Raw genomic sequence first — 144,179 nt, 5'->3', positions numbered from 1 at the left:
TTGAGGCTTTTTATGAAAATATTTCAACAACTAAGTCTTCAAAAGCTGGCGTTCCGTTTGGGAAATGGAAAAAGTTCACAGGCTGTCTCTGAAAGTTTTTTGACCCTAAAGTTCGAAAAAAACTCAACGGTATGCCTTCTTCATCAACGTTAGGGGGATCTCCTAGCGTCACGAAAGTAATGTCAGGTCTTTATTCCGATTTTTTTTCCCAAATTGAGGTTTTAAAGATGTAACTTAAGGTTTAGGTTTGGGAAAGATAGAGGGAAGAGGAGAGCCTCCTCTTGACTCTATCGGCCACCTTCCCTACCGAAATCTCTTTCAAGAAGTCATTTTTATGTTGTATGTGTAGAAAAAATGTTTGGGGATTCTCCCGAGGAATTTTCTTAAAGGGGGAAGGGAACATAAGGGAGGGTACGTAAGATTTCTTCAAGTCCCCCCCCCCCCATTCTTACGTAAGATTCCATTTCGTTTGGCAAAATAATAAAATAACGAATATTACATCACTGGAATCAAAATTAAATTCACTAATTATTAAATTAAACCTTTTTGTGTAAAGAAATATTTACTAAAAAGTTAAAATCTTGATTGAATGTTTTTTTCAGCATTTTGTTTGTAAATGATGCGATACTAATTAAAAATAAAACATGCCGTATATAGTGCAATTCTTTCAATATATTTTGCACTATTCATTCTTTGAAAATCAAGTTAAAAACAGCTCATCCTAACTACGTTTTTTACCTGCCAGATGCAAATAAAATATAATCCCTGCCAAACCACTTGACCGCGCGATTTCTAATGTAAAATAGCGACTTGGAAAACATTACGTAAGACTGGGTTTAACCCCCCCCCCCACGCCCAAAGTAAAAGTATGTAGAGATTTTTCCAACCCCCCTCCTCCTCGGGACTCTTACGTAATTAATAAATGGCCCCTAAGGGCTGTGTATTATCCGTTTTCCACGAGAAGGCACTTGACTCCGCCTTCGTCACGTGGTATCCGATGATTCTATTTCGCTCTTTTTGGCTGAAGGTATATTCGGATTATAGCATTTTGTTGTAAAAGAAGCAGTTTTTAACTGCAAGAATGACTAAAATGATAACAGACAAGTGGAGCAAGTGATGTAAAGGACACTAAGACTTTTTTGCACATTAAAATCCACGCCCAAGTTAAGGCTGTCTGGTTGTCTCCGTTAGAAACGCGTGGCTTGCATTCCGATCACCCCCGCTTAAAGTGGAGCTCTGCGTTGGAGAAGACGGGGCGAAGTGCCTTCTCGTGAAAAATGGACAATAATGAGTATGAGTTTTGATATTTTTACTACATTGAACAATTCATGCAATATTATAGATAAATAGAAAGATAACATACCACATAAATGGAATATTAATTTAATGTTAATACTACAGGCGGAGTTGTTTCTGAGAGTAAATTTTCTTTCACTGTGGTGTCATTGAAAAGATATCATTGTTCTTTGCACGGACGCTCAAACCCGAACCCGGGTGCCGTAGCAATGACGCATTGTTTATTCATATTTTCTGACACAGTTTTTATTATTATTTTTAACTAAAATTTCAAAAACTGTAGGTTGGTAACGGCTGCGTGGCCCCCTTGAAATTATTATATGCTTCTCTAGGGCGGGGCGCCCCAGAGATCGGAAACCAGTCTTAAAAGGATGGGGTGACAATTAATTACTAACTAAAAAAGTATCAAATCGAGTAATGAGTACTAGCAGGGCCCAAATCGGTACATCTTATTTACATACAGAAAATACTTAAATAAAACACTTAATAAAAAATTTAGAGATCTTATTTAAAAAAAATTTTGTATCTTGCAATACACTAAAGATCAGAATAGATAGACAAAAATTAAAATAAAAATAATCAATGCTAAAACTTATTCAATTACAATTTACTGTTTTTTATTTAATTGTTCGAAAATAAAACTTCTTTAATTATCTTGAAACAAAGATTTATATTGCGAGAACTTTCTTTGCACAGCAGACAGCTGATGAATCAACAGGAGAATTTGAGATGTCTTAAAGACTTAAGTTTTCAGATGCTTTAAGAGGGCGATGAAAATTTTTCAAAGATGAAATTTTTTTTATCTTCATCAAGATAAGCGTCAGTTCAACCAACAGGCAGCATATTTTTTCAAAAAAGCAAAAGAAAACCATATTTCATACAATTGCACCAATGGTGTTAACGACATGACTTTTAATGAAGATATCGCTTCATTGAAATAAGGGACCTGAAGCTTAATTAAGGTTACATTTTCTTTTCAATCTTGTGTGTGTGTGTGTTTTAGTGATATTTTTTAAGTAGAAAACTACTGAATTACGTTTTTAAATTTAGACAACATGAAAGAAAAAAGTTTCATATCAAAAATAAGCATATTAAGGTAGTGTTTATGCAGGATATGCCATATGGATAACAGGGCCAGATTAAAGCATGGGCATATGGGGCTTTTTCCCAGGGCACCAAAATTTGGGGGGCACCAAATCTGTATCTTGATTTTTTTTAAAAAAAAGGAGTATACTTTGAACATGCACTATTGCAAGGAGTAAAATATTTTTATATATTAAATGAAAAAAAAAGAAAGTATTTTTTAAATTTTAAATGAGGGAGGGGGGGAGGGCACGAAAAAGCTTGTGCCCAGTGTCTTTAGATATCATAGTCAGCCCTGCATATACTCAAGGTACATTATATTCAAAACAAGGATTTTCTGTTGTTAGCGTTGAATTCTTTTTTCGTTCATGTATTGTTTTTTAGTTTTGCTGCACTTAAATTTCATCTGGGGAACTATTTAAACTGAAAAGAAAAACTACATTAAGATGCAGAAATTGTGCAATGGGAATACAATTTCCTGTTTTAGTTACATGAAAACTTTTCTTCAGTGCAAAATCTTTGGTTTTTTTTTTTTTTTTGGATGCATGTACATCCCTTTCCACTTAAAGAGCACAATAATTAATAAGTTTTTTTCCCTTCAGTTTAAAAAAATGAACGGGTTAGTTTAATTTATAAAAAAAAAGGGGGGTAAATGAGTTTGCTGCAGAATCTTTCAGCAAAACACGAAACTCAATAAATAGTTTCCTGTAGGAAAAAGGTAGTTATTGATTGTCAATTTCTGAGCGGCCAAAAATCGATATCTCGCAGGAAATGCCCCAATTATGGAGTTCCAATGAAATCGTTTTCGGGAAGTAAAAACATTTTAATGCACTTAAAGTTCTGACCTCGCCCTTTCGTTACTTTTTAACGTGCCCATAAGAATAAAACGTACTTCGTTGCTCCTTTGATCAACTTAACTTTCTGTGCTACACCTTTCAGACAAATTAATTCTTATACAAAATATTACAGAAAATGTTCCATAAGACTTAAATTGAACTTGTTTTTATTGCAGCCTAAGAATAACTATACATTCTTATTCTGCATTTTCGTATATTTTGTAGGGCGTTTCGAAATAATCAATATATTAATTTTAGAATCGTTCATAATATTGCTCAATCTTTCTGAAATATTCTTATGGATTTTTGTATAAAAATTTTATGTATCTGTTATCTGTAGTACAAAAATCCATCTAAATTGTCACATGGAAAAAGTTTATGCATAGATTGAAGTTTAGTGCATTTATTTTGTACATCAAATTGGAAAACTATAAAGGAATTACATAATTAAGGGGACGGCACCAGTAACAGACAAGGGTCCAGTAACAAACAGTCATAAAATACACCACCAGCTCAGTCATTTCCAGCCGAGGACTGTAGCTTCGTGCTTATTAGCACTCATCAGCCCGGCATAGGACAGTGACTGAGCTGGAAATGGAAAACCTCTTAAGGAAGCCAAGAGTGCGAAACAAACTGGTAGCTAATATAGCAGACCAGACGAGTGACCGAAGCAATGGTTCGGTCAGTTTGTTTCGCACTCTTGGCTTCCTTAGAGGTTTTCCATCTCCAGCTCAATCACTTTCCTATGCCGGGCTGATGAGTGCTAATAAGCACGAAACTGCAGTCCTCGGCTGGAAATGACTGAGCTGGCGATGTATTTCACGTATTTCTGCTTTAGCCCTGGCTAATGGGCGTTAATTTACTGAATAGACAGTCATAAGTTTGGATATAAATAATAAGAATTTTAGGTGGGTAAAAATGATATTGCTGTGATCCATAAATACGGTGCAACCATCTAGTGTTATCAGAGTGAAGTTTATGAGTCAGTTGGTATTTACAAGGCAGTGCTGGAAGGTTATGAACGTACGCCACGAGGTCCGTCGGTGTTTCATGTTCATTTAAATTAAATAAAGTTAGTCCTAAAAGAAACGAACTTTTAAACATTTTCAAGAGAAAAAGGGAGTTTTGTCCATTACTCATCATTTTCTCATCCTATCTGTTCAGGGCCGTATCCAGACTTTTGTTTTCGGAGGGGGTTTTACCAAACACATTCTTTGAAACATTTATATGGTCTATCAAATTTGATTTCATGTGTATTCTATTGCTATTTGTTACTCTAGATTATCTAAATGGAAGGAGGGGGTGTTCTTACAAAACGCCATATTGTTACATAATAAATGAAATTCTCAATAACTACACTGCAAAAAATAATTGTTGTTTTTATAGTAAATATACTGTTTTTTCTTACAGTTTATTACTGCTCTGCTAAATAACAGAGAAAAACTGTAAAAATGTTTTAGGTTGCGCAAAACGGTGCGCAAAAACGATGCGCTTTCATAGGGGAAGATAAACTAATGACTTTAATGTATCGGCAGCCATTTTTGATGATATTTCAGCTGTGCTGAGGCAGGACTGCTCATTTGTAATCCAAGTTAAAGGTTAATGCTAGTTATATTATTCATTCCCTTTTCCTCAAAATGTAGTTTTCTTTATCATCGAGAATGTATGTAAAATAACAGTGTTTATTTTGAAATCGTAATTCGTATCCCAATACTCGTTGATGTTGACTTTGAATTTCTTTTAGTTGTTAAGTTGTAGCGATTGCTTTATAGCAAAAATCTGAGTAATTGTTGTGATTCTGAATATTTTACTGCACGTATGATAGCTTTTAAACATTTTCTGAAACTCAAATTTGATTTAAAAAGAAATCAATTCCTTCCTTGATCGTATTTAAAGTTATTAGAACATTAGACTTCGTTTACGATTATATTTTGTGTTACACAGGATGTGAGTACCTAAAATTTAAATTCTTATGTTTTCTAGTAAATTTTTATCGTATCGCGATTGACTTCTTTCCTCTGTTTTTTTTTTCTTTCTTATATTCTGTTTTAAATTCTTTAACAGTTTGCATTTAACCATTTTATTGATAAACTTTACGTTATAGCGTCAGTAACTTTTATAACCTGTACATAATTCGATGAATAAAGTGTAAATAAATAAAATAACAACGTGACCGAGAGACATGCAAACAGTATCAAGTTTACTGATATTTTTTGTTGAAGAATTTGTCACTCTGAAAATACAATACTCTGATGTCTGAACGACTCAAAATTCTCTGAAATCTAGAGCCAGCTTTCTTATTTATCGATCAAAACTAAAATAATAATAATAATTACAAAAACCATCAATAAAGCACTCCAAAAAAAAAAAAAACTAATAAAAATTAAGCATCTTTAATACAAACACGAAACCCTTGTGTTTTAAAAGTTTTATATTTGCGTCGGCAGGAAATTAAAATTTTACTTCAGGAAAAATGCACTAGTACCTTTGAAACTTGTGAACATAAAAATAATTTTAGAAACTATATCCAAAAACACTCGATGGGAGGTCATGGGAAGTCTTTATAACCTCCCCAAAATTGCCATATCGGAAAATTTTTATCTCTCGATTCGGCAAATTTGGGGACATAATTGTAATGTTGCAATTTTTGAATTCTCGAATGTCCAAATTTCATTATAGATATTGTACTTAATTGTACGTACTTAATGTGTGCATGCACCAGTATTTTATTAGTCGGCAAAATATGTAAGTTCCATTCGACAAATTGAGATCATACGCCTTCCCAACACATTTAATTAAGTTCAGGCCGTGCCTGACTATATTCTTAAAATTTTCAGCTTTTCATTTCTGATTTGGCAGTGTTGCGTTCTCGTCAAAATTACAGCGTTTAAATTTAAAGTAGAATATTTACATTATAATGCTTTGTTTGTCATGTTTTATTCGCCTTGAAGGACATGCTCATTTAGAAAAGTAGATGTTCAAGAACTACAGTAGAATTTGAAACTCTTGTAACCTTGAACTCGTCAGTTCCTTTATATTTTAACTTTAAGAACCCCTTGAATCTTAAAGTTTTCATCAACGTGTTATGATGAAGACAAAAACTATATTATGAATACTGAAAAGTGTGATTCTGTACTTCACTGTCTTTCACTCCATATAAAAAGTAAAAATATGTCCGATTGTTATCCGTGTAAAATGAAAAAATCGGAAAATTTCGTTTAAACCTGTAACGGAGATTCAAGCCAAAGCCGGGTGAGATCTTTTGCACTTAAATGCCATGGGTTCCTTAGCAGTTGAGTTCTTTAACGGGGGGGGGGGGGATTGGGCTCTCCTCTGATATGCCCCCCTCTTGGCGAGATTTTAATTTTTCGCTCGATACGAAAATCGCCAATAAGGCGATAACTTGGCAACCCTGGTTTTGCAACTTGAACGCTGGAAAGTAGTTTCTCGAAGTCTGTCTTTTTGCACGTGTCTGTGTGGTAGGAGGTAGGTGCTCATATGTTCCGCTCTTAGGGAGATTTTAAGTTGAATACTCTAAAATAAAGTTTCAATTCAAACTTTATTTTAGAGTATTCTTTTTCTTGTTGTTTTTTAATGTTAATTTAGTTGAATTTTCTATTTTAATTATGAGTTCGGTTTGTGATGTTGTCCAAATGCATCAATTGAAATTTTTGAATGAATCTTCTTTTTCTTTTTCGTCAGGTCGTCCAACGTTTGGACGTACCGGAGTCCTAAATAGATTTTTTATATTTAAACTAATTGAAAATAAAGAGGTTTTTTTTTAGAATTTTTAAGGGAAATTGGTTTACTTAAGAATGAAATGTTATGTTCTAGATGTAATTCTGTTATGAAAATTAAAAAAACTAAAATATGTTCAGATGGGTTAATTTTTTTTTGTAGAAAGGTTATTGGGGGTGTTGTTTGTGGAAAAGAAGCAACGATCAGGAGTGGGTCATGGTTTAGTTCTAGCAAGTTGAAAATAGAGGAGATTTTTTTGATAACATATGAGATTTTAATTGGGACCAAAACTGCTGATATTGAAAGTCAATATTTTTTTTCATCACAAACTTTAGCCGATTGGCGAAATTATATTAATGAAGAAATATTAAATTACATTGAATTAAAATCCGAACAAATAGGGGGGGGGGGTTGGGAAAGTTATTGAAGTTGATGAATCTAAATTTGGGAAAAGAAAATATAATCGGGGACATGCAGTTGAGGGACAATGGGTTTTTGGGGGGGTTGAACGGGGTTCGGGGAAAACTTTTTTGGTTGCTGTTGGGGATAGGGGTAGGGAAACTCTATTTTTGGCAATTAAGCAGTGGATACTACCAGGCACGACGGTGCACTCCGATTGTTGGAGGGCATATGATACATTGGGGGAGGAGGGGTATGAGCATTTAACAGTCAACCATAAACTTAATTTTGTAGATCCAGAAACTAAATGTCACACTAACACAATTGAATCCACATGGAGACACGTTAAAAGTACTCTACCAACATATAATAGATTAGGGGATTTTAAATTTTATTTAGCTTATTATTTATACAAAAAAAATTGTGAATACAAAAATGAGGATATGTTTGTAAAGTTTTTGGAAATAATTCGCGAAATTAATTGGGTGGAGTACAAAATACAAGTAAAATAAGGTTGTTTTTTTTTGGAATTTTTTTTGTCAAAACAAACATAATTTAAATATTTTTGTAAAGTAATGATAATAAAAAATGGGATAATTTCCCTAAGAGCGGAACATATGTGCACTGCCTCTCGTGAGGAAGTAAAAGAAAAGTAAAAAAGGTAAGTGAACATATTTTGAATTATTGTGTTTTTAGTGTGTTTCTGGTAGTTTGTATTTTGGTCTGGTTGGCATTTTTGTAGCACAAAAATGGTGTTAATTTCACATAAAATCTGTGACTTTATTGTATACTGAACGGAGGAGATCTGTGACTTATATCCGACTGTGATGTATATTAAAAGTCGGAGGGATAACGGACCGAGCGGCAGCGAGGTCCTGGCGAGCCCGAGGTCTCATAGTACTTTCGTAATGAGACCGAGGCAGGGCCGGCGAGCCGAGGTCTCATTACGAAAGTACTATGAGACCGAGGGCTCGTATCCCGGAGAAACAACGGAAAAAAAATTAATGCATTAATTTCATTAAATAATTAATGACATAATTTGAATTTTTCCCGTTGGCGCTAAAAAAGCATCGCTAAGAACGATGTATGACATATGACGTCATACATAGTTTTCTTGGCGACGCTTTTTTGGCGCCAACAGGAAAAAGTCGCCAAGAGGGGGGTATATCAGATTTGTTCCGGGGATTGTTTTCACAAAAATAGACGATTTTTTAAGAAAGTCTTCGGTTTATTTCTTAAAGAAGAAAAGTGAGGTTTTCGAATACTTTGTCAGGTTTTAAAAGAGAACAGAGATATTTGCGGGAAAGATCCGATAACGGAAAGGAATTTCTGAACCCCCGGGTTTGAAATTTACCTTAGCGACCAAAGCATTAGAATCGAAAAAACTAACAAATCCTCCAGTTAACAAAGTAGCGTCATAGAACACCATAACTCAACATTAATGAATGGAATTAGGACACTTTTAAATGAAACGGGTTTGTCTCAGCAGTTTTGAGTCGAAGCAGCTATGTGCTTCCACTACTTATGGACTAGAGCGGTTTTAAAAGGAAAAATCAAAACCTTTTTTGAGCTATTTCGGGGAAGAAAGCCATCTATTAAAAACTCCCTTGTTTTTTTGGCTGTGTTTCTAATATTGGACTTCCAAACCAGAAAATAAACGAATTGGATATGAGAGCTAAACAGGGAGTCATGGTAGGATATGCGTTTCATACGAAAGGTTAAAGAATTTGGGATTCCGAAAATCGCGAAGTGACAGAAACGCTGAATGTTAAATTCGATGAAAATAAATTCTAGGCGGGGGGGGGGGGGGGGATAGGAACGGGAAACAAAGGAATACAGTTTTATTTCACTACTGAGTAAATCTGAAGTAGTAGAAGAATATCCTGAAAATCATAAAATAGCATGTTGCGAATTAAATTGGTTAAAGAAATACCAAGGCAAAGTAGAGAATGCAGGGATATGTATTATTCTATTGACACGACGGTTCTAAAGTCCGAATCGCGAAGCCAAGGTTTATTGTTCTGAAAAAAACATTGAATGTGACCCAAAATAGTTCGATTTCACTTGTGATGATAATTCACGAAAAGTATCAGATTCTGATGAAGATAGAGGGGATGATAGTTAAAGTAAGCTAGAAGGTAACATTTCCGAAGATGTAATTCCTTCGAATTTGAAACCAAGTTTGAGAACACCAGAAAGTGAAGATGGGCAAAACACAGCAGAACAGATAAGCAGAACGAAAAAATGCGCTTCAAGGCCAGACTGGTTATTTTAGGTAACCACCAGGTATGGGGGGGGGATACTTTTCGCAAGTGTTCTCTCCAGCAATTTCCTCTTTTTTTTTTTTTTTTGATTGATGCTTTTTTTTTTTTTTTTTTTTTCCAATTTTTGTGTATTAGCTACATTGGGTCCAAACTAATGTTTGCAATGCGTATCTATATGCGGATTTGAAAGAGGAGATTTGTGAGACAAGCTGAAGGGTTTGTCGATCCCCGAAATCTAAATTTTGTATGTAAATTGAATAAATCATTGTTATTCTGATACAGATTACGCCTCGAATCACGACGACCGGATTCCAATGGCGGGGGGAGGGGGGGGGACTCTTGTAGTGTTTTTAGATAGGGTACGAATAATATGGTGTACATTCAAACAAAAATGCGTAGCACTGTCAACGATGGAAGCGGAGTATAGTGCAGATAGTGAACAATATAAGGAAGTTATGTGGATCAAAAGAATTTTAAATGAATTGGCCACGAAAAGAGTTCAGAATTTTAGATTGATTAATAACACTGTGTACTGTGACAGTCTAGTTGCGCAATTTTTCTAGTTCTGCAATAGAAAATTGCAGAACTAAGCAGATTGATGTGGGGTATCATTTCCTAAGAAATTTGATTCATAAAAATGAATTTGGAATAAAATTTGTTGAGAAACTAAAAATAATTTAGCTGATTGTTTCACAAAATCTTTCTGTAGGGAAAATTTACGTAAAGCTTGAATTGTAATGACATATTTTTCTAGAGCTTTCTTTTTTTTTTTTTTTTTTTGTTGTTGAAATGTTTTAATTATTCCATTATGTTTAACTTATGTTTAAGCACACAAACGGATGGCCTATAGTATATTTTTTATTCATGTCTTAAAGTATTTCATTTTTTCCGTGTGCTGGCGTGCCAAGAAGGGGGGAATTAGCTAGCGACTATTTTGTTCCTGTACCTCCAGCGCACGCAGGAAAAACAATTGTAGTTGATTTCATTTTGAATTTGTGCCCGGTGATATGGTTGCGGTTAGGTATTTCGGAAAAATTTAAACTATACATTTCATTCTAGCCACCTGAATTTTTTCATTTAAATTTATTCACTAATGCAATATCATGTCTTTGAGTTTAGTGGTATGCAAATGTAAAGAACTACGTAACTTGTGACCAGAACTGAATGGAATCATGGTTTGTCTCATTTTAGCAAGATGGCAGTTCGCGGTTGTGTTATGCTTGGAATTTCAAAGAAGACCCTAGTCTGAACGATGTTGCGATGATTCACTTAGTTACATGGATGCCGGCAACGGAAGTTTATAAGAATCTCTTTTCATTTATATTTTTGTGTTTATGGATGTAATTTGTAATCGCAAATGCTTTTGAGTTTTAGAGCGTTCTTAGCCACTGAAGCCTATCCTACGGTCTGCGTGCCATATTGGGCCCTGAAGCTGATTTTTGTGGCCCTTTGTCAGGTTTTATGTTACAATCAAGAACTATGGATTGGAACAAGATAAACTAAATTTTATTTTGTTTTGGTTGAAATGTGATAGGGCATACTATTCATTTAAATCTGAGTTTTTTAAATTTGTAGTTTAATATTAGTTCTTACGGGTAGTTGAATATTATCACTTCAAGAATTACCGGAATATAGAAATTTCTGTTGCTAGAGCGAAATTAGACGTACATTTCTTTATTATTTTTTCAAATTTTTAAGTAAAGTTTGGAAGACTGATTCTTTGTTTTTACATGTTATTAAAATCGAAGGAACCAAAACAGAATGTTAAGTACTTTATTATTTATTGTACGCATTTTTGTAAAAATTGCAGGAACAAAATTTAAAGCCAACTTCATAATGATAGCAACAATAAAGATTAAAGTTTAAAGTACGATATATTACAGCGTATGAAACTTTCTTCGCTTATTCAGACTTGTGTGACACTTATCAAACAAAATTGATTTTTTTTCTGTAATGTGAATAAAAAGCAGTTATTTTGCAAATGTGAGTATATTTAAATCTACAGTTAAAAAGTGGTGCGGTCTTCTGGCAAAGCATTTTCAAGAAGGGTAGCACTGTTTACAACAAGGACGGCGGGCCAAATGTGGACTTACAATTTCTTAACGATTGGAACTGGCACTACCAGATTTACTCTATTTTTTTTATATGTTTGACGATTTATTCTTTTGTTAAAAACGTTCAACTTTTCTGACCGATTTTCATTTTTTACTGAATTGAACCAAGCCATCTTGATTTTGGGAATATAGAATTGTTTCTTCCAGATTTCAGGTAAATTCTGAAAAACTTTAAGATAAATTGTGTAAATCCTCTCGAAAGAAGTGCCACTTAAAAAACAAAAAAAGTAGCTGATGGTTTAAATGGGGATATCGATAGCTGTTCAAATTGGGGGGGGGGGGGAGAGGGCGTCCCCATTTTGAAAGACACCGAATATAAATGAAACATCTTATATTAGCTTAAATATTAAGACATAAAGTGGAATGTTCTTACGGTATTATTTTATTTCAATTTAAATGACTCTTTTATGTGATTCCTTAGTACTTAAGAAAAAAGCTCCAAAAAATTAAATTTTAACAATATAATAACGCATTTGTGGAATAAAATATATGAAAAGAAAGATATTTTGAAAAATTATAAGTATGTAAAATATTTCGTATTAAGTACAGACAGAGTTCTAAGTAATTACTTTACGTCACACTTTGTTTTATATTCAGATTTCTAACGATGGGGAGCTATCAAAGAAAAAGATGAAGCTGGTATCAGTTGAACATAGTTTGAGCTGTATAACAAGTGTTGGAAAGGAATATGGGTTACCAAAAAAAAAGAAAGAAAAACCGTCTATATACGACCTCCAGTGCTACTATAGCAACTCGGGGGAGGGGGGAGGTACTAAAAGAGGTTAGACAGAGTATTCATTGTTTTAAATGGAATACCCCAATATTTCCCAATTGGTTGTCCTAAACGTCGACCTTGCTCCATTTCCTAAAAAATATTTCTCTACCTCATCCTTATTGTTTTAAAGTAAACATATTGTAAACCGATAATCTGAAGCCTATTATAAGAAGAAACTAGATACAAGTTTTATCATTTTTAAAACATTTTTATTTTTTTCTTTAGGCCAAGATGTTAGCTTTCCCATTTTGGATAACTTAGGATTCTTGACTTATAGAAGGAGTGTTATTCTCCCGATCACTTCAGTTATCCGATCGAAAAAAATAAACATTATTCTTAATCAACAGTCTCATATGTATTACGAAATCCTTCAAAAATACCGAAAATTACAAGGATTTTTTTTTAAATTGTACTTCAGAAACCAGTATAAGTGCATTTCTTTACATGGAAGATAAAATGTAAGACATTATTTTCTTTACTTTTTTCTTTTTTGAGTTCTTATGTAAAGTATCCAGATTAGGTCTACTTTAATTAGACATTAATAACTACCGTTACAAATACGTAGTTTGCAAATTGCTGCCAAACAGTTTTTTTTCTCCTTAAAACAACATATTTAGCGCTTAACTGGTTCCTGAAATAAACGGTTCAATTACAATTTAGGTATATGTTAAGCAGTTTCAAAATAAAAGCATATCTCAAGGCAACCTTAATTTCAGATCATTCAGAGTCATAATTTTAATCATTTTAAGGCGTATTTTTATACTTACGTAATTTGATTTTTCCCATGTATGTTTTTTGGTGTCTACGAGTTTTATGAGATTCTAACAGTTTTTATTTTGACAGATGCTTTCATAATATAAGGCCTAATGATGGCACCAAAGTCGGCAAAGATGTTACAAAGAAGAATCAAGTTCGTGATGTAAAAATGTTGACCTTGAAAACATTTGCATTCGATTTTAAATGAATTTCTGCAATTTCACTGTAATAATCTGTATTTATAGGTAATGTATACGAAATAAAATAATTTGGCGATTTTTAATGGTGTGAATGTTTTGTTTTTTCTTATGAAAGCAATATAACAGAATGTAAAATTAAACTTTATATAAACCTGACAGATAAAACTATACCAAGTGAAAAACTGTTTCTGTTTAGTAGCTCTGGAATTCTGAACTGTCACATATTGTTTTCATCTATGTAAACTTTAAAAGGTTAATAATATCAAGTATTGTGTTTACCGCCCTAAACAGGGCTAAGGCAGAAATACTTAAAATATACCACCAGCTCAAATATTCAGTTTACAATAAAAACCATTCTGTGCAGTCTAAATGCTGAATAATGCACTTATGGTGTGAAATAACGTTAGTTCGTTAGTAGTATTTCTCAAATAAAGTAGGTACAAGTGCAACTTATAACATTAAAAAAAGAAAACCATGAAAATATTCTGTTTTACCAGAAAAGTAAATGCACATAATTGCATGTATAAAGTTAAAAATCAACTTAAAGGTATAATGGATTGCATACTGTAAAACATTTCCCACGTTACGCTGCTCATTTTAGCATTACAATAATGCTGAAAGTGAAAAAAGTACTTTCAGTGAAGATACGATGTAGTGTTTTCACAGTTATATATATATAAAAAAAAAACTTCTCATTTTTACTACCTTCATGGATCAAAAAGTTTTGTTTTATGGAAAGGCTTTTTTTAGGAAATGTTCTTAAAATAAAGCTTCAGACCATATCTTGCAATTTCCTTCTATTTGTAAATTTTTAAGTTGGCAATAAAAGCTAAAAGTTTTTTGTAGAAATGAAAAAGCACCATTTTTCCTCCTTTAACAGGTGTTTATAAAATATAAAGACGGGCATTGATTTATTTTGTGTACAATGAAATTAATATCAATAAAACATATATTTAGCAGCAGTTAATTACTTTTATGTAAAATGCTTTTATATTTTTTTACTTATTGCTTTTCATAGCCTAAAACATTATTTTTATTGTTGAAAAACTTTAGAAAAGGAACAGATTTCGTTTGTAGACCGATTTCTACAACGTACATACAGAATCAATTGAATTACTTTTCTATATTGTTCTTCAGCTGTAAAAGCAGTGATTTCGGCTATGAAAAGAGACAATAATAGCGGAGAAAACTCTTTTGCATAAAAATTTATAACTATTTAATTTATGGTTTATTGCTGTTAATTTTACTGTACTATAAAACCGTATATTACTGCTTTTACGGAGCAGGGCCGCTGATTTCGCAGCATATTACTGCTAACTTTACAGTTTGTTACCGTTAATTTTGCAGGGAAATATAATTAAAAAGCAGTATTTTACTGTTAATTTTACATATTTCTGTTCAATTTACAGGCCAATTCATTCCTAAAACAGTATATTACTGCTAATTTTACAGTTTGATACTGTAAATTTTACAGAGCAGTTTCATTAAAAAACAGTATATTACTGCTAATTTTACAGTAAATCATTGTTAATTTCACAGGGCATTTCCATGAAAAGACAGTATATTACTGCTAATTTTTCAGTTTATCGCTGTAAATTTCACAGTAAAAGTCTGTTATAAGACAGTATATTACTGCAAATTTTACAGTTTAGAACTGTAAATTTTAGTTTTTCTTTGGAATGTGAGCTGCCAGTATTATACTGTAAAAACAACAGTTTATTTTTTGCAGTGTACCATAAACTACTGTAATCAATTTCACACATGAAATTGAAATAATAATAATAACAATATTATTTTCGTCACAATAAATAAATAAAATAAATACATAATGGAAAGCATTTTTTTAGATGAAAAATTTCGGAGGGGGTTTGAACCTCATAAACCACTCTCTTGCATACGGCCCTGTATCTGTTACTGAGTATCATCACATTTTTCGGTGTCTGTTACTGATGATCGGAGCTTTTTTCGAAAGTGAGTAATCAAAACTAATTCGGATTAGCCGGAAGCAGCCAAACGTTAGATGAGATGTAGTAGTACGAGAGAAAAATAGTTTAAAACGTCTAAACACTGTAAAAGGCTCAAAAAATTGAGTCAACCCGAGAGCGATGTCTTAAGAGTGTCTGTTACTGGTGCCGTTACCCTGTATTGCTCAGAAAAGAAGGCGAAAAAGCTTATTTTAAACTAATCTTCCGAACTGGCGGTTTATGTTTCATAAAATAATTTAAAAAACAGAGATGATTTTAAAAAAAAGCACAGAAAATACTACTTTGAGGGCCGCTTACAAAGTTTTTTTTTATGATGGAAGGGAGTGGGGTCAGTGTGCTTTCAATGTGTTTCAATAAATATAGCATAAAATGTTTTAACAGTGACAGAAAAGTTTTAAGAAAGAATATAACTTTGACAAAGTCCTACCAGCTTATACGTATTATATGCATTTTTAATTTACCATGGAAAAAAAAAAAAAAGAAATGTTCACAGAGTTTTAAAATTCCAAAAAAAAAAGATACTTTTTTTTAAAAAAAAGATTTTTGGTAAAAAATACATGTTTTGTAAAATGTATTTTAATGAATTTACCATGTTTAGAGTGGGACCATGAAGGACTCAATTGATTGTACTCAATGTTTTCCGTTCTTTATATCTTTCTTTTTTTCAATTTTTGCTAAAAAACTTATGAGCTTTTGTTGGATGTCTTTTCACATCATCTCTTTTGCGCTGAAAAAGGCGCTGCTTGTAACTCGGAAACGCCTACATGTAGTTTCCTACAAAAATTTGTGTCTTTCCGTTGTTTATTTTTCTTTTACAATTACAATTCACAAAACTTTTTTCCTTCTTCTTTTTTTTTTATAAACAATTTGAAGTATTTTGGCAAATTTAAGGGGGCACATGTGAGCAAATTTTGATTACTTTATTTTTTTTAAACATTATCGATTTATCAGAATAAAAGTCTTTCCATGATTGAATAGTATATTTTCTTTGTGTCGAGGAATTTCTTGAGGTTTAAAAAGATATTCTTTATTTTATGGTATTTTAAAAAAGTCTTCAATTTTTCACATGTGCTTCTCTAGGGGGCACATGTAAAGGAGCTTGGTGAAAATATGGACAAGGTTTAAAAAACAGGGCATTCATCATTTCAATGGCCAGCTATTTAATATGAAACATACAAGTGTATAACAACTACATTTCACGGTTTATAACCTATACTGTGTCAGTTTAAATTGTACAGTAATGAGTTAATAAGATTTTTTTTTTTTTTTGGAAGTATATAACTCACTGTCAAAATCTGAAGTTTCGTAGCGTGTTCCAGTCACTGAAAAGACAGGTAAACATTTTATAAGACTGCATAGTTCAAAGAAAATTTTATTATGCTAAAAACATTACCGTAATATTGCTTTTAATCTTCCTACAGTGTGAGCTAATATATTTTAAATAATTTTAAACTTAAATTTTCAATTAAATTAAAACATTTTGTGTCTTATTATTTCCTGTAACTGTTCAATAATACTGAATTCTTGATCAATTATTTGGGAACAGCAAATGAATAAATAAATACATAAAATTAAAAATAATTAATTAAAAATAAATGGATTGTTGAAAAGCAATAATTATAATGTTTACACATTTCGAAAAAACATAGTACATATTAACGAAAGGGATATAAGACTTGTTTCACAAGGGGCCCCAGATGTTATGTTCACAGGTGCCTCGTCATTTACTTTAGGACTAGTTTTCAAAATTAAAGAATTTTTAATGCAATTTAAATTTTCTTCAATAGAAAAGCTTTCCACTGTCAAAATTTACCTGAGTATTCACACAATGGTTTTCAATAATCAAGTTTAGCTTATTAGTTAGTTAAAACGCGTTTTGACGTGAAGAAGACGGTAAAAAAATCACGTACAACAGCTGCCAAAACAAAGAAATTATCACCACAGAAACAGTAAAAAGTCACCTGCTCTAAAATCCTTTAATCTCCTTTGTCAAGAGGTAGATCCGTTACCGCAATCACTTGGGAATTTTTCAAAAATTTTTGTTGTGAGTCAGCGTTTCTTGACACAACCAGTATTCTTCGACGGAACAGAAGAGAAAAAATATCAGAAAATAAAGTAAATACCGCAACAGACTTACTAACCGTGACATAAGAATTTTTGGAAGTAATCATTAAAACACGTCAAAATTACTATATTTTCCATAATATTTTTGAAAGATACTATCGAAAAAATTGTTAAACATTAAAGTTTCGTGATTTTTTTTTTCATGAAGGGTATGTAAATCACATCAAGTTGAACTCATTGCAACTCTTTAAAATGAATTATTACCCAATTTAGTAGCCCTATAGAACTTGAACACTACTAAAAAGTTTAGATACAAATATTTTTTTAGAAATTTTAATAATTAATCATTCATCCACCAAACATATACATTTACTTAGGATGTTAAAAAGCAAGATTTTTGAATTTTCTGAGATCGTCAAGATGAGTATAATTATATTTCCAAGATACTCCGTTAAAAATTAAGTAAAAGAGATATTATTAAACCCACTGTTAAAAAACCCTTTGCATATTGAACTAAAACCAAGACATATGTTCCTGAATTTGTTACAATGTAAGTTCATTGCCTCTTCAATTGAAATAATTCATTTTTAAAAAAGAAAAAAAAAACCGCTCAGGATATGATTACGTGCTGCATTCATATCTAGTTTTTAATATCACGTGTCAAAAATCTCTGCTGGGATACGAAACATCCTCTTGTGATTCCCAAATTCATCTTTTATAAAGGTTGGAACCCGGATGTTCGGGCAAAATGCCAGATTCATGCTTTTTAGTCCTCGTTCCTATGTTCTAGAAAAAAAAAAAAAAAAAACATTTTCATTTTGAACACATTTCGGGGAAATGCTTAAATACTTCTCATTATGAAGATTTGGCAAAAACGTTTGTCACGATTTTTTTTGCCTTTGTTCAATTTCGCCCATTTTTATTAACTAACTTTTCCGCAAAAGCAAATATATAAAAATTTGTTCTAAAACAGTAAAAAAACAGAGAAACGAAGATTTTATAACTGACCAAGAATACCAAACTAAAAAAACAGCTCTTTCTGGAAAGAAACTGATACGATACATTTTCTTAAAAGTTTGAAATAAATAATAAATGTAAAAATATAAAAAAGTTGCAAAAGAGAAGGAAAATATTGCAGATACGTTATAGTTCGTTAAGAAAAAACAATTTTCACATTACGAAACGGGAGATCAAAATTGCATAGAATTGTTATCGATCGAGAATAAATTTAACTATAGTACAGGTTTACTTAATGAGATATGCTGATCACCTTTGTTTGTTCTAAGTACATTAAAGCAAATTAGTTTAATAACTAACTATTAATGATAGGATTAAGGGGTGGTTACTTACTGGTTGTCTGAAATGCTCTCAATGCCAGTAATTGACCACAACAGCCAAGTAATGAACTTGTAAGAACAGTGTTGTGCGTAAGATAAAATATAGTCGAACTGTTATTCAGAAAAGTATTTTTACCAGTAATTGACTAGTGTAGTTAATTCATAAATACTCAGGGCCAACCACTAAGTAATGACAGATTATAGACATATGTTTGCAACTTATAACTGTTTTTTTTTTTTTTTTTTTCAATAATAAGCATTTCTATTAGTAAGGAAAACTATCAAGACTGTCCAGAGAGTTTGCCAGCCAGTTTGGAAACTAGGGAATGTGGAGGGGCTTGGGCTTGAAATGGGAATAGTGTAGATTGAGTTAGATTAGGTGGTAGAGGGTAAGATTATGGGCAAGGGACTTGGTGCTAAAACTGACATGTTGTCCGCTTATACTGCTCGCAGTGAAATATCTATATATATAAAGGTGACGGTGTTTCTTTGTTTCTTTGTTTGTACCCGATGGCCAGAAGACCCCATAGCACCCAAAGCCCTGAAACTTGGCACAAAAATTCGAACGTACTCCGGGCCCGTGTATCTCGAAGCTGAAATTCTAAATTTCGAACTAGTTTTTTTTCTAATTAACTAATTAAGCTAAATTTCGGCTAATTAGGGGGTAAAAAATCCCCCACCCCCGAACATTATATATCGTTGGAAAGGGTTTTCCTTACCAAACAAGATGATTTTTGTTCCATTTTTCTCAATTAATTAGAACAGATAGCGATATGCGATATAAGCGATTCTAGATATGCGATTCTAATTGAGCCTATTTTCAAGGCTTCTCTTTCGAGAAATTGATATAACACTAGGTCCACTTTCCAGCCAATTTTCAACTATAACACTAGGTCCATTTTCCAGACAATTTTTCAATTACTTTCTTTTTAAACATTTTGGAGGAAGTTGCCTTTGCTGCTTATGAATATTTTACTGTAATTACTTTATTTTAAATTCATTGTGCGTACGTTAATTGATTTTCTTTTTAATTAGAAAGTCGCTTGGCAAATTTGGCTATGAATTATGGAGTTTTTTACATATGAAACTACTGCAAATGTAATTTTGATGTAATTTGTTTTTCTTTAATTCAACGGATTTTCTTTAAATTTTATCACAGGCATCGCTGTGCCGGTACTGCTAGTAAAAATATAAAACTCAATGTCCTATGGTAATATATCAACGCACAGTCAATACCGCTGATACCTCAGACTTGAAATTTGGGCAGGCATGTCCACATGATTACGAAAGTATACATTAAGAAGGGATTCTTCGAAATATCAATTAGTTCGAGAGAAATTAATTCGCAACTCCAACGAACTATAGGGGGCACTGCAGTCACTGTCTAATGGCCGACTTAAAAACTAAAACAAACGCATGTGGTAACGAAGAAAATGCTAAAAGTGTTGTGATTTTTGTTCGTATGTATGATATTTTTCGCTTTATTCTTTTTAAATTAATTTTCAAAGTCTTGTGGATATTCTGGCCCACGTAGAAAGAAATGAGAATTCAAGAAGCATTACTAAACGTCAAATATTAATACAAACTACGTAATTCGTAGCTCTAAGCAGCTATTTCCACGATGTTGAATTCGATATTTATCAATTCTTGATAAAACTAAATAATAATTGTGGCCTGACAAGAACAACAATTAATGCTAGAAAATTCAATATGACATTACAAATTATTATCGAAAGAAGATGATACTTCTTTGCTTTGCTTGGCTAGCGCTTATTGTTTTGCATTTGTTGCTGAGTTATTTCTCTCGAATTCCCGAATCGGTTAATTTAAAATTTTTCTGTTTCGATGTTTCTAATTTCTGAGTTACGATTTAATTATGTCAAGTTATGCAAATCATCTACAGAATTCTTACGGATATATGGTGGTAGTTTTCTTTTCAGTTGATTGACCATTATTTCTTTTTACTTATCGAATTCTGTAATCTTACTACCATTTTATTCCACTCATGATAAAAATAAAAAATGGTTTAACTAAAAACGCGAAATCTCGCCAAGGCTACTTTGCTCGCACAATACTGAAACTATAACCCTAAACAAATTTGGCGAAACCTTTCAGCTAAGAATAAAAGGAATAAAGTAAATTCTTTCTCGGTTTTTTCTCTTTTCATTTTGTTCTACGATAATATATTCAAGAAAATATTTTGCATACCGTCCATTCCAACTAAATGCTGCTGTAAAAGATGGGTTAGTTAAATTAATTTAAGATTAAAAAAAACTCATATTCTTACAAATTCATACAAAACAATAAAATCTTTTACCTTGTATAACGTTATCCAAGTTTGTTAATCCAGTTTTCGCTTTCACCATTTTCAATCAATTCATATTTTAGAAGGAAATAAGGAAAACTAGCATTATTTTGAGAAGCTCGAGAATACTACTAAGGGACGAATTAATTTCTGTAGCTGAAAGCAAACTAAGACTCATCGATTGCGTTAATAAATACTCAGAACAAACTGCCTGTGTTTACGTCAACAGACACAAGTGGAACTCAACGTGGCAATGTTTTAGTTTCATCGGCAGTTTTGTAAATCACCGCAAGGTAGCGTATTCGAGCGCTGGAGTTCCGAATTAAAATCCCTTAATTTCTGCGAAATTAAAACCTGTAATTGAAATTTAAATCCTTTATTTTCGAAGGCTTTCCTCCATTCAAATCATTATTCAGTACTTCATCTCAACTTTTGGTCGATAGCGAATTTTAAATTTGATTTCTCACGTGATTCTTCGAGGCTTTTCTCAAGTCAAATAATAATGTTTCTGGCTTTCGCTTTCACTTTTTCAAAACTGGAAACGAAGTTTTTAAGAACATCATCACACATAAAATACATAAAGCATTTAAGTTTTATTTCACATCGTAAAAGTAAGTGATAAATATCAATGTCCTGAGATAACATATATATACTAGCATTCCCGTACCCGGCATTGCTCGGGTAAAGAAAATCAATACTTTAAAAGGATCGTTAATAACAGTTAATGATCGGTTAAAGACAAGGATATATATATATAAGGAATCCAAGGGCCTCAGGACGCTCCCAAAAATAAGAAAAAATATAGGTAATAAGTAATTATTATAGGGGAGTTTCGTAACTAAGTGCACCAAGCACTGTTATCCTCTGCTAATTCCATTACCCGAGCAATGCTGGGTACGGGAACGCTAGTACATATATAATACTATTAGATATTATACACAGGATGGTCCAAAAGTAACTTCTTCTGCATACAAAGCCCTAGCGGTCTATCCGCTGAACCAAAAGAACCAAAATTTTAGATACAGTTATTCTAACATATACGCTTGAGATTGTGATGGTTTCAAAGAACGCAGTGCTCACGGTTACGGTCACGGTTATTTAGTTTTGACATCTTCAAATTCTTCTTTTCTTGTGCAAATTGATCAGCGTATTGAAAAACCACAAATGGCTTTGGAACCGTGGTGCGTGGCGAAAATTGTAGACTTAAAGCATTTGCAAACATGACAATTTTTTGTTCAAATGACAATATAAAAGAGATATATTTTCAAATCACCCTGCATAACTTACAGGGTTAGACATTAGTAGGTGCACCAAGCACCACGTGAAATGCATTGCTTGAGGGGAGGGAGGTTAAAATGCAGAGTGGAAAGAGTGTTTCTTCAATCAACGGCTTGCCATGAGTGACCCGAATTTTTGTTCTTTACAAATAACAAAATAATTGTCTTTAATTCTCTTAAAGCTAAAAAAGTATCTAAACTCATGTGAAAAAAAAACAGCATACAATTATTTTCAAAATTTGATGCATTAATGCATTTATATGCCCTAACTGGAAAATAAGCGAAATATGTAACTGCATATGAACATATTCACTGCATATCATCCGAGAACTATTTGTAATGTATTATTTTTCAATGAAAAGCAAGAGAGCAGTTCCACAAGCACCGCCTTCGCACCAAGGATTTCATCATATGAATGCGCATGGATCGATCCCACTCCCCTGACCTTCAATTGCCTCTTTGGATTAACTAACCGTACAACCAGTGGAAGTTTGATCTGTCGGAGAAATTAAAATTGATAATCAAGCTGGAATTGATAATCATGCTTTGCATTAGCTTTAACTCTAAAATTGGCGTCGAAAATATTATACATCAGAGTTTTCCAATCTTTCGATCATCAGGTACACGGGCGCTCATGAGGGGACGGGGAATAGAACAGATCCGTCATCACCCCCCCCCCCCCCGGATTTTAAAAATATAGTGAAGTTATGCATTTTGCAGGCAATGCATGGAGTATATACCCTTTGTCCGCCATGGAGTATGTACATTTTGTGAATTTTATAAAATAAGCATTTACTTTTAAACTTCAATAATATTTTTCTGCACCGAATTCACTTTCACAATTATAACAATATATTTTAGATAACAAATGTTCTCATGTCTTCTAAACAAAATGAAAATATGAATCCCCTTAAAATGTTTAAATCTGTCTAATAACCAAAACTGAAAATCTTTATAAAGCTTACTTCCTTTTACTGTTTAAACAGAAGAAAGAAAGTTTCTTCCGTGCTAAAATTACACATATGTGCGCCTATGCTCCCAATTATAAAAAATGTGTCTGTGAAAGTTCATGTACTAATGCTACTTTTTTACTTTCTTCCAGTACAGGGGTTCTCAACCTGAGGGGCGAGCCCACCAGGGAGGATGTAGCAGAACTTCAAGGGATGCTTGAATGTTTAAAAAACGTATAATGAAAATGTAAAGCTAGCTGTGATTTTCTCACATTTGTGCTCACGTGTAAATATTATCTCAAAGATATCGATGAAATTATTGGGTTCGTGAAAACTTGTGAAAACCGTCCTTGTCATAAGACAGGAGTAAAATCCATTTCATAGGAGTAAAATGTACGAAAATAGACCATAAAAAGCGATCGATTCCATAACAAAACTAATACGACCGCGATAGGAGACGCTGGGAAAGAAAATATGCTTTCTATTTTAATTTTTTGAAATTATTGAACGTTTAGTATTTTGAATTTGAAAAAATTAAAAAAAATCATTAAAATTCCACAACTTCTTTCTTCCCTTCCCCATTTCTACGATACTAAATATTTATTTAAAAATACAAAACTTAAAAATACGCTTGAATAAAACTTTGAGGTGCATTTTCGTTTTTCAATGCGTAAAATATGCTTGTAGAGGCGTCGAAAAGATGACTGAGGGATAATGAAGCGAGTTTAACTATTATAGAAAGATGTCCGAACGTTTGTATGAATGTGACCACTTTTTTGGCTGCCCTAACACAAAGCGCAATGAACGGAATCCAACGAAATTTGGCACACACATGCACCCTTACCCGAACTGGTGCTGATTTATTCTTCGCGACAATCGCGCTGAACAGGGTGGCGATCGTGAGCAGAGGTCAGGTCTTGTCTCTGAACTCTAAAACGGCCGTTTAATTTCGAAACAGCCGATTCCCTAATTGCTCTGTTTCATTCCGAAATCTGGAATCTAAGCATCTCCCCAAGTCGTTAGTGAAATTGTCTGATGGTTAGAACAATTAGCCATTTTTAAATGACTTTCACAAATTCAATTATCCTTTCCCGGGAAATTTCGGAAATGGTTTTTATCCCACCTTAAGCCAGCATTTCTAAGCATCTTTCCTATAATTTTCTGGGAAAACTGCGAGTTACATTCAGTTCTTCCACTACAGCTGCGCTGCAGCAGAAAGTTTTGTGATTTATTTTGATTTTCCTGGGTATTATTTTCCTTCTACTCCGAGAGAGAATTGCTTCTGTCGAGCTAAAAGATAAAGTCATGCTAAAACGTTTGGAGGGAGAGACAGTAGCAATAATTGTTTTAGAATGTTTACAGAAAACAGAAAAAGGAGTCTTTTTTTTTTTTTTTTCATTTAACCAATTTAATCAAGCTAAATTGCGTTGCGAAATTTATAATCACACAATAAAATACAATAATAAATTGTTATTCATTATTTTGTTCATACCCTGAAAATGTATAAATGAAAATGTTTGGTAGGTGAAATAAAAATGGAATATTAGTGCAATGGATGGAATATAAGTGTCCGCCCATGAGCTTAATAGCTAATATACTAATATATTTCATTAAAGAATAATAATTAAAAGAGGTAATGAACTCTTTTCTGTTATTGAATTTAGGAAAGCGCACTGCGTTTGAGATTTTTTAAGGAAACAAAATCTTGTGATTTCTCAAGCAAAATATGTTTGCTTAAAAAGAAATCTTACACGTGGTATGTGATTTCTTAAGCACAAAATTTTTGTTTCTTACTTTTTTTTTTAATTACCATTTTTTAGTAAAATTTCCGTAACTCTTACGTGCAACAGGGCCAGCTGTAGTAGTTTACCGCCCTAGGCGATAGTGACAAGTGCCGTCCCCCCCCCCCATTGAATAATAATGATAATAATATACGAGTAAAATAATAATACATTTTCTTTATCTTTCTTTACTAATAATAAAGCTGAAAGTCTCTGTGTCCGGAGGATGTCTGTGACGCGCATAGCGCCTAGACCGTTCGGCCGATTTTCATGAAATTTGGCACAAAGTTAGTTTGTAGCATGGGGGTGTGCACCTCGAAGCGATTTTTCAAAAATTCTATCTTATTATTTTTCTATTCCAATTTTAAGAACAAAATTATCATAAGATGGACGAGTAAATTATGAAATTTTCATAACGTGGAACCGTTACATGGGCACAAGACAATTGGCGAGGTACGAAATTATCATAACGCGGAACTGTAACATGGGTACAAGCCAATTGGCGAAAAAATTCACCATACATTATTTGTAAATATACAGGCGAACCAAAAAACCTTTTAATTTTCTATTACGGGCAAAGCCGTGTGGGTACCACTAGTTATACATAAAGCACTACATCTGTCCGGATGTCCGGGGTAAACTTCAAAACTACTGGATGGATTTTAACCATTTTTTTCACCATAGATAGCTACATTATCAGGGAGCAACTTAGGCTATAATTTATTCCTTAGAAACTTAGTTTTAAAAAGTTATGGTGGAAAACAGTAAATTTCACGTAATTTCCCCATGTTATAATTAAATATAAAACCCATTGTTAGGAAAATTCGTTGACTAACAACAGAAATATTAAAAGTAATCACAATGAAAATTTTCAATCAAGGCTTCTCCGGAGCAAGCGTGACATTTATTGCTTTCTTAGGAGTTGTAACCTCATCTTTATACATAAATGGCTTCTTCTGTGGGGATGTCCGGGGTAAACTTCAAAACTACTCGACGAATTTTAACCATTTTTTCACCATAGATAACTATATTATCAGGGAGCAACTTATGCTACAATTTTTTCCTTAAAAACTTAGTTTTAAAAAGTTATGGTGGAAAACAGTAAATTTCATATAATTTCCCCGTTAAATGATTAAATTTGCAACTCCAATAAACTATAGGGGGCGCAGCAGCCACTGTCTAATGGCGGATGAAAAATGTAAAACAAACAAATGCCGTAACTTATAACTTGCTTTGACTCTTAGTGAATGACAGTAATTTTTCATCGTATTTGTGAGAAGCTTTTTTTTCTATTCTTCTGAAATTACATTACACCATAAACTGCTTGAAGCCTGTAATTTACCCCAAAGAAAACACGTGGAATGGAATGTTTTACCTTTTTCTTTAGTATTGGTAACCACCGCAAGGATGCGTATTCGAGCTCTGGAGTTACGAATCTAAAACCCATTGTTGCAAAAATTCGCTGCCCAACACAACAGCAATATTGAAAGTAATCATTATGAAAATTTTGAATCAAGGGTTCACCGGAGAACATGAGTTTAAAGTCATTTAAACATTTGGAAACTCTACTTTTTTCACCCTTAAGAAACATAGTAGAAAGCTTTTTTTTTCTTTTGTGTGTGTACTATTTAATTAAATAAGGCGCACGGTTTTTTTAGTGATTTTTTTTTTTTGTTAGTTTATATTTTGGAAATTCTTCAAATTTTTATATGCTTAAATTCGTGCTTTCGTTTCTAAATGAATATACGTTAGTTCTTTATACTTATTGCTGTTTTACTTTTATGGGTAAGGAAGAAGCTCGATCTTTAATCACGTCAAAGCGATGTGTTTTGAGTTCTTTCAGTTAAAACAGAAAATGAAAGAAAGTAGCGATTGTTTCTTACAATTATTACTGACCCAGGCAACGCCGGGTATTTTTCCTAGTTAATAAAATAAAAAATAGGACTTAAAATTAAAGTGAGTTTCTAGTTAAATTCCAAACTGGGTTTTGCGTATCCAAGCACTCACTCTAAAAACAATAAGTTCAAAAATGAAGAAAAAGTACTCAAATTTGAACATATCACGGAGTCAAAATGGCTCCGACTATGTGGTATTCAAATTTAAAACATTCAAATACTCATAAAGTACTCAAATCAACATGAGCTCATTTTTGAGGTATTTGTGCTCCTTTTTAAATACGTAATAATTTCAAAATTGAGTATTAACCGAAGTTATGTACTCATTTTTGAGTATGGAATAATTCAACACACTATTTGAAACTCATTTTTGAAAACTTCATTTTTCTCAGTGCTGGTTCACACTTTAAATTATATATTTTAGCATTAAAGTGGTGCATCTTATGGCACTGAAACATATATATTAATATTTCCAAACGATTTTTAAATCACGCAATTTGCCGCCTCAAAAATTAAATTTAATTTCTAGTTAAATTCCGAACTATATCTTGCATATATCCAAGCATTGCTACACACTCTAAATTATTTTTTTTTAGCATTGAAGCTGTAAATTGTGTGAATCTTATAGCACTGAAACAGATATTCAGACTTTTAAAAAATTTCTTTTATTTCAACTTCGAAATTTGCCGCCTCTAAAATCTGCTCCTAAGTCTACTTCAGGAACCGGGACTGCGTGCAAGGCAAAAGCTCTGTTTTTCTGTGGGATGGCGCATTGATTGCTGTTTCTACGAATTTGAAACCTTTGCTCTTAATAATCAGCTTTCAGCTACAAAATGAATATGAGGGATGAAGTTCACAAACTGATAAAAGATTTTTTTTTTTTTACTGATGAGAAATTGTTTAACTTTGGAACAATCAGAAAAACTGGATTAATTAAAACTCGAATGTCTGAAATTTACGGAAATAATTATGGAAAATACTTTCACCGGATTTCTTTACATCCAGAAGCTCACAACTTTGAATTGAAAAGGGGTTCCTGGGAACATGCAAAACACGTGCATTCAGTAATATGTTTATTTGTGAGTTGTTAAACAACGCTGGATACATAGAGTAAAGAAATTACATAGAGAGGCCCCGCTATACTAAGAAATTGAAACCGGAAGTTGCACCGCTGTAACCCAAGATCCTTAGCTTCTTGAGATACATCTTGATTCAAAACACTGCATTACTGAATCTCAATTGGTTGTTAATTTAAACTTAGATATCGTTGCAAGTTTATAAAGCACGTTTTCGAAATTGCATTAAAACATGAATTAAAATGTAAACCAATCCGCCAGCTACTTTATACGGTCCCTTTGCGAGATTGGTAAAAACCATTCTCGCGAAGCGATCATGTTATCATAACCCCGCTCATCATTGTACCGCTGTATCCCATAATTCCGGCTTCAATTTCATCTCCTTTTTACCATAGACGGGGCCTCTCTATGGATATTTCTTTACTCTATGGTTGGATATTAAATGAAAAATTATCATATAAATTTTGTGCTACAATATGATTAAAGCGTAAAATCAACGTAAATAAAGCACAGATTTTGAAGAAAATACAGCATATAGCTATTTCAAGGCTACAATGGAGCCTCTTCATCAGTGCAAAAAGTTCATCAACACAACCATAAGTCGCGAGAGAACTTGCGGTTGTGTTGGTGAGTTTTTGCGCTGTAGAAGTTTTTACACTAGCAGACTGTTTGCACTGTAGTTTTGCACTGTAGAGTGCTGTATTTTCTTGAAAATTTGTGCTTTATTTACATTTGTTTTTCACTTTAATCAACTTTGGATATTCTTTGCCATTTATTTTTAAGGGAAAATACTGTTTAAAAAATATGGTTCTAACGTACAAAAAGCAAGATTTCGTTCCAGTCTTCTAATGCTGGAAAAGTAAAAATCGTCTACTCATTATTCATTAAAATGAAAGGAAAGTTTTTCTTCTTCTTCTTCTTTCTAGCATTTTCTGAAAAGCAGAGAGCAAGTCCTCGTGTGCACATTTTATTGCAGCTAACGCCAAACCTTAATTGGCACTCCGCTGCTTGCAGAACCAGTTTCTTTTTTCTTCCTTCTACACAGAGCTATTGATTATAGTAATCTTCACATCTTTGCTGAGCTTCATGGGATGCTACGATGACTCTTGACTTTGCTTGAATTTCACTCTGCAAAGTTTTTTTTTTTTTTTTTTCTTGTTTTATCATTATGCGCAATAATAACTACTATAATCTACACAAATTTATTTTTGAGGAATACATCTGCTAAATAAAATTAGTAATGAGCAAAATGCATTTAAATTTGTCTTTGAGACTAGAATTCGAGCGAAAATTTTACTCAGCACCAATAAGAATCCGGTTCTAATTTTTTATATCCTCATAGGGTTTCTTCCTTCAGTCAGAGATACTACTTTTAGTCACTAAAGTTGATAGAGTGAGCAAAAAATAAATAAATAAATAAATAAATAAATAAATAAATAAATAAAAATAACATGGAACCAGAAAATACTTTTATTTTCCCCAACATTTAATTTTTAATTAATTTTCTTAAATGTCCGATTTCTCAAACAAGGCGTGGTCTTTATGACGTCTTTGGCAGGGGCGGACTGGCCCTAAACTTTTAATGTGGAAAAAAAATTCATGCCGGCCCCATCCAAAAACGCTTGGCTGTAGTTTTCCAAACCTAAAAAGTTTCTAGTGTGTTTTTTCAAAAAAAAAAAAAAAAAAGGTTCCTCCCCCCCCCCCCAGCAGCCCTCACCTCTCTCCCCCCGCTGAAATACCTAGATTTTTTTTTTTTTTTCAGAAATCCTTATTTAACTTTTCGTTTCAAGAAAACTAGTGGGCAGATTGATTTAAACTAAGCATACAGCGAACGCCCATAATATACAGATGATATTTCAAGGATCTAACTTTCTCAAAAATATTTGCAAGCTTAAATTGCTCTACGCAATAAAAAACCACTGTGGAAACTGTGTGGCTTCTTTGAAAATCCGCATTTAAGAGTATTTCGTTTATGTAAAAGTGAATAAAAATCTTATTTAAAACAAAACGTAATCCATTTGAGGCAGTGAGAAGCAAAGGGGTGTAAGCAGACATTTTCAAGTTTTGAGTAAAATTCGTATAAAGATTACATCCTAGGTAGGCTTTCATTGAATTTTTTCTAAATCATGCTGTACAGCGGCACCTACCAGGGCTGCTGGTACTATCTCTTGCCCCAAGACAGAGGAGGGGTCCACCTACCATTTGTACTGGTTATCTCCAAATTTTCAAATTTTCCTCTTGCATCCTTTGCTTCTAACTACCTCATATGGCCATGAGCGGTACTATTTACCCTTCAGAAAAAACTCTTTTTTTTAAAAAAAGTCTTTTCTTAAAATTGTATTGTACGTATTCAAACTAATGAAAATTTTCATGTAAACCAAACGTAATATATCCGTTCAGAATGAATAAATCACAGATCATGAGACAGTGAGAACTGATCGGAAATATCGGATAAGCCCGAATTAATCTACAAAAAAAAAAAAAAAAGAATTTCGCCCGAAAAAGTCGCCATTTGTCTCAGTGAGAAAACTGATTTTTAAAGGTATCTCTCAAAATGTTATCTAGTGAGTGAAATTTATTTGTCAGGATCTAAGAACTAAAGTGAAAATCATGGGATATACACTTGGGGTGGGGGGATTGCGGTCTCCTCCCAAGGCCCTTGGTTTTAACGTAGATTTATATTGCCAATAATTTTAATACGTTAGTTTATATGCATGTAAAGATGGTTATGACCAAACTCCCCTCCCCTCTCCACAGAAAGCAAGTTCTGGCAGCGCTTGTGCTTTATGGTATATGTGTGGCCTATGCTACATATTAACTTGCCTTTAATAATAATATTCCACTGACACAACGTTTTCAAGTAAGAACAATTTATTTATCAGCTTCCAAGATTTAAAGTGAAAACGAGGAAATGTATTGGGAAAAGCAATAAGATGTGCGTATTCTTTTTCGTAAGTAAATATGTTCAACTAGAGTTTAACCTACGAAGATGTTCAACAAAGTGAAACTCAATCGCTTAAACCAAAAATATAACTATTTATACTTCTATTGTACGAGTTTACATGCTTGCTGAAAATAAATAATAATCGAGTAACGAAAGAAAGCAGAACACAGAAATGGTCCGACTTAAACCTTTTTAATGACATAAATTAAACGAAATTAATGAAAACGAAATAATATTTGAAAAAAGTTACTCAAGAGTAATAAACTAAAAATGACAAAATTAATATTACTCTTCAAGAATCAGTGAAAATGTTTTCATACAAGGCCCTAATTTCGTCAAACTGAAAAATCTAATAACTTTGTAAATTTCAAATTAGTGCTAAATCTTATCATTTTATCCGTAAAAATTGTATCCGAAATTTGAAAGTATGCTATTTAACGAATTTAAACATTGCATTTATCAATTTGACACTGAATAATAACATTAAAATTGAAAAGTATATGATGATGCGATTTTTAAAAATGTACTTTTCGTACTAGTTGCAATATGGTAGTGCTACTAATAAATTAAAAACTAATAGTTTCTGGGAATACTGCATTTCAGATTCGGAAATTTTAGATTTGCTTTTAAGATTGTAACATTAAAAATATAAGTAAAAATAGATACATTATTAATATATTTAAAATGGGCAAAAACACTTAAAGCAATCACACTTATCAATCTAGCTAAGAAAGAAAAATCTATAAACAAGCATTACAAATCAGTTAACAGGAAAAAACTTCAAAAATAAAGATTATTTGATGAAATATTATTAAATACTTAAAATATGGTTAAAGAACCTAATTTTGTTTTCTTCTATAACTTAGTGTATCCCTTTAAAAGATAGGGAAACAAAATTTTACAGTATTTAAGACATAATAATTACTTAAATTTTTCAACATTCCTTTTTAATTTTATCAAAACATTTCTTTCAAAGCATGTAACTTATATTTTTTTTTCCTTAAAAGTAATAGATTATGAATATCCGTTAAAGACTACTTGGTACTTAAGATAAAAACAAAAGAAATCGGGAGAAAAAAACACATTTCTACAACATTAATCTTTCTTACAAAAAAGTCTACTTTGTTGAGCTACAGCATCAATGGTATCCTCTGAATCTATTTGATTTAAAATGTCCTTCTCTACAGACATCAACATGAGAGCTTCTAAATTTTCTTGAGAAAGGGTTAAACAAAAAATCATGAGTGTAAAAAAGAAATGAATTAAGTTCAGGAGGGCCATGCACATCCTCATATCTTGGACAAGCATACGAATTGTACTCAGGGCAGGTTCTGGATACCGGAACAAACCCTTCTCTCTCTTCTTTTTTTTTTCTTCAAGTTTAAACTGCACAAGTTTTTTATTCTTCCAAATCCTAAATTTCATACCAAAAAAAGGGGGGGGGGGAGAGAAAAATGTTCTGCTGTCTTTGAGAAGTACATTAATAATCTTAGTTTATTATCTCCCTTCAAAAATTAATTACTCTTGAAAAAAAAAACATAAAAAGTGTGTAACAATAATTGGATAAAATTGGTACAGTATTTAGGCTTTAAATTAAAATTAAATACAGTAAAACCTGTAGAGTTGACCACCCTTGTAAGTTGACCACCTGTTTATGTTGACCTCTTTTGTCAGGAACGGAATTAGTCCTATCTTAATATAATGAAGGAAAACTTCTGTAACTTGACCACCTGTCTATCTTGACCACTAATGTACGCCAAATTTGGTTTGGAGCATTGTAAAAAAAACCTTTGTAAGTTTATCACTTGGTTTTTTTTTTTAACTTTCTTCAGTAAATTATTTCATTTTATTATTTATTAATTTATTATTATTGTATTATTATTTGATAGCTTTCCAAGAATGTTTTTAATGCTTTGATGACGGACTAGCAATTTACTAACTAAACAGCAGCATAAAGCTTATGCTGCTCTTTATTCTCCAAACTTGTTTTTCATTTGCTGTTCTATTTGAGATAGTTTTTTGTACTTTGTTCAATAAAAATAGGTGTCAGTAGAAAAGTACAAAGTGTTTTCTTTCAGTTGCAATAGGTTGTGGCAATTCTGGAATTGCGCTAAGGTCCGGATCTGTACATTTTGGGCCCTCTGCAACAAAATGGGTAGGTCATCTCCCTAGTGGCACAGTGTCTATTTGTAAAGTTAATAAGTCTCAATGCTAGTTTTTTTCCTTCAATTTCTAGGGCCGTCAGCCCCCTTGAGGAAGTGAGCCCCCCCCCCCCCCCGCACTGCGGGTACGCAGATATGGGCTTGCTAAAGAGCCCTTCTGGCTTATTTCGAGTGTAAGGGATTAAGATATAGGATATTTTAATTTTGCCTTTATGAACTGAGAGAGTCGAGCTTGTTGCTCTTTGGGCTGTAAGTGTTACATAAAAAGGCTTCAAAAAGAAAGTTTTGAACTTGAAATTAATAAAAAGTATGAAATATTAAAATGAATTCAAAAAGGAGAAAGCCAGAGAAAATTAGCTGGCACATATGGAATTTCTAAAACTACGGCGTCTAATATAGTTTAAAACAAGGAAAAAATAATAAAACTATTTGAATAGTATTTTTAATTATGGTTTCACTTTCAATAATGTTAAACAATGAAAGTTAGTTGAACAGAAAGAGTAATAAGGGTGAATTCCTCGAAAAATGAATACACGGTGCGAGAAATGACAAAAAATATTTCAAAAAATCATTACTGCCCTTTATAAGTTGACCACCAAAGTACTGCACCGCAAGTGGTCAACTTACACAGGTTTCACTGTATGCAAAAAAGTACCTAATATCGATTTTACGTTCCTCTAAAATTTGCTTTTTTCAAGGAAAAAGGTAAGGGGGCGACGGATAAAAAAAATGTTGGAAATCACTGTTTTAAATATTTATACTGTTTGTACTTTTATAAATTTTATCTTTGCTAAACGAAAATAGATGAATTGGACGGTGTTATACAAAAATGAGTTATCCAACAAAACTTTTCAAAAAAATAATGAGTTATTCACATAGGTTGGCAGATAAACTGATACACTACGGGGATACAAAGACGATTTTTATTAATATGCCATCTATGAGGTTCAGTTTAGAACTCAATTTACTCAAAAGTACTGCTTGGTGGGTTGACCCATTTTTGTGTAACACCATCAATTTGTTATAATTATAACTGACAGTTCAAGTTCTTATTATTTAAAGTGCTGATGGCAAAAAAAAAATTAAAAAACACATGATGATTAAAAATATTAAATTTACCTAAAAAAAATTCTTGTCACCCTTGAGTTTAAAACACATGCAATCCCATTGAGCAGTCAACACGGTGTATAACAAATGACTCGTTTTTTTCCTCGGAGACAAAATTGTGGAGTTCTCAAAATTATCTAATTGGTTGAGAAAGTCGTGGATCTATCTATTGCAAAGTGCTGGAAAACAGAAGAAGAAAAAAAAAACGAAGGATGAAAAGGAAAAAAAAAAGCTTTTTAGCAGACGTTTTGCTCCTATTCATTCTATTCTTAGGATGGCGCCTTTCTCTTATTTCATTTGAAAAAGGTTCAATGTAATCTTTTCCCAGGCAGTCTCAGATCGTCTCAGATGGCCACAAAAAAAAAAAAAGATCCCCACCCCCAATAAAACTCCTTACCAGAATTCCAGGAAACATCAATCCTGAACAGATACGAGAGACATCCATGGACCCTGAAGGTTTCGCTTCGGACGAAGACCACCCAACAAAGACATTGTTTCGTTTTCCCTACGTAACAAGATACGGTAATAGTTAAGCAAGAACAGAGTAACGTCCTGAGAGTGACCGTTGGAAAAGGAGCGGCTGTTCTCCTCTCCCTCCGCCCCCCCCCCCCCATCCAAAAAAGAGCAGTTCTGGCTGCAGCCCTCGACACAAGAACGGCCGGCCTAGCTAAAAACTTTTTTTTTAAATAAAATTGAGGAAAACGGCACGTACACATTGAATGCACAGAAAACGGCCCGAGTTAAGGACGGCCCATGTGGAATTTTCCACATCTCACACGTGGCCAGTCCGCCCCGGCTTTGGCGCATTTTCCACTCGTGCGCTGAATGTTTACGCCTGCTGTCTACTGCATTTCTAGGTTATGATAATTCAGAAGCAAATTAAATATTGCTCTCTACGCTTGCCATCAACCATATCATTGCCACTACATATAAGTAAAAAAAATGAAATTGAATCAGCGCACCGATTAAAATATTTTTAAAAAATATTAAACTTTGTCAAATCATTTTTTAAATGGTTAAATCCTATGTTTTTAAGCATGTTCTTTCAGAAAGAAATACTTATAAAATTTCGGAAACAATCCCATTATTAAAAAAGTGATTTTTTTTAGTTCAACGAGAAATCTGACATACTTTTTCTTTCACTAATCTGTCTACGTGATGAAGCAATGCGACAAGAATTCTCAACGGAGTGTTATTAGAAACGCGATTCCTCAGTTTTAACTTTACTTCTTCATTTTGAAAAACAGCTCCCTCACAGATGTAAGTGCTGCCAGAAAGAGATGCTGTGAACAGAGCATGAGATCTGATTGTTGGAAATGGATCTTTTTTAACATACAATGAATAAAAATCTAGAAGCAAAAAGTTTCGGAAAATGTTCCGTAAATCGCTATAACATTGAAACGTAATAAGTTTCATTTGAATCACTAGTGGTAATCAAAATGCCAGCAAATGTGAAACATTTAGTATTGAAACTAAATTTTTAGTCGTACCTCGTACGATTGAAATCTACATAGCTGGTAGCGGGTAGCGAATGGCCCACGATCCGCGGGCTGAAGATCATTGTGTGTAGCATCATCTTTTGCCACAAAATAAATAAGTTTTTCTCCTGTCATTTGTACTGCATTATTCATTTTGTTTTTATTAATGCTTTTGCTTCTAGGTTCTAAGTGCCTGCATTGCCAGGGGTACCCAACTAGGGGTGGGGGGGGGGGGGGCATGGCGCAGACAGCGCAAATAAAAGTTTTAGGAGGAGGGGTGTTTTAAGGAGCATTTTTCACTTTTTTTGGGGGGGGGGGGGCTTTACGATATTAAGGGGAGGGGGTGTGCCCTTGCTCTCAGGGGTGGTGGGCAGGGCACCCCTGGTATTTTACATTTCATTTATCATTATGCTATTATTATCACAATATTATTATTATTATTGTTTTTTTCTGATTGGGTTGGGAATAATGCGTAACATTTTCTTCCCTAAAAAATGTTGTGGCTCAAAGAATACTTTTTGTTTTTGATTGTTTCTTAAAATAATGTTTGTCAAAAATGTATGGGGAATGATGTTTCATAAAGCATTTTTAAAAAATCGCCATGATTCACGCAGTTCATGTTTTGCAAACAACTTAATTAAAAATAAAACAAAGATTTATGAAGGGAAGCGAATTTAAAAACTCTAGAACGAGAATTCATACGTTCTTCCACATTGTGGTATCTTTCGGAGCGACAGAAAAACGCTCCAATGTACGGAGTCGTTTCTCCTGCGTGGGATTCGAAAAACTGGTTGGGTATCACATCAGTGATGATGTCACGAGTCATTTTCTTTTGTATTCTAATGATGGGCAGGTAAAGTTCTCGTGAGGCTTCAGTAAAAAAGCATTCATGCATGCGCTGAACTAGAATATTCCGTTGTGCTCACTTGCTTTGTGTGTTGTTGTTGTTTTTTTATGACACTAAATCTTTTCCATCAATGGAGTCTTATCTCACGTTATTGTGTTGTGAACTACCCCCTCCTGCATTTCCCGCATCCATAGCTTTCGGTTTCATATCGGACATTAGCGCCGGACATTATGGAATGCCATATGGCAAATCAACAAGGCACTCAACCCGACCATCTCAGATTTTCATGAATGTTTCAAAAATCTTTAATCACATCTTTTTGGACATATCTGATTTTTTTTTTAAATCTATCATTCAGAAAATAATTTTTAAATTCGTTAAATAGCACTTTTTCGAGCAATCACGAATTGCTTACTGTCCTCACTTTATCAAAGTTGATGTTGCTCTGATGTTTCAGAACACAATGATAACGGTTGTTTTTAATATTTATATATAGAGCGAAATTTTCGCTGTCATTGTTACAATTCGTCAGTGGTTTCTGGTTAGATTTTATACATATTTTTTCAGGTGTTTTTATTCATTTTTTTTCCAGGGCTACGCATACACACACCTTCACACACACACACACACACACACAAATACACATACACATACACACACTCATGACTGCACACAGGCACAAACACACACGCCTACATACATACACACACTCGTGATTGCGAAAAACATAATTTGAATTCCAGATGTCAAAATTCAAATTTTTTTTTTTTTTGTAAAGTTACGCTTTTTTAGGAAATAACACCAATATAGACGAGCTTAAACAGCACAAATTAATGTCAATACAAAATTTTCAAATTACTCAATTTAAAGAGAATTTTATGCACTTTATTTTGATATGTAACATATGAATTGACTGTTTAAACGGTGTGTGAAAAAGACTTGCACTGAAGGAAAATATAATTGCTATTTTACTCCAAAGTTTAATTATTCATTAATTTAATTTTATTTGAAGAAAAAAATGTTACCAATATAGTACGTAATATTTATATCCTTATCCTTACTAATATTATGAATGCGATTGCGAAAGTGATTTTTATTTGCTTGTAATTCTTTCAAGTTTTCAGTACTAAATCGATCATCATGAAATTTTGAATACACACTGTCAGGGAACAGAGGTGCAAAATATTACAAAGACCTTTCATTCAAAAATAAAGTGTTCCAACATTTTTTTTTTTTTTTTTTTCAATTTTATAGGAAATCATTAATTTGCGAGTATCTCATCGAAAATGTAAGCATGTTAAAGCCCTTTTAAGAAGTTTCACAATGTGAACTTTACCGGAGGTTTGAGGGATAGCTAGAACGCCCCCTAATTCTTCAAGTAAATATCGTCTGTTTCGTAATCATAGTCATTTGTGGAAAAATGAGTGAATACTTTTTTACATATATTCAAAAAGAATAATGGATTTAGTTTTCATGTTATTTCTCTCTCTCTCTCTCTCTTTTTTTTTTTAAATATCGACTGCGCTTTCTGTCAGTTTTAATAGCTTTTGTGGAACAAAATACTAAACTGCAAAAAATCATTTAGTTGATTTACGTTAGTTTTTGAATTACTTTATAAGTTTTGAAATATTTTTCTGAAAATTTCAGAACAAAATTCATTAATACATGCGACGCCATGTAAACGTGGAAAGGGAAAGATCATTTTTGAGGTCGATCGTGCAACGCCAGCCAATGCAGCTAGAGAACAAAGAAAGCAACCTCTCAAATCTCATATAAATATATAAATAAAATTATTTTCATATTTTTTACAATTATCATATCAATCGATTCACGTTGGCTTGAAATGAAGTTTTTAAAAATTATTTTTTAAATTGATATTCTAAAATACAAAAATTACATAAGTTCCAATTTTAGGAGTTTCTTGCTTCATGTTTAGTGGAAAGCATATGAGAAGATAAATGATAGAAATGAAAAGAAATCTAATCAGTCAGTAATCTTTTAACATTTAAATAAGATAGTTTCTCTTTGAAAATTCATGTAAAACGAAGATTAAATGCACGGGGATGATGCAACTACATGAGAATCTTGTTTTATTTACAATTTCAACTGCGCACACATAGCGCGCAAATCTCTTTCCGGAAATCGCTCCTTTCAGAAAATGAAGGTCGAATGATGCAACGAGGAAATTGACGCGTCAGCACAGGAAATCGATCTTCTTGCAGCTTGACGAAATCCAGGTATGCTGCCATCTAGTGGAGTACAATAAAAGTTAGATGCTTTTAACGTCGTGAAATATGTGAACCTTTTAAGATTTTGCAATAGTTTAAAAAGTGATTAAACGCTTTGGTTTATGTTCAAGTATACAGTGCATAATTATTGCTAAATTTTACATGAAATAAAATTCTGTTTGTCAGCCAAAAGGAATTATTCGCATTTCGATACAAAATTTTGTCACACCATTGCCATTTTTTTTCAAAACTGATTTATCAAACTGCATTGTTTAATTAGTACAAAATAATATTTATGCTCATTTCACGTATTTTTTTGGAGAAGTTATTTTTCTCCTTAGAAAAGCAACCTCTTGTTTTTCTTCTTTCCCTTGGTTTAAATATTTTTTGGTAACTGTTGTCTTTGCGCGAAGTTTTATGTAAAACTTCTAGATGAATTTACCTTAAACTATTATTTGAACATTTAAGTGTCAACGGAAGCACGGAATAGTAAATTACACCGACATCAGTTTGCTTCCCCAGTGGTAAAAATTCATGTCATAATTATATTTCGAAAATATTTTTTTTTTCCCACAGTGTGGAAAATTTGACGTTCGATAGCAAAAAAATATATATATATAAATAAATAAATAAGGAATTGCAATAAAAAAAAAAGGAAGAATGAAAACAGTTCTGTTAAGAAACATTGTTATTGTTCTTTCTTTTATGTTGAAGAAACAATTATAAATTATTTGCGAAGCAGGTATGGGAAATAACTCGGTGAATGCAACGGGATTATAATACAGTGGTGGACAAAATTATAGACTCAAATTTTTTTTTATTTTGTTTCAATTACAACATGACACAGTTCAAATTATTTTCATTGAAGTAAAGATGAATAGTTGAAGAAATAGTTCTAAAATTAGTACATCTTATCAGTTAAATTAAAAAATTCATAAAATTAGAAAATTTGCAAATTTAATATTTTATCATTACGTGAAACCTGGACAAAAATATAAACTCAAAGTTAAAAAATCCAGGATTACGAGAAAGTTTCGTTCGAAAATGTTAATTTAACGCCATAGAATGAATAAATGTTGCCATCAGTGATTGCTAAAAGTTTGATTTCTGGAAATTTATGAGAAACATATAAATGCACCGCTGGACAAAATTATAAACTCTTTTTTTTTTCATTTTTTCAATCATAATTTAACAATTTTTGTTCCAGTAAAGATAAATAACTCTTTTAGCATGGTAAAGCAGGATTGGCAATGCTTAATGGAAGATAGAACGCTGAAGATTACCAATTAATACTGGAATATCATCTCTTACCTTGTGCTCATTTGATTCCTGGAGGTAACTGGTCATTTTAGCAAGATAACGCGAGTGTACACACAGCACTTTAACTTATCATCTCTTACCTTGTGCTCATTTGATTCCTGGAGGTAACTGGTCATTTTAGCAAGATAACGCGAGTGTACACACAGCGAAAAGTACAAAAGAATGGTTCAAGCGCTGGGGTATCGAAGTAATCAAATGGCCAGCTCGTAGTCCGGATCTTAATCTGATTGAAAATCTTTAGGGGACCACGGTTCGCAAAGTTTATCATGATCGGCACCAGTACCAAACCACAGCGGAATTAAAAAGGGCAATACTTTCAGCATGCAACCATATGTCACTGCAGCTGTTGGAAACTCTTGTGAAACCTATATGCCCAGCCGCATATTCGAGGTAATTCAGAAAACGGGGGGTCCAACTCGTTTTTAAATGTTTGTAGTTTACACTAATGGCTAGATTTAATGCAGTGTTAATTTTTAAAACGTTGATTTTTTTTTTTTTTCAATTTATCCATGTTAATAGCAAAGTTACATTTTCCTAAATCTATGCTTTTGTTTTACTGAAGTAATTGCAAATGTAACTTAATTAAACTCGAAAAAAAAAATTAAAATTTTGTCAGCTTATAATTGTGTTTATGCAGTATTGTAAGTTTTTAATTTTGTAATTCAGCATTGTTTCATTTTTGGTCATTAAATGATTAAATATTTGAATAAAATTCTACCAAACTTCAGAGTTTCTTACTTTTGAGTTGATACTTTTGTCCAGGTTTCATGCATTATAAAGATATTAAAGTTGACATTTTTTAATTAAATTATTTATTTTATAAAGTTTATGAGTTATGCTGAATTTAGGACTATTTAGTCAGTTATTTATCTTTACTGGAACAAAAAGTTTTTTAACTGAGTTAAATTATGATTGAAACAATGAAAAAAAATGAGTTTATAATTTTGTCCAGCGGTGCATTTATATGTTTCTCATTAATTTCCAAAAACAAAACTTTTAGCAATCACTGATGGCAACATTTTTTCATTCTATGGCGTTAAATTAACATTTTGGAACGAAACTTTCTTATATTCCTGGATTTTTTACCTCTGAGTTTATACTTTTGTCCAAGTTTCACGTAATGATAAAATATTAAATTTGCAAATTATCTAATTTTATGAATTTTTAAATTTAATTGATAAGATGTACTAATTTTAGAACTATTACTTCAACTATTCATCTTTACTTCAATGAAAATAATTTAAACTGAGTCATGTTGTAATCGAAACAAAAGAAAAAAAAATTGAGTCTATACTTTTGTCCACCACTGTATAACTCGCATCCTCTGTTAAAAATGAAAAATGTTTATTCACATGTGAAAGAATTTTCGCGGGTTCAAACGCATACCTTAATGTTTTAAGAAATACAATCCACCTCACAAGTAATGTCTTAAAACAGTATTTCACAATTAAGCAAATGGCTTATTATTTTGTTTAAAATTTATTATTAATCGTTGCTGTTCGAGCCTCCGTGGCGCAATCGGCTAGCGCGTTCGGCTGTTAACCGAAAGGTTGGTGGTTCGAGCCCACCCGGGGGCGCTAATTTTGTTTGAAGTTCCTTGTTCTTATCTGCTTCGGAATTCATTTTTTCTTTTTTTTTTGCCCTGTTCAGTCCTAAACGGTGGGAATAAATCATATGAAAATTTGGTATTTAGGACCGCGAAAAGCGCAGATGATTTGTAATGATGACGCTGAAAGCTTCTCTAAATCCTTACTAATATTTAAAAAGCAAAAAGTGAGTTTGTTAATTTTTTATTTGCAATGTTTTTACGCTCCAACTACTCAACCAACTATCATGAAATTTCGTGCACACGTTGTCAGATTAACAGAATAGAACATTGGGTACCTTCCATCAATCTGGGCCAAGATTTGTGATCCAATTTTTTAAAAAAATCGAAGTTTGCGAACATGTTGTAAAAAAAGGTCATATTTGATAGATTTTTGCTGCATGTTAAAGCCCCTAAAAAGCTGCACAATATGAACTTTACTCGAATTTCGAGGGGTCCTTCGAACACCCCCTAATTCTTCATTATAAGTTATTTCATATTTAAAAAAAAAAGACTTTTCTTCATTTTAAAATGGAGGCAGTGAGAAGTAAAAGGATATAAGTGGACATTTTCAAGTTTTGAGTAAAACGTGTTTAAACGATAACATCTTAGGTAGGCTTTCATTGATTTTTTTCCCAAAACATGTTGTATAGCATAGCAGCAACTACCATGGCTACTAGTACCATCTCTTGCCCCAAGACAGAAAAGAGGTTCACCTACCATGTGTACTTGTTATATCCAAATTTTTAATTTTTCCACTTACAAGCCTTTGCTTCTCACTGCCTCAATTGTCGTCTGGGGTTTCTCGTCACGGAGTTGAAATGAAAGAAAGTTGAGTTTCTAATTCGTAGCAGATGATATTTTCGAGAAGGGAAAAAAAAAAAAAAAAAAAAAATAGCACGAAAAATTCAAAAAAGAAAAGGGGGGGGGGGGGAGGGGAGGTTATCTCTCAAAATAAAATATTGTCTGTTTCGTACTCATAGCTATTTGTAAAAGTGAGTGAAAACCTTTTTTTATATGCAAGAATAATGGGTTTCGTTTTCATGTTTTTTTTTTTCAATGTCGTCTCCACTTTCTGCCAATTTCAATAGCTTTTATGGAACATAATAAATTGCCAAAATTTTGTTAGGTTGAAGTACGTCAGTTTTTTAATTATTTTCAGTTTAAGTTTTTAAATATTTTTAATGAGATTTTCATAACTTATAATTCATCAATACATGTTGCTGTCAGCGCAGACAGATCGCGGCTGATGCTGGTCAATATATAAAGATGACTGAAGTGTTGGAATTAAAAAATAAAAAAAAAAAACAAAGAGGTCTGAATTTAAATTTTGAATCAAAAAATAGCTCTAAACTACACATTGATGGGAAATTTTACACTTTTTATTTATATTTTTTATAAACCTTTAAATTAAATTTTGGGTGTCACGCCCAGATGGGTGCCACCCAGGGCGAACCACTGCCTTTCTTCGCTCTCCCCCCACTGTAACATATCATTAATTTTTTTTTAATATAAAATATTCAATAAAATAACATGAACAATTGCATTTCTCAGTTACTTAATCAGTTTTCATTTTAATCATCGTTGTCCTATTTTTATTTTCTAAATGTGTATGAGAAAGTAACTGTAAGCCATTAGTCGTTAACAGGCTTATCATAGGCCGCTGGGGCACCAAAAAAAGGGGGGGGGGGTCAAAGAAGAGAGGGAGGGAAACTTTTTTTCCTGATAATTACGCTTTATAATCGGATTTTTATATCATTAATCATGAAAATTGAACTCTAAAAATTCAAAACACGGCCTTAAAAATCGAGACAAGTGGCCACAGTAGACTATCTCCTTCAAATGTAGTCGTTTCCAAAATTTGAAAAGTATTTTTTTCTGAGAGAGCATGCTTAAAAACATTGGATCTGACTATTTTTAAAATATTTTGGCAAAGTTTAATATTAAAAAAAATTATTTTAATTGGTGCGCAGACTCAATTTTATTTTCTGCACATGACATCACAAGTAATGAAATGCCATTCACTAATGCCATTAGCACAGAGAGCAATATTAAATTCGCATCTTTACTCACATGTATTGGCAACGATATGGTTGACAGCAAGCGTAGAGCGCAATATTTAATTCGTTTCTGAATTATCATAAGCTGGAAACGCGGTAGAGTTCAAGTGTCAACATTCCGCGCGCCAGTGGAAAACGCGCCAAAGTACATCACTTGTTAAGTCATAAAGACCACGTCTTGTTTGAAAAATCGGACATTTAAAAAAATTAATTCAAAATAAAACGTTTTGAAAATAAAAGATTTTCCTCGCTCCATGTTCTTTTTGAGCAATCACGATTGCTTATTGTTCTCACTTGACGGTTTTGAATTCCTATGAATTTATTTTCCCACTTTCTGCCAACACCACCGTCGGCCGACCTCACGATGCTGCTCCTCTAGCGAAAACCGTCTCGAGGTTGCGTCAATGTCCTACACTTACACGCATACATACACGCACCTACACGCACACACATACACCCACACACACACAAGCACATACACAGACACACATACATACAGACACCTACACACACAAGCACATACACAGACACGCATACATACAGACACCTACACACACACGCACACACCTACACATACAAACAATAACCCAAACACTCATGCCTGCACACAGACACAAACACACATACACACAACTACTCACACACACACACACACACACACACATGCCTAAACAAACATAACCCCTCCCCCCCCACACACAAACACACACGCCTACATACACACACACACACACACGTGATTGCGGAAAACATAATTTGAATTCAAGATGTCAAAGTTCAAATTAATTTTCTCAATTTTTTTTTTCTTTTTTGCTTATTCTATCAACTTTAGTGACTAGAAGACTAGAAGTAGTACTTTTGACTGATGAAAACAACCCCATGCAAAATTTTACATTAATAGTTATGAAACAATAACATGAGAAAAATATAAAACACAAATAGATTAAGTCAATTCCGTCTTTAAGCAAGTTAATCGATTAACACTGCCACTTTTCAATTCATCCAACATTTCGTAATTTTAACGGAAATTTGACGTAATTTTGAAGTTAAAAAAAAAAAAAGAAAGAAAAGAGGAAGGGCAAGGCTACTTTACATTTGGAAGTGAGGCGGTAGTTGCCCCCCGTATGAGTCGCTTTTTAACCCGTATTAACAGGCCTGTCACGGGCCTGTTAATAAGTACATATATCTGCTTATGACAGGAAAAGTAATCTACATGTTTTAATACAGATAATTAGTTTTCCTTATTGACATGAAAGATAAATATATAACAAGCGCAAGGTTTGAATTCAGATAAGATAACATCTAAAAGACTAAAAGATAGCTGGTAAAAAGGCGATATCAAAACACAGGTGTTAAATAATATAGACGGCATTGGAACTACAACCATCTGTTGCCGCAGTTATTGACAGCAATCTGGGATACTGTGGCATGCTCGGTGGAATATATTAGGTTAGAGCTATTTATGCGCTTTTTACATCAATTTTCTCTGACACTTGATACTTTCAACTTTATTGTTTAGGTTTTTAGACTGAGTTACATGTTATATGTTTTTAGAAATAAATGTCCCATATAAGTAAATTAATTAATCGGAGAACATCAAGAGAGAGAGGAAGAACAATACTTGCATTTAAACATTGTTTAGTGTTCTTTTTTTTTTAGGGTTATGACACTAACAATTTGGTGGTAAGGACGAGAAGGTACTGTGTTTGAAAGTTGTGTTCTGCCGCAATGGGGTTGTTTCCGAAATTTTGAAAATGTGTTTTTCTGAAAGAGCATGCTTAAAAACATAGGATTTAACCATTTTTTTTAAAAATAATATGACAAAGTTTAGTATTTTTTAACAGTTATTTTAAACGGTGCAATTTCATTGTTTACGCTTCTGCACATGACATCACAAATGATGAAATGCCATTCACTGATGCCATTAGCGTAGAGCGCAATGTTTAATTCGCTTCTTTTCTCACATGTATTGGCAACGATGTGGTTGATAGCAAGCATAGGGGGCAATATTTAATTGGCTACTGAATTATCATAAGCTGGAAAAGCGGTAGACCGCATGCGTAAGCATTCAGCGCGCATTTGTTTGCTTATTCTGTCAATTTCAGTAACTAAAAGTAGTGCTGAAGAAAACAACTCCATTAAAGATTCTATAAACATTTCTGCTCCATTGTCCAAACTGTAATGGAGCAGGGCCGGATATAGCTTTTGAACCGCTCCGTGCAAAAGGGAAACATTGCACCCCTTTTGAACTGCATGTATAAAGACCCCCTCCCCCCAACAAATAACATGCTTTTTTTACATTTTTTGGCAACCGCAAAAAATTTGTCAAAGTAACTTGGCAATAAATTTAAATATTGGTTATAATTTTCTAATCAGTTAACAGATTTCATTCTGGTGATTCCCAATTCTCCATTCATAACACAGTGGTCTGAGAGAGAGCGGATCTAACGTCTGGTTTAATAAGTGGGAGTCCTTACTAGAATATGAGCATACAAATTACGGGACTTGTGTTATTTATGTGGAATCTGGAATTAGTAGAATTATGCTTATGTGTTGCATGCATATTACTAATCCTTTTTCCATGTGCAAATAAATAAATAAAATAGTTTGCATTTTGAGATCTTGAAATCAGATTACGTTTTTTGCAATTACGAATTGCGATAAGGATCCTAGTCGTTGGGTTTCTTGTTTCTACTAATGGCTCTTATCGCAACTATAATTGGAAATCAAGACTTTAAGATTCAAATGAATACCAGGGCTGGTTGTTATGTGCTGAATGCTGTGTGCTGGATACTTTTTTCGCGAAAAAAAATATTGTGTAAAGACGATAAGGTCTTTTATAAATATACAGTGAAGCATCTTTTATCATTTTTGAAGGAACTGCATGAAAAAAGCGTACAAGTGAAAGAACGTATAATAGGTATAGGTTAATGTGCATTAGATTCTGCAGGGACCAATTTAAAAAACGGATAATTGATAAAAACGTATGAAAGAGAAACGCATAAACGGTGTTTCACTAATACGATTCCGAGGCACGTGGACGCCTGCATAATAATAGAAAAATAAAACCAAAGGACGGACGTCATTCAACGGTCAAGTGAAAACAATAAGCAATACGTGATTCCTCAAAGAAAAAAAAAAGAGCAATGTGAACATTGCGTCATGGGTAAATTTTGTGCACAAATAGGGGATCTAGGGCTTACACCCTGGAAAGTTTTCTAAATAGTAGCTCTAAAAATTGCTATTTTAGACAATCTTTAATGATATAAGGAAGAGAAGGAATGTTAAGGGGACCTTACTTTGAAATTTTTCAAACTTGAAGTCTCAAAACAAAATTTTAAACGATTCGAAATTTTAATTCTGTAAACAAAATTTGAAAAAGGGAGGGGAATAAGGGGTTATCGAAGCGTCTAGAGAGGAAAATTTTCAAGGAAAAAAAAAACTGCAGTTGTTACGATTTTTATCTTTTTTTTTTTATTTATTTCTATTGAGGCTGTGTTAGAGGCTTTCACTTTTGTAGGCCTAGTGCGAGCTCCCGATATAGCACCCATTCTTTCATGTGGCTCCGTGCCACGATAATATCGACGCCCAGTTTCCGTATCAGATGAAGGTACATGCGCTCTCGCGAAGCGAAATAGAGCTGGGATTTTTTTTCCCAAGAGTACTTCAAGCCAAACGAATAATCAAGGGATCTTTTACATGCCGCAAAATCATACGACCCGGGCGCTGTCTATTTTATCTTGAAAATTCATCGATTTGGGGCCAGGTTTGAACCTGTGTCTTCAAGCGTAAGATGCCAACGCCTAACCGTTATACACCCCTCGGTCGGCAGGCAACCTTTGTTGAAGTAAGGGAACGGGATGGGGTCTGGGATCATCATGTCTGTGATCATGCTGATTTTTTTTAATTTCAACATGTTTGAATTCAAACGCTTACAGCCCCAGTAGAATATTTCATTGTTTTGGACGGAGGTGTTTCTATTTATTTATTATTTTATTTTATTTTTGACTTTTGTGAGATAACTATGGTCATTTTTTCTACTTAGTTTTATTTTAGATATCGTCCCTCATCTCCTGCAGAATTCTTGTTTTAACCTTCGTTTTTTCCCTTCAACCATTTAACAACCTCTGGTGCGACTTTTCATTACAATCGTTTAAATCTCATTTCTTTCCCTCTACTTGGACTTTTCATCTGTTTAAACCATATTTCGGCGGCACATACATTTTTCAGCATTTAGCTGTGAGATTTTCATTATAAGAAAAAAAAACAAAAGTAAGAAAAACAGAAACAGAAAAACGCTATCTTGTTTATTTAAAAATTTATACAATTTTTAGTCTAAAGCTTGCCAAGAGTTTCTAAATTGCACTGGATACTGTAAAAGTCCTTATTTTCACGAGGCTTTTAATTTTTGCAACCCCGTCATAATCGAAAATTTTAAACCTGGCGAAATATCGTTTTACGTCGGATTTTTCAACTTTCGCTTCTGTTTATAAAAAAAACCGCGAAATTTTCAGCTCGCAAAATTACCATTATCTTCATTTTCGTGAAAATTACGGCTCGCAAAATTTAGTCCCATTACTGTACCTTTTTTTTCTCCTATTTAATGATGTTTGAAGCCAGGGGCGGCATTTCACCATTTCATTTGGGGGGTCGAGTTTCTTAAATATGTATAACCCCAAAGCGAAACCATACACACATTAGCTAACAAGAAGTTGTCATAAAATCGGTTTAATATGAATAAAATTAGTGTTTAGAAACAATTAAAATTTTAATTCATTGACTAAAAAGTTATCATACAAAACATCTTGCTACTAAAGTTTTTATACCTTTTGGAGAAGTTATAATGCTTGATTTTTGGAATTCGGAAGAGCAGGGAATCATGTTACTAATGTATCAGTGCTCAATGTTGTGCTGTTTTACCAGTTCAGCTAAATGGAAAAAGTTTTTTTTCCTCTTTGCGCTTCGAAAATATTTCTCTAACTTCCTGAGACATTGAAAAAAATCTTTCTCTACTAGCTGAGCTGTTTGTAATAGTAAAAAAATAATTGAAGTATTACAAAGTTATGTATGAAAACACTTTTTATATCTTGCTCTTCAAAATCACCCAGGCTACTTTAAAAACTGTGAGGGGCTTAAACTTTTCATGATTGAATAATCTAGTCATGTCGGCGCTCTCAGCTTCAATGAGATATCATCTGCCTCCAGCTCTGTTATTCACTATTCCAGACTGATGATTCCATAACAAGGGCGAAACTGCAGTCTCTGGATGTGAAAACTATTCTGTCGGTATATATTGCTTGTAATTTTTCTTGCCTCATGCTAAAAATTTTACTCACAGTTGAAACATTTTATTTTTTGTTTTCAAAATCCAATCCAATCATATAATAATCCCAGCCTATCATACAGAAAAATAATTATCATCAAATCTTGTGTTAATTTCATTTGAAACTGAATCTATTACTTCATACAAAATATTCAAAAACCAATGTTTAACTTCACATCATCATGTGAATTTTTGCCACTTTTTTTTTTTTTTTTTTTTTTTTTTTGCGCCTCTTTAAAATTGACTGGGAGGAAGAATTTTTTGGAAAAACTTCACGATTGATTGAAATATACAGCTATAAAAAAATCTATTTTCAGTTTCAATTGTAGATTCAACTGTGGTAGTATGGTGCACAGATCAATTGTAGATTGAACTGTGGTTTGAATAGTCGAGTAGCGGATTGAAGATATAAATTTTGATAGAGTATAAAGCATTTTTCAAAAACCTTTTCCCGATGCAAACAAAGTGGATAAAAATTCAAACGAAGTCATACATAGTAAAGGGCATGAGCTTTTTCACCACTGAAAGAATCGTTTTGCAATAATTCTTCCAGTCGTCAAATCACTGCTTTGAAGTTATAGACAAATGTTTTTATCGTTTTAACGCTTGAAGATTATCTTGTGTCACTCCGCGATTGCATAATTATAGAGCCCCATAAAAGGTATTTGGTTGATATGTCTTTTTTTTTATTCAATAATCACATGCATTTTTAAGAAGTTTCCATGAAAGCATAATAATGTATTGAGCAGCTGAAACGTGTTTCGAGCAGAAGAAAGCGATGAACACTCATTAAATAAATATACACTTAAAAATGAGAGTAAAAGTGAATGTAAAATATCAAGGAATTTTTTTGTGAAAACCATGCAGCCACACAACTTTTCACGAGCCTTGGAGATACCATCGTTACACTGGGCACACTTGTGTGAAATATTTAGCCTATATGAGGCAATGTCTTCTTTCGTTAAAATTAACCATTGTTCTCTGTCAGTTGTCTATGTTGTGAAAAAGCCGAAAATACTTCATAAATTTCTAAGTCATCGTCCAAATAACGAAAAACACTTTTTCTAGTCTGAGAATGTCTCGAGTTTCATCAAATAGTTGCTGAGAACCAGCGAGATTTCCTTTCATGAACATTGATTTCCGACTTACATAAATTGAATTCACCCACTTTCTATCATTCTGCTCAAACAATTTGGGGGTGCGACCGCCCCCTCTTGACCCCCCTATTTGCCGCCCCTGTTTGAAGCGTTCATCTCAGCGGCTCTTAGTTGGTTTTTCTTATTAGTACAGATGTTCTCTGATATATTACTAAATATATGTATATATTTTTTAATTTGCATTTTGTTCTCAAATTTTATTGAAAAAAAATGGTCATTTTCTTTTTTTTTTAAATCTTTAAATCCGCGAAGGATTTCCTTTCGTTGCATAACTAAAATCAAATTGGTTGCTCGCTTTCTGAAAAATTTGGATGTTTTCCCCGCTCACCTCCTGGTGACTATGGGCCAGGGTTGCCAGAATTAAGAACAGTAAATACGGGACAGGCATCTATGAGTGAAAAAAAGGGGGGGGGGGTATTTTTGAGACGTCAATTCATAATAAATCTGAAAAATTCAATCACAACAAAGCAATAAACCGCACAAAATGTCGCCTATCAAAGTATAAAAATCGTTTTCATTGCGATTGACGACGCATGCGCAGAGATATATTTCCAACGTGAGTAAATGAGCAAAGAAGCAACCATTTAGTTCCTCGTGGGGTCTGCCGCCAAAACAAAACATTCAAAGGGAGATAATTTTTGCGTTTGCTGCCACATTACTTTCTTATTGCTCATTATTTCACAATTTTTGTTTTACTTTATTTTTCCCTTAAAATAAAGTCTCGTTCTGTAAAATATTGTTATCAGCTGGAATACGGGACTTCAGCCGTCCCGTATGGAAGTTCCCCGGGACGCGGGACAATTTTTCAAAATACGGGACTGTCCCTTGAAATCCGGGACGTCTGGCAACACTGCTATGGGCACCCCGATGGGGGTCACTCTGATCTCTCAAAAATTTCATAATTCGGCAAATTTTTCCTGACGATTCTGCAAATTTGAAGACATAATTGAAATATTTAAATGCCTGAATGTAACTGTTTACTAGAGGTGTGAGTACATGTATCATATCCGCATTTTATCATTCTGCAAAGTTTGGATTTCCGTTCAACAGAGAATTTCGTTCCTCCCAAAAATTTAAGTTCGTAGCGCCCCTGCTGGTGTTGATCCTGTACTGATGATTCTCCTTCATTTAAAATGATTTTAAAGTCTCTGTAATTAGGTAACGTTCGACAAGAACTAACACATTTTACTTCAAACTTGCGTAGACTACGATTATAGACTAGATAAAGGGATATCGCGATGCGCCATCTTCTTTTGTAGATGGTACCAGTATTTTTTCCAGAGAACTTAGTTTTTTTTTTTTTTCAGCCGCTCAATTGCAAATATTTTTCTCATTTTGATTTGGCAATTTTGCGCCCCTCAAATTTTTTACTCCGTGCGGGGCACGGACTGACGGAGTATTAGTCCGGCCCTGAATGGAGGAAAATCAGTGTTTGACCCAACAACTGTTGTGTTACGTTTTCTCAACAACTGTAATGCATGAAAATTACAGTAAAATTTTTGTCAAATATAACGAAACAGAAATCGCATCAATAGCGTTGAAGAAAAAGTCTGTGAGCCAAACACCGATATCGTTCAAGTTCGCTTACTAATCTTTGGGACTACGTGAACTTGCTTGAAATCTATCATTAATGACTAGTGGTACCCGCACGGCTTTGTCCGTAATAGAAAATTAAAAGATCTTTTGGTTCACCTGTATATTTACAAATAAAGTATGGTGAATATTCTCGCCAATTGGCTTGTGCCCATGTTACGGTTCCACGTTATGATGATTTCGTAATTTACTCGTCTATCTTATAATAATTATGTTCTTAAAATTGGAATAGAAAAAGAATCACATCGAATTTTCAAAAAATCGCTTCGAGGTGCAGACCCCCATGCTACAAACTAACTTTGTGCCAAATTTCATGAAAATCGACCGAACGATCTAGACGCTATGCGCGTCACAGAGATCCTGACAGACAGAGAGACTTTCAGCTTTATTATTAGTAAAGATAATCTCAAAAGAAAAGTGCCGTGTTCCTACTCTGGAGCTGTCTCATTAAGTTTTAATTAGCAATTGAAATAGGAACTATAATCTTGGGCCAGTTGCAACTTTCACAACAAATGTTATCTCTAGCTGGCACTATTACACACAATATCTGTAATGTAAAATTTTTTATATATTTTTCTGTTTTAAATATGGTACATCGTACATCCACATCGAAAAAACATCTGCCCGAAAACATTGATCGGAGAAAATATTGATGTTTCGTACATATCGATATCGATGTTGAGCCTCTACTGCCTACCGACAATCTCTGTAAAACTGTCTTTTCTGCCTACGTCGTAGATACCGCAGGAAAAGCATTTCATAAGTATTTCGCTCTTCACCAAAATCAATTCCAGGGCAGCGGAGTCGAAGGGAAAATAACCGACTCTGACTCAGGTTAATTTTAGTGCCTTCTACTCCGACTCCTTTACCACAAAAACAGTCCGACTCCGAGCAGGGGCGAAAGTTCTCAATTTACCGAATGGAACTCCAAATTTTACCGAATAAAACTCCAAATGTCTCCGAATGATGATATTTTTGCCGAATAGGACTCCAACTTTTGCCGAATGATGATATCCTTTCCGAATCGTAAGACAAGATTTGTCGAATAAGGACATTTTTGAAGGTCACAGTGACCTCCCATGACCTCTTATCGGGGCGCCCCTGACTCCGACTCCTCAAGCACTGGCAGAGTTGAGAACTTAGAGGGAAAATGACCGACTCCGACTCCTTTACCCCAATCCGGCTACACGACTCTGACCCCGCCGGTGGTGGCGCCCCGCAGCACTGGGTATTTACTAGGTAAATAGGGCCCCCGCGCTCCCTGCTTGTTTCGTTCGCCATCTCCGGCGGGTGACAATTGGTGATTTTAATGTTTTTCAGTGTGTCGGGAGGGGGGGGGGATCCGTTTACTTCAGGATACTTTTTGCTTCAGGCTTTATGTATATGCTTCAAATTTCTTCATTGAGTAATTCTGGATTTGTCGAATAGAACTGCAAAGCATGCCGAATGAAAAAGAACGGGCATGCTGCACACATACTTACATGTAACGAAAAGCGACATTATGTTGCAGTTGTGCCTCAAAGCTGCCAAATTGTCAGACGAAATTTGCCGAATAAGGACATTCTGATCGGACTTCAATAATGGTCAACTTAGGGAAGACAGACAGACAGATCGACGAACTGCAAGGACGGATACAAGGGAGGGATCCGATCGCCCCTCCCTTGAGAGAACCCGCACCGGCAAATTTTCCGAGTTGAAGATTTAAAACGCATATGTAGGTCATTGACGACGTTAAGGAAATAAATAAGGCTATAATTCGAATCACCTTCTCGGAAATTTTTCAGAGTTGAAGTTTTAAAGATACAATATCAGACGATTTTTGACGATGTTAGGAAAAAAGAGTATGGAGATTTTGCCCCGGTAGATAAAAATGTTGTGCCACCCCCCTCTCCCCTCAAAAAAACCTGTTTTGATTAAATACGTAGGTAAGTCAAAAAATCAACCGCCCTCTCCTTGTCAAATTTCTGGATCCGTCCTTGACGAACTGGGAAACTCGCATTTCCTTTTCTGAGAGACCAACTTTCAATTTTTTGATCTTTCAATATTTATTTAATTAATATTTATTTTTGGCTATTTTTATTTTTGTCTTTAATATTTGTCTGTTACAATGAGCCATCTATCTTTCTTTTTCATTTTATTTTATTTATTTATTTATTTATTTATTTATTTTTTTGTGGGAAAAGGAAGCTAAAATGCGGTTGCTTGTAGCTCCAAAACTCGTACGTGTGATAATTTGCACTTTTTGTGCTTAGTTAACATTATCTTTATCAATTTACGTTCAGTACAAAGTTAATGCTTAATTTCATTATAACCTGATGTAATTTTTGAATCGTCCTCACACAGAACAATATAAAACGACTCAAAATAATAATTATAAGCATAGATATTTAAATGCAATTTAATATTCAAATGAAAAATTGTCAAGGGTTATTTGCGCTAAAATATAATTAAGATGCAAATGTTTGCCGTTTGTGCAGGAAAAAAAAAGTGAGAGCAACAAACTTTTCGTGTTTAAAAAATGAATTCGCAATTCCAATAAACTGTAGGAGAAGCTGCATTCTCTGGCTAATGGAGGCTGATAAAGGTAAAATACACAAATGCCGTAACGTGTAACCTGAAGGACAGTAAATTTTCTTCGAGTTTTTCTTTTTTATTCTTTGAAATATTTTTTTTTTTTTTATGTCTTGTGGATATTCTAACCCAGTGGTGTAAAACCTTTTTTGATTTGAGGGCCGCACCTCATCTAAAAATGATTCTCGCTGGCCAGAAAACATATAAAATTTCAAAAACTTAAAATAATAATAATAATAATAATAATAATAAAAATAACATGGGAAAATGTGGAAAAGGAAAGAAAATTACAAACCAAGAATGAGGTTGTTTCCTTCAGTCAAAAGTACTACTTTTAGTCACTGAAGTTGATAGAATGAGGAAAAATAATTAAAAAAAAAAGTAAAATAAAATAAAATAAAAATAAATAAATAAATAAAATGCACCCAGCAATTACATTTATTTCCCAACATTTATTTTTTAGTTAATTTTTTAAAATGTTCGATTTTTCAAACAAGGCGTGGTCTTTATGACGTCACAAGTGTTGCACTTTGGTGCGTATTCCACTGGTACGCTGAATGCTTACGATTGCTGTCTACCGCGTTTCCACGTTACGATAATTCAGAAGCGAATTAAATATTGCGCTCTGCATCAGTGAATGGCAGTTCATTATTTGTGATGTCATGCGCAGAAGCGTAAAAAATGAAATTGAATCAGCGTATCGATTTTAATAATTTAATTAAAATAGTAAACTTTGTCAAATTATTCAAAAAAAGGTCAAATCTTATATTTTAAAACATGCTCTTTCAGAAAAAAAAAAAAAAAATACTTTTAAAATTTCGGAAACTATCCCATTGTTTTTATCATTATTATGCTGATTTTGTTAACTGCATCTTTTTTTTTTTTCAGAAATCCATTTCTGACTATTTCACTCCAAATTTGTAACAATGTCATTGATTGTGCTTTTCGATTCGTAATATTGAACAAAACAACGGTCCACATGGAATAGCTTCGTGGATCGGATGTGGCCTACGGGTCGTAGATTGGGCAACTCTGTTCTAAACCATCTAGAAAGAAATGAGAAAACGTGGAACAGAATATGTTACCTCTTTCCGTAGCTTCTTAAATCACCGCAAGGTAGCGCATTCGAGCTCTGAAACTGCAAATTACTTTTTACTCCAAATCTCGTGTGATATTTTTTGAAATTTGTGCTCTACAACATTATTCTCTGATAATTTACGGTAATTACGTTTCTAAGAGAGAAATATGGAGGGGCAGCATAAATCATGAATACGAATGATACCGAGTAATACAAAATTTATTCACCGGAGGAGTTAAAAATGGAAATGAAAAACAGTATTATAAAATAGTAATGAAGGAAGAAAATAAATTTTGCCTATTAGAATACCGGATCCGATGCTATAAATAACGATGGAAATTAAGATTTCAAAACCCCCCAGAAGGTGGCGCTATTTTCTTTGCAAATTCAAGCATTTTCTTTATTTTCATAACTTTTATACATGTTAAATGGCAACTGATTCACTGGGCAGGTTCTAGTTTCGGTTCGCTGTTTGTTAGTCTTTTGTTTTGTCTGCAGGGTAATTCTTTTAGTTTATTGTTTAACTTGAAAACGCTATTGAAAGCTTCTAATTGAGAATTGGGTGAGTTGCACGCTACTTTGATTTTTCTAGTTGTTTCGACATTTGTTTCTTCTATTTTTGTCCGCTGTGCTTATTTTGTTTTTTGTGATATACGAGTCGAATTTTTGAATTTTTTGCAATACAGTGATTGCCTGGCTATTGAATATTGTTAATTGAAACTGTCGACTTGAGGGATCATATTCTCATAAACATAACAAATCCAACATTAACTTCAAAAAAAAAAAAAAAAACCCTGCCAGATAATTGAATCAAGCTTGCCACTTAAATTAATCAAACGTACATAAATAAACATTTTTTCCAAGCACGTGGTTCATTTTTGAAGTTTTTTTTTATTACCGGCCGGTAGCATTAACCAGGGTTGCGAAGTTAGAGTCGAACTTAGTTTTGAAAAAGGAGTCGGAGTCGTTAGAAAACATGCTTTTTTCTTTAATTTTCAATTACTCTTGTTTTATTTTTGAACTAGGGGGTTCTGCTCCTTGCTCGTTGCTGCTCACCAACCCCCGAAGATTGGTTCCCAATATCTTATTTGGTTCGCGAAGATTTAAAGCGCCTGTTTAGATTCAGATTAAAATACATGTTGCGATAAGGATTAAACAAAAGTTGTGCTCCCCTATCCCGTAATTTCAGTAAAGAGCTAATTAAACTTAGAAAAATATTAAAATTCTATTCCAACCCGAAGACAAAAAGAACTTAATAAAAATACATGTAACATTTTTTTTTTTAAGAAGCACTTCAAAGAGCACCCTTTCCCTAGGGCTTACGATGGGCCACATTAGGCCTGTCATTCGGAAGGGGGGCAACCACCTCCTCCCTCGTCTTTAAGAAAGTACTATACATGTGGGAGTGGTTTTTGATGTTTTTTGATAAAATTGCATTGAATTTATACCCCCCCCCTCCCCCATGAAAGCTGATCTATGATGGGCCTGGGATGCATAGATCAGCTTTGCGGGCTCCATAAGACCTGCGGATCGTAGTTTGGGCTCTTGCATAATAAATCACTGAAAGCGCTTCCAGATAGATTCTGGTTATCTTGTCAATAATGAGAATAATGAAAACGTCCCTGATTAAAAAAAAAAGATAAAGCGAGACGTTGCGTCGTCATATTTCTCACCGCATTCGTGCTGACGGCTTCATTTTTCGTCTAGCTACATTTTCAATTCAATTAGTTCCTGTTTCAGTATGTAGTTGTGCGTGCAGTTGCTTCTATTTTCCATACGTAAGCTCAACTTTTGATTCCTTTCACCATTTCCGATTTGAATCTCTTTTACATTTTTAGCGTGTGGACTTTCGTTTGATTTAGAAGTTTAGAAATAAAATTTATATATTAATTTGACGTTTTCTTTTACAAACCGCATTCGAGTTCCCGTTTGTTTGCACCAAAATCGAAGGAGCGACTTGTGTTTGATAGAAGATAGAGCAAATACTATAATGGTATTATAGTATATTTGCTCTATCAAATCAATGGTATAAGAAATATGCAAATATATGTGAATTTTGGCTTCAAGTTGGAAAAACTAATTCAAATATTATGTTTTCATTTATTGCTCGAGTTCTAAAATGTGAGTTGTTCTACCATTTTAGAGCAACAGTTAACACATAATCGAGAAATAAATCATTTATTTAATGCAATTAAGTTTCACTAAAAAAATGAACAAAATACTAATTGAATGAAATCATTGATAGATAAAATATATATCAACCAGTAGATAAAATAAAATAAAAATTAAATAGAGCTAAATATGTGAATTAACAAAATAAATGCATAATAAACCGTCATCTTTTTGAGTCAACGATGTCATCCTTCGATCAGACGAAGTTTTCGTCCGTTTGGGGGAAAAACTCTTGCTTGGGGAACTTTCCTGTTATTATTGTGTTCTCTGCGACTGATTGGTTATTGTTTGTGATATAAATTTGGCATCCTTTCTGGGGATTGTACTGCCCGTTACGTGCAGTCCTTAGGAAGGGGGCAATGTTACAAATTTCGTAAATAGTAATTATTTTTATGATTAATTTGTTGTAATCTGGCTAAATTTGGCGTTTATTCCATTATCTTTCATTTAAAATTGTCTTAGTAACGTAACCTGTAAATAGTTTCTTGCAATGAATATACAACCCCGTTACATTCAGGGTTGGCAAGTTTCTGCCAAGGTGGTTAAAACCACTGGTAGAAACCGGTTAAAACCGGAATGGCAAAAACCACTTTCTGCCACATTTGTGGCAGAAACTGGCAAAAACTCACAAAATGAAAAAAAATTAAATTATTGGCATGCAATAGGAAGTGCATGTAAAAAAATAATTATTAACCAAAGCACAATTTAATTACTATATTACCACAAGTTAAAATCAAATGTTACATTGTTTGAACCCTGCAGTTGCTTCTTAGAAAAGGTGGTTTCTCAAATCTAAACAGTTTCTCAATCTAATATGTACAAGTGAGAAACTTTAGAATATTCCTGCAACAGAAGAGCTAGCAGGCAATGCATCAAGGAACAAGCAATGTTCGTGAAACTTTCATCTATTGTATTTTTTTTTAACTGGTCCACCATGCAGTAACTGGGGTAGTGGGAGAAATTCGACTGGAAAAATAAGTTTCGAGAAATAGGGCCAATTTGTTTTGCAAAGCTGTGACATTAGGTACAAAATCTGCTAATATTGGCAAGTAAAATTCTGGCACTTTCTTCTTGAAGCATGTGATAATTTCGATCACAAACAATTTAGATGAAGCATATAAGTGAGCAAATTAAAATCAGAAATGCCTTTTAATTCTGTATGTCACTCTTCTTTGATGAGCACCTGTATGATTTTTCGTACTTTGTTAGATTAATCCAAACAATACGAGTATCTGCAATTGAAAAGTTTCCTTCTCAAACTAAATCAAGGGCATTAGCATAGGATTTTATTTTTTTAAATGATGAAAGAAGTTTAATTTTTTAGTTTACTTAAACGAATATCATTTAGCAATCACTTAAGTAATTGAATATACTTTTAAGTTTTTGCCAGTTTCTGCCGGTTTTTACCGGTTATAACCAGTTTCTGCCACTGGCACGGCAAAAACTAGTTTCTGCCGGCAGAAAGCCAACCCTGGTTACATTCAGATGAAGTATATATGGTCCCTCCATTTCTGAATGATAAGATTTGTAGATGAATAAAAAGAAAATGAATAGTCCAGTCAATGAGTGCTCAAAACAGGAGTGTAGCGTGCATGGAATATGTGATAATTTTTGACTTCAGAATATTGTTAGGGATAGTTAGTAAGTAAACATACTAAAAGTCCCCGACCCTGGGAGGTGAGCTAAAGGGAGGGGGGAAGAAAATTTTGGATTTTTCGAGAAAATGTCGGAAACGGTGTAAAAAATGCGTTTAAAATAAAAATTCAAGCTAAATAAAGTTACTATGAAACTGTTTCTACACATATTTGTCAAATTTCCAATAATTTTTCGGGCATATGTTATGAAAAATCGATGATTTTCGGAAAAATTCTCTCTTTTTGTCAAACATTTACTCCTAGTGCCTCCCAGGATCAGTATAAATGAAAATTATTAACGACAAAGTTGTAGAGCTTTAAATTTCCATCAATTTGATATGCTATTTTGTTATGTTTTATTCAACCAATCAAAAGTTACAGAATTTCAAACACGCACTTTCATGGCAAAAAATGGAACACTTGCCATTCACAAGTTTTAAATTGACTCGAAAGGATCGCGCACTTCTTCCTTCAATGAATTCGACAATTCTGATGGACAATAAAGAAGTATTTGTGGATTACTACAACACAAATGATGTTTAAGGGTTGGGAGGGTCGTAAAATTGTGACTTTGTGATATGGGGGAGGGAAAGAGTATAAGAAGTGTGACATCAAGCATTTTTTAATACGAATATGTTTATAAAAATTAGTTTATGAAAAGTACTTTGTAACAATTGGGGAGGGGGTCAAAAAGGTTGAGAAAAAGTGTAACATTATTTATGGACAGCCCCTTACCAAGATTTGCAGAACTACGTACTAAAAATGCAGTATGAATTAGCTCCACACCCATTGCATTATTTAACAAAAATGAACTGAGGAAGTGGGGAAAGCCAGCACTTCCTCATTAAGAAATTTGTTAGAAGTAATTAATAAGTAAATATACTGAAAGTCTCCGACCCTGGGGGGGGGGGCAGTTAAAGGTGGGAAGGGGGAACCAAATTTTGTGACTTTCGATTATATCTTGGAAACTGCATGAAAAATGTGTTCTGAATAAAAGTAAAAGTTAACTAAATTTATTGTGAAACTGTATTCATACATATAAGTCACATTTTCAGTGTTATTTTAGGTACGCGCTCTTGAAAACCAATACTTTTTGAAAAAAAATTATCTCGTTCTTTTTGTCTCAGAGCGTCTGTGCCAAGCAGGCGCTCGAGGGATCTTGTTTAGCATTCATGTGACAAGGACCCTGATGGTTTTCTGTGTCTTTAAAATCCACCGGCTGAACACTTGAACTGCAATTTCAAACCTGATACCAAAGAAGTACGAAGAATAGGCCCAATCACAGCAACACGCAGCTGACAAGCAATCAAAAACTATGAAGTTCTAGCATGTACTCAATTTCGTTACTCTTATTGAAATGAATGTGACGCTACAGCAGGATAATGAAAATTTTAATTATAGAAATAAGGTAAATGTAGCTGACCGGCAGCACCTTTTTGTAATTATAGTTTTTATTACATTATTACTAATCATGTTTTGAAAGTGTTTATATGGAATATAGACTGACAGTAATTAGAAAATGAAAATATCATCTTTAAGGTGACATCTTGGTTCTATTCTGAGGCGGAAGGGTCATGTCACCAGCAGTGGAAATATTGTTCTTAGCAATTGGTAATGCATTGATGTCATCGTCTTCCCCTTCATCCTGGATAAATATATTGATTCCGTTGTTGCAACTGCCTTTGCAATACAAGCTTGCGACAGAGTATTCTAACGATGATTTTCTACAAGTGACCTCCTGGTCACTTGTAGAAAAGCAATCTGTGAAAATCATCTTCAAGATTCCGTCAGGAGCAACATCCGATTCCGAGAGTTTCAGCACCAGGGCCGATCCTAGCAGGTGTGCAGAGTGTGCACCGTACAAGGGCGGCCAAAGCAAGGGGCGGCCGCAGGCCGCATCATATAGTTCTTTTAATCAAGCAAAATTCCTCAAGAATTTTTCACAAGATAATTTATAATATGTCAAATAAATATGCTGAATTTTAAATGTTCAATTATCAAAGTAAATGCCGATTTCCCGACAGCATAGCATAGTTTAAGAAAAATAGATTGTTAGGGAACATTGTATTGGTTCATTGTCCATTAATATCTACTCTTTACACACATGCTTCATTTGGTTGCAAAATTTGTGACAGAACCGGTAATCATGCATGGATACAGTGGAGGGGAGATGAGGGAAATGGCCCCCTCTCCTGAAGCACGAAAATGTGCCTTCTAAAAGGAGCACTCAGGGCCCATGGCGGCCACTAATATTTACCCCCCAAGCTTTTATAGACCTAAAAAATGAAGACATATTTTATATATTATATTTTAAAAAAGCTATACTGGTTAGATACTGTCGCAAGCATTTCAAACAACAAATTCTGTTTTCAACAATCGCGGATGCGTGGAGAGACAGTGGAAAATTGCAACTCCCCTGAGAGTCAAACGTATATGAATAACGAACTAAAATTTTGTAATTTTCTCCCTTTACAGCATGTTTTTCGAATTAAAATCACAAATGAACTGCCCGGTTTCAGATCAGGGCTCTTGCCCCGGGTAGTAAATTTAAACGTAGCTCTGAAACAAAGATCCAAAAGAATGCCATGACCTCCTTGACGAGACTAAAGAAGGCTTAAAATTGCGTTTTTAGGACTTTAATTTCGGAAAATTTTGCTGTTTGAACCACTGATCTTAAGGACCCAACTAAATCTCTGATTCACTCCTTCCACCTTAATCAAACATAGCCTGAAAATGTTGGCTTTAAAATCCAAAATGTGTTTTCAGAGGACAGCCCTTCTGATGTCATCAAAATTTGCTTAATGACATTTTTCGTATTTCTTTTTCGAAAATTTTTGCGGTGGAGGGGCCCGAAATCCATTCCCCAATATTACTACCAAAGATAATCAAAGATAATCAATCATTACTACCGAAGATAATCTCAATTAGTGATTTTAGAGAGCCCCCTAATCCCACCCCCTTTGTTTGAAATTGACTTCAGTTTCAAAAAACAGTTCGGGAGGGCACGCTGAACCCCCGCCCGCTCTTTGTCCCATCGTTATCAAACAATGCGTAAAATACGATTTTCTAAAACACTCTGGAGGAAAACTGCCTGGCTTATGTAACTTTTTACAGCGCTAGGGCATATACCCATCAATCGTCGAAGTGAGATGAACAAAAGTCTATAGTTGTGTTTTTCAGATATCAATATCGAAAAATATCCGAAAGATCCGCCGAAGCTTCCCAGTTATGTTAACTTCACCAAAGATAGCATAAAATTGCGCTTTTAGAAGTATCCACTTGGGAGCCCCAAAACCCTTCCTTCCTAAAAGTAGCCTAAAATGGATTTTAGTTCCGAAAAATATTTTGGTTCGGAATATTTTCACGTTTTTCCTATCGTTTTCAAATATAGCCAAAAATGGGTTTTTGAAACAATAGTGCCGGGAAATTACCGGAGGAAAGCCGCCAGATCCCCAACCGTCACCAAAGACAGCCTAAATTTGCGTTTTAAACTTCAATTTCGAAAACTTTCGATTGGATATGATTGAATCTCCCTCCCTTTAGCAATGTCAACAAAGATAACCCAAAACTGCTAGTTTAAAACTTCAGTTTCGGAAAATTTTCGGGAAGAACGCCGATCTTTCCTAAGCTGCGGTCACAAAAAATAGCTTCGAATTGATTTCAATTTTGGAAGCATTTTAGGAGAGAACTCCAACATTACTTTTCCTCTGAAATCTTGAAAAAGCTCCTAAAATTGCGATATTTGACGTCAATTTCGAAAATTTCTCCATGCATCTTGAACATACCCGACTCTTTTCTCTCCTTGCAACCAAACACAACCAAAGATTACTAAAGCTATTTTTCGTACGCCAATTTCGATAATTTTCTGGGAGCAATCCCCCCTCCCCTGATTCCCCAACCTCCGTTCTTTCTCTGATGTCACCGAAGACAGACTATAAAATGCGTTTTTACGACTAATAAATTTTGGTATCTATTACTTTCTTCAAAGATATAAATTGTATCTAAGGAGTTTCTTACCATAAAACTTTTCCTCCTTTTTATGAGCTCATCATTCTTGTTCTTTTTTTTTCCTTTTTTAAATTAGAACTTAATATAGAAATTTGAAGAAATATTTATATGGACGTCAAAGATTAGTCAAAATAAGCAAATTACTCTTGAGGGGCGGCACATTAGGTCTTTGCACACGGGCGGCCGACATCCTAGGATCAGCCCTGTTCAGCACGAGTTGGTCATTCCTCTTTTCCCAAACCCCCAATCCGGTACTTCACCATTAAGTTCCTAGCTACATGTTAACTTGGTGGTACGGCAGAGTTAGAGATCAGTCTTGATGTTAGCAGCTACTTTGATAAATGATCTGTAACGGAACTCATTGAGGGACATTTCTGTCGCACGTGCATAGAGCACCACACCATGAGAGATACATATGACCCCAGCTGTCTCAATGGATTCAGGGGAAGAAGAACTGTTGATATATACCTTAGATACATGTTGTATGATTTTAGATTTCTGATAGAATGTTGTGATCTGTTGATGATTCGGCTATCAAGAGGACAACCAGGAGTACTTATTCTCAAATGATAGCTACCGAAGAATTTTTCTATCTGATCCGTCTTCGCAACATCAACGTCAACATCACCTAAATCTCGGAGCGTATTTTTCTCGTTTTTCAACAGCTTCATCATTAGCGGATTTTTCAGCTGACTGTTATTATGAAAGTTGGACAGAAACCTTCTTGTTTGACCGTCGTTTCAATTTTCTAACTGATGTTGATGTTCATATGGTTTATACAGTCGTCTCTTTTTTGCCTAACGGTTTTGTAGGCTATAGGTATCCTCAGTAACAACAATTTCAAATTTAATTAAATCAATGTCGTTATCAATTTCCTTAAACAGTATGTATAGTGCTGACTTTCTGTACGTCCTCAGTCCTCCAATTCATACTGCATATACGTAATTTTGCAAATCTTCGCCCGATTCCTTGGTAAAGGATTGTCCATAAATAATGTCACACTTTTTTTCAACATTTTTAACCCTCTACCTCCCCTCTCCCTTCCCTTTGTTACAAAATTCGTTTTACAAGCTATTTTTCATAAACATATTCGTATTAAAAAATGCTTGATGTCACACTTCTTACTCTTTCCCTCCCCCATATCACAAAGTCACAATCTTACGACCCCCCTAACCCTTAAACATCATTTGTGTTGTAGTAATCCACAAATACTTCTTTATCAGGATTGTCGAATTCATTGAAGGAAGAGGAAGTGCACGATCCTTTCGAGTCAGTTTGAAACTTGTGAATGGCAAGTGTTCCATTTTTTGCCATGAAAGTGCGTGTTTGAAATTCTGTTACTTTTGATTGGTTGAATAAAACATAACAAAATAGCATATCAAATTGAAGGAAATTTAAAGCTCTAAAACTTTGTCATTGACAATTTTCATGAATACTGATCCTGCGAGGCACTAGGAGCAAATGTTTGACAAAAAGAAAGGATTTTTCCGAAAATCAACGATTTTTTATAACATATACCCAGAAAATTATTGGAAATTTGACAAATATGTGTAGAAACAGTTTCATAGTAAGTTTATTTAGCTTGAATTTTTATTTTAAACGCATTTTTCCACCGTTTCCGACATTTTCTCGAAAAACCCAAAATTTTCTTCCTCCCTCCCTCCCACCTTTAGCTCACCCCCTAGGGTCGGGGACTTTTAGTATGTTTACTTACTAACTATCCCTAACAATATTCTGGAGTCAAAAATTATCCCATATTCCATGCACGCACGCTACAATGTGTTTATTGACTGGACTAGAAAAGAAATTTCGGGAATCACTTGGAATATTTGAGAGCTCTCTTTCGAGATTTATAAATAGCCATAACGCCTGTTCAAAGTCAGACTGGTCTGAGCCGTGGGCTGGAAAGTGTGTATTTGCCTTTGCGCTGTGTTTTTGCGTATTTCGATGTATATACGTGTGTGACCGTTGAGTTTACGGTGTTAATTGATATTTGCCTAATTGCTATGGTTAATTTAGCAGTTGTTAACGATATTTCTTGTACATAGTTGTAAATAAATCTCCTGTGGTTTTTCAAGAACTGTGTCGTCATTTAAAGATTTTCTTGAAGTGGCTGAACTCGTAACAATACTAAAGAAAAACGTAAAACATTCCGTTCCACGTGTTTTCTTTGGGGTAAATTACAGGCTTCAGACAGTTTGCGATGTAATGTAATTTCAGAGAGAATAGAAGAAAAGAAAGCTTCCCACAAACGCGATGAAAAATTATTGTCTACCACTAAGCTTCAAAGCAAGTTATTAGTTACGGCACTTGTTTGTTTTACCTTTTCCGTCCGCCATTAGACTGGCTGTAGCGCCCCTTTAGTTAATTGAAGTTGCGAATTAGTTTAAAAAAATAAAACCAACAGATTTTAATCAATGATTTTGTTAAAACAATGACTTGATTCAAATCAATGATTTTTTTAATCACTTGATTTTCATCATTATTTTGATCAAGCTGATTTAAATCAACGAACCCCGATTCCATTGAGCAAAATTATTATTATTCGGAAAAATTTGGACTTTTCATTCGGCAAACTGAGATTTTCCGCTCTCCCAAAAATTCAAGTCCGGAGCACCCCTGATTACTCTACTGCTTTTAAACTGCTCTTGTTTCCAAACAGCGTTTGATGGTTTTCCTTATAATGACAGTTCCAAAATTAGATGATTATCTGTCTAAAAAAGAAGGAATGGATTTTTTTTTTTGTTTTCCCCCAAAGATTAAAGGCAGCATCGTTATTAATATTGTTATCTTGCATCAATCGAAAAAACGTTTTCCAACTTCTGATTAAACACTTCCTAGCTTATAACTCGCTCTGGTACAGGAAAGCAGCAAAATGATTCGCCTGTTATCGCTAAAGGTACAAGGTCCAGTTAAACCAGATTACAAACAGAAAATTATTTACTCTTTTTAGTTGTATGTTTCATTTTCATGTGTATTGTTTGGAGTTATAAAGTTTTGTTCTCATAGCTGTGAATCTGGCACCCTGATATTAAAAACAATACATTTTTTAAGGGACATGAATAGCTAGCTAGTTTTACACTAAGAAGTCGATATTTTTTCAACGAAGTAAAACTACAAAATTTAAAGAACACTTTGCAATCAACTAATTTTCATACACGTTTCAAGAATTGTTTTAATCGTTTTTTTTTTTTTGAAATTACACTATTCATTGAGCGGTATACCCGACATGGTAGTGTAATTCCTCCCAAAGTTTGAGTACAAAATTTAAATACGACAAATGTCATATATAGTTTCGTGTGCTGTTCACACTCCTACATACAGTGATTCCTAAAAGTGTTCCTACACAGAGCCGGCCTTAACGAATGCGGGGCTTGATTAGAGAGAGTTCTGGTGGGGCCCTTTACAGAATAATTGTATTTAATTTAAGACAAAAAAGCAGCATGAGAGTGAATTTAAAAAATGTTAGACACTGATAAATTTTTGATGGCAATTCAGTGCTTTGACAGAGAAGTTTCGTACCAAATCCTACAAGGCCTAAAAACGAAATTTTAGATTATCTTTGGTGACATCAGCAATAGGGCAGAGGTGGGAGAGAAAATTCTAGAAATTAAAGCCTTAAAGACCCAGTTTTGGTCAAGAGAAGAAGTTTAAGAAGGGAGAGGAGTTGAAAAGAGTCTCCCGGAAGAATTTGTAAAACTCATGCCAAAATATCAAATTTAGGCATTTTGTGGTAAAATTAAGGGAAAGGAACTTATAAGGATTCTCGACTGAAGTATTTCAAAACTGAAGTCAAATTTGAACCAACTTTGGTGACATTAGAGAATTCTATGACCTTCCGGAAATTTTTCAATTTTGAAGTGTAAAAACGCAATTTTAGGATATTTTGATAACGAAAAAGGAAAGAGGAGATGAAGGTGTTTGAAACTGATCTCAATTTTAGTCTATTTCAAGAAAAGAAGGAAGCTGTCCCGTGGAATTTTCTAAACTCTAAATTTTCAGCTATCAGTGTGTGTGGGGGGGGGAGGGGGGGGGGGAAGGGGGGTTTCGAAGTTACACTTTACATTAGTAATATGATCCTAGTTGTAAGTGTAAGTTTGCAGAAATAGAAGATATGTAGTACTTCTCAGGGGTAAAGATCTCAGACATCTCTCTGAGTTAGTTTTAAAAAACGCAATTTTATACTGACTTTAGCGATGTTAAAGGAAAACAAGCTTCAGGGAAGCACTCCAGAAACGTTTTTGAAACTTAGGTCTAAAAAACGTATTTGTAGGCCATATTTGCTTATGCTTGGGGAAGAATTTTTTAGATTCAAGGAAGCACCACAGGAAATTTTTTGCAATATTGTATCTTAAGAAACGCCGTTTTAGACGATCTTTGGTTCTGATAAGAACAAGAGAGGCTCGGGGACCTTCTTCCCACCCCCCGAAAATTTTCGAAATTGAAGTCTCAAGGAATAATTTTTGGAATACGTTCAAAATTGTGGCTTTAAAAACGCACTTAAATCGATGTTTGGTGATGTAAGGAACAAGAGAAGTTCGATAACTTTCAGATGGAAATTTTTCGGAATTGAAATCCTAAAAACGCGATTGTATCGGCCATCTTTTTTGTGAGAGGAAAGATATGGGGTTTTGGGAAACACGCCCAACTAATTCTTGAAATTGCACTTTTTTAATTTCAGACGTTCTTTAGTGATATTAGGCGAAGGTGAGGTTTGAGTAATTCGAAATTCTGGTTAAAAAATCACTTGCGTAGACAATATTTGATGATGTTAATAGAAGGACAGGTGTGGGCTTGGCTCTCGTAAAATTTTCGAAAATAGAACTCCATTTTCGACAGTAATCATACACAAACTGAGAAATAGTTTTTAAAAAATTAATCTTAAAGGCCCCATTGCCTAGTTCCCTTCTTCTCTGACGGGAAGTATAGGTATTGCCATTGACTTCAGATGTTCAACTGGACAGACAGTTTCATTTTTTTTCCGGAAGTTTATTTGACACATCTTGGGCATCCATAACATTTTGGGGAAAAAAAACCCATCAATTTTACTTATGATGCTTTTAGCCGTTTTAGCGAATTTAAAATTATCTAAAAGTTTCAGGAACCTCCTTTATCCCATTGATTCAACTGAAAGTAGCTCTACACTTCCAAATTCAGCATCAGTTAAATATCAATTTTTTTTTTTTTTTTTTAATGTGTACCCTTCTTTTTTTCGTTCTACTGTAAATTTTGTAAATTTGCGTTTACTTATATTTTAATGGATTGTATTACATAACGTTTCAATTACACGAGCTGATGTGTGCATCACATGACTTCCTTATACACCAATTTTAATGTCATTTTCTCATTATTGGCAATTTTAATGTGATTCAACAGTTTGCTCTCTAAATATCACCACCAGAGGCCAAATTAAAACAAGATAAAAAAAAAAAAAATCGCCAAGGCGATAAAACTTCGTGACCAAAAGACTGGCGATATATCGTCAAGTGTCCACCAAATTATAACACCACTTGAGTGCACATCGAAATTAACAATGATTTCCCCCCAAAAAGGGGCAAAAGAAAAGGGGCAAAAAAGGGCCTTTCGAAACACCCGAATGCAACCAAAAAGGAAGGTGCATAACTAGACCCTACTAGGGGTCTACGTACCAAATTTCAACTTTCTAGGACATACCGTTCTTGAGTTATGCGACATACATACGCACATACGTACAGTGCTCGCCATTGAAAATGCAACACCAAGAAGTAGTGTTCAGTAATTTATGTAAATTTTAGAGTAGACGTACATCACTGAGTTATGTAAATGATGTGAAATGCCCAGCTCTCCGATGCACGTGAAGTAAGATATAAGGAAGGAACTTGCAGAATGGGCAATATTCGTGTCGTTATTTCTGAATGGAGAATTATCAAAGAAATTTTGTTTTTGTCTTGGAGGATGCGTGTAACACGAGAGAATGCAAGGCCGACGTCAACGAAGGCACTTCCAGCAGATAGACGATTTTACGAGGGGTATAGTGATCAGACTGAGAAGGGGAGGTTGGTCCGTACGTCAATCGCAGTTGATATCCACATGGATGCGAGCACGGTGCATCGGCTGTGCCGAAGATGGTTGGAACAACGAAATGTGGCAAGATTGAGGGGTGCAGGGGCAGCCAGGGTGACGTCAGAACGCGTGGATCGACGCATCCACCGACAAGCTGTAGCAGACCCACAAGTCTCTTTCTCCTCGATTCTGCAGCAGGTGGAAGATACCCTGAATGTTCCCTTGTCAACCAGAACCATTTCCCGTCGTTTGTTCGCACGTGGTCTGCAATCACGGCGGCCGCTAAGAAGACTGCCATTGACCCCACAACGTAGACAGCAACGTTTAGTATGGTGCCAGACTACAGTGACGTGGATGACAGAATGGCGAAATGTCGTGTTCTCAGATGAATCCCGTTAATGTTTATCCAGTGATAGTCGCCGCATACGTGTGTGGCGTCGACGTGGAGACAGATCTAATCCCGCAGTAACTTTGGAACGTCCCACCCAGGGCCGCGCCGTCCCTATGTGCAAGGTCGTGCGGCGCACGACGGCGCCAGAGTCAAAAAGGCGCCGAATTCTACCAATCAAAAATAAGTGGAAAAAAATCTCAAACAAAAAAATAAAATTGAACTTTTCATTATATCTAATAGTGATGGTGAAATTATACTACTCATTAAAACAAGCAATTCAAGCGCTGTCTGTCTAAAAGGAAAAAATTGCCTTGTTGTGTCCAAACATGCTATTCAAAAGCGCAATCTTTTACACTAAAAACACATGATTTTAATTCATGCATACGTGAGCATTTTTCTTCATATGTGGAGCAGTTAAATGCTATTTCGGTATGTCAATAATTTCACAAGGTTAAGCATACGAAGTGCAAAAAATTTGCTATTCCCCATTTTTGGTTCTTGCAGTGAATATGTTGTATAGTAATTTATGCACCTCCAGAACGCTGAGTTGAATATTTTTCAAAAATATTCTTTATTATGGAAGAGAGAGAGAGAGAAAAAAAAACACGTCTTAGGAAAACAAAGTGATTTTGATAAGACAAAAAATAATGATGTTGGGGAAAAGCTTAGTTAAGTTTCTTTCAGAAAGAAATCTTTGAATTAAAAACTTTCAGTAGTTACAGCTAATTGTTCAGCTGCTCCCCGCCCTCCGTCCTATTTTTTTTTCTTTTTTCCTTATTATTTTTCTTTCTTCTAGTTCGTCTGAAAGTAAGATTGTCTTCAAAATGCTACTCCTCCGATTCTCTCTCTCTCCCACCACCAAAAGCATTACGGAGCACCTCAAATTTCGTTTCTAGATCTTCACTTTCGCAAAATTTCCAGGGAAAGTCCTCGAATACCAAACAACATCGCTTGAAGCTACTTTCAAAAATCACCTAAAATCGCGTTTTTTGGAGCTTCAGTTTCGAAAGATTACAGGCCCTAATGTTACCAAATATGGTCTTACAATCGCGTTTTTAAGACTTAAATTTCAGAAAACATTCGGGCAAGGGCCTCCGAACCGCCTTCCTTTAATATCATTAAAATTTAGGTTTTTAAAACGTGACTTACCTAAAATTTAAGTGAAATAGCCTCTGAACTTCTTCTCCTAATATCACAGAATATTGCTCAAGGTTTTAGGGCTTTAATTTTGAAAAATTTTCCAGGGGGGTGCTTCAAAATCTCCTTTCCGTAAAAATCTTCAAAATTGTCTACAACTGAGTTTTTGGAAGTTCAATTTCAACAAATTGGAGGGGAGAGGAGGAATTGATTTCTATCTGTTTTACAAAAAAAAGGAAAAATAAATCGGGTAGAATCCCAGAGTTCCATCTCTTATTCTAACGTCAATAAATATGGCCTATAATCGCGTTTTAAGTCTTCAACTTCTACAAATTTCCGCGGAGCCCTTGTACTGTTTTCTCTCATAACACCACCAAAGAAAGTCTAAAATTGCGTTTTTAAAACTACAAATTTTAAAATTTTTAAAAGGGAATTTTTTTTAAATGTATCCCTCTAAAACTATTTTGTAGTTGCGCCACTGCTCCTGTTGTCATGTTTGGACAGGCATAACTGTTTTATTAATTATTTATCACTTAGAGATTAGATAGATACTCACAGTGGCGTGAACTTCGATATTTCAAACATTTTCCTTTTTCTAAAATGCATTATTAGCACATCAGAAGAGCTGCTGAACTCAAAATAATTTCGAGACATGAAGTAAAAACGTACACCATATTCCAAAATTAAATATTCACATATGATTTTTTAAATAAATTAAATGTCAAACGTATTTTTTTCCCCCATTTTATGTTTGCTTACAAAACCTCTTTCCAGGTGTTAACTATATTTTCCACGAACGCCAGAACATAAAGGCGCTCAAAAGACATTTGCACGACGGCGCCGATCAGGCTTGGCGCGGCCCTGGTCCCACCGCACGACAAAGTGGCATAATGGTTTAGGGCGCAATTGCGTACAATTCCATATCACCTCTAGTTCGTATTCAGGACACTATGACGGCCCACCGATACTTGGATAATGTGCTGCGGCCGGTGGCAAACACTTACCTTCCAGGGCTACCTAATGCAAATTTTCAGCAGAATAACGCCTGACCACACAGTGCTCGCATCTGCCAACATGCTCTCCAAGGCACACAGATATGGCCCTGGCCACCATACTCTCCTGACCTGTCACCAATCGAACATGTGTGGGATGTGGTTGGACGCCGTTTGCAGACTCTGTCCCTGCCTCGTTCAGAAGACGAACTGTGGCAAACGGTTGAAAGGGAATGGAGAACCATCCCTCTGGACACCATCCGCACCCTTATTGACTCTACACTGTTAAAACCAGGAGTTCCACAGGGGTAAAGAATTTCACCCAAGGGTGAAAAAACGGTGCCTCTGGGTGAAACAGAGGCTAGGAAGTGTCGTTAAGGTGCTTTTGGTTCCTCAATGGGTGAACGACGTCAACAAAAGTGATAAAAGACCATTCAATAGGAGAGCGACTCCTTGCGCATGCGCTCTGACTTATCGTCCAACGACAACTCCAGTTTGAATGGCGAACGAAGGAAGTTGCAACGAAATTTACTTTCACATTGAATGAAGTACAAAACTGAAAATTTCGTGGATTAATCTTCGAAATCTCGCGTAAGTAAAGGCATTTGATCATATTGTAGCTCTCAGAACTTTCGAACATATTTAAAGTGTTTAAAGTATGTTGACAACTCTTATTGTTCCGTTTACCTTATTAAACATTTAATGTCTTGTTATTTATATCCTGCAAAACTGTTACCTAAAACTATCTATCAGTACTATCTTGAACAACAACATTAAAAATAAAAACGTTTAAATCAGCTGATAATTGAATTGCTAATTCCGGAGTAAAAATGCATCGACGTAAACACTAAACAGCCTATATATCAATGTCTATTTCTTCTGAATGAAATAACTACGTAGTGGAAACGAACAGAGCAGCAAAGGCAGAGAAAAAAAAAAAAAAAAAAAACTGCGTGAAAAGAAATTTCTCGCTTAGCGTTTGACTCATGAGTTTCACATCGTGTTTTGGTTAACGTATCTTTCTCAGGCGTTATTGCATGAAGCGAATGTAGTTATCTGCTCGTTTTTATTTTTAATCTGACGGAAAACTTGACATTGGAAAGAATTGCTTTTAAATTAGTATTTATCTTGTACGCATAAGGATACTCAAATATCGAATCTTATAATAAGTATTGATAAGTTACGCTCGATTAAAATTTTAAACGTTTATGAAACGCTTTTATTTTCCTATGATTCTAATCTAATGTTACCTAATATTTCTGGTTGTTCCGGCAAATGATTGATAAATACCTTCCCTGTTCATTTTCGGTACGGATTATAGTAAAAATTGTCAACAACATATTAATTACTGAGCAATTCAAGTGTGAATATAAGAAAGTTAGTGCACGAACAGACAAATTAAAGTCATTGAACACTTTTAAACTATGTTCGAAAGTTGAAATGTGATCAAATGCCTTCGTATATATAAATCAAAATAAATAAAACAATTGTATTCAAAAACGCACACAACACGGGGGGGGGGGGGAATCCCTATAGGAAGCAATAAAGGTGCCATTTTTCTCACCTAGGGTACCATCTTTTCACCTACGGTGCACGTTGGGTGAAGGGAGTCAGTTTTTCACCCTTGCTAAGGGTGCAATTTCGGCTCTCTATCGGGTGTCGCTGGTGAACAAGCGTTTCACCCCTGACAGGTGCCAAACGCAACCTGTAGTTTTAACAGTGTATGCCTAGACGTGTTTCTTCGTGTATCGCTGCCAGCGGTGGTCCCTACATCCTACTGAGCCAACGCCGTTCTCGCTCTGTATTCTGCCTATCATTTTGAAATTAAGATCATTTATTATTCCTTGCTGTCTCTGTCTTTTTTTCAAATTTCATTTCTTACCACTCTTTCTTTGGTGCTGCATTTTCAATGTCGAGCAGTGTATCAGTATTTATGTTGCTTTGCTTTACTGCTTAATGAAATCAAGGATTTTTTTGAACTTTCTTAAGTTGAAATCTAGGTTTTATTACTATTATTTTTTTTTAATTGTTATTGTTATGATTACTTGTGGCAATAACGCTCTTTTGCTTTCCTCACAGATGTTTTCTTGTGAACTGAAGGCCTTTTCAAGTTCGAAATGGCAAAGACTCTCACCATTTCTGAGGAGGAGAGTCTGTCTACCTTTTTTAAACCAATTATGGATTCGCATCAGCTGAGGGTCGTGGATCTTCAGGTGAGTAATTTACAAGGTATCAAATATTTGTGGGCCCTCACGTTAATTATACTAATTCATAGGGTGGGTGCACTGAATATGGCAATATAGAAGAATAAGCTCCCCCCCCCCCCCCAATATTCTTATGTAGGATAGCAAAAACTCGCTAGATCGTGATTTTATCGCCATGAGATAAAGGTCAAGATTCACGGTCGCCATCCTAGGCAACCTAGTTTGAAAAATTGGCCAATCAAAAAAAAAAAAAAAAAATTCCCCAGTCGCCTTCCTCCCCACTTTCGCAAGAAAAAAATATCTGGGGTGATCAAGAATTTTGCACAAACTCAACATCGGAGAAGATTCTTTTTGCTTTGAGGCATTAGTCTGAGGATAAACACTGGAGGGTTGATCGGAGAACGTTTTTTAATTGGAAAGGCGATATATCAGCATTTCAGCAACTACAGTGAAATGCCGACTTACGCGAGGGATGCGTTCCAAGACCCCTTGCGTCAGTCAAAATTTCGCGTTGTGGATAAAGGAATACGTCCCCCCCCCCCCCCCTTTATATATATAAACTAGGGGTGCGACATCGATGCCGATGTTTTGGAAACATCGATATTTTACTCTCGATGTTTTTGGACCATCGATGTTTTGGTTTTGATGTTTTTTTCGATGTTGATGTTTTTGCATTTTAATTGAAAATTATCATAAAATTTACTCCAATTTTCTCGCTAGGTAATTAAGTTCACTTATGGAGTTGCCGGAAAAAAAAAAAATCATTTTTTTTTTCACCTATTTTGTAAGATCAATTTTTCTGTGTAGAGGATGATTTTTGGGAAGATCACTACAAGATGGTAGAAGATTAACTAGAGAGTGAGGAAGAGGTCAAAACTATTGGAAGAAGCTGACACTGGTAGTCTGGTGCCAGAACTTGCAGTCCATTTCAGCTCCAACTGAAGGAAAATCCTATACGTTACTACGGTGAAAATAATAATTTTAAAAATTCAGAACTGGTAAAAGGTTTCTTTAGAGTATTTGATAGTGGTGGCAACTTCTGTTCTCCATCGGAAAGAGATGTTTCTTTACTGGTGGGATCAGTGGCGTACGCAGAAATTTTCGAAGGGGAGGGTCCAAGACAAGGGCGCTCATATGGGGGAAGGGGGGCTCAAGCCGCCCCCCCCCCCCTTTGATTTTGACCTTTCCTGCTTTTAGTACTTTTTCTTTGCAAAAATGTTAAAACATTTTTTCTGCAACTATTAATGAATAAATTATTAAAAATTTCAAACTTTAATATCCCTAATCTGTACTGAAATTGGTTTCTATGGGGAAAATATCCTGCTAAACAGTGGGTAAAATATCTGAGCCCCCCTTAAAGTTTTGCATATGGGCGCCCTTGGTTCAAGGTCGAAAGCCTCATTCTCATATCATGCCCCAATACGACATCAAAGTCATACATATTGATTTGATTTTATCGATTCCCGAGAACGAATAACGTTTAAAAATAAAGTATTGAATAAATAATTAGCATTATTTAATGAAATATATTTAAATAGATAACCAGAAAGTAAAATAATTTACTCTTGTACTTTTCTCATAATTAAAAAATGGTATCAAGTTCATAAAATCTAATTTTAATCTATAATTACAAAACAAAAAATATGATTATCATACATTATAACCATTTATGCTTCTTTTAAGAAAAAGTGCACAACATTTTAAAAAAACTTTTAACAGGAGAATTTTTTTTTCACTTATTATAGAACTGAAATTATTGTTACCTTTGAAATTATTCTACGTGCAAAATACGTAGAATTGTAATCAATTGGGAAAAAAGCAAGATATATGCAAGAGTCCGGACCCCTGCATTGTGTGCGCCATTGGGTGGGATATTCTGTGAAAAGAGAAATGCGCTTCTGCGCTAAAGTAAACAAACTTCTTTTTCTCCAAACTGTCAACACCAATATTCGGGTTTTTTTTTTTTCGACTTCGCCCCAACAAGTTGTCCCTCTATTACTTACAATTTGTGTTTAATTATTAACTGACAGTAAAACACATATTTCTTGCTCTTAAAAATAATTGTTAGAATTAATTTTGTATTTTTAAAATAATTAGCACAAATTTTTCTCATCATTCAACTGACGGTAAGTGGTATGATACATTTTTTTTAGATTCTTTTTTGATTTAAATTTACTTTTAGTTTTGAAAATACAGTTCGAAAATATTTCTTTATTACTATAACTAGTTTGTGTTAATCGGTGCATGTCTTATTATCAATTTTTGTCCTACTATAATACCAAGATGTTGCGAAATTATTCTTATTAAATTATATTCATGATTTGAGTTTCAGTATTTTCAATATATTCGTCGGGTACGTATTCTGTTATATTGCTTAAATTAGTGCAATATATTCAAAAATGTATGTTATACATTGATAATAAGATCAATTTTCAAAACATCGATGTTTTTTGGTCGATGTATCATTACCATCGATGTTTTAATTCCTAACATCGATGTTTTGCTATCGATGTCGCACCTCTAATATAAACATACCTAATTATTTTAGACACTTTTTAACACCACCTCAAACTGTTTTGAACCATTCATTAACTAAACATTATCATTTTTTACCTAAAGGACAGAAATTTTGTTCTGTGTCAATGGAGACCAGGGATATCATATCCCTGGTCTGGTCGTAGTCTACGATCTGGTGGATATGATCCAGTGCTGCGCGCGCACTGTGAGCGGGAGTGACAAAAAACAAAAAAATACGACTTATCAGTGCCCCGAATGTGGCAATTGATTTTCCAGGGTTCGTACGGGTCATGGAAATCCTGGAAAGTCATGGGAAAAAAAAAGCCAATTTCAGACCTAGAAAAGTCATGGAAAATTGAAATTTTCATTCAAAGTCATGGAAATTTATTTCAAGTCATGGAAAAATGTCCTTGACAAATTGAAAGTGATAGTAACTAAAAGAGCGTTAGAAATCTTAAGTGATTTAATAGTATAGCACATAAAAGTTATTAAAAGTCAAAAATTGAACGATCCAAAAATCAGATCTGAATTTTGAAATCTCATTGCATCCACTCCTGTCGCAACCACTCGCTTTTTTTTAGCAATGTGATTTTACTGCTTGGGCATCACTCATTTTGAATTAATTATTATTTTCAACACTTTTTATGTTTTACATTCTATAGTAGCAAACTTGTAAGTTCTTGGTTTGGCACGCCCACTCTAAAAACGCAATTCATTTGCATCCGAGTTGGTTTCCATCACTCGTAATAATTTTAGTATAAAATTTAACAGAGTTTATTTTAATTTGTTGAAGGTTTTAGAAAATAAAGATCTTTAGTCAGGTGATAAAATACAGAAAAAGGGGAATTCTAATACTCTAAAACAGTAGTGCCCAACATACAGCCCGCGATACTAATCCATGCGGCCCACTGCTACGTTCAATGTCGGGAATCACACATTATGTGTTGTTAATTTATATGCATTTGAAAATGTGCAAATAAGTAAGCAAAACAAGTACTTTTGAATCGGAAGATTTATTCACTACTGAATGGGTTTTTATATAATTACCTGATTTAGAAACACAAAAAACTAAACTATGTGGCTTTACTTTAAAAAATGAAAATATTGTGAAGTTATGTGGATGATTAAATGCCATTGTTGACACTAAAAAACAACTTTTGAGGCAAATTTATTGAAACTTAGTGATGACTCATTAACCTTTGTCCCATTGGTTATCATTCTGCTTGTTTATAAAAAAAATTAGACATTTACGCTAAAACGCATAAACTTATATGATGAAGACAAATAAAAATGGTTTAGTTTTTTAAGTGTACACTGATATAAAAATAGTTTAGTTTTTTAAGTGTACACTGATATTTTTTTCCCATTACGAGTAAGTGATTCAATGAAGTAGTGACAGTCATGTTGAAGTTTTTGCTAATGCTTATTTCTAAAAATTAGCAAAAGTTAGATATTAAATAGTGCTATTCCTTTTAGATATTAAATAATGCTGCAACAAGGTCATGAAAATTTTTATTGAAGTCATGAAAAAGTCTTGGAAAAGTCATGGAATTTTTTCATCCAAATAGAGTATGAACCCTGATTTTCTCTTTTCAAATGAAGTTAATATGGCATTTTTGATAATGTTTCTGAGTTTAGCAAATGTGGTTTAATATGTTTCTATATTACAATAAGGAATTTCTCCATTTTTTTAGTTTGATGTTCCTTATTGGCGTTTTGCAAAGTTAGCCTTATTAGGGACCTCTGTTCCTTACTGGAAAAAATCTTTAATTAACTATTTTTTGTTAAACTGTTTCCAAACATAATATTAACTTAAATTTTGAAATATGAATTTTTTTTTTTTGGGGGGGGGGGGGGGGGCATTTAAAGAATGTATAAATACTGGTAGCAATTGAGTCATAAATGAGCGAGATATTTGAGCCTGAACCTTAAGTTGGTCTTATTTGGAACACTTACCTTTCAATTTCCCAATTCGCACATACATTGCGTTACCTTAAAAATTAGATTTTGACAGCTTTTTCAAGGATAGTTTTCGAGTCATTTTGTGTTTAATGTTATGAAGCGTTTTCACCAAGGTTGGTATAAAAACCAGGTTTTTTTTTTGAAAAAAAACAAACAAACAAACAAATTTTTAGTTTAAACCTGTTTTTTTTTTGGTTTAAACTGGGTTAATTTGGTTCAAATATTATTTGTAAGAAAAACAATTTTATTTTAGGAAAATCATTAAGATTTTATGAATTAATTGTTAAGGAATGTTTAATTTTCGTTTTTGTACCTAATTTATTTGTAATTAATTAAATAATTAAGAGTGAAATCTTGTAATTTCATTTCCACATACTTAGAGATGTCTATAGGAGAGTATTGTTTTAAAAACTCTAATTATTAGGGTTGGGCATTTGGTGTGGGGACAGTGACAAAAACTTGGTAAAAACCGGCAAAATTGGCAAAAACTAAGAAAATTGGCTAGACTTCAAGAAATGTACAAAAAAATTTTTTGTACGTAATGCAATTGAGACTTCAAATCAGAATATTAATTAGAAATTTCATTAATATGATTTTGGTAATTAAAACTTGAAAATGTTTTTTTGAAGATAGTCGATTAAAATATGTGAGACATGCGACCCAAATGGGATGCAAAATAGTGAAATTGCATGATTGTGTAAACTAACACATCACTGTTAGTAGAGACGTACCGAGTAGCACTTTGGCCGAGTAGCCGAGTACCGAGTACTCGGCCTTTTATTACTCGGCCGAGTACCGAGTTACCGAGTACTCGGCCTTTCACTACTCGGCCGAGTTCCAAGTACCAATTATGTTTTAAGAAGAACCACCGACACACATGTGATGAATTTTGAACTTATTGGAATAGTAGTATAAACCTCCTTGTCCATATAATAGTTTTTAAAACTAAATTCCTGCTGAAATTTAATTACGCATTATATATATACAATTTTGTTTCTGTCAAAAATTTTACAAAAAAATAATTTTTTAAATTAAAAATAAATAAATAAAAGGTATGATTAATCAAGTTGGAATTAAAACAAATTACAGTAAAATCCCTCTAATGCGGACACTAACAGGACAAATTTTTTTTCTGCAATATAGAGGTGTCCGCAGGACAGGGGTTTAATAATGTTATTTGCATTGGAACTGGGGAATTAAAAATTGTCCGCATAAGAGGGGTGTCCGCCTTTGAGGGGTGTCCGTTAGGAGGGGTTTCACTGTATACCAATCAATTATAGTTCTAATCTGCCAAACATAAATAATTTTTAAAAGCAGATAAAACAAATGTGCAGGAACACTCCAGACACGTGTTTCTGCCCCCCCCCCCCCCGTTACAAGGAACGTCTTTTTCAGTGCATAACATGTGAGCTAAAGCATGTAAAGACATTCAACAAAAAAAAATACGACTTTTGTCGGATGCCTTTAAATCTACGAGCCCCCATTTTGTGCATTGAAAAAGGAATTCCTTGTAATGCCAAAACACGTGTCTGCAGAGTTCCTGCACTGTACTTTTAAGGTTGTTTTATTTTTTAAGCAAAGGTATTTTTACATTTTTTATAACTAATTTTTGTTTGTAGCAAAAATCCATTTTTAATATAAAAATTCCATATTTTCTATACTTACATATTTTGCGTAATTTTTAATAAATAAGTTTTATTAACTTTGGGGACATTAAAATAGAGATTTATTCCATTGAAACAATACAAACTTCATTATTCTCAAAATTTAAATTTGACTTATAAATTTTAATTGTAAATGATTGCAGAATATAATGCTTGCTCTTTTTTTATAAATTTTAGTATCTGTCTTGGACAATATTCAATTTTTTGCAACTACTCGGTATTGGCCGAGTATCTGATCAGAATTTGGCCGAGTACCGAGTACTCGGCAAATTGGCCGAGTAGGCCGAGTACCGAGTAGTTACCGAGTACTCGGTACGTCTCTAACTGTTAGTTTTTTTTAAACTACACTTAGAAGTTTTAATCTATAGCTTTTTGTGTTTGTAGATCCAATTATTTTAATTGGATGCGTGAAATTAACAGAAACGTTGAATTCGTCCAGAGCCTCCCCCCCCCCTCCCCTTTTTTTCTCTGCACACAGTACCTTGATCTTTCAAAAATTACTATATTAATTAAAAATATTGAAAATCACATGTCTGATAAAAACCTAATCTGTTTTGCAAATCAATTTATACAGTGAAAAGAGATCCATGAAACAAAAACTTATTTTTCAATCTCCCAATTTGATGTAGTAAGTCAGTCATGTTGTCTTTTACAGTAATATGGTGTACAGGACACATACATGTGTATGTACTAAAAACATGTAAACCTACAGTTGAACATTCAACTAATAAATGCTTCAAAAACATGACTGCATTTAAAAAATGCAAAATCAATCTGTTTTTCATCGTTTTTTAAATACTGACTATTTTTTATATTTATTTTTTTATTGGAAAAACCACAGACGAACAAGAATTTTTTATGCGTTTTCTCACTAACAAATTTATAGTTTAACGTGAGTTTCTCTTTTTATGAAAAAAAAAAATTGTATTACATGAATTGCTCATCTCTTGAATTTCCCATTGTTCTCTAAGCATGGCAAATTTGGTATTACTTCTGTAAAAAATAAACTGAAACGTAAGGTTTAATTGTTTACAGTTATAGCTGTTCTTCAATATTTTCAACTTTCTAACTAAAGCCTGTGAGTTATTCTCCCTCTTTCTCATGACCTATATTTGATAGTATTAATAAAAAAAAAGCATTTTATTAAATCAATACAAACGGAGCACTAGCATTGGGATTACTGTTTCAATGATGCATTGACTATTCAAAGTAATAATTAAAAAAAAAAAAAAAAACACTAAAGCAATGTAACAAGTTCTTGCAAACTAATTTCCTCGTAATCTTAGCTATCTACTACAAATAATAATTAAAAACAAAGTAAAATTAAATCACACATTCTTAAACATGGAAAGTATTTTGCGGTATCTACAAATGAATCATAAGTCTGTGTACATTACACAACTTTAAAAATCTAAAGCATATTTTGTTCAAAGATTTTAAAAAAGTTATTGTAATTTATTTTCCTAATGTATCAGTGACAACAATTACAGAAACAGGACAAGTAGGTTTTAAGAAAATCATTATGCTTTCCATTGTAGACATTATTTCTCCCGATTTAATGCATTCAGGAACACATTTTTCTTAATTAAAGAACAAAAAATCCTTTTTATTAAAAAGCCTCAGTACATACTTAAGAAAATACTCTTTTAACATATTTTAATAATGAAGACTCATAAAAGTTAAATGTTTTTTTAAACTTCCACCAATCATACATGAGACTTTTTTTTTTTGTTATATTGGGATCAAAAAAGTTCTTTGAAATGTGAAAATTTGGCATTATTATTATTTTTTTCTAAAGAGAACAAAGAGTTACATGGATATTTTGTTTTCATAATTTTATATATCTTTTTTTCTTGCTCTGACTGTATCGTCTATCGCTGGTGTAAAAAGTGCGCAGTAGGGTGGAGCGAAAAAAAAAAAAAAAAAAAAAAAACTTTTTTTTTTGTGAGTTGCTATAGCGCGGAAAAGTTGCGATTGGTGAAAACGGGGGGGGGGGGGACACATATTGAATTCGGATAATATCTTCCGATCGCGCAACGAGCCTGAAAATTTGGGGAAAACGTAAAATTTTATGTTTTTTTACGACTTTTTTTAAAAATTTTGTGTCAATGCTTTTTTTTTTAATACTTCAAGGCGGAAAAGTTGCGATTGGTGCAGCCTTGATAAATTACAAAGAAATATTTAAGTCGAATAATACCTTCTAATTAATCTCTTCTCAAGTCTAAAAAATTGAAAAAAATGAGAGTTTCAGCTTTTTTTGTGATAAAAAATAGTTTCCCCCCGGCCCCGTTTTTTTTTTTTTTTCTTCAGTAATATAGGGAAAACCCTTTTAAAAATCAATGTGTTACACAACAACATTCATTTATTTCCCGATTTTGAAGATATCTTCTAATTATGTATAAGTCCCAATTTTTTTTTACTAAGTATCCATTTTCAGATAATAGAAGATTATAAAATGTTTAGCGAAATTTCTATTATGCAGTGCAAAAGTCTTATTGTTGAAAGTGTTACTGGTTGAACCTAATTTATAATCTGAGTTTTTGAAAACTTGGGCATAATTTGATCTGAACTTCAATGTTGCTCTAATGTAGCCATCTCTTAATTTTAATTCGCTAACTTTAAGCGAAGCCTTCCTCCAGCGGCAGATCCACAGTTAGGAGGGGGTTGCCCCCCAAAACGTTTGTAAATTAAAAAAAAAATTCCGGGAAAAGGTCACCAACCCCCCCCCCCCCCTTCCAACACATCGTAAAAAATCACCTACAACTGTATTTTCACGACTTTAATTCCAAAAATTTTCCAGAGGAGAGTCCTTCACCCCCCCCCCCCCCCCTTTCTCCAATGTCATCGAAGATCGCCTAAATTTTGAATTTTTAGAGCTTTGAATTTAGAGAAAATATCGTCGGAATCGGAAACCTTTTCGAAAATGCCGTTAATGAGGGATTTCATTTACGTTTTTAGAACTTCAATTTTGAAAAAATTCCGGGGGAGAACCCCCGATCCCGAGCCCTTCCCCTAACATCAATGAAGATCCACTAACATTACGTTTTTGAAGCTTCAATATCGAAAATTTGAGGGATAGCTCCTGACCCCATCCTCTTTAAACGCTACCAAAGATGGCCATTAGCCAACCATCACATTTCAAGGTGCCAATTTCGAACTATTTCCGATGGAAAGTTCCAAATCCCGTTCCTTCCCCCTATGTCATAAACATGGCTTACGACTGCGTTTTCAGGACTTCAAGTCAGAGCATTTTTTAATATAGGGACTACGCGACACCAATGTCGCGTAGTGAAAATATTCTGTCGCCTAGAAGATGCAAAATCAAGCCACTGGGCGACATAGGAAAGTCCAAGCTTGGTTCACTCATTTTTGTAAACGGTTTTCAAATCTTTGTAAAACCTTAGGAAGCCCCTCTTCTTCATTAAAACCGCTGACTCGTACTTGCCGAAAGAAAGCTTTTTTTCCTTGTGGAAAGGCCTTGCCCATAGACGGGCCACCCAGGGTCACCTCGCACACGGCGACAGATTAAACAATCGATTAGTACCCCACCTCATTAGCGCTTCCCTTGATGATAGCCGATAAGCTTTTCGCGCCTGTGTACAGGGTTTCAGGCCCTGGTTTGGTTTGCTTACCTTTTTCTCAACACCCATGGCTTTCTCCTATCAGTCTACTCCCCTGAGGGAAGCAGCCTGCATCGGAGAAAGCCATGCAACACCAGAGGGAACCACGGGAAAGTTTCATTCGTCAACAATGATGAGTAGCCATTATAAACCTTTCTCGCAATCGTCCCACTCTCATTTGTAGGAATGGTTTTGAGGGAAGGCCATATAAAGGCCTTGTGCCATATAGCGAAAGGAAAGTGACACCTTGGGATACTCAGGGAAGGGGCTGTCGGCAGAGGAGCCATTGTAGACAGCACCACATTTTTAAAAGGTGCCAGGGGCTCCTACAGGAAACTTGTGAGCCTCTGAGGTTGCACAACGCATATCTATTATTGGTATTCATAGCAAACTTTTCCTTCCTCAAATTAGGGAAAAAATCTTTCAAAAAAATCGAACTACAGAAGAAAAAAATTCAACGCACTCCAAAAATGATACGTAAATTGTATTGCATTTTTTTGAAATGTGTTTTATTTTTACAATTTTGTGCCTTATGCCTTATTTTGGTATCCCATCTAAATATTACGTTTAGACAAAAATAGCATCGAATAAATAACATATTGTCATTCTGCACACTCCTTGTGTTTCCAGTAGTCCTGTAGTTTGTCATAGGGTTATTGAGCAATCACGCGAATAACTTATTATCATCATTTCAACAAAACTGATGCTGCTCTGATTTTTCAGATTTCTGTGACGACAATTGTTTTTAATATCTATTTAGAGAGTGAAATTTTCTTCGTCATAGTTACAAATCTTCTGCGGTTTGATTTTATTCATATTAATTTCATTCCTTAACTCAAGCAAACTTTATATTTTAAAAAAAGTTTTTTTTTGTGTGTAAAATGTTTTTTCATTAAAAAACGCCTATATAGATTAACTTAAACAGTGAAACGTCATCTAATCGTCTTTAATATTTACGTTACTAATACCCATCTTTAAGTTTGATAAGAAATTAAAATGCATTACGTTACATGCTGTAAATAATCATTATGCTTAGTGTACTAGTGGATATCGGCCATAAAAATCTTAATCTTTATTACCGGAACCTAATTACCATTTCTTTTTTTATGGATATGCCTCGTGCTACCTATTGTAAAAAATCACCAGTACCACCACGGGTGCCAATTTCTGGACCATTTCCATTCCATTTGAATAAACAAGAAACCCTACGAGTAGGGTCCTATCGCAATTCGTGATTGCGAACTATATAATTACACAATCACGAATTGCCACAAATTTGTTCGCTGTGTCCTGGAAACTCACAACTCTTAGGCAGGATTATGGATAACAACAAAATAAAATGCTTTGAAGAAATTGGAATAAAAAAGAAAGAAACGAAGGATTTGAAAGGGGAACCTACCCACAGTGCCTAAAGTGCAACGAAGCCTTGAAAAATTCGGGTTTTTAACGCTCATAATTCCCACCATAGTTAAGTTAGAGAATTGAAAAAAATTGCACAGAGAGCAAAAAAAAAAAATCTGCATTTCCCAACGATAAAAACTGTTAATATGAACGGGTAATTTTTCACCCCCATATTCGGGAATTTATGTAAAACGCTTTTTGGAGACTTCATTTCATACTATCTAGAGGTGATTAGAAATTTTTTTTTTGATTAATTACCTTTAATTAATGCCTTAAAATTTTGATTAGCTAATTAATTTGAAGCTATTTATCATGCATTAATAACTGTAGTTTTAATTGAAATAGTACTAATTAATTAAAGCTTCTTGTTCAGTATTCCCCCATTTTTAAAGTTCATTCCGTCTTGGACCCCCCGCCCCCTTAAGAAAATTTTAGCTACTTGCTTGCGGCCCTGATCATATGTTTTAGAAATATTAACAAAACTGAAGGGCCGAATTTAGCTCCATGCCACCCCAAGACAGATTTGAAATTTGCAGCCCCCTCCCCCCTAAAAGAAGAAAAAATTCTTTCACTCAAAAACACGAAAAAAAGGGTTCTATAAATTTAAACTGTCAAGCTTATTAAGAAATGATGACGTTTCACTTTCAGGGGAGCCCCGATAAGATGTCACAGTGATATACCAAAAAATTCCATGTTCCTCAAATTTTGCTGGCAATTCGGCAAATTTGGAAATAATATTGCAACATAGAAATCGGTAAAATTAAAGTTTTCCTAAACCCGAAAATTTTAGTTCGACGCGCCTCTGTTTATATTATTTAATTTTGTACATCGTTCATGGCTCAAGTACTGCTCTTGGGCAGGTTATTAAACAATTCGTATAAGACCAATTTCAATAATATTTACAATATGTATATTTATTTACAATTAACAATTAATAGAGCACGGTTATTATTTTTTCATGGTAATATAGTTTCATAAAACATGTTTTCTTTCATTCTTTGAAGTTTTAAAACATTCCTTATAATTACAACGCAAATGAAATACTGAAAAATGATATAGACTTGAGTTAAACCTATAATGGAAAATATAATGATAGAAAATAGGGAAGTAAACATAAAGCGAGATTTGTCTCGAACACTAAGCATGTTGATATGTTTCACATAAGACAGCATATTTATTTTCGGAATTAATTAACAAACTTCTTTGTTGTTTCATTATTTGTCATCGTTTGCTTAAAAAGACATTTTTTGATTTTAGAGAAAAAAAAAAGAACAGGGGAAAAAAACGATGACTTTCCCAATTAATTCTGTTTGTTTTTAAAAAAATATTAGGTATTAGTGCTCTTGTGATCTTAACTGTGTTTTGATGTCAAAACTCTACCTTAGATATTTAACATCGATATAGCTGAATCTTTGATGAGCACTAAACTTTGATGTCTTATGTGTTAACCATTTTATCAGTTGTCATCTTTTTTTTATAACAGCATTTTTACAATGATTTTTTTTCATCTACAAATCAACGATTTGAATAATTTCCTCTGTTATTACGTTCACTCACTTAGTATTTCATTAGTAATTGTTACTGGATTACATTGCAAAGAGTCCAAAGTTTCCGCTTTTGAAAACTGTCCACTTGAAAAAAATATATCACGATTAAAAATTTAAAAAAAAAAAAATCATTAGGTGTGTGAAAGTAATCATTATTAAATTTCAAGAAAATTGATCTCTGTGGAAAATAAAGGAATGCAAATATTTTACTTTCAAGAATAAAAAATTAATTTTAAAAATGTGCGGTTAAAGCAAAATTTGCCGCCCCTGAAAATTTTGTCGCCATAGGCAGCTGCCAACTCTGCCTATTGGGAAATTGGGCCCTGCAAAACTGGCTTTATGCTGTGAGTGCTATGTAATTATTCTTTATTCCCTTTTTAATATGGGACCCTCCAAACCACTCCTCTTGGTAATATTGCCAAAGATCGTCTAAAAACTGCGTTTTAAAAAGAACTTGTAAAAGTTTCCAGGGGAGGGTCCCCCCTCTCATTTTCGCCAATATCGTTCAAGATCAGTCTAAATTTTGTTTTAGCCGCTTGAGTTTCAAAATGTTTCCGGGGGGGGGGGGACTTCATGCTCTCTAACATCATTGAAAGTCTTCAAGATCTACGTTTTTGGAGCTCAATTTCGATAAATTGATGGTCCTCTAAAATCTGCTCGCCCACCAAGATGGGGAGGGTCATGGCGCAGATTGCGCCATAGAAGTTTTTAGGGGGTGTTTGCGTTTTGACGGGTATTTTTCTCAATGGGTGGGGGGCTCTTGATTTTGTGGGGATCTTCACGATATTTAAGGGGGTGCACCCTTGATCAGGGGAGGAGCACCCCTGTGGATTGCCTACATTTGCAATTTATTAAAAATTTGGGAGTAGACCTCAGAACCTCTTCAACCCCTAACCTTACCAAAGATAGTCTAGAATGCGTTTTTAAGTCTATAAATTAGAAAAATTTCCTTGGGATGGACTTTTTCATCTCTCCTCCCCTTAACATCACCAAAAATCGTCTAAAACAGCCTTGTTAGAGCTACAATTTTACAATATCAAACAATTTCCTGGGGAGCGCTCCAAACTTCTTTTGCCCTACCATTATAAAAGATAATTAGAATGCATCTTTAAGACTGCAAATTAAAAAAAATTCTTCGTGTGGGCCCTTGAATCTCTCCTCCACGTAACATCACGAAAAGATCGTATTAAACTGCGTTTTTAGCACTACAATTGCAAAAAAAAAAAAAAAAAAAATCGGCCAGAGAACCACGCGAACCTCCTTCTCCTGAACATTATTCGACATATTGTTTGCATTTTTAAGGTTTCAATTTCGAAAAATGGGCAGGGGGGAGGGGGTCGCACCCGAACGCTTAATATTACGAAAGACAGTTAAATGCATTTCAAAGATTCCAAATCAGAAAAACTATCTTGGACAGGCCCTCAAATCTCTCCTCCCTCTAACATCATCAAAACGAGCGTCTAAAACTTCATTCTTAGAGCTACAATTTCGAAAAATATACAAGTGAGCGCCATCAAACCTCTTCTTCCCTAACATTACCAAAGATCGTCTAAAATGCGTTTTTAAGATTACGAATTCGAAAATTTTCCGGGGGAGAAACCCCTGGACCCCCTTTACTTCGGACTTGATATTATACTTACGTTAGGTTCATATCGGCTTCCTCTTAAATCAGAAGTCCCAGGGAGTCACGTCAGAACAAAAAGTACCTACAGAAATACTACTTTGAGGCGACGATATATGCACACGTTTGTTGAAAAAATAGGAAAATTATTGGGAATGTTACTGCCTTTATGATAAAACTTGTGTCGCCTAGTAAAAATTCCTTAAAAAATGCTCCGCAGAGGAGCCCCTACCTCCTTCTTTCCTCATCTTTCAACATCATTCAAAGATCGTCTAAAACAGCGTTTTTGGAACTCCTAGATCGGAAAGTTTCTGGGGAAAAGTTCTGAATCCCATGTCGTTTGTTACTTGTCATCAAAAATGGCGTACAATTTCGTTTTTAGGTCTTCCAATGCCGATTTTTTTTTCCGGGGGAAAACACCCGAACCCCTTGGTTTTTAGCATCACTAAAGATATCTAAAATTGCGTTTTTGAAGCTCTAAAATCAAAAAACGACTGTGGGAGAATTCCTGAATCTCATCCTTTCCCTTCAAAAAACCAAAGACAGCAAGCAATAGGGAAGTTGCAACCTATTAAATGTTCATATTTTGGCTATTGGATATTGTTAATTGACCCTCAAAACTAAAAAATTCACCATCGCCGAATTTTAAAACACCGTGGTTGATTTTTAATGAATTTTTAGAAATCCACGCGCAAAAGTGCGCGCTTCTGAAACGTCACGAGCCTACGTCACAGGGCGCGAATGGGCAGCCTTCCGCCGAAGATCCCTTGTTTTCGCTAGGAACATTTTGAGCGCGCTGATATTTTTATTTTTTAGAAATTCAATAATCCTTTTGAACACACTATGGAGACCGGATTCGTTAAAGCACAATCTAAATAATCTTCCTCATGTAACATCAATGATGATATTCGAATATTTCCGAGAGGATGAGAGGTTTAATGTTCCAGAAACGCAAGGAGTTAAATGCGAGGAGATAAGCCTTTTACGTTTCGTCTTCGAAGTCAAATGCGTGATCTTCGGCTTCTCCCCTATCGGAAGAGCGCATGACGTCACTTCCTATGCCATTTGACGTCACAAGCGCTTGAACTTTAAAAATGAATTTAAAAAAACTACTTATCGTATCGCAAAAATGTTTTCACCTATGATGTTCATACATGTTACTCTATCATATAAAAATAAAATTGAAAAATCGAAAACTTCCCTATTGTTTTTTCGAAAATATACCCGTAAATTTCAAAATTTTTCCGGAGGGGGAACTCCAAGCCTCCCTTTTTCTATTACCCACAAAAAGTAGAAATTTTCTTCGAATGGGAAATCAGATCTGGGATTTTGGGCGGTCCCTTTGTCTTGTTGTCCAATAGTTGGAGAGAGATTATTAAATTAATATCTTGATACTGCTACATTTCTTTAAAAAGAAAAAAAGTACAATTGAGGACCTAAGTGGCTACTGAAGATAGTTCACGAGTCTTCAAACACATCAAAAGTTGAATAGATTAATATGGATAAAAGATCCAGAATATTAGTAGAAATTCTTTTTTTTTCCAATTTTTTATTCTTGAATCTCGAAACACTTAACATTCGTAACTCTTTGAACAATTTTCATTATTCGAGAAAAAAAAAAAAAAAAAAAAAAAAAAAAAAATATATATATATATATATATAAACCATCATGCTTCATTTCTTAAACTTTTTTAAAAATGTATTTTCATTAGTCAACCCCCTCCCCTTTATAATGTATTACTAAATCGCCCCTCCCAACAGGAGCGTCTGGATCCGCTACTGCCTTCGTCACTAGCTTCGCGCATCTTTCGACGGCTTGCGTAATGGCAAGGGAATAATTTTACATCCAAGCCTGGTGTAATACCTGTTTTAATGAAATATTTTCCGACTTCGTTAGTAACATTTCGAAGAAAAAATGAAGATTGATAACTTTGTTGTGCTCCGAGCAATAATCTCTGTAAAATCGGTGGCTTTGAAATTTAGGGATGGAATGACAAAATTTCTAGTGTTTGAATGCTTTAGGAAACAGACTCTCTTTAAAAGGTTTTAAACTTAAAGTTTTTAAGTTTAAAACCTTTTAAAAACTCTAGTTCTCATATGTACCTCCTTTCATCAAAAACCTTGGCTATATATCAATAAATTTTCAGGATGCGCAAAGAGTTTCAATGACAGGGTAAACAACTTGTTTCAGGTTCTCAGGCAAGTATTCAGAGTAGGGGTGCGACATCGATGTCGATGTTTTGGAAACATCGATAATTTTGTTGAAACATCGATGTTTTTCTTTCGATGTTTTTGGACCATCGATGTTTTGGTTTCGATATTGATATTTTTGTATTTTAATTGAAAATTATCACAAAATTTGCTCCAATTTTCTAGCTAGGTAATTAAGTTTACTTATGGAGTTGCCAATAACAATAATAATAATAATAATAATTTTTTTACACCCATTTTATAAGATCAATTTTCCTGTGTAGAGGATGATTTTTGGGAAGATCCCTACAAGATAGTAAAAGATTAACTAGAGAGTGAGGAAAAGGTCAAAGCTATTAGAAGAACCTAACACTGGTAGTCAGGTGCCAGAACTTGCAGTAGGGTCATTCCATGCGAAATCAGCAAAATTCGCAAAAAAGTGGTGGCCGCATGGTAACAGATTTTTATGAAATTTGGTATACAATTTCCTTTTATGCCTATATAAAAATTTCTAACATATTTTTGCTTAAAATTTTTTATTTAAATAGTTACATGCGATTGAAAATTGGTCAAATTGAACAGCACTCTCATAAATGCTAAATGTTGCACTTTGAAGGCTTGTATCTTGTTAACTATTTAATGAAAACATAAAAGTTATATGTTTTTGCAATCTGTGGAGTAGGGTAATCAATCTGATATCAGTAAAATTTTCAAAGTTATTATAGTTACTTTTTAACCGAGTCTCAAAAACTGAAAATATTTCAATTTTCTCATAAATTAAGCATTTTATTTTTTAATCTCAATCTTTAAGGAATGCATTAGCTTTGATGAAATTAATACCCAATACTGTGCTAAGTATCATAAAAGAAATACCTTACTTTTGAAGTTGTATTTTAACTTATTTGTCTTCAAAATCAGTTTTAAACTTAGTGACATTTTGTAAAATGATGATTTTCCCCTTCACGTACACACAAAAATTCAAATGAGGGAAAATTCAGACAACTTTAAAATTTTTCAAGAATATAGAGCTGTGTTTCTACTATTTGCTTGAAGAAACTCGAAATTGGTTTTTGATTTCCAAACGTAAAATAAAATTCAGAAAAATAGCATTTTCTTTCTGTTTTATGGGTCAATCCATACAGGTTCGACGGATGGTTGCGCTGGACCATTTTTAATTTTTTTGAAATTCATATCCCTAAAAGCTGCATATGAAAGATGTTTAAAACCTCTTTTATTTTTTCTCTCAACTTTGATTTTTTGGAGGTCATCAAAAGTGATTTTCGTAGTCAAAAATGGGACTTTTAGACCTTTGCATTTTGTCCAAAATCTATTTAAATTACATTTATGACCGTTAATTTAACGCTTTGATGTTAAAGTGCATAAGTTGATAGTCTTACATGCTGAGTTACGCAGCTGTGCGTTAATAATTAAAATAATGGCAGCAGGTTAGTTCAAGACCAAATGTAAAAATTTTACTCATTTCAAAGGGGGATAACTCACGTAGGGGACGGAAACACAAAATGAAATACGGCAAAAACTAATCACTGGAACCATGCTAAAAAGAGTATGTAACTGTTGCTGTGTGTTTGTGTACCCTTTATAGATTATAGCCCCTCAAAATTCGGAAAAATGACAAAAATGACATTTTTAGACCCCTATAAACCAAAAGAGGATTGAATTAAAAATAAAATTTCCTGGCCAAATGAATATTCCATTCAAGTACTATACATGTTATACATATTGTTTTTTTTTTTTTTTTGTTTGTAAAAAAGATACAGGTCTTTGAAATTAAGCAATTTCGCTAGTCAATTCACACACTAAAACAGAAATAAAAAGTGTAAAAACTTCATGGCACCTTCTTAAATTACGTATATTGTGCCCTATATAATACATTATACTGAAAAAACATATTGTAATTTTCAAAATAATTATTTTAATTTGATAACTTAGAAATATTTGGACATAAATGAGAAGTTTATACTGTGTGGAACCTGTATGATTGACCCTTATGTGAAATAACGAGAATTCAAAGAACTTGATAAACGACTAAATGATACAAAAGCAAGTAAAATTGACATTTATTTCAATTTAGAAAAATGTACATTTCAGCATGTACTTCATAAACATGCTTTTGAGAAAATGAAACACGAAAAAAAAAATGGTTAGTTTTGCTAAACTTACAAAATAAAAAGAAATAACTAATGAAATTTTACCTTAGTTCAAGTTACTCTAGTAACAAAAATACGCTGATATCAATGATTAAAATTTAGTAGCATCTAAAAGACACTTCGATATATTATGTAAAAAAAAATGAGCAAATTTGGAGCATTCCCTCATTTTCAAAAAAACATCTGAAATAGAGGAAAAAATGAAATTTTTGGAAATTTTCGATTTTTTTGAGTACAATTTCGTCATTAAGAAATTTATAAACAGTTACTAAATTAGAGCAGATAGTTACTTATAGATGGTTTTTCAATCTGAATCATTTTTACTGTTATGTTTTCATTAAAAGATCTAGAAGAGTGATTTAAAATCTGAAGTAAATTGGCAAAATTTCAATCTTTGTTAATATCTCAGATTCAAAAAAAGATCCGAGTAAATTTTACTTTGCTCTTTCTCAATAGAGATTTGTTTATAGAATGCGAAAATATTTATTTTTTAAGTGTACGTTTACAACTTATGGAGTTATTGAGTCACAAACTGGCAGCAATGAACTCTGAAAATTTAGGCTTAGCGTAAGCATCAATTTCTAATTTCAATAACAAAGCAACAAACAGTTTTTAAACTTTCATACTTTGCATTTCCTCATAGATATGCATGGTTTACCTAAATAAAAATTTTCATTGAAATCTGTGACATGTCAGCCACAGCTGATTTGCTCATTTCGCATGGAATGACCCAGTAAGGTTCTTAAACGAAAGGGATTTCCTATACGTTACTAGGGTGAAGATTATAACTGGTAAGAGAGAGTTGGTAAAAGTTGCTTTAAAGTATTTGATAGTGATAGCAACTTCTGTTCTATCGGAAAGAGATGATTCTCTGACTGGTGGGATAGTCTGCGAAAAGAGAAATGCGCTTCTTGGGAAAAAGTAAATAAATTTCTTTTTCGCCAATTGTCAACACCAATATTCGGGGTTACTTATCGACTTCCCCCAACAAGTCTTCCCTCTATTACTTACAATTTGTGTTTAATTATTAACTAACAGTAAAACACATATTTCTTGCTCTTAAAAATAACTGTTAGAATTAATTTTGTATTTTTTAAATAATGAGCACAGCTTTTTCTCATCATTAAACTGACGTTAAGTGCTATGATACATTTTTCTTAGATTCTTTTTTGATGTAAATTTACTTTTAGTTTCATTCAGTTTGAAAATATTTCCTTATTACTATAACTAGTTGTATTAATCGGTGCTTGTCTTATTATCAATTTTTGCCTTACTATATAATACCAAGATGTTGCGAAACTATTCTTAATAAATTATATTCATGATTTGAAGTTCAGTATTTTCAATATATTCGTCGGGTAAGTATCCTTTTGTATTGCTTAAATTAGCGTAGTATATTCAAAAATGTATTTTATACATTGATAAAAAGATCGATGTTTTAAAACATCGAGGTTTTTTGGTCGATGTATCAATACCATCGATGTTTTAATTTCTAACATCGATGTTTTGCCATCGATGTCGCACCTCTAATTCAGAGGTTTGAATTGTTTTGCAAACATGAATGGGACCGTTCGTGAAGTTTTTGCAGTTCTTGATTTCAAACCAAATTGGCATGGTAGATATGTAACCTTTCAAGATAAAAGAAAAAATGTCATTTAACGCATCTGATGGAATCGTTTTTTTCTGCTCCTGACTTGGGCATACGCAGAACATAGTTGTATATTTTAATGAAGAAAATATATTATTATAGACAACGAGAAAAACTAAACATTACTCGAAATCCAGTTTTTAATTGTTGCCAAAAACAATGAAAAAAAAGTAATTATAAAGTAAATTTGAGTAATAAAAGTTGTAAAACTAAATTCATGGCCAAACCGTAACAATGTGGATTTCGCTTTTGAACTGATGACTTGACTTAAATCAAAAAAATCTTCGAAAACCTACATTATTTGAAACGTTGAAAATGCTTTGCTTAAAATCCAAATATATAATTGCTTAAATTTAGCCTTGAGATTAATTTATTAAAAAAAAAACATTTTATAATTACTATCATTTTTCATTTTTTTTGGCAACAATTAAAAAACAGCTATGTCACTTCCGTTACTCAAAAAGGTTTGGGATCAGAAGTCCTCGCATGAAAAGTTTCACTTCAAAACAGAGGAGAAAAAAATAAATTTTGCACGAAGCAAATAAAAATGCAATATCTTATTCAAGTTAAAAATTTGTTGATAGAAGTGTTTATTTTAAGATAAAATATCGGGGAGGAGGGGGGGGGGGCTTGCTTATTAATTTATATTTAGACACGTATCTGTCCAAAAATCTAAAACTAATATATTTCTAAAATATTCCGTCACACGTCATATTTTAAATAAATATTGTTCCTGTTACATTATAAGCAAAAATGTGTATTATTCTGCATGAAAAATAAAGTTCAGGAATGAAACTAACGCAGTTCATTGTTTTTACAATAATATCTACTCAAACTATAGAGTAATTAAAAGTTGAGTTTCATACAAATGTTCCAGATTGCAAAAATGTTACGTTCGCCTCACTATAGTAATTTAGTTTCAAAAACCAATTTGTGTGACTTATACTGTGTTTTCCAGTATAAAGTGTTACACAAAAGTTTTATTTTTTCACACAATTCAGCAAAGCCACAAGTAAATGATTATTAAACGTTTAAAACTCATAATATGCAACGAAACAGAGCCTTGGAATGTTATGTTCGTCACTATGGAATGACCCATTCATAGAATTTCTATTGAGTTCCAGTAAAATGATGTGTCTTAAAATTTTTAAACAAGTGATGCCGACTTTTTTTTTATTTGTAGCTAGAAAGCATTGAAAAATTAAATGTTTGTTGAAATCAATGTTAACACTTCCGAGATAATATTGCCGTTAACCAATTACCATTAACCAACATTCACCAATTTCCGATTATATTGTATCTCGAATTCACGCTAATTCAAATGAAAAAATCAATGAAAGCAACGACGTTATTAATGAGCTGATGTGTGCCTCACATGACTTCCTTTTACTCCAATTTAATGTCATTTTCCATTATTGGTAATTTTAATGTGATTCAATAGTTTTTTACTCTCTAAATATCACCAACAGTGGCCAAATTGAAACCTGATTTACAGGGTTCATACTCTATTTGGATGAAAAAATTCCATGACTTTTTCATGACTTCATAAAAATTTTCATGACCTCGTTACACGAAGAGAGTAGTACTATTTAATGACAAACTTGCCAATTTTTTCGGAAATGGGTATTAGAAACTTTTACGTGAGTGCCACTACCTCATTGGAGCACTTACTTGTGACTGAAAAAAAATATCAGTGTATACTGCTGAAAGTAATAAATTATTCTTAATTTGTCTTCATCACATAAATTCAAGTAAAATAAAAATATAGTGAATGCAACACAACTCATGTTTAAATGTCTAATAAATATTTAATAAATAGGGCAGAGTAGTAATTGAATGGGACAAAAATTTAATGAGTCATCACTAAGTTTAAAATAATAAACTTACTTCATAAAAACATTGCCCTTTGATGTCAATAGTGCATCTAATTAACCATGTAACTGGACAGGATATTCATTTATTAAAGTAAAGCCACTTTTTTTCAGTAAATTCATTTTTCAAAACCAGATATTTCAGCTGGCCAAAAGGATCAGTTTTGCGATCTGTATGGTGGGCACTACTGTTTTAGAGTATTAGAATTCCCGTTTCTATGTTCTATTGCCTTACTAAAGTCTTCATTTTAAAGCCTTCAACATATTAATATAAACTCTGATAAATTTAATAATGAACTTTTTACAAGTAGTTGAAATGAACTCTGATGCAATTGAATTACTTTTTTGAGGGGGCGTGGCAAAATCAAGAACGTGCAAGTCTACTACTACAGAATATAAAATATAAGAAGTACTGAAAATTATGGTGAGTTCAAAATTAGAGATGCCTCAGTAGTAAAATCACATCACAAAAAAAAAGCGAGCATCTGTTTCAGAAACAGATGAAATTGGATTCCAGAACTCGTGTTTGTTTTTTAGATCGTTCAATTTTATGCAATATTGCTAAATTACTCAATATTTCTAGCGCTCTTTTAGCTATTGTTACTTTCTTACTACCCAGGACGTTTTTCCATGACTTTAAATAAATTTCCATGACTTTTAATGAAAATATTAATTTTCCATGACTTTTCCAGGTCTGAAATTTGTTTATCTTTTTTCCATGACTTTCCACGAACCCTGGATTTAAAAAAAAAAAAAAAAACGCTAGAGTTGTCGCCAAGTTTGTGACAAAACTTGGCGACCAAAAGACTGGCGATATATCGCCAAGTGTCCACCAAATTGTAACACCACTTGAGTTTACATCGAAATTAAGAATGATTTCCCAACAAAAAGGGGCAAAAGACCCCTTTAAAAACACCCGAATGCAACCAAAAGGGGAGATGCACAGCTAGACCCCACTAGGAGTCTACGTACAAAATTTCAACTTTCTAGGACATACCGTTCTTGAAAAAAAAAAAAAAACTCAACATTCATTCGGGGGTGAACAAAATGGAAATTAAGATCGATTTTTGAGTGAAATTTTTTTCGCAAATACAATACTTCCTTTTTTGTAAAAGGAAGTAAAAATTGCAGAATTTGAAACTAAACTATCATCAACATAATGTCTTTTGATATGCAGAAAAACTTCAACTGTTTTTCGAAGCTGGGGGTGAAAATGACGATGTTTCGAGGCTAAATGATTATTCCGAAAGGCATCAATAACGCAAGAAAGAGACAATACGCGAGTTCAAAGAAATTAACTAACTTCTTTGACACTGTAGAAAAATTGATATCAAAGCAAAAATGTAAGAATTTTAATAATTTTTTTACGAATCCGTTTTTTACGAGTACTTGGTTATAACGAGCAAATATCGTGGTCCCTTCTCTCTCCTATTAGGCGGGTTCGACTATCTTATTACTCGTTATTCTATAATTGCACGTTAGTTTAAAAATTTTTCGCTGTTAATATTTTTAATGTATGTTTTTTTATATTAAATTAATCTTAAGTGTATTAAGAAAAGAAAAAAAGGAAAGCAAATAGTATAGTATTTTTCACAAAATGTAAACAATCCTCATCGTGATTTGACTCTCTCTCCTCTACTTCGATGAAACTGAAGCAGACCTATGCTAAAGCATTATGTAGTGCTCTCAAAACAAAATTATAAATACTTAAATGAGCTTGAAGCAGAAATAGAATATTTCCTGCCTTCTACCTTGAATATTTTCAGAGTGAAGGCTTGAAGGGTGGTTATATAACACTGACAACGGGGTTTTATAGCATGTTAGTGCTGTGGAAGTCGAACTTCACACCAAATTACGGTACAGTTGAAAAAGTAAAGCCATGGGCGGCGATTAGGGGGGAAAAGGGGGGGAGACAAAAAAAAAGACAACTGAAAGCCAAAAGTCTTTTATTAGCAGCAAAAAGAAAAGAAAGGAAAAAGAAAAAAAAAAGAGTAACAAAATTTTGTTGGGATTAGTTTTGAGAGCGGATCAGAGTTAATAATTGATGTAAATCTAACAACTTAACTCACGTTTTTTTTTTAAAGATTTTGATGAATTATGTACACAATAACTTTCTTTGAAAAAACACTTAGACGTGAAATAAGGCAGTGAGAAGCAAATAGATGCAAGTGCAAAATTAAAAATTTGGAGATAACCAGCACAAAACAAATGGTAGGTGAACCTCCCTTCTATCTTGGAACAAGAGCTAGTACTAGTAGCCCTGGTAGGTGTTTCTATACAGTATGATTTAGAAAAACTTTTCATTGAAAGCCTACCTAGAACCTTTTGTCTTTAAACACGTTTTACTCAAAACTTGAAACTGTCCACTTACGTCCCTTTGCTTCTCACTGCCTCACACAGACTTACATTACTTATCCCAAAGTATTTTAAGAAGTCACAAGCACTTGGGTAATAATTTCATTGAACAAATTTGGCTTGTTTAAGTAAAACAATTGATTTACTAATATCTAAACAATGAACATAAACTTTTTTTTACAATTTCTAGTTTTGGTTTCTAAATTGGAAAATAAAATAAATTAACCATAAAAAAGGGGGGGGGGTCCGGGAATCGCCGCAACTGAGTGAAGCAGCGCACCCTAAATTGCCTGCCTGTAGTTGGCATACTAAAACAACAACAATTAGTGACTCTCCGAAAGATGAGACAGCAAAAGAGATGCTTTTGACACGTCATCGAATTCCCATTTTGATTATGCCCACAATTGATGTCACACTTTTCTTCGGAATATTTGACCGCTTCCTCCCCCCTTTGTCATAAACTGTTACATTTTACTTTACCCTCTCTCCTTGTCACACTTAATTACACATAACATCTTTTATCTCTTATACTAATAATAAAGCGGAAAGTCTCTCTGTCTGGATGTCTGTGACGCGCATAGCGCCTAGACCGTTCGGCCGATTTTCATGAAATTTGGCACAAAGTTAGTTCGTAGCATGGGGGTGTGCACCTCGAAGCGATTTTTCGAAAATTCAATTTTATTCTTTTCCTATTTCAATTTTAAGAACATTTTCCGGAGCAAACTTATCGTAATATGGACGAGTAAATTACGAAATTATCATGACGTGGAATGGGAGAGCGAATGAACATAGCCAATTGGCGAGAAATTCGTCATCCATTATTTGCAAATATACAGGCGAACCGAATGACCTTTTAATTTTCAACTACGGGCAAAGCCGTGCGGGTACCACTAGTATGAATATAAAATATGCGTGATGTCTCACTTTTTGTTTCCTCCTCCCTCTTCCTTGTCACAAACTCACAATTTTACGAATCTCCCTCCCCCTTCAAAATGTGACATCAATTGTGGACAACTCCTTAGTGCTCAAATACTCTCTGTGAGTTTTTCAGGGAGAAAATGGGAAAAAAGCTCTGTATTGAACGGTATTAGAAATAGAGAAATAAGGGTTCAAAAAAAAAAAAAGTTGCTTTAGTCTTCTCCAAACTATAGCGACTCGAAAAATAAAATTTTTTTTCGCTAAGCTCTGATGCCTTGGAACTTGGTAAAATTCCAGGGATTGCAAGTTTTGCTCGTTGCAACGCGAATTTCGTTACGGAATTCAAGCAACGTAATGGAAATTAAAGGGGACTGAAATCTTACTTCTTTGCAACAAATATTTCGTTATACTGGTATTAGTCGCAACGGCATTTCACTGTAGTAACACTGTATACTATTTTTTAGGGCGATGGGAAAATACACATTCACGGTGAAGGTGCGTTCGACTGCACGGATTGCGATAATCAGTGGTCCTTAATCTTTTCCTGGGTAACCATTAGTCTAATCGAGCAGAAGATAGTTTACAGATGGAAGATGAAGTGTAAGACTTGTTTGAAACCCTATCAGCCAACATTCTCGCTCGACCAATTTAAAGAGATGATCAACAAAGCCGTTTTAATGTAAGTATTTTTAAGATTTCGTATAGCTATGGTTCGGAATTCGGATAGAATTTGAAAAAGTGAAATGATTAAGATAATTTGCTTTTACTAAATGAACAAATCAGGAATTTGTTTTATAAATACAGGCCCGGCTCTTGGGGTAGGCGGCAGATTTTAGGGGCGGCAAATTTCGAAATTGAAATTTTTTTTAAGAGTATGAATATCTGCTTCAGCGCCACAAGATTCACTGCTTCAATGCTAAAAAAAAATATTAATAATAATTTAGATAATAATTTAGAGTGTGTACCAGTGCTTGGATATATGCAAAACATAGTTCCGAATTGAACTAGAAATTCAATTTCTTATTACTTTTAGGGGCAGCAAATTGCGCAATTTAAAAATCTGCTGTAAATAACAGAACATAAAGAAAGAACAGTGTGTTTTATACAGGTCTGTGGAGTCGGAGTCGAAGACGGACTGATTTTGGGGTAAAGGAGTCGGAGTCGTTCGAAAATATGCCGATTCCGACTCCGGGTTTTTTTATTTCTTTAATTTTCATCGACTCTCCTTGTATTTTTTAAAATACTGACTACCTAGTAATTTGATTACATGCTACTATTAAGAAAATGCTTGTCATTGTGGCAACCAGCTGGCTTGATTGTTTATGGAGCTTTCTGTAACAGCTACCTACGCCGTCTCTTAGTTTGCTTATTTTTTAACTTTATTTAAGTGATAGCAACTGTCAGCAAACAGTTTTGTTGCCTAACATTTCCTAAGTAATCACTTTCAAATAAAAATAATATTTTTTTTACCTCGATCACAGTTATAAAATGTTAAAAGGAATGTATGAATCGCTTGAGCAAGTCGGGAAACTTCTGAGGGTGCTTGGTAAATTCAAATAAGTATTAGCTTGCCCCTAAAGCCCAAATCCAAAAGATCCGATAAAATATAAATGTTTTTTTTAAATCTAAAGACTATCTAAGAAAGCTCGGTTATCATTTAGAAGCTCAAAATAAAATCAGTACATGATGGTTAATTCTAAAGCTGCCAAAAAAAAAAAAAAAAAAAAAGCTAAGAAATGTAGCCATAGTAAAAGCTATTCGTACAAAGCTGTATACCGCCGCATTTTGAGCAAATTTCCTCCAGACGTACATGTACCCGACCTTTCTCTGCAATATAGAGCAATATTTTCGTTGAAAATTTTAAGATGAAATTTTATGATTTAGGAGGGGGGGGGGGGGATATTATTTAAGGAAATTTTTTAGAATAAATGTATTTCAATTTTTTGAAACTCTCAGATTAAGTTGAGGTGGTACCCACCAGATGGGTGTTACCCGGGAGGGGGAGGACCGCCCCTGTCAAAAAAAGTTTTTTGACTAAGCAAAAAAAAAAAAAAAAACCTCAAGTTCCAGCTTTCAAAAATTGAAAGCATAGGATTTGATCAACATCTGTTAAACATTAAAGGGGAGCAAGTTAATCCTATTCATTTTTTAATGGGATTTTTAAGTAATCTCAGTTTAGAAATCACAACTATTGGATAATTTGATTTTCAAATTGAATTTCTAACGTTGTATACATCTTAGGTTTACGATTATATACAACTTTCCCCCTTTCCCATGAGGAAGGGGGATTTGGAAAAATAATAATATTAATAATAGTAAAGCCGGAGTCGGAATCGGACGTTGCAAAATCCAGGAGTCGCTATTTTTCTTCCGATTCAGCAGCTCTCGCTTACATTGGCACATTACAGCCAAAAATTAAAAAAAAAAAAAAAAAATTGAATTTTGACATCTTGAATTCAAATTATGTTTTTCGCAATCACGAGTGTGTGTATGTAGGCGTGTGTGTTTGTGTGTGGGGGTATGTGTATGTGTGTGTAGGCATGTGTGTTTGTGTCGCTGTGTGCTGGCATAAGTGTGTGGGTAGTTGTGTCTATGAATGTGTGTGTGGGGGAATGTGTATGTGTGTGTAGGCATGTGTGTTTGTGTCTGTGTGCAGGCATGAATGTGTGGGTAGTTGTGTGTAGGTTTGTGTGTATGTGTGTGTATGTCTGTATGTATGTGTGTGTATGTGTCTGTATGTATGTATGTGTGTTGTGTGTATGTTCTGGTCTGTATGTATGCGTGTGTGTATGTATGTGTAGGTGTATGTATGTGTGTGTGTAGTTGTGTATGTATGTGTGTGTGTGTGTAGTTGTGTATGTATGTGTGTGTGTGTGTGTAGTTGTGTATGTATGCGCGTGTGTGTAGGACATGGACGCAACCTGGAAACGGCTTTTGCTATAGGAGCAGCATCGTGAGGAGGCTGGTCGACGGTGATGGTGCGGAGGGTGCTGGTGGGAAAATAAAATGATAGGACGCCAAAAACAGTCAAGTGAGAACAATAAGCAATCGTGATTGCTCAAAAAAAAAAAAAATCTATTTGATTATTAAAAATATTTTTGGTTTAATGAATGAATAAATAAATCAATAAATTGATGTATGAGAAAAAACAAATGAGTGAATAAAATAGTGAATGAATTAGAAAAATAAGTGAATGGATGAATAAGGAAGGGAATTAAAAAATGGAGGAATGTAAATGAATTAATGAGTGAATACGCTAGTGAGTTATTAAATGAATGAATAAGTAAATAAAATAAGCTATTTCTCTTACCCCGCACATTTAAAATAAAAGTATTTTTGCACATTCAAAATAAAAATATGCCTTCTATTAACCAAATAATTACTGCCCTTAGAGTTGGGTTTTGGACTGTCCAAAATTGGACTTAAAGAACTTACATAAAAAAGTCCTTATGTAACAGTTGGTAGAGTTTTGGAAGGAAATTCACAATACTAAAGTGTGTAAAACTAAACGAAATATTAAAGAATAATTCTCACAGCTGAAATTCACATGACACCACCAAGAATAATCAAATTACAGGACATTTTAATTGCGATGCGAAAATTATTTAACCCCCCCCCCAGCCCTTTCCTACACTTTTCATATCACCTGCCTTTCAGGTACTTTTTATTTTTATGTGTTATTAATTTTATTACTTACTCGTATCTTTTGAAGGGCAGAAATAAATCTGTGTATGATCCCATAGGAACCTCACCTTAACTCTCTCTTTCTCCCTTAATTCTTTTGCTTTATTTCTTAAACAAAATGAGGATCATTTCCTAAAGTTTACGATGATACCCTAACCCCAGCTTTTGTTGACACAACTTAATTATTTTTTCAGTTATTTTGTTCCTCGTAACTATACATATGATTACATTATACAACTTACTATTTAAATTATTAATTTTTGATTCAATATGAAGAAAATTATTTTTTAAAATATTATTTAATGTAAAAAAAATGTATATACTTTACTTTTTTTATTTTTTTACAAGCTGATGGTTGAAGTAATATTTTTTTATTTATTATTTTTATTTTAAATTAATATGCACATATATGCAATGTTGCATTTTTTTCATGAGTCAATATTTTCCTCTTTAGAAACCTTATTTTTGTTTTTAAATAATGAATAAAAATTTGGATTAAATGGTTACTAATAATTTAAAAATAAATTTAAATTAAAAAATGCTCCTAAATTTGCCTGCTGAACAAAGGCTGCCCTAATATTTTTAAATTTTCATGTCTAGTTGACATTATGTGATTTTATTAACATTAATATGAAAAAGTGACTGAAAGAAATTGCATGAAATTTTGAAATTATTTTTGGAAAAATAGGAAAGAGGCGAAAAATTCTCTCAGAAATAAACTGTTAACTATTTCTAAAATAATAAATTTAAAAAAAAAAATGACGGAGGAATTGGTTGCATAAAAATAACAAAACAAAATGATCAGTAATCCACCAATTTGCTTATTGGTGCATGTCGAGTATTTACCGTGGTTTTTACCAGTGTCCAAAACCTTGCCAACCCTGACTGCACTGGACATCACTCAGGTCCGAGGGAGAGGGGACAAACAAACTATTGTGCTATTTACTTTTTGACTTGAATCAACTGTTTATGAAAGCATAATTAAAATATTGCTAAATTGGTGGCGCTGTAAAATGTGGAAATATTTTACTATTTCACTTTACCCCAGTTTCCCCTATAGTCTTTCGAGTCTGTTAAACTAAAATTAAAAATAAGTAAGTAAATGAAATAGATAAATAAGTAAACGCAAAAATTAAATGAAAATAAGAAAGATCTTTTTAAGACCCGCTTACAAGGAAGGTACTTTTTGCGAGGAATAAGAGGTTTTGATAGCGCTTGTGTACAGGGCGCTGGGAGTAAGAGCTTCCGGGGAGGGGGGCATGTGTGCCCTGAAGCTAAAAGTAGGTCAATTTCTCTTTATTTTTGGAATGTATATTTCGTACATTCAATGCTAAATATTTTTGGTGGAGATTTATGAACAATATACAAATTTGCTTAAACCATAGAAATATTTTTTGACACTTTTTTTCAGTTGTTTCGTTTATAACCTATTTCTTTTTTAGATATACACGTTTATACCGACCTACATCGTACAGAAGACGAGGAAATCTACATTTTAGGCCACACCAGCCCCTGTTGTGTGAAAAATGTGGATACTGCCCTTACACTCCTTGCTGGGCTAGATTTGTGTAGTATAATTTACATTCCTAATGGACGTTCGAACATTCATCGCGCGATTTGTCGATGATCGGACTCAAAGGACTTGTGGAGTTAATTTGTTAGTGAAAATTGCAATTAAAGTTTTTACTAGACAGAAGGTCTGAACAATCAATATTTTATTCCTGTTATTGTGGCAAATCACAGTGATTCTTAGCAGTTTGTCTTCGGTATTAAAATTTTCAAAGAAAAAGTTTTTTACCTGCAAAGAAGTTATAATTTTTGATTTGATACGTAATTATTTCTTGAAACTTGTGAATTTTCTTTTCTACTTATTTTGAAAAATAAATGTTAAAATGTATGTATCTTTTGGTCACTTATTTGTTTTATAACTAAAACACATAAGAAGTTCGTCCAGAACTAAACGAGCTCATTTTCTCATATCTGTATACTAACATGGATTTTGTATTATTATCTGTCTCTTTTTCAATCAGCATAGGTAATACAGGAGTCAAACTATTTTAAATTACAGAGATGCTGGCATTTGCGCTGGTGATGGATTTCCGGATTTTTTTGCAATTCAAGTAGTTTAAGACCTTTAAAACTTTTAATCAGAATTTATCTCCCCTATCACAAACAAATTACAACAACTGCAGCAATGGTACAACATGGTTGTACCATTGCTGCAGTTGTTGTACAAATGGTTGTTTCTCTTTCATCAAGTTTTTAGGAGCAGTATAAAGAACCAAATAGTAGCGAATTCCTTCTTTTTAAAGCTATAGGAAAGAGACAAAAATGAGTTGAATAATTTTAGTATAGAAATCTGATGGATTTCCATACTCAGTGTCAAGATCACCATAACTGTTATAAAATCGATATGAAAACCAAATTTCTAAAAAGAATTCATGCAAAAAGAATTTTGGCTAAAAAAAACCTAACTTGTTTTGTTATTACAGTTGAGTTCGCTTATGACAAGCCCTGATTTAACAAGAACCTGTATTTAGTGAGGTAATCAGAAATACTTGGTTGGTACAATGTTAAGTCTATGGGAGCATAACTTGCACTTAACGAGCAAGCCCTGCTTAAAGCAAGCAATCTTTTTGTAATTCATAAAATTCTATTGACTTCCAACTTGACTTATCCTTTTTTCGGAAAATTTTCTTTAACATTCCAAAGTCAACTTAAGTTAGTGATAACCAAAGTTAGTGACACTAGCAAGACACAAGCTATTATGCAGCTTGAGAATTTTGTGTTTTCCAGGGAGGAGGTTCTATTTCACTTGAAAAAAATTAAAGCAACTAAAGCTCTGGGACCAAGTAATATTTATCCAAATATTTTAGTTGAATGTGCAGAGGAAATTAGTGCAACTAAAGCTCTGGGACCAAATAATATTTATCCAAATATTTTAGTTGAATGTGCAGAGGAATTAGTGGATGCTATTTTAAATATTTTCATTGCTTCTTATAACTCAGGGACAGTGCCAGAGGACTGGGAACTGGCTAACATAACGAAGCTCTTCAAGAAAGGGTCTAAAGAAAATGCTGGGAATTATAGACCTGTAAGTCTGACTTTAGTGGTTTGTAAGATTTTCGAAACTTGAGAAAAAAATTAATATTATGAATTTCTTAGAGACTAATAGTCTGTTGACTAGTTTGCAGTATGTATTCAGGAAAGGTAAATCGTTTGCTACTAATTTATTGCATTTCTATGACAAGGTTACCTTGGCTTTAGATAACAAAAAGTGTGTGGATGTTGTTTATATTGATTTTCAAAAAGCTTTTGATAAGGTATTGCATGTTGCTCTTCTCAGCAAATTAGCTGATATAGGAATAGGAGGAAAAACTTGACTTTGGGTTAGAAATTGGCTGACTGAAAGGAAACAAAGAGTAGTTGTGAGGGGAAATCATTCTAAATGGAGTGATGTTTTAAGCGGGGTTCCTCAGGCTTCAGTTTTAGGGCCTCTCTTGTTTATTATTTTTATGAATGACATCAATGAAAATATTTCTGGAAGCATGAATTGTTTTGCCGATGATGTAAAAGTTATGGGGATTGTAGAAAATGAAGAACAGGTAAAACAGAGTCAAGAGGATTTAGATTAGATAACTAAGTGGGCAGATAAGTGGGGTATGGCAGTTAATGTAGGGAAATATCAAGTGCTACGCTTAGGTCAGGGAAAAAAGCGTACGAGTAATCATTTACAGGGTTCAATCATTAGTAAGGCAGAAAATGTTATTGATCTGGGTATCTTAATAAATCAGGACTTCAAGTTTAGTCAACAGTGCAGCATTGCTAGTAAGAAAGCCAACAGAATGCTTGAGTTTATTAATAAATCTATTTCAGACAAATCTAAGAAGGTTCTTCTGCCTTTATATAGGAGTTTAGTCAGATCCCATTTGGAGTTTACTGTGCAGTTTTGGTCGCTTTATCTGAGGAAAGATATTTGTGTGTTGGAAAGGGTTCAAAGATTGGTAACTAGACTAGTAAGGGGACTTTCAGATTTAGATTATGATACCAGACTTAATATGCTTAATATGTATAGCCTGGAGCAAATGAGGATCAGAGGGGACATGATTTAGTTGTTTAAATTTATAAAAATGAATGATGTTAATGGATTAAATTTTTACACCGAAAGCAGAACGAGGGGTCATTGTTTTAAGCTATTCAAATCTCAGGCTAACCTGGCAAAAAGGGAAAACTACTCCTTTAGTAGGGTTGTGGGCACTTGGAACAGCTTACCGGAAGAGGTGGTAATGAGCAAGGGGGTGGATAGCTTTAAGAGGACCATTGATTTTCATTGGGGATTTGTAAATTGTCTAGTACCAGCCTAGCTGGACTAAGAGCCTGTTGCTGGTCGTCGTATTTGTATTATCATAAATTTCAAGAACAAGAGGTGACAGCACTTTTTAATTTGCGAAGTAAAGAAACATTTAAAAATTATATGTATGTGTGTATATTTGTATTCCTCAAAAACAATGATATAAGAAAGAGACATTCAGAAAGTTCAAAGCAAAGTAACCAACTAATTCGGATGTACAGTGATTAAAAAGAACTAGGATGAATTTTTATGATTTTTTTCACAAACTCTGTTTTTACAAGCACTCTGTTACAAAGAGCAAATAATGCAGCCCCTTTGTGCTCGTTATAAGCTAGTTCGACTGTGCTAACTATTTAAGTTATAAAAGGAATATTTTGAAATGAAGCCTTTTTTTGTTCTGTATGAAAGCAAACAAACCTAAGAAAATAATTCATTTTTTACATAATACTTGGAAAAAGGTTTTTTGCTTTAAGCAGAACAAGTTAAAGGGTATTAGTTTATTCCATAAGAAGCAAATAATTTTATTCTCTATTCGTTGCTAAACTAATCAAATATTAAGACTAAGCGTGAAAATGAGATTTATTCACCAGTAATTATTGATGTGAAAAATAAAGTTCTTGACAGTTCCTTCTTTCTGTGTGAAAAGAAATGTACTGCAAAAAGTTTGCGGAATAAGACTTCTGTCAACATCCATATTTACAAAGAAAAATTTCCCATTGTAACATCTTTTTTCTATTTTTAAAATAAAGATTCTTAATAAAAAAAAGGAAATGAAATAAATAAGTAAATACATAATTATGAAAAATAAATAATTTAAAAAATTTATAAATAAATAACGATATAGTGTTAAGGTTTAAATTTTCCAGTGTTGTCCACTATTGTTTAAGTTTTCTGAATTGTTGAAACTAAATAGATAATCTTAATATATTGCAATCAAACAACATACCTTGTTCTACATCAAAAATCCTTAATTGTTCGATGCAAGTATGGCTAATCGAGAAGCATTTATATAGAGAACTGTGGTTGCTGAGGACCAGCTTGATGGTCACGGTTTGTAGCAAATGGAATACTATTAAGAATTGAGTCCTGTTGAACGTCTTTGGACCTATCTCGCTGACAGGTTTCTGCTTTAAGTCCTCTTGCAGGGTTGTTACAAGAGAGCTAAAACAAGGCTTACTCTGTATCTGGTCTTCACTTCTCATTCTGTCTGACAACTTAATTGGCAGCAAGAACAAATGCACTCAAGTTACTCAATGCACTTAAGTTAGAGGTGGACACATTGCTCATTGACCCTTTTTTGCAGTGTTTCTACGATATTTTATCACATAAAACTGTGATGTTTTCTGTTGTGAATCATGCATTTAATTTATGCAAATTCCTGTGACAAGTTATTTTTTGAATTAAAAATTCTGCATCATACTAAACTGTGATTTCTTAATGATAAAAAAAGTTACCAGCAGCTTTTTTTAATTAAAATTTATTTCTTTGCAAGTATTTACACAGAAATTATAAAACTCATGGCCATGAATAGAAGAAAGCCATTTATTTATTCCATAAGTTAATGGGAACGAGTAGTCTATAATCATTTGAAAACAACAACAGTATGCTTGTGTTAGTTTCTACAATTTGTACATATTATACATTAAAAAAGTATATGTTCCATGTTTAATATTTACACTTTCAACAAATTTATTACAATATTCTAAAAAAATAGTTTTTTTTTGTGATGGTGTTCACAACCACATAGAGATAAAGCATCAACACTTGAAACAATAAATACGCTGCCTTAAAGTCATCCACCCCCGTAACGGTGTCAGTTTTTGTGTAAATTTGTAGGTAAGGAGACTTTTAGTTGTGAAAAATTTTAGGCGCTTGGCAACTTGTTTCTTAGAAACTGTATAGAGAAACATCGTTCCATCTAGCCAACATATTTTGGCCATCCAAACAAAACTTTCATATATAAAAACACTATGTGCTGACCAAACATGACCAATAGTACTAGAGTGGCTATACGGATGGAACCTCCCTCAGGGTTAATACATTGAAATATTATCACCAAAATTTGATGGTCTTCGTAAAACCTTCATAACCATAAGTTCCTTTGTAAAAGTTCCTACTTGAAATGCTATTAAATCTTCATTTCTTCAATACTTATCTTTTAAAACTTATTATAGAACTACATTGTTTGCAACATTGAATCATTGGAAATGAGGTAGTCATATAAAAGAAACTGTATGAAAAGAAATTAGCAAAAAAATTTTTTTTTACTAATCTGCTTTTCCTTTCAATTTTTACCAGGGACAGCAGCATTCTTGATCTTACTTAAATATCACGAAGTTTTTCTGATTTGACATTGAAGTTTTCAAGTACTAATATAATGTAAGAGAAATCTGAAAATGCAGAAGATTCAAAGCAAGAGTGGGAAAGAAAATAATACAAAGAATGGGGTCTATATGGGGGGGGGGGATTTGATTTTAGGCTACTTGAAAATTCCAAATAGCTCATTACAGTCGAGTAGAAACTTTCAATAACATTAAAAATACTTTCTAATTTGAAAAAAAAAAAAATCTCCAGAACTATATTACTAATAACTTCCTGGTTTTTTAAGTATTTTCTTTTAATTAAAAAAAATAAATAAATAAATATTATGCTCAAGGAAAATAATGAATGAAAAACATCGTAACGTTCAACTTCAACTGTTTGTATATATAATTTTGATTTTGTACTAAAAAAACGAAAACTTGAAAAATTGCTAATAAAATTTCCATAATCAAATCTGAATTATTTTTCAAAAAAAAAAAAGTTATAAAGTATATTAGATGGGTATTAAGTCATCTTTCTTAATTTTATTGAAAGTTCTTGGGAAACAGAAGAATAAACTTCTATTGATAAATAAATTTCTTTTAAATTCCTTAAATATAATCGCAGGATGTGATAAGATAATTATTATATGAATATTAATGGCTGCTACAGCTATTTCAGTAACTTCTAACCTTGCAAGATATTACCAACCTTGTATGATCTCGTTATTTTTGCTCATAGATGTGTTATAAAATCAATAATCAATGAATAAAATTTAATATCTAACATGACAATCGTGATCAAAAGTTAATTAATGTGTTAGATAATTTGATCTTCCTTTGGCTGAAGACAAACAAGAAAACTAATTGTAAATCTGAAAATTAAACAACAGTACATTTAATGATAGCATAAAGTGATTAAAATACACCCTAGGTTATTTTTTAAAAATGAATGAATTAGAGTAATGTGTGTTCAGCGTAAAGTACAACATTTTCTTGGAAAAGCAAGTTACATGGTTGATTTTAATGCAAGAAAAATCTGATGATAATAAATAACATGTATAATAATTGATTTTCAATATTTACAACAAAATCATTCATGCTTCATTTAAAAAATATACTAGAAGAGTTCTTCATAATTTTATCATATTTTTATGATAATTTCTCTGTATGTGTGCAAAGCATTTTGATATTTTCATGGGGCAAATGAAAAAAATTCTCGCATAGAACACAAAAAGTAATAAATGAAGCAGTATTTTGTATCATTATGTTTTGATGTTTTCTCAAATGACAAATTTTCATACATGTGGATCCTTCGTGAACATAACATACGGTGATGTACACATATTCATCACGTGGTAAATGACATCTAATCCTGCAAAGATTCTCTATCCCCAAATTTTTCTTTAAAAATGAAGTTCAACATGTATGACTCAGACTCAGAAGCTTTAATGATAGACATTTTAATAGGTTGTCAGTAAAAACCTTAATGTTTTGTTATTTATCTGTTATAAAAATAGGGTTTTCAAAAGTAATCAAAAAATATAAATTAGACCAACTTTTTAGAACAATTATAGACATTTTCAATAAGAAAATGAAGTCACAAACAAGAAGTTTAATTTTATCCATAGTGAAGTGATTTTAATTGATGATAACTTAACTATCCTTTGTTCTGACTAAATCATTTGATGCAAATTTAAATTTCTATTCATAATGCACAACGTGCATATGTATGAATTGATTCTGAAAAGAACACTTTGTACGGGCAAATCTGTTTCTCACACACACTAAAAGAACTGTTTTGCAATGCTTGTTTGTGTGACGACCATGTTATTTTTTCTCTTAAAATCCACCACAATACTCCACCTTTCAAGCTTTATGTTTTGCCAAAGTTGTCACTCACGTCATTAAAAATTACGTCCGAAGTGTTTATGTTGTTGAAGTAAAAGGTAAGGGCACTAGCTGGTGTTCACTGCCGAGCTCCTTGCGCTACTTTGTCATTTTTACAACACGTTTTCTGTGTAGACTCATTTACTACGCTCTAACACCTTTTCAATCACGCACACCAGAGCTCTTTTCTCAATTGAGTCCGCCAGGATGGAGATGTGGCTGAGGGCTTCATTGCAGTGCTTCCTTGCTAATAATTTCGTATGGGTTAATCCATCACTCTATAAAATAAAAAATTTAAAAATTAAATCAGTTGAGGTGTAATAATTTTAAAAAAGTTTGGGACTCTTAAAACTAAAAGGAGCCCTTCTCTAAATATCTGCTTCTGTAAGAATTTTTTTTTAATTATAAGAGAACTGAGACCTGGGAATAACCAACGTTTTTCAATCTTCTACTAAGAGTGTAGTAATAAAGGGGCTTTTAACCCTATGAGGCATGGTGGCTTCGTTTGAGATCATCATTTTTTTTTCAGCCAACTGACATAGTGACTTAAATAGTTAGATAGGGAAAAAAACAAAGCCACCTTCCTCCAAGGGTTAACAGTTACAGGGGTATACCTCATATAGCACGATTATTTTGTTCCGTGTAGTATCGAAACTGTGTTATACGAGACTTTTTTTTATAAATGTTTTTTTTTTACTTATTTTTTAACGTAATTAATAATGTGCATATCATAAATCATGTCAATGTGTACCGTGTTATATTGGAACCATGTTCCGTATTATACAAGACGTTGAAATAATGTAAATCAATGAATATGTACCGTGTTATATCGAAACTAAGTCATAAGGTGCAAATTTTAAAATAGCTGAAATTTCAATTCAATAGAGTATACTAACAAAAACTAGTAACTAGAACATGCAATGACCCACTGATTTAAAAATAAGAGCTGTTATAAACGATAAAACTTAATTATCGTACAAACCTCAAATTAACTTTTATGCACAACGAGAAAAAAATTTATTCGCTTTTCTTTACTAAGAACAAAATGCATTCTATAAGAAAAAAAAAAATCTGAGCTTTTTTATAGCAATAAAGTTCGTCTGAGCAACAACAACAAAACAAAATAAAAAATAAAATAAATAGAATTGTTTATTTATTTTCTTTACTAATAATAAAGCTGAATGTGCCTCTATCTGTCCGGATCTCTGTGACGTGCATAGCGCCTAGACCGTTTGGCCGATTTTCATAAAATTTGGCACAAAGTTAGTTTGCACCATGGGGGTGTGCACCTCAAAGCGATTTTTCGAAAATTCGATGTGGTCCTTTTTCCAATCCAATTTTAAGAACAAAAATATAAGATGGACGAGTAAATTGCGAAATTATCATAATGTGGAACCGTAACATGGGTACAAGCCAATTGGCGAGAAAATTCACCATACATTATTTGTAAATATACAGGCGAACCAAAAGACCTTTTAATTTTCTATTACGGGCAAAGCCGTGTGGGTACCACTAGTATTTCATATTTTGTTTCAACTTCATTTTTTATTTATCGTTTGCCAAAGTTTAGCTTATCCTAATGTTATTTTCTTACCCCAATGCATTGGAACCAAAATAATATTAATATTTTTGCTTTTAGAACACTGATGAGAAAAATAAATTACGTATTTAAAAGTTAAAAGCTAGTGTTTTACGGGGAAACCAAACTTTGGAACCAAAGACAGACAATATTTCATAAAAGTTTCATAAAAACAAAGTAGAAACATATTACAGTTATTACCATATGCTTTTTAACAGTGTGTCGAACAAAAATTAAATTCCTTCTTTTAAAATTCCTGTTATATCAAAACCCCCCATTTATAAACTCAAGTTTTGTACCGTGTGATATCAAAACCGTGTTGTAGAAGTACCGTGTTATACAAAGAATGCCTGCATAGGTGTTTGTGGTTAAATAAAAATGAATGTTCATGTCAACAGGTGAAATACTTATAAACTAATCAATTGATTTAGTATGTTATATAAAGTTCACATCTTTCATTTTCCCTGTCCTCATTTCTTTTAACAACAGATTTTACTTAAAAAAAAAAGAAGTTACTCATTAAATTGTACTTTACATGCAACAACTTGGTATAAATCTGAAACAGAAAATGTATGAACTACACTAGATTCAGGTATAAATTTTCTCAAAATTTTCAGAGGACTCCCTGTGAGAGGGAAAGTCAAAATTCATGCATCAATAAGTTGATGTTCCCCCCATTTTTCATCAAAATAATCCCTAACAAACATTTTCATAAGGCTTTTTTTCGTGTGGAGGGGGGGGGGGGAATCCTTTATTTTGACTGAAAATTTGGGCACCCCTACCAATTTTTAAAACCTGGCGCCTACTGTACATCAAGGGGAGCGGATACAGATAACCATTTTAGGGTGGGTCATGCTGAAGAAGGCTCCCCCCCCCTTTCTAAACGAACCAATGGTTTTGGGTACGAAAAAATTCTGAAACTGCCTGAGGAAATAAAAAGCTCCAAATTGGCCAGGAATAAGGCATCTAAGTGTGAATAAACATTGCAAATTAATTTTATAAGCAATGAAACGAAGTAGCAGTTCAAATATTTACTTCCAAAAATGATTAATAACTTGAAAAGATACTGTAATCTTTTACATTTTAAGCATAAAGTGTTTGAACACAATGTGGGCGAATACTGTTGTCGACAAATTGGGGGGGGGGGGTCGTGACCCCCATGACCCTCCCCTTGTATCTGCCACTGCTGTACATACATCATGTAACATATTTTACACTTAGGCAATGTTTAAAATTTTCAGTTATATTAATCACAAATTAAATTAACTTTTGACATAGCAATTAACAAATTGATTATTTTGTTAGACAAAAATACTCAGAGTAAATTTGAAGACTTTTGTATTTTTTGAATAAAATTTAAGGACATACCACTGCTTCTTCTCAAAAACAAATCAATGTAACAAATATATAATGAATACATTAATGAAAAAAAATACATTTATAAATAAATTGATGAATAAAGATTTCTAAATGCTGCATTAAATTTGTCAAATAAGAATGCTGCAATGAAATTTTCTACAATAACCAATCGACTGATAAAAATATATTTTGAACAGTATACACATTTATATGTAATTGTGTACCTTAAGAATATCATGCTTTACCTTATTAAATATGTAAAATGACTTTTGATACAATTCATATGAAATTCAAATAAATTCTCTCTGAGAGAGAGAGAGGGAGAAAAAATTTGTCCTTAACCACTGAACACATTTTCAACAACATAATCAAATTTATCCAACATGGGAAAGTATTAAAAAAAGTGAGGGGGGACTGAGGAATTTTTTTGTTGAAGTTTTACCTGCATTCACAAGATTTTTGGATTACATTCCAAATTTTACAATTGCTTACATTTAAGACAGCTTCATATGCTTTTTCCACATCACCAATGTCAGAAAACCTTCTTAGGATGAGAGGTTTCAGTTCTGGATACTGAAGAAAAAAAAGCAAAACATTAGTATTCAAATTCTAAATTTCTGAAGCCTTTTTTATAGTAATACATTTTAATTGATTCAAAAGGAAGTTTTATTTATTATTATATTGCAGGTTTATGTATGTGTTTAGAACATTTAACAAAGTAATCTACTCTAAGCAGAACAATTCAATAACAAAATTGAAAATAGATATTAAAAAATGATTTAGATACTTTAAATGATGAAAATTTATTTAACTATCAAGTCGCTGAATATTCAGACCTTCTCTAAATGAATGTGAGGGGGGGGGGGGCAACTGGGAACACAGGCAGACATATATCTAATTTTCCCCTTTTTTTTTGTAGGAAAAGGCTAGCTCTCAAAAAACTTTTTGCCCCAGGTCTGGTCTGTCCACCTCTATTTTTGTATTATTGAATCATTTCCACTTTAGAATGATAATTCTACTGGGATCATGGGTAATTCCCCCTCCCTCCCTTCTGTTCCTGTCACAGAGTACTAGAGCAAATGGGTGAATAATTGAAACCAGAATTTAATTATTCTTTGTTCCAATCAATTTATAACTTTGCTTAACTTAGTACAGGCCCCTATGTCTTGGGTTCAGTTTCTTATAGCAACATTTGCTACATTGTAAATCCGCTATCTGTCACTGCAGATTAATTCTTTAAAAAAAAATTTAATGAGCAATGCTGATGCAAGAAACAATAATAAATAATTTATTTATTTAATTTTATTAAATTAAATAAAGAACTAAAGTTTATAATACTATTTTTAAATATAAAATGTTTAAAAAAAGAGTAATTTAAAATTTAAAAACCTAAAAAATCTTACCTTTTGACTTGCAAACAATACTGGTGCTGTTGCTAGACCAAGTCTCAAATCAGCTGCTGTTGGTTTACCCAGTTCTGATTGACTTGAGATGAAATCTAATAAATCATCTATTAACTGTAATGAAAGAAAGACAATTTTCAAAAACTTCAAACACTGCTACAACAAGATAAGGAAAAACTAAAAAATAAGAGGCATGTAATTTTTTAACATGTAAAGCATGTAAAATACATAACCAAGAATTAATCATCAACATTCATAAACAAGAATGAGATTCAGATACATATCACACTTTAAGGCAGTGCCAACAACAGATATGACAATATTTTGGCAGTAAATATTGAGTTGTAAAGCATAAAAGAACACATGAACACAGGGTTATTTATGATTCTTTCTGGGATCTCTAAGTGTCATGGAAGAAAAAAAACTTCAAGAAAGAACATTTAAAAGAATACAGAAACAATCCAAATTTTGTATATATTTTTTCAGGTATTCTATTATTTGGGAGACCCTGGACTAGAGGTGCGACATTGATGTTTCAAAACATCAATGTTAGAAATTAAAACATCCATGGTATTGATACATCAATAAAAAACATCGATGTTTCCAAACATCGATCTTTTTATCAATGTATAACATACATTTTTGAATATACTACACTAATTTAAGCAATAAAAAAGAATACGTACCCGGCGAAAATATTTAAAATACTGAACCTCAAATCATGAATGTAACTTAATAAGAATAATTTCGCAACATCTAATTATTATAGTAGGACAAAAACTGATAATAAGACAAGCACCGAGTCATACAAACTAGTTAAAGTAATAAGGAAATATTTTCAAACTGAATGAAACTAAAAGTAAATTTACATGAAAAAAGAATCTAAGAAAAAATGTATCATAGCACTTACCGTCAGTTGAATGATGAGAAAAAATTGTGGTAATCATTTAAAAAATACAAAATTAATTCTAACAATTATTTTTAAGAGCAAGAAATATGTGTTTTACTGTTAGTTAATAATTAAACACAAATTGTAAGTGGGGAAGACTTGTTGGGGAAAATCTATAAGTAACCTCAAATATTGGTGTTGACAGTTTGGAGAAAAAGAAGTTTACTTTGTCCCCCAGAAGCACATTTCTCTTTTCGCAGACTATCCCACCAGTCAGAGAATCATCTCTTTCCGATAGAACAGAAGTTGCTATCACTATCAAATACTTTAAAGCAACTTTTACCAGCCCTGAATTTTTAAAGTTATAATTTCCACTGTTGTAACCTATAGGTTTTCCATTAGTTTAAGAACTGGAGCCTTGAAATAGACTGCAAGTTCTGGCACCAGACTACTAGTGTTAGGTTCTTCCAAATAGCTTTGACTTCTTCCTCCCTCTCTAATCAATCTTCTACTATCTTGTAGTGATCTTCCCAAAAATCATCCTCTATATAGAAAAATTGATCTTATAAAATTGGTGCAAAAAATGATTTTTTTTTGGCAACTCCATAACTTAATTACCTAGCCATAAAATTGGAGCAAATTTTATAATTTTCAATTAAAATGCAAAAAATCAACATCGAAACCAAAACATTGATGGTCCAAAAACATCGGAAGTAAAACACTAATGTTTTAACAAAAACATCGATGTTTCCAAAACATCGACATCGATGTCGCACCCCTAGCCTGGACATGTAGCATACATCAATGCAATGGTTCAGTTCATGCAAGTGGTGTGCCCAGACATTTTGGGGGCCCCGATATTGTTTACCCTTACACCCTAGACAGATTTCACCCTTCTGTTTGAAAATATCGGGCAACCTTCAGGCTCGAGCCCAGGTCAATAGGAGTCCCCCCCCCCTGCACACCCCTGATTCTTACCATGCTCTACTTTTTATGGTAATATCAAAACATTTACAGCATATGTCCTTCCTTCATGCAGTTTTGTATATCATGCGGCAAAAGGGATACAAATGCTATTTTTTGAACGTACCTCTGCAAGAAAATGTACATTGTGTTGTTGGTAATGTTGATAGTACCATGTTGAGTTGACTGAGGCAGAAACTGTACTATGATATTGATGTATGATAGGCAACTAAGGGTTTACACATAAAACACTTGTAAAACATGTAAATAAACGAATTGTTTCTGTGTTCTTTCAAACGTTCTTTTCTTTTGTATCATTTTTTTTTATTTGCCAGAATTTTTTTTTACTGTATAGCTTTGAAAACCTGGAAGTTATGAATAACCTTGTACAGGATAGTGATACTGAGAAACATGATTGAATTAAAATATTTTCTCAAATCTATAGGTCCTAATTATTTATTTTAAAAAACAATTCTTTTTTGAACTTCAAAATCATATTATTTTATTTAAATTTTTTTTTTCAAAGGAATTCTTTTTTCAACAAATGAATTATTTCAAAAAGCAACTCAGGTATAAAAGAAATCGCTTTAGTTAATCAAATATTTGAAATTTAAAAAAAAATCCATTAAATAGAAGAAATCACAGCAGCAGAATGTTTTTCAGCAATCTGTGATGCAGAATAGAAAACTCAAAAATAGTCTGCATGATAAACCCACATTAGATTAATCTTGAAGTCTAAATCAGCATTGGGAAATGCTTTAAAAAAAGGTGCCAAACTTAAGAGCTACAAGTACATGCTGGCAATAAATTTTATCTGAGAAAATAAAGTTCTAACTTCCACTCACAGATAATTATGGTTTGTGATCCTTAAAAATTTTAGTTTTTCACCTCTGTGTAAAATATAGTCTGTAAAATTGTTCATGACATGGCAGCGTCATGCTGTTTCTGCCACTAGGGAAGTAATACAAACAGGGGAAATTGCACGATTATATAAATTTAAAAAATATCGAAATTGGAGAAACTTTTCTTCATACTCTTTTTGATCAATTGCATGTTGTGATTCAAATGTGTCAAGTAAATAAACTGTTTGAGGCTTAAATGAATGAAAATGCAAAAGCTCACATTTCTTTGCATCGAAAAAGGTGTTCCTTGTAACACTGAAACGTGTCTTTTTGCAATTTGCAATTTTTGTGCATCCAAACATAGGTAATTCATTCATTTAATCTTCAAGCACAAAGGTATTTATTGGTTGCTTGAGGCTATTTAAAATTTTAGACATCGAATTTGATTTTAAGTTTTGGAACTCATGGTGCTATCTTGAACAAAAATATCATTACACTCAAACCTCAAACCTATTTTTGTGCGGGATATGAAAATTTCAATCAGATTGGGACTCTACGAAATTCTTTATAAAACAAAAGTTTTTTACGCAGTCCCTATCCACTATACAAAAACAGGTTTGAGAGTGTATATACATTTTAAAAATAGAAGAGCAAAAGCACAATTCATCAATCAAAACATATTACAACTATAAAGTTAAAAAAAAAGGCTTTAAAATTAATATGTGCTTTATTTCTTTATAGTAAATAAAAGTAAGGTTTCAAAGAAATTCTGGAAGTAAGCAAGTCTGTGGTGGGCCTAAATCAGGAAGACCCCATAGCATCTACAGTCTTGAAATTTTGTACAAAATTACTTCGAGCCCGGTGGTTAGCACTTGTAGTCCAGTCAATGAACACATTGTAGCGTGCATGGAATATGCGATCATTTTTGACTTCAGAATATTGTTAGGGGTAGTTAGTAAGTAAACATACTAAAGGTCCCCGACCCTGGGGGGTGAGCTAAAGGTGGGAGGGAGGGGGGGAAAATTTTGGGTTTTTCGAAAAAATGTCGGAAATGGTGTAAAAAATGAGTTTAAAATAAAAATTCAAGCTAAATAAAGTTACTATGAAACTGTTTCTACATATTTGTGTCAAATTTCTAATAATTTTCTGAGTATATGTTATGAAAAATCGATGATTTTTGGAAAAATTCCCCCTTTTTGTCAAACATTTGCTTTTAGTGCCTCCTAGGATTAGTATTCATGAAAATTGTCAATAACAAAGTGGTAGAGCTTTAAATTTCCTTCAATTTGATATGCTATTTTGTTATATTTTACTCAACCAATCAAAAGTTACAGAATTTCAAACACGCACTTTCATGGCAAAAAAGTAGAACGCTTGCCATTCACAAATTTCAAATTGACTCGAAACTATCACGCACTTCCTCTTTCTTCAATGAATTCGACAATCCTGTTGGACAATAAAGAAGTATTTTTGGATTACTACAACACAAATGATGTTTAAGGTGTGTGTAGGGTGGGGGGTCGTGAAATTGCGACTTTGTGACAAGGGGAAGGAAAGAATAAGAAGGGTGACATCAAGCATTTTTTTAATACGAATATGTTAGCTTTATGAAAAGTAGCTTGTAAAACAAACTTTGTGACAAAGGGAAGGGGGAGGGGGTTAAAGGGTTAAAAATGTTGAAAAAAGTGGGACATTATTTATATGGACAGCCCTTTATGAAGGAATCGGACGAAGATTTACAAAATTACATGTATGCAGTATAAATTGGTGGACTGAGGAAGTGCAGAAAGTGAGTACTATACATACTGTTTAAGGAAATTTATAACGACATTGATTTAATTAAATTTGAATTTGTTGTTATTGAGGATACCTAGTCTACAAATCTGTTAGGCAAAAAGAGACGACTGTATAAAATATATGGACATCAACGTCAGTTAGAAAATTGAAACGACGGTCAAACAAGGTTTCTGTCCCACTTTCATAATAACAGTCAACTGACAAATTCGCTAATGATGAAGCTGATGAAAAACGAGACAAATACGCTCCGAGCTTTAGGTGATGTTGACATTGCGAAGACAGCTATCATCAGATGGCAAAATTCTTTGGTAGCTATCATCTGAGAGGAAGTCCTCCTAGTTGCCCTCTTGATAGTTAAATCCTCAACTGATCACAACATTTTTTCAGAAATCTAAAATCATACAACATGTATCTAAGGTATATATCAGCAGTTCTTCTTCCCCTGAATCCATTGAGGCTTCTGAGGTCATATCTATTTCTCATGGCATGGTGCTCTAGCCACAGAAAAATCCCTCAAGTAGTTCCGTTACAGATCATTTATCAAAGTAGCTGCAAGCATCAAGACTGATCTCTAACTCTGCCGTACCACCAAGTTAACCTGTAGTTAGGAACTTAATGGTGAAGTACCGGATGGGAGGTTTGGGAAAGTAGGAATGACCAACTCGTGCTGAAACTCTTGGAATCGGATATTGCTCCTGACGGAATCTTGAAGATGATTTTGACAGATTGCTTTCCTACAAGTGACCAGGAGGTCACTTGTAGAAAATCATCGTTAGACTACTCTGTTGCAAGCTTGCATTTCAAGGGCAGTTGTAACAGCGGAATCAAAATATTTATCCAATACGAAGGGGACGACGATGACATCAATACATTACCAATTTCTAAGAACAACTTTTCCACTGCTGGTGACATGACCCTTCCGCCTCAGAATAGAACAAAGATGTCACCTTAAAGATGATATTTTCATTTTCTACATAATTACTGTCAGTCCATATTCCATATAAACATTTTCAAAATATGATTAATAATAATGTAGTAAAAACTATAATTACAAAAAGGTACTGTCAGTCAGCTACATTCACCTTATTTCTATTATTAAAATTTTTATTATCCTGCTATTGCGTCACATATTCATTTCAAAAAGAATAACGAAATTGAGTACATGCTAGAACTTCATAGTTTTTGATTGCTTGTCAGCTGTGTGTCGCTGTGATTGGGCCTATTCTTCGTACTTCTTTGGTATCAGGTTTGAAATTGCAGTTCAAGTGTTCAGCTGGTGGATTTTAAAGACACAGAAAACCATCAGGGTTCTTGTCACATGATTGCTACACAAGATCCCTCGAGCGCCTGCTTGGCACAGACGCTCTGAGACAAAAAGAACGAGATAATTTTTTTTCAAAAAGTATTGGTTTTCAAGAACGCGTACCTAAAATAACACTGAAAATGTGACTTATATGTGGGTCATTCTCACAGAAAAGGTACAAATAGGCCAAAAAAATTCTTTTAAAAAAACTAAGTAAAAAAATAATAAAAATTGCATAAATGTCTTTGTTTGTTTATAAATTATGTCCCTATAGTAGTGGTTAAGTTTTCTATTTCATTTTTAAAAAGATTTCAAATATTTTAAATCCCACCTCGTCCACGGAGGGGATACAATAGTCAACGGAGGATATTTTTTATGTAAGAAAGTGTCAATAAAGGTTGTTATGAAAGTAAACATGCGTTTTAAAGCTATATGAACTATTATGTGACTCGTACTTAACATTAACAAATTAAAATGTGGAGGCTTTTGAAATAAAGACTCAGGACCTCGCTCTTTATGAATATCCTATTTTATTGAAAAAAACCAACATTCTAGCATTTGTAACAAAATCAATAAAGTGCAACCTAATTTAGTTGGAAAAGAAAATATCGAAAGTATGTTCTTAGTGTCATTGATGAGTAAAAAAGAACCTAATAAATCAAAAGATATTTTTTTTAATTCAAAAAAAAAAAAAAAATCATTTTCTTTTTTTTTGAAGAACTTGCCAAAGGCCGATTTAACAAGCTTCGCGGGCCGCTTCTGGCCCGCAGGTTATAGGTTGTGCATCCCTGCTGTATAACAACATAATCATTGATTTTTGGTTTGCTTCTTATCCTTTCTCGATGAATTAATCCCAAATGGTAATGTTTACATTGATCACCACAACTTAGACAGGTGAGGTATCTTTCTTCCATATTTATTTGGTCTTTTTTAAATACCAGTTCATGAATTTTCATTGTTCCTAGAAACGGTGAAATATGCTTTGGAATTTGTTTATCTACATCACTTATAAAACTTTCTTCAACATTTTTTATCATTACATTCTTACAGTTTTTTTAAAGTATCGAAACTAAAGTTTCAGTCTTTGATATCTGTTTTCTGGGCAACTAAATTGTCAGCTGTTCTTTTTATTGCTGCTTCAACTCCATCTGGAACACCTTTTCCGTGAGAGCTTTCACTATAGTGCCAATGAATTTCCTCCACAATAAACTGAGAGGATAAATATCCACCTATTAACTGAAACATTGTTTTGTTTTTGTACTGAGCACTGGGACCATCACTGAGAAAATGTATTTTTTTTGAAATCAGGTATAAGAGACTTTAAATTATCTTTGAGTGAAAGCAAATGAGCAGTAACAGTTGATGCATCATGCCTATTACATGCACTGATTGTTCCATATGAAATAGGACTTTCTTTAATATCTTTAAGACAATATACAACACAAGTATGTATATTACCTGTGGCTTTGAACCACCAAAGTGAGATGATTGAATTTCTCTGTGAAACTTACATATGTAATTTTCGGAAAAATCAATATGCATTAGGATTTCATTCCTTTTTCAAATTTGTTTTTATATGTGAAATCATTTGATATTGGTGTACAATGTTAGATGTATGATTAAAAAATTTGATGATATCAGAAAAAAATAATTTCACTAATTCTTTTTTTGTACTCTCAATATCCAGTTTCATGGTTCTATGGCAAATTTTTGTTTCACCTTTAATCTTCATAGTAACTTTTTTGCTAACCCATTGTGGAAGTAGCACAGGTTCATCTTGAAAGTCATTTATTTTAATTTCTTTTAATTTGCAGGCATCACATTTACGATTTAGGCAAAGTTCTCTCTGAGGATCACAACATGTTGCTTTAAGAACTTGAGATATATTTTTTTCATTTATAATAACACGACTATGTAGTTTTACTATTAAAAGCTTTATGTTTTCGTGAACTTTGCATAAACATCGAAAACTTTCGGAAATAAGATCTAAAAAGGTCAGAGAATGACAAAAAGTTTGATAACTAAGAGTTTGATGTTGTGGGCATTCCTTTACAAACATTTTATGCAAATTATACATAGTATCATTTAAATAACGCTTTTGTTTTTTTTTCTTTTCTTCTTGTAATTGTTTCTTCTTTCCGTGGGCACAAGCGACTTGCTTTGTCAGATTCTAGAAATTTCTGAACATTTAGCTGTGTTTCTTCTGTGAAATCTCTTTTTGACACAGATTTGTAAGTTTTATTAGCATAATTGCTAAGCATTTTGATTGAGGTTAATTTTTTTACCTTATTGAGTAGTCGATACTTTTTCATAATTTTACCAGACAAAACTTGTAGCATTGTCTTTTTCACTTTGTGAGATTTTTGGCTTTTAAAGTTAGTTTGTATTTGTCTGCCAATAGCTTCAGCAAACAATAATTTTCTAAACACATTGGATTTGCTTTTTCTATCTTTACTATTCAATTCTCTTTGAACTTTTTCTCGTGGTGATTAATTTTTCTTTTCGTCACTTTTCTGAGATCCGCTGAAACTTTTTTTTATATTTTTCAAGTTTAGTATTTAATTTTTTGTTTTTCTCTTCTAATTCCTCTATCTTCTTCTTTAGTTTAAAACGGTTTTTTCTTATTGTTTTTTTTCCTCTCAAAATTCCAGAATTCTTGTTTTCCTTGGCACTGTTACTGTTATCCAATTGAGAAGAGGTGCTTGGAGGTGTATCTATAATTAATTCTTCAGTTCCTTCCAACTTTCTTTGTTTACGATATTTCCTTGCTTTTTCTTTCCAAAGTTTTCGTATTTTTCTTTTTTCACGTTCATTCATTTCTTGAACACATTTAATTTTTCCACTAGCCTTTCTTTGGTAGTAACGTTCTCTCTCTTTTTTCTTACTTTCTTCAAACATAAGAGGATTTTTTTTTTAATTTCTGTCTAGCACGTTTCATGCTAAGTTTCTTTTGTTCCCTCCTCTTTTGGATTTGAACGTCTGACTTCTTTTTACTTTTTGGTTTTGCCATTTTTTTTCTACTATTAAAATATATATATACATATATATATATACATATATATATATATATACATTATATATATAGTATATATAAAACATTACAGAACATGGGCGGATTTATGGGGAGTCAGAGGGGGGCAATGCCCCCCCCAGTTTTGGGAGGACTTTATGTAGTAACAACACATCGTCCAAAAATTTATAAAAAAAAATCATTATTTTTTAGTTTTTGAAGAGTTCAGAAGAGCATGGGTGGATTTATAGGGAAGGGGGGGGGGCAAAGGGGACAATGCCCCCCAGTTTTGGGAGGAGTTTATATAGTAACAACTTATCTTCCAAAATCTTATAACAAAAAAAAATCATGATTTTTTCTTTTTTGAATAGGAAATTAAAGTTTATTTTTTCTTTTAAACTTAAAATAGCCGTTTCTTACAAAGTTTGAACAATACTGTACAAGTGTATAATCTACTACTCAATTTCAGAGACTGGAAAGTGCAAATTATTGATAGGTTCTAAAATCCCTGAAAAGAATTGGCGCAGTATAGCCTACAAGGGCTCTTGAACCAAAAACCCAATCTAACCAACCAAACCTTGAAAATAATTAGACAAGTCTTTGAAACTCCTAAGCAAAGTGTGCTTCAATTTTATTTCTTATCAAGTGTATAAATTAAGAATTGTTCAAATGGGTAGCATGTTGCTCTCTTGATACCTATTCTCTAAATCTGTGCACCATTTCTTTTAAAGTATTAACTTGCATCACAAAGCACTTTTAAAGCATAAAACTTAAAAAAAAAAAAAAAAAAAAAAAAAACTTGTCTATTATTTCCAATTAATCCTTATAAGACTTCAAAATGCAGAATTTTATATCCATTTTAGATAATTTCCTCCGGGGGAGTAACCCCCGGGCCCCCTAAAACTGGAGATATTCTATATCCCACTTAAAAGGGAGCATTGCGTTACTCTTAATACCAGCCCCCTCTCTTTTAAGGTCAATTTAAAAAGGACAGCATGATTACACACAGTAATGAAAACGACACATAAAAAAAGTAAAGAATGGTCTTACGCATCACAGAAAACAGACAAAAACATGGGAGGGGGGGAGGGCAAGTAAAAATGTTGCTCCAAAAAAAAAAAAAAAATCCTGCCCCCCCCCCCCCCAGGAACTTAGTCCTAAATCCGCCTATGTTACAGAAATCATTTAACAGAAAAACTGACAAAATGAACTTCTTTAAGAGTCGAATTTAATTTCTTTTCTATAAAAAATACAAAACAAAACTGCCCTACATTTTGTATAGCAAACTGAAATTTATTATGATTTTTTCTAAGGCTTTGTCTCTTCCGTGGACCACGTCATCTCCTCCGTGGACATGCCACATCCATGGAGGGGAAGTCCACGGAGGAAACAAAAGTAAGCTTTAGAATTTTTCAGAGTTTTGATTTTAAAGTTAAAAAAATGGAATGCTTCTTTTTATCAAATATACTATCTAAAAATGATGTTTCAAATACAAAACAGTTTTATTTTACCTTTTGTATGATGACCACTTAGAATACACTAAGAACTTTGCCAAACCAGATTTAGACACAACAATCCAACACGTGTACAAGAGAACTAAAGTTGATCACTAGAAAACAAAATGGGCTAAGTATCCTACCATTTACCTTATATGGATTTGACTTTTGCTGCCCTCTATTATGTATTTATTAAGTTATTTTAAGTGTCCACGGAGGGAGACGTCAATCTTAGGGACAAAGTTTATGAGTCACTTTCTTTATAAATACAATTTATTTATTTTTTAAATTTTATTTTAAAAACATCTTAGAACTCTTAGCTAGTTAATACAATCAAAGATATTTAAAACCAATTTAAACAGTTTGAGACCAATTACAAATTGCTTTGTCTCAGACTTAGGGACGTCCACGGAGGGAATTTTAAAGCAACATTTATTAAAAAATAAAACTGAAATATTAAATTTATTTAATTGTCATAAAATAAAATTATTAGTTCTAAACTTAACTAAAACACATGAAAAAAATATTAAGGAATATACTTTAGGTTTTTATTATTTATTACTAAGGGACTGTAAAAGTCACCTTTTTGTGAGAATGACCCATGTATGAAAACAATTTCACAATAAATTTAGTTAATTTTTACTTTTATTCGGAATACATTTTTCCTACCGTTTCCGAGATATAATCTAAAGCCACAAAATTTGGCTCCCCCGTCCCACCTTTAACTTCCCTGCCCCCCCCCAGCGTCGAGGACTTTCAGTATATTTACTTATTAATTACTTCTAAGAAATGTCTTACTGTGGAAATGCTGGCTTTCTGCACTTCCTCAGTTCACTTTCGTTAAATAATGCAATGGGTATGAAGCTTATTCATACTGCATTAACGTAGTTCTGCAAATCTTCGTCCGATTTTTTGGTCAGGGGCTGTTCATAAATGATGTTACACTTTTTCTCAACATTTTGACCCCCTCCTCATTTGTCAAAGTACTTTTCATAAACTAATTTTTATAAACATATTCGTATTAAAAAATGCTTGATGTCACACTTCTTACACTTTCCCTCCCCCTTGTCACAAAGTCAAAATTTTACGACCCCCCTCCCCACACACACTTTAAACATCATTTGAGTTGTAGTAATCCATACATACTTCTTTATTGTTCATCAGGATTGTCGAATTCATTGAAGAAAGAGGAAGTGCGCGATAGTTTCGAGTCGATTTGAAATTTGTGATTGGCAAGTGTTCCATTTTGTGCCATGAAAGTGCGTGTTTGAAATTCTGTATCTTTTGATTGGTTGAATAAAATATAACAAAGTAGCATATCAAATTAAAGGAAATTTAAAGCTGTACAACTTTGTTGCTGACAATTTTCATGAATACTGATCCTGGGAAGCACTAGGAACAAATGTTTGACAAAAAGAGAGAATTTTTCCGAAAATCATCGATTTTTCATAACGTATACCCAGAAAATTATTGGAAATTTGACACAAATGTGTAGAAACAGTTTCATAGTAAATTTATTTAACTTGAATTTTTATTTTAAACGCATTTTTTCCACGGTTTTCGATATTTTCTCGAAAAACCCAAAATTTTCTTCCCCCCTCCCTCCCACCTTTAGCTCACCCCCCAGGGTCGGGGACTTTCAGTATGTTTACTTACTAACTACCCCTAACAATATTCTGAAGTCAAAAATTATCGCATATTCCATGCATGCTACACCCCTGTTTTGAGCACTCATTGACTGGACTATTGAGGTTTTGTTTTTCAAAATACAGATTAGTTTTTTTTTGTAATTGACTTTTTAAGCTCAAATTTCACAGAAGTTGCCTATTGTTGCCAATTAAAGGGGTAAAAAATTACTTGCACATATTAATATTATACATTGTTGGAAAGGGAAGAATTTTTCGCTTTCAATTTGTTTCAATGCTCTAACTTAAATACGGCGTAGTTATTTGCATTTTTAGCTTGAACTTTTTTAGGCTTAGCTAAAATTTAAGCATCTTTCTTCATTAAATCTATCAGTAAAAAGTGAAGGAACTGTACCACAGTTTTCTTTTTGACACCACTGGAAAGAGCTGCTTTTTTCACTCCAGATATAACTCAACCTTTGGTCGAAAAACTAAGCTTCTATCTCCAAAGGATAAAAAGTTACAAGCAGTTAAAAATCAAGGTTAAATAATCTCATCTCCATTAAAATTATAGATATTTTATTTGACCTTGCCATAGTGTTACGTCTTTTCGATTCACTTGTTTCTTCTTTCTTATTCACAAACTTTAAAGGTTTCGATTTTAACGGAAAATCTTGGTCTCAACTCAATTCAAGCCCCGAGCTAAAGAGCAAAATATATTACTAGAGACTACGAATTTGAAAGCGACTTTTCAAAGGAGCCCCTTAGCCCTTACTCTGCAAGTTGGTACAAATTATTTTGAAACTGAAACCTGGAGAAGGGGTGCTTTTTGTTCCAAAGGGAGCTCATAATGCGTTTTTAAGTTGTTTCTTTCAAAGATTTAAGTCTTTGCAAATAAAATAAGATTGCAAAGCAATCTTTGGGGGTTGGGGAGCATTAGTGAGCAGGGGGAAGAGCCCCCTATTGCAGACTAAAAATGTTTATCCATATGATTAAAACATCTGTCATCAATCATTTGAAATATAAAATTTTATTTATTTTTCCCACAACTTCAACTAAAATGTATCAAGAAAACCAAAACTTACTTGAAAAGCTATGCCTACATTTCTACCGTACTGGAAGGCAGTTTCTTGTAATGTTTTATCAGCACCTCCAAGAACTGCTGCCTTTAAAAATAAATAAATAAATATTATATTTATGGAAATCTTACCAAGTACTTGCTAAGGAATTAAACTGTAGAAAATGAACGGTAGGAGAACATGGTGCAAAGTAAAGTTGCGGAGCAAAGTGAAATGGTGAAATATTTACTCTGCTTTTAGCTCCACCTATCTGGTATTATTTTAACCATGTAATACCACATGTAGTATATTCCACTCATGAGAAAAAAAATACCGCCAAAGATTAAAGCATTTGGTAATACAGGCAATTAAAAAAAATGATACTCAAATTGAAATATTTGGTTGTAAATCCAAAATTATTTTTGTTACTATAAAATGATAAAGTTCTTGTTATTAACATTTAAAATATTAATTGAGGCCTCCTAATATTCAATGCAGTATTAATTTAGTTAACATTAAGCTTTTTTGTATTTTAAATAAATTGCACAATTAGTTAAGTACATACGGGGTAAAGTGGTTGGGGCAAAGTGAAATAGTTGTTTCATTTACTCACTCAATTGTTTAATATAAATCACTTATGTTTTCATTTCTTAATTAATTCATTTGCATTCCTTCAATTAGTAAGTCACTTATTTATTCATTCATTCATTCACTTATTTTCTTTTTCATTCATTCTCTTACTCGTTCATTTCTTTTTCTTCATATATTAATTGATTTATTCGTTTATTGTTCAAGATATTTTCATTTATTCAATCAACCTTTTATTTACTGATTATTTTGATAAAAATACACTATATAATCGAATAGAAAGTATTTCATTAGAAAAATATTTTAGTTTTCACTTTGCTCCATAAAAAAATAAATTAGAAAATTTTCCACTTTTTTTTTTGAAGACTAAAAGTTACTGCCAAAAATAAAAAATAGTTTCAACGTAAGTTTTATTATAAATACAATGTTCTTTCTTTACATACTGTAATTTTCAGAAAAAAAAATTCCGATTTGTTCATTTCGAAAAAAACTCAGTCTTCTCAACCATTTCACTTTGCCCCACATTCCCCTACATTAAGTTAAGCTTAAAAATCAAAAATATTGATACAACCTATACCAAATTATTAAATATACAGCAAAACCTCTTTTCTCTACCTATTCTAATAAATGCCACAGTTTTTCAATGAACAACTTTTTTTGTATTGAGATAATCTTAATTTAAACCTTGACTTTTGCTAATGGATAGTCCCGTTCAGTCCAAAACATCTGAAGAACCTTTCTCAGACAGTCCCTAGTAATCAATATCCCATCTAAGAAAGAGCTTGACTAGACCAAACCTTATACACTGTGGGTGAGCACTATAAATGCACTAAAATACAATGATATGTTTTGGAAAAATGTTATTGAATTACATTTTTAAGTCCTTCAATAAGACATAAATAAAAAAGTTATAGCATATGCTTATATTTTTCACATTAAAAAAAGTGATTTCAAACAAAAAAAAATTATCTTATCATAAATAAGATTTTAAATTATTAACATAATTCTTTTCAACAATGTTTTAAAACAAAATGAATCTACTTAAAATCTTAAAAGAAAAATTCCTTAAAAGATTTGCAGAAGACTGCAAAATATCTCTCTGAGACAGGCATTAAAATTTCTGTGCATATCTCCGGGGACCAGTCACTGCAGCTTTGACTTCGCTTTTTCACTAGGTAATTAAAAATAAAATCAAGTTCTTCAGGCTTACTGCTTTGCATGTGTAGGCAGTCAAGCTTGCAGTTTTTTTGAAAGTTTTTTGCAGATAGTGAGAGAATCTTTCTGTTTCATCTTCCATTGCACCCATTTGCATAAACTCTCCTTGAACTAAGTCTAAAAGTACCTAGAGAAAAGAAAATGAACACATTACAGAACGTAATCACTAAACTCTTGCTTGCATTAAAAACTTTTCAATGAAATAAAACAAGCCTTGTTTCAGGAAATTTTAATATTTCAAATTAACCTCATAGCAAAGGCAGCTTAACAATACATGATTTTAAATTTAATTTTAATGGCATGTTTTGAATTGAATATTTTTTAAAAGGATCAACAAATATGTTGAGGAACGTTCCGATACTTTACGTTCCAGTAGATATACAGTAGACCCTCGTTTCACACGGGGATTACGTTCAACAGAAATATTGCGTAAATCAAAACCATGTGAACTAAGACTTAATAGTAGTGTTAAAATAGGGGTTAGGTTTCACAGATAAAAAAAAATATGTATACACAACATGCATAAAGAAAACAAATTAATTTTGTGTTTAAAAAAAAGTTGGCTATGATATAGTATTTTGGCAGCCATTGAGAACTTTTCTCTGAAGTTTTCTGCAGAGCATTAAGGAAACTAGGATCACTTGCGTCATTTAAATGATAGAATCTTCCTTCAATAACAAATCAGAAAGATCATATGCTAGTGTCAAGGAATGGCGCAAATTTTTCAATGTGAACGTTTTTGGTGTTGTGTCATGAATGTTGGTTTTGTCTTCAATCACTCCTAAAAGTTCTTCTTCCAGTGAGTTCTGAACTGCGTGAGTTTAATACCTTTACTGGAAAAAGCTCGGGAACCAATCGCATAAAATGTCTCCAGTGGCCCAAGCTTGATTATTAGCATGCCAAAACACAGTTTTATTACGTGTAATCTACAACCTCAGGAGTTTAAATTTTGCAAGACAGGAAAATTTTATCTGTTTGCATTGTCGCATCCGGGTAGAGTAATATAAAGGTGTCAAATCTTAAACCGCGTACAATCAAAATCGCGTAAAGTGCCCTCACTTTACGCGATTTTGATACAAAACTGTAAATGCTTTTGATATCCACTGGAATGGTATCATTATTGAAAAATGTGATATAGTATTGATAAATGCAATATTAGATTGGCATTGAGAAAACTTGTTTAAAATTCTTAACACTTCATAACTTTCCATTTGAAGCAGAGTTTACTTCAAAACATATCTTTTACACATAACTTTAAAAAAATTCAAAACTAAGGTGAGAGTTATGCAGGGCAGAGACAAGAGTAATGAGAGGCTAATGCTCCCTTTTATGTACCAAAATATTATGAATGCTTCAAGTTATTGTAATACTATGTTCCAAGAGGCATTTTTGAGTTTTTGTCCTGTTTCAGCATCAGTAAATGGATTTGCATATCTTTTTTTCCTCAAAGAGGTCAAAATGACACCTGAACTTAGTATTATTATGCAGCTCAATGATTTGGGAAAAGTCAAGGAAGGATTAAGCTATTTATGAAAATACAGAGGAGCAGTTAGCAAAATAAGTTTGCTTGTGGTCAAAATGACCCTTACCATAACTTTATAGTGTTAAGTCTAAAGACTAAGTGCATGATCGAAAATAGTTAATAAGTTTTTATGCAACTAAATTCTTGACACATGACTTTTGATACATATACTTTTGACACATATGTTAAATGATAACTTCTTTCATTGGTTCATAATGAATCATTAACCAACCCTCAACATTTGAATACGGCCCCATTAAATATTTCCAAGGCATAATTTGCACCTAACCTTCAATTCCACTCCAAAATTCATATTTTACAGCCTACACATAAAGCCATTTACTGATGCAATTTTTAGTAGCTGCAAATGCGCAATGAAATTTATTAGAGTGCATTTTTATTAATCTACTTTACTAAGCACATTTTTTGAGAGCATCTTGATTTTTTATTAAAAGGTAAAGAAAATAAAAACTGCTTTCAAAAATAACAATAAATTAAAAATTTAATTCCCCCAGATTTTATATACAACGTGTTTGTGCTTGAACTGAGGCAAAAGACAAGAAAGAACATGTAGAAAAAGTATTGAAATATTCACTTGTGCTAGAAGATGTACCACATCTTCATTTTCGAGCTGAGCAAGTATTCTTGCAGCTTGAGCTAATATAAAATCACCAGCTAATATTGCCTATAATAAAAAATATTTCACTATGAATATCTTTAACTGAAAAATATAACATTGTACTTACATAATGGTTACAATTGCAATTGAGTTAAACTTTAAGATGTTCTATCATTTAGTGTAGTAATGTTCAAATTTTGAAATTGACTAAGCAGGAGCAGTATTTTATAAGAAATGTTTTTTAAGTTCACAAACTATACAAACCAAAATTTCATGTTTGACATCTATCATTCCCTTAAAAAATTTCAGTTTCGTAAATGAAGGGCTACGGGGAAGAAGGATCAAAGTCCATTTTTCTAAAAAAAACTCTGGTTAACCTATGGGAACACGTAGATTATTACAGACAGTATTCAAGAGAAATATTATTCAGGCAAGAATCATCATATTGAGTGAGTTTTAACAGGGAAGAATGAGGCTAGCTTGGAAACGATTCGAGATTTCAAGCTCAAAAACGTAATAAGGGAAATTTGAGCATGGTGGACTATGATCATTCTTCTCCGTGGCCCTTCAAATGTTTACAAGCAGTGTATGCAAAAATATTTTGCTCTTCTTCCAATTAAATTATTTAACTTTTCAAGTAAATTTTGCTTTTTGAGCCCAAAATCTTTCTTGTGATTTTAAACAATAATTTGTGCAAAATTTCAATTCATCTGAATTAGAAACATCATTTGCTTTAATAGAAATATCATAGTAACTCAAATTAATGTTTCCATCATTTTAGGGTGTTCCATTGAACATAGTTTTTCAGGACCACAACTGCATCTTAGCATGGCTTCAATTAGCAGATACAAATAAGAAGGGTCCGATCAGATCATGAAAAGGGCCAGGGTAATTGCATCAAACCGGCTCTTTGACGTAAAATGGGGGGTCTGGGGGTCTTAATAAGTCAAGATTTAAAGTTTAGCCAACAGTGCAGCATTGCTAGAAACAAGCAGGGTTGGCAAAAACCCGGGTTTTTTTTAAAAAAGCCCATGGACCCTGGGTTTTTTTAAATAAAACCCAAAAAAAACCCAACTAAAGCTGGGTTTTTTAACAGAAATGTGGGTTTTTTTGTCTTTTCTTAGGGAAAATGTGGGATACTTGTAGCATATTGTTGCGTAAGTATATGGACAAAGCAAAAAAATTGTCTTGGGGTAAAAAAGGCTGGAAAATTCAGCGTTTTCTGAAGAAAAGTAAAAAAGACGACAAAACCCAAGAATGGTGAAGTTTCAGATTTTTTAGCTTCCATTATTACCAACAGTTAAGGCAAAGTTACTTCTCGAGCGATAAAATCTATTGTTTGTAATTACTAAAATTTTTTTTCATTTTACTTTATTGTATTTCATTTTGTTATGCAAAACTACTTTTAAAAAAGAAGTTTAAATTGTGAAAGTATTTAAATTAATTAGTTTTTTACAAAACATCTTGGAAATTTTAAAAAACCCAAAAGTGGGTTAAATAATGGGATTTTTTAAATGGGTTTTTTCAAAAAAACCCATTGGGTCCAACCCAATTGGGTCCAATCCGGCCAACCCTGGTAACAAGGCCAATAAGATGCTTGGGTTTATCAATAGATCTATTTCAAACAAATCTAAAGAAGTTCTTCTGCCCTTATATAGAAGTTTGGTAAGACCTCATTTGGAGTATGCTGTTCAGTTTTGGTCTCCTTATCTTAAGAAAGACATTAATGTATTGGAAAGGGTTCAAAGGCGAGCAGAGCTACAAGGCTAATAAATGGACTTTCTCACTTAGACTATGATTCCAGACTTAGAAGGCTAAAAATGTACAGTCTTGAGCAAAGAAGAGACCGAGGGGACATGATTCAGTTGTTTAAATTTATTAAAATGAAAGATGTTACGGGGCTGAAGTTTAGCACTGAAAACAGGACAAGGGGTCATTGTTTTAAGCTATTTAAATCTCGGGTTAACATGGATGTTCGGAAAAATTATTATTTTAGCAGGGTAGTGGAACCGTGGAACAGTTTACCGGAAGAGGTGGTAATGAGCAAGGGAGTAGATAGTTTTAAGAGGGCCATTGATCTCCACTGGGGATTGTAAATTGACTAGGACCAGTCTAGCTGGGCCCAGAGCCTGTTGCTGGTCGTCACTTTTGTATTTGCATCTGTATTTGTATAAAATGAAGGGATAAGGTTCGAGGTTTTTTGCCTACATCCCTATCCTCTTTTATTTCTTCTAATTGTGGATGAAAATGTTGTGCAAATTTAATCTGTTTTTCCTTTTCAAAACCATCTGACTGGTTTGGTTTGGAAATAAAATTAATTTCTAGCTACATGTTTTTATTTATTTTTTGTTTAAAAAAAGGAAAAACAGCATCTGCAGCTCCAGTGAAAAAGCTTATTGCTGATTTTGGTCTGGTGTGGTACTCTTTTCAGTGATACCAGTGTAGTAATTCTTTTCTTCCACTTTATTTTATTTTTAAAATCATTACCTCCTGAATCTCTTGCTCAAAATTATCTCACTTTCGTTTTTTACATTGAAGCACTTAGAGGTTGTCCCCAAATGATGTCATGCTTTGAATTGGCTGAAGGGGAAGGAGTTCCATGAAATTAAGAGTTTGTGACAAGAGGGGAGGGAGGGGGTAACAAGAAGCATGACATCACATTTTTTATGAGAACATGCTAATGAAAAACAGTCACATACATCTGTAACAAATGGAAGGGAGAAGGCATGGTAAAGTGTGCCACTTAGTGGGGAAAAAAAGAAGAGTCAAAAATGTTGCAAAAAAAGCGCAACATCCTTTATAGACAGTCCCTTAGAACTAATGCTGTGACAATATTCATTACAATATTTTAAATCACCCCCACTGTATTTTAACTTTTTTCCTTTCTAAATTTTGGTGGCTCATGTTTTTTTTTTCTCCATTTAGCAGTGATATTTGTATTTATTAAAAAAAATTAGAAGATCTTATGGAACCTATATGCAGAATTTCAAAATTAAATCATGGTGTTTTATGCGATCATGAGTGGTCAAATTTGACAAATTTAATCTGGGTGGTTTACAGATAATCGTATCAATCAATGCTTTTATTTTGTCTTCACCAGCTTCAACTGACTCTTTATGGTGCAACGTCAACATGAACATCTCTGAAACCAAATTTTGCACCCCAGTTATAGCACACAATAGATTTTTGCCAATATACCATCTCTAAATTTATCAAATAATTTTTCTTTTGCTAAAACAGTATTTCCACCTTTTCAATAGCATAACAGTAAAACTTACCGAAACTGTTGCTTTTGATTCTTTTTCAGAAACAAGCTTTGATGTATCAGCTCTAAAAGTAATAAAATGACAGTGTGGTTCAAAAGTTAAGTTGGCTGAGTAAAAATAATTCCTTTTTAGGAAAAAATGGAAATTACCTCCTAAGATAGTTCTGGGTGTTCCAAAATTATCTTTACAACTTCAAAAATTCATAACTTCGAAAATAAACAAGATATTAATATTCTGTCTTTTGCATGTATTACTGCAACTAATAAAGTTTTTTTCAGTACCCTTCAGCATGTGCACCATTGGTGGCCCTAAGCACTTCCAGTCTGTAATCAATTTCAAGCCAGGTACACACTGCAACATATCACCTGTGATTGTACTAAAATTGAGGGGTGTTATGTCCGGAGACCTTGGTGGCCATGGAATTGGGCCACCCCGTCCAATCCATCAGCTGGGAAAAGTTTTGTTGAGGTGTTCCAGGACTGCTGTCAACCAGTGTGGTGGTGCACCATACTGTTGAAAGTAAACAATCGGCTGTAATTCTTCCAAATGAGGAAGAGCAAAGTTTTGAAACATAGCCAGGTACACGCAGCCATTAACTGTGGTTTCTATGAAGAAAAAAGGACCAATGATTTTGTTGTGCATAAGCCCACACCACACATTAACCTTTGGGCTGTCTCGTTGAAGCTCGACTACTGCATGTGGGGGTTCAGAACCCCAAATTCGTACGTTGTGGCGGTTTATTGTACCAGACACATGGAACACTGCCTCATCACTGAAGCACACCTTTTTCAAGAAATCTTCATCATGCTGAATACATTGTCTGTACGTCTACGAGAAATTCCGTACGTTTTGGTCGATCTGTTGGTAAGTGCCTGCAGCAACTGTACCTTATAGGCATACAGAGGCAAGTGTTTATGAAGAACACTGTGGATTCTGGTTGTAGGCATTTAGAGTTGCCTTGAAGCCTCACAAATTGAAGTTTTTGGACTGTGCTGCAATGTTTGCCATATTCGCTCCACATTTTCTGAACTTGAAAAAAAGCTTTATTAGTTGCAGTAATACATGCAAAAGACAGAATGTAAATATCTTGTTTATGTTCGAAGTTATTAATTTTTGAAGTTGTAAAGATAATTTTGGAACACCCTGTATTATTTCTCAAAGTAGTGTGTGAAAAGCAATGATTATAATGGAGGACACTCTAGTCCAATATTATGTGCCTTACAACTGGTCCATGATATATTTCTTAGATACCAAATCAAAAGAACAATGATTACCAATAAATAGACGACTAATTTCTTACTTTATATTGAGAAAAGAAAGATTTATGTTTTGTTAACGATTACATGATAACAATAAATCAATTTGTAGTGTCCCTTGGATATTTTAATTACTTTTTAAGATAAATTTGTAGATAACTTACTTTCTTTTGGCCCCATAAAATGTTTACACTAGATTTCCCCCTACGAGTGTCAGAGGTATCGATGACGTCATCATGAACTAAGCTTGCGGTATGAATCATTTCAGCTATAATAGCCATACGATGTTGAGTGTCTAAAAGCCTACAAGATTAAAAAGAAAGTAATTAACAGTAAGGTATAAAAAATACACCCCTATTTAAACAACATAATACTGAGTGTTTTATATTTTGTTGAATGACAACTGACTGAATGAGACAAAAGAATAGCACAATACAAATTCTGTTACCGATTTACATGATTAAAACAAATTGATTATGAAGCTACAGTCATACAAATTTTACATAGCTACAGTGAAAATTTCCTGGTAACAATAGGGAAATGTTGGAATTGTACTTGTTTTTTTTTTTTTTTTTACTTTATTTCTAGTGGAGACCAAGTAAGCAAGCTTGTAAAATGAAGCTAAAGTACAATAAATAACAAAAAAAAGTGCTTTATCTTCTCATGGCAGTATGTAAGAGCAAATCAAAATAAATGAACAGATATAATAATCACTAAACTCTGGAAACCGAATATATATTTTTTTACAGAAAGGTATCAAATTATGAGAAATGGTTTAATTGAAAGATACATAGGTACAGAGATGAAAAAACATTGGGGCTGAGGATAATAACTCAGAACATTTCATAAAAGTATTTAACACATTGTTTCTTTGTTCAGTATAAATGTTTTTTTTTTTTTTTTTTTTTTTTTTTTTGCCACTAAAGAATTAACTACGACTTCAATTAAAATAAGCTTTCTCTGTTCTACATAATTGATCTCTATATTTTATACAATTCATTTTTCTAAAACACAATTGTAGCCATAAGATAAATTTGGAAAAAAAGTAGAAATTTAGAGTTCACCTAACTCTTGAACATTTGAAATGTTTGGACCATCCACTCTAAAATCTCATGTTAACACTAATAAAATTAAGAAAGATCATTCAATGACATAAGACCTTTTTCAACTTAACAAGTTACAATTAGTGGTAACAAACATCTTCATGAAAAACTCTAGAAAAGAACAAGACTTCTCAGGTGAAAAAAGAATAAAAAGTCTTTTAAAAATTCTCAAAAAGCTCTTTATTGTTTGGCAGTGGTGGCAATTCAGGGGGGGGGGGCGATTGCCCCCACACTTTTTTTAACATCAAAGATTGCCTCACCATTAAAATTTTATTCAAAACATTCTGGGTAAGATTACCCGAACATTATAACCAAATATTGTTTAAAATTTCAGTTTTAAAACTTCAATTTTGAAAATTTTCCCAGAGAAAAAATTTCCAAGCGCACTCCCTCCTTCCTTTAAATTCTAAGATGAACTACATTTGCGTTATAAAAACTCCAGTTTGAGGGGGGGGGGGGAATCAGGAAGGGAATTCCCCTAGATAGCATATAACTGCTTTTTTAAAGCACCAAAAAAATAAATAAATAAATAAATAAATAAATAAATAAATAAAAATCCTGAGATCTTTTTCTGAAGTCCCCATAGGAAGTTCAAGGTCCAGTTCTTAGGATTTCATCAGTTTAAAAAAAAAAATACTGGGTGAACCTCCGAACACTTTTGTTCCTTCTTAAGTCAATAAAAGAGAAGTCTGAAATAGCGTTTCAAAAGACGTTTAAAAAAATGTTTTTAACTCTGCGAAATTTCTGCGAGACTTTGCAAACCCCTTGCTCTAAGCTTACTAAAAATGGCTTTAATTTACGTCTTTAAGCCATCAGTTTAAGAATTTTGTCCAGGAAGAGCCTTCTTTACCCTTACATTACCAAAGACTTCTTTGTTATTATTATTATTAATTAGACTTTATTTTAAAAGAAAACATTGTGGGGACAACCACGGAAACTCCTCTCCATTCTCCAAACATTGACAAAACTCTACTAAAACGGTGTTTTTAAAACTACAATTCCAAAACATTTACTCGAGAGAACATCAGAACCCCTCCCTCCTTTAGTCAATCAAGGTAGCCTAAAATAGACTTCAGCTTCTTTAAAAAAAATTTTTTTTTGCTCCCACACTTATAAGCCCCACTTGCTGCCCCTGTTGTTTGGTTATACATCTAACATGGCCATTTTACACATCATTAATAAAAAATAAATGACAATCAACCTCAATATTGAATCACCTGAACAATATTTTGTTGCTGCAGTTAATGTATAGATTAATCCCTTGAATGGTGAAGAACAGAATTTCCGTTGAAGAGCACACTGTCAACAAACCCAACTGCAGTACAGTAGACCCTCACTCTATGAATGATTTTTAACTCGAATTTAATCACACACAGTTTAAGATTTGACATATCGCTCATTTGGAAGAAGAAAGCAACAATACGAAGAAATGAAATTTTGTAGTAAGTAAGTTTGCTGTGCTTTCCAGTGGTTAAAATTAGAACAAAAAAATCTGTAATTATTTTCCAAAAAGGATAACGTCCTTTGAAGGCCTTTAAGCAAAAAAAAAAAAAAAAAAAATTAAAAATTTTAGATTGTGGCACTCATTTTCCAAATGAGCGATACATATTTTATTTTATACCGATGAAATCCAAACTCCTGAGAATGCAGATAATATGCATGCACTGCATTGCCTTTTAGCATCCTAATAGCCTAATTCTCTAAGCTTGGGCCACTATAGACATTGTTATGGATAGGTTTCTTTTAGAAGTAAAGTTATTAAACAATTCAGAGCTCACTGGAAGAAGAGCTTTTAGAAGTGGCGAAGGAGAAACAAACCAACAAGGATGTCCACAACACATAATCAAAAGGTTTTACATTGAAAGTTTTGAATCATTCCTTGACAACGGCAATTATGATTTTCCTCATTTGTTAGTGAAGGAAGACCACGTCATTGAAGTGACTGACGTGAGCGATCATGTATGTTTACAGAGAAAAATGACCACCATCATAACTAGCTCTTTTTCTATAAATACTAGTCTATTCATGTTATCTTTATACACACTGTGCATAAAGATGACACATTTAAACTTATATTACATATTCATCAAACACTAGAATGAAGTTTTTTTTATCAATGGAGCCTAACCCCTATTTTAACATTGCTATTAAATTTTAATTTATTCAATTTTGATTTTTGTGAACCGTAAGCCTCACCTAAAATGAGGGTCTACTTAGTAAATTTTTGGTTTTAGAAAACAAGTGCATCTTTTCTTAGTCATTGAGTTATTTAACATTCACTATTTGAGGATTAAATACACTGAAACATTTTTATAATGAACTGAAATGCATACTAGATCTATCTGTCCAAAGCAATCTAGCCAGAATATTCGCTTGAATTACTACATTTGAATTTAAGAGAAATAAGAATCTGGGCATATCCAGCTCAAGGCATTTGTGCCAGATTTTGAAAACAAAGCAATTATGCATTTTCATATGTATTTTGTCGTTCCCCCCTACAAGCTCTTCTCTTAGGCCCTTCCCTCCCCTCGTCCTGAAGAATTTCAAAATGAATGGCCACTTCTTCATGCCTCTGGATACGCCCATGCTGACAATGAAAGAAAATTATAGGAGAAATTTGGAACATTAATTAGCACAAAATACAATTGGAAAACTAATTAAAAAATCAAATAAATTGGAGCAATACCATAAGAAATTTATTAAAAATGACTTAATGTTATTGATCCATCAGCTGAAACTGATTTCATAATTATTCATCATTATTCTTGGTTGTGAAAAAAATTAAGCTACTTTAATTTTTCAAAGGTGGTTTTGGCAATTAGTGACTAATTTTAATTATTGTATAAAAAAACAAGGGGAAAATATTTGAGAAATTATTTCTCATTTTTGCTGTCTAGTTATTAAAAGTTTTTTGAATAATTTAATTTCTTACCTGTTAGATTCAAAAATGTGATAGTTTAAAGCTCTAGCCATAAGCACAACCATAACAGGACGGAAAGCTTTGCCGTGGCCATCGAAATAGTAACTAGATATCTGTTCTAAATGCGGACTTTTAGTCCACAATTCCTAACAAAAAATAATAATAATAAGTGAAAAAATTATGAAACTTTACATAGAATAAGATAAAGAAAAAATTAAAAAAAACATTAAATGCTTATAGACTGCTAAGATATTGAGATATGTCATTTTACCACACAAATATCATTGAAAACTTTTAACACAGAAAATTGTGGTGGTATGTACTAGGCATACGCGCACTTAGAAAGTCATGGAAAATCATGGGTTTCGACTTTGATCAAAAATAGTCATGGAAAATCATGATTTTCAACAAAAAATGCTCAAAAATCATGGAAACTGATAAAAGGTCATGAATTTTGGGTTCAAGAGCATGCATATTTATCGAATTGTACAAATTAGGTACAAAATGTAAGCATCTTAGCCGTTTCTTACGATTTTCCGCGTCAGTACCGATTTTTCACACGTTTCAAAATCCGATTGCGTCCGCTTCTACAACACTCGCTCGTTTTTCTTTACTACGTGATTCTACCGCTTGAACATTAATAATTTTGAGTTCAGAATTATTTTAAACTCTTCTTATATATCTAACTGTGTAGTTAAGGACTTGTAGACTTCTAATTTTGCCACTCTATTTCGATTTGAAAATTTTGCACCCGAGTTCATTCAAGAAACTCATCAAAATTATCATTAATTTTCAGCAGTGTCTTTATTTAATAAAGACATTAGAAAAAAAATTAATGAAGAACGTTTAGAACATCGATAAAATACAGAAATCAGGGAATTTTCAAGGGCTAAAATTTTTAAAGGGTCCGAAAATGTTGCTAATTACACAAATTCAGGATTTGTTTTCAATATTTGTAGCCAATCCCAAAGTTTTGGCGATGTAATTAAATTATTATTTTATTTATTATTTTCTCCTAAATGTATTTATTTTATTGTAAACTTAATTTTAGTAATTAGTAAATTATTGCTAGACACATGACTTTTAGAAAACTACTAGTTTAAAAAATGAATAAAATTTTAGATTCTTAATTTGTTAAAAACAAAACATCTATTTAAAAAAATAAATAAATAAAAAATAGACAAAAATAAATAAAAATCAGCTTAAATGTTTCGATGTTTACCACTAATATAATCATTTTAGCTTCTATTTTAAAAAATCATTTTGCAATTGAAACGTCTTTTTTTTTTCTCCTCTCAGTATTCTTAGTGATTGAAAAATTATAGTGAAAATCGGATTTTTCGGGGAAAAAATAATAAATGTAAAATTTTTACTTATTTAAAACTAGCCGCCTGCGGCGACCAGCTGGTCCGCCTTTTTCCGCCATTCGCCTTTTTGCGCCAGAGTTGCCGCCTTCGGCGGCTGCTTAGACAATTTAGCGACGGTATTAATCAATGTTTTTCTCTTTTTTCTCAATATTATCATTCGCCTTTTTACACCGATGTTGCCGCCTTCGGCGGCTGCTTAGACAAATTTCGTGGCGGTATCAATCAATCTATATCTATGTATATCATTAGTAGTTTGAATAAAATATTTTCTAGATCTATCTCCAGTTCCGTCGTTTGGAATATTTTTAAAGTAAGGGGAGACACAAACGACGTACTCTTCATGCAAATTTTGTCGAAAAATAACAAAAAGCACTTCCACTGTTATGTAAAAGCATTGTTTTTTCAAAGTCATAGTGTGTGTGGGGGGGGGGCACTGTCACCCCGTTGAAATTTTTTAAATGACGGGCATGCATGCCTCTTTCTTGCTGTCCATCTGCTATATCGAACTCTATATTTGTCTATCTATCAATCTATACGATCTGCGCATACCTACCTCCTGACAGTACAATCTTTTTTTATTTATATAAGTATTAATTCGAAAACAAAAACATTTTTTGTCCACTCAACCTCTATCTCTGTATCTACCTAACCTAACCGCCAATTCGCAACAGAAACGAAGATCATGCAAAAAATCGCGGGCTTTATTTATTTAATCAAAATAGCCCTCAAAATTAAAGGCTCTATGTTCCCCGTAGTGTTCAAGAAGTAGCGCTTGCAAAAAAAAAAAAAAAAAAGGTGAAGAGAAGGCAAACGATTTCAGTTAGGTCACGTGATGAGGAAGTGCGGAACTCAGCCGGCAATGCTTACAGGTCGCGTCGCGTTCTGCATTTAAAAAATTGTAAAAAAAAAACTTTTGCGTATTTTTAAAAACTTTTTTCTTCTGAAGGGGGCGGAATGTTTTTACTATTACCCACTAAAGTTTTGGAATCGAGAGATCAATACTTTTTGCAGGATGGGTTTCGAAAAAAACTAAACCCAGAAAAAAATGCAAAATAAAGGTTTTTTAAAAAATTTATAAAAAATACAAAAATTGCAATATCTTCAAAATTTTTTCAATCATCATATTTA

The 144,179-nt window shown here is 33.2% G+C and overlaps 2 protein-coding genes and 1 non-coding gene across 5 annotated transcripts in view; 2 read left to right on the top strand and 1 right to left on the bottom strand.

The window, feature by feature from the left end:
• The first annotated feature begins 41,720 nt into the window (after positions 1 to 41,720).
• On the top strand, positions 41,721 to 41,794 carry Trnan-guu (transfer RNA asparagine (anticodon GUU)). The gene has a single exon. It is a non-coding gene; the product is annotated as a tRNA-Asn (tRNA).
• Positions 41,795 to 45,227: 3,433 nt separating this feature from the next.
• Positions 45,228 to 105,208, top strand: LOC129217205 (uncharacterized). Of its 3 annotated transcripts, none has more exons than XM_054851473.1 (4): positions 45,228 to 45,311; positions 74,040 to 74,173; positions 100,111 to 100,325; positions 104,773 to 105,208. In XM_054851473.1, the coding sequence occupies exons 2-4, from the start codon at positions 74,078 to 74,080 to the stop codon at positions 104,900 to 104,902; spliced, it is 441 nt and encodes a 146-aa protein (XP_054707448.1). In that variant the 5' UTR covers positions 45,228 to 45,311; positions 74,040 to 74,077; the 3' UTR covers positions 104,903 to 105,208. The 3 variants fall into 3 exon arrangements, with proteins under 3 accessions (XP_054707448.1, XP_054707449.1, XP_054707447.1); XM_054851474.1 differs by lacking the exon at positions 45,228 to 45,311 and adding an exon at positions 56,048 to 56,146; XM_054851472.1 differs by lacking the exon at positions 45,228 to 45,311 and adding an exon at positions 57,257 to 57,362.
• A 3,934-nt stretch (positions 105,209 to 109,142) lies between these two features.
• LOC129217204 (all trans-polyprenyl-diphosphate synthase PDSS1-like) overlaps positions 109,143 to 144,179 on the bottom strand; it is a 74,795-nt gene continuing 39,758 nt past the window's right edge. Inside the window, exons 3-10 of the mRNA XM_054851471.1 lie at positions 141,697 to 141,830; positions 137,826 to 137,964; positions 133,116 to 133,205; positions 130,994 to 131,125; positions 129,223 to 129,303; positions 116,213 to 116,326; positions 115,302 to 115,382; positions 109,143 to 112,149 (exon numbers count right to left, since the gene is read on the bottom strand). Coding sequence (XP_054707446.1) covers positions 112,009 to 112,149; positions 115,302 to 115,382; positions 116,213 to 116,326; positions 129,223 to 129,303; positions 130,994 to 131,125; positions 133,116 to 133,205; positions 137,826 to 137,964; positions 141,697 to 141,830 — 912 coding nt within the window. The 3' untranslated portion in view covers positions 109,143 to 112,008. The remainder of the gene's footprint in view (positions 112,150 to 115,301; positions 115,383 to 116,212; positions 116,327 to 129,222; positions 129,304 to 130,993; positions 131,126 to 133,115; positions 133,206 to 137,825; positions 137,965 to 141,696; positions 141,831 to 144,179) is intronic.

This window comes from Uloborus diversus, chromosome 2 (assembly GCF_026930045.1).
Source record: "Uloborus diversus isolate 005 chromosome 2, Udiv.v.3.1, whole genome shotgun sequence".
Classification (NCBI taxonomy): Eukaryota; Metazoa; Arthropoda; class Arachnida; order Araneae; family Uloboridae; genus Uloborus; species Uloborus diversus.
The sequence above is the reverse complement of the archived record's forward strand: the minus strand, read 5'-3'. Positions and strand labels throughout refer to the sequence as shown.

Excerpts from the sequence above, each read along its gene's own strand:
- LOC129217205 (XM_054851473.1), top strand. The coding sequence starts at position 74,078 with ATGGCAAAGACTCTCACCATTTCTGAGGAGGAGAGTCTGTCTACCTTT. Across the intron at positions 74,174-100,110 it reads TGAGGGTCGTGGATCTTCAG|GGCGATGGGAAAATACACAT; the intron begins GTGAGTAATTTA and ends ACTATTTTTTAG. Across the intron at positions 100,326-104,772 it reads ATCAACAAAGCCGTTTTAAT|ATATACACGTTTATACCGAC; the intron begins GTAAGTATTTTT and ends TTTCTTTTTTAG.